The 128,605-nt window shown below is 32.9% G+C and overlaps 1 protein-coding gene across 1 annotated transcript; it reads left to right on the top strand.

Annotated features, from left to right (window-relative positions):
- The first annotated feature begins 9,928 nt into the window (after positions 1 to 9,928).
- On the top strand, positions 9,929 to 78,452 carry LOC114324750 (proton-coupled folate transporter). The gene is made up of 7 exons (XM_028272581.2): positions 9,929 to 10,085; positions 23,126 to 23,383; positions 39,749 to 39,923; positions 53,565 to 53,751; positions 65,311 to 65,689; positions 71,506 to 71,746; positions 77,573 to 78,452. Exons 1-7 carry the CDS (start codon positions 10,016 to 10,018, stop codon positions 77,727 to 77,729), a joined length of 1,467 nt encoding a protein of 488 aa, XP_028128382.2. The 5' UTR covers positions 9,929 to 10,015; the 3' UTR covers positions 77,730 to 78,452.
- The last annotated feature ends 50,153 nt before the right edge of the window (positions 78,453 to 128,605 follow it).

Genomic DNA, 128,605 nt, shown 5'->3' with positions numbered 1-128,605 from the left:
ACTGGATTTATTGGGTAAACACAACAAACAGTGTCACACTGGAATGGGTCGTAGGTCATTAGAGAATAGACGGAAATGAAGGAGCTTATGACTAGAAAACAGCCTTCCAACACAACATAGCTCTATTGTAATAAAAAACTGTAATACATAATGATTGTGTATGGGCCATGTATAAGTATCATTTTCGACAATAAAAGCAACATTTTATACCAGTTTATTAATGGATGCAACAATATATTCTTAGATTTCTGATATAGATAATACCTTAAACATACCTTAGATAAACTTGGTTACAACAAAAATTTAAAAACTAATAATTTGAGTACATAGAATAAATTAATGATTTACATAGTATACTTCTAAAGATAGCAACTTTACAGAAAAAATAATTGAAGTGGTCCTTAATTTGAATATTTCCTCTAAAGTTTAACTCATTTTGTTTATTTTAGCTCTAGTTTGTAAATAAATAAAAAATTAGAAAGTCGTCGTATTTGTTGCTCATTGTATGTAATATTATTCTTACCACTGGTTTAAATACTGACTTCAATCCAAATCGAAATGAGTTGAATTTGAAATTTTTGATGAAGTGCTACGAAGTTAGGGATGGCGGTTTTTGACAAAACACCGGTTTTCGGTTAAAGCGGTTTTTTTCACTTACGGCTTAACCTGGCGGTTTTAACCGGTCATAAAAACTGGTTGTTTCAAAAACCTGTTTTCGGTTTTTTGAACCAATATGTATTCAATACCCAATAGGTTACAACGTTACATTTACATTGCATTTTAGTTTGTCATACTCCACATGTCCATTTTCCATAGATAATCCCAGTTTTCGATATATTGGAAAAAATATATTTTCATTTGGTAAATTCGAAGGGCAGTCATTTTTTAGGTGCACATTTGTACTAAGGTAAGTTAGGTTCAATCAATCTATGTGGGTCCAAGGATATGTGATTTAATTTATGACCTACCTATCGCAATGAAAATTTCAGGTCTAAATATTTAATACCAAATAATTGCAATATGCAAAAGTAGTAAAATTAGATACCTATTTTTAGAATATAATATAACGTAATATGAAGTAAATTACGTAAAATAGGTAAGTTGTTGTATTTCTGAAAAAAAAAAAACTTCTTTTTACACGACATACACAAAACTATTCTTTTTCATTTTTTTATTGATTCCACAAGAATTATTTTTTTCTCCTGGATTTATTAATGATAAAATATAAGTTTACTTTCGTTTGTATAGTACAGCATCTATACAAATATTATAATAACACAACTATGAGTGCATAGATTAGATGATTGACATATTGTACAGTGTGTCTACGGATGGGGTGCCCAGGAGGAAAACTCTTTTTTATTTTCAATTTTCGCGAAAAATGTCATTCTTCATAAAAAGTTATAAAACCCCATAAAACGAAATAAAATTCAAGTTTTTCAAAACCTGCTTAATTTTGTAGCCAATTTTACGTTAATCCCTATAAATTTTTGCACTAAGTTCGAAATCGTAACAATAATCTAGTGTTGCCAAGCTACAATGTAGCTTAGTAACTGTCAACTACGATAAATGATTGGCCAATTGTCATTTTTTCGACATAAATTTTAAATTTTTATTTAAAAAATGACAATAAATTCTCTGTTGAACGCTTAACATTGTTGAAAAAAATGACAATTGGCAAATTATTTATCGGAGTTGACAGTTACTAAGCTACATTGTAGCTTAGCAACACTAGATTATTGCTACGATTTTGAATTTAGTGCAAAAATTTATAGGGATTTACATAAAATTGGCTATAAAATTAAGCAAGTTTTGAAAAACTTGAATTTTATTTCGTTTTATGGGGTTTTAGAACAAGCAACTTTTTATCAAGAATAACGTTTTTCGCTAAAATTGAAAATAAAAAAGTTTTTCCTCTTCCGTGGACATACTGTATTAATATGTATTTATTTTTACTAAGATTCCCCAATTCAACAAACAAGACGTGCTTAGCGAAAGGCCACACGGGCGCTAATTTACGGCGCCGTAAGAGCAGTAAACCTGACGAGGCATTTGACTAATAAATTGTAGATGAAATAGGAACTTATCCATTTGACTAACCAACTGTAGATGAAATAGGAAGTTAGTCAACCAATGCCTCGTGTTTACTGCTCTTACGGCGCCGTAAATTATCGCTCATCTGGCCGTAAATTATTCTCGAGTTCATCAAAATAGCCAATTCAGGTTAAACATATATTTCAGTGAGTGTGAGAGTCATTAACGAATATAAACATTAAACAAAGCGAGAGTTATTAATGAATTTATAATAATATTTTTTCTCCGAAAAAGAAACGAATATTTTTTCAGAGTTAACTGTACCGGTTATTCACCGGCTGTTCCTTTAAAAAGAAAAACCGGTAATAACCGCGACAGAAAAACAACCGACAAAACCAGTTATTGCGAAGTAAAAAAACCGGTTTTAGCTTATAACCGGTAGCTTTTTCCCATCCCTATAAGAAGTGTACAGAAGAAGCTTTTAAAACTGGATTGATAGTTTTGTAAATATGTCGCAGCCCAAGTTCGTTAGTTTCACAACCCTTAAAAAATTAATAATCGTTTTTTTTTGGCCTAACACGTTCCTCTAGGCATTGTCTTCATTGCTTCATTGTGAAATAAGGTCATATTAGTTAATTTTAAAATCTAGATACTTCGCCTGTCATTGTTACCGTTTCCCATTTTAGCTCTCTCAGCATTAGCAAGGGGGTCAAAAGACAGTTTGCGTCACGCTGTGGTCGAGAGTGGATGTGTGGTAAGTACCGTTTATTTTTGAATATTGCCCTAACATATGATAATTAATTTGTTTGCCAAGAAAAATTATATATATTATATCGGTTTTATGGCGTTCTACGCCTTTCCGTTCCTAATCGCCACCCCTTTCTATTGTGGCAGTCTTCCTCTCTTAGATTTCTTTCAGACATCGCCTTGGAGATGCCCTTTATCCATGTAGTTGCTGGTCTTCCTCGTTTTCGTTTTTCTGTGGGGGTCCATTCTAACACTTTTTTGGGGATTCTCCTTTCGTCCATTCGTCTTACGTGTCCGTACCAAACTAGCTGTTGTCTTTCGATGTCATCTATGATTGTCCTTTCTATTTCCATTTGTTGTCTATGTTGTGTCTTTCCATATGTCGCCGTTTCTTATGTGTTCGGGTCTAGATCTTCTTGCTGACCTTCTCCAAAAATCCATCCCAGTGGCTAGTAATTTATCTTTGTACTTGTTGGTTAATTACCAGACTTCAACATCATAGGTTGACACTGGTTTTAATATTGTGTTTTAAATTCGTTTTTTATTTTCTGTTCTTATATTTTTTTGCTACAGTACCGAGTTCAGTGCTCCCATCACCTGTTTTCCCTTTACTATCCTTTCCTTAATATTTTCTTCGTTTCGTCCTGTACTAGTTAGTTTTCTTCCCAGATATATGTATTCATTGCAGCTTGTAATTATCGTCTCCTGGTCCAGGTTCCAAGAAAAATTACTCAAATAAAACCTATGTTAGTGCCATAACCTGTGATAAGACGGGTTGATACGCCCTAATCCTCTTATCTTGAATATGGCTGCCTTAGTAATACCACCTTATCATATTTTAAGGGTGAATTTCAGGGTAAAGCAATGTCAATAACTAAAAATAAATACATACTTGCATTAGATAGCTGCACACATAATAAATATGGGTGCAGAATTTGGTTAACTCAGATAGTAAAGTTGCAAAGAAAAAAAAATGAAGAATTCACATAAAATCTGGTTTTTGTTCCGCAGAAAAGTTTATGATTTCGAGGTTATGGCACTAATGAAGTCAGGGTGTGATGTGTAAAATTAAACACCAATGTTAAAATCTTTTGCAATTTTTTTATACCTTTGGTACTAACTTTTTTAGGATGGCTGGCTGCGACTAAAACATAAATTTATGTTCATAAAAAAATATATTAATGCATAAGTTATCATATAACTCAAATACAGTGACAACATACAACAAGCAAGTGGACTTCGTAAGTCCTAGATTTTTTCCCAACGTGACCGGAAGTTAAGCCGGAAGTCGATATTTGAACTCTTCGAGTAACGTTGCGTCGATAGGTATACAATTTCCTTAATTTTTGTTTAACTTCAGATCATAACTTTTTAACCAGAAATGACATCAAAATCAGAACTAAATGTTCGAGCTCGGCTTTTAAAAAACGAAGAATGTATGTAATTTATTTAATACAAAATACTTTTTACTGGTATCAGAAAACAAGAAAAAAAAAGCTTATTTGAATAATAAACATTGCTTTTCGTTTAAATTCAATGTTTAAGCCAGCTTCCGCTAGGCACCTGCTTTTTGGAAGTTTGAACAATTAATTTAAGCCAAAAGCAATGTTCATTTTTCGAATAAACGTTTTTTTTCCTGTTTTCTGACAGTAGTAAATGTATTTTGAATTAAATAAATTACATACATTCTTCTTTTTGTCAATTAATTTAATATAAAAAAATTGTATTTGGACACCCTGTATAAAACGACACCTTTCAAACGAGCTAGCACACGACCCTTATTTTCATTTATAAAAATCATCGATTACGTCATCATGCCAAGATGGATGACATCACTAGTATGACATATATTGCAAAATATCATAATTTAAAAATAAAATCGACCTTTTGGGATTTTTCCGTAAACTCGCCGGTTTACGAAATATTCCTTTCATTTGCATCATACTTTATGTACTATTTCTGCGACTATAATGTGTCACTTCCGTTGTGGATACAGCTTTTTACCGGAAGTGATTTTAAAACCAGAAGTATATATTGTTCTCGTCTTGATAAGGTGCGTCGAATAATCTATCGCTTGTAAATTTCGGTGCCTTTAAAACAAGACTTCCAGTTGCAATTCTGGAACCGGAAATCCGAGGTCACCTTTAATATCATCTTTGGGTTATAACCTTTCATTCGACACCTCATTTATCATTCTGTCTGTTCCTATAACGGAAAAGTTGTGTTTACGCATGGACATACAGACATGGATAATTCTAGTGCGGCAGATTCGTGCAAATATTATAAGAATTGTGCATTTAATGATAGAAGCATATCATTTGGACCACATATACAGGGTTAGTCATGAGGAACTGTACATACTCCTACCTCGTATAGAGGCCCCTATGGAGAATAACAAATGACCATTAAAAAGTGTCTGCTCCCATTGTTTAATAATATACAGGGCGAGTTTCGCATTTTGACAGAAATTTGTATTCGTCATAATTTTTGAACGGTCAGATCGATGTGTCTCTTATTTTGGTCAATCGTTACACTATTGCCACCTAATCAACTGATTTATTCAAACTAGAAAAAAATCAGGTCCGGCTTTAAAAAAATTAGTTCGTTTGGGCCTTAGAAAAAATTTCACCCTGTATAAGCTTTTTGAAAACTCTAATATGAATTTTACAAATTAGACAAATAGGCAATTAAAATATCATATTTATTTTTTTCCGCACACGATTGCTTAATTTTTATAAAAAAATCAAATTTGATTATGAATTAAAAGTTTGGTAAAGTGAACCATAGATTTAACAAAATTAACTTTTATTACCAAAATTAACTTTTTTTTAACAAATATTTAAAGTATGTTACCACCAATCAACTGATTTATTCAAACAAGAAAAAAATCAGGCCCGGATTAAAAAAATAAGTTCGTTTTGGTCTTAGAAAAAATTGCACCCTGTATACGCTTTTTGAAAACTCTAATATGATTTTTGCAAATTAGACAAATAGGCAATTAAAATGGCATACTTATTTTTTTCCCCACACGATTACTTAATTTTGTATAAAAAAAATCAAATTTGACTATGAATAATTAAAAATTTGGTAAAGTGAACCATAGATTTTAAAAAAATAACTTTTATTAAAAAATGAATTTTTTTTGAACAAATATTTAATTTATGTTATCACCCAATCAACTGATTTATTCAAACTAGAAAAAAAACATGCCCGGATTTAAAAAAATTGTTTGTTTGGGTCTTAGAAAAAATTTCACCTTGTATACGTTTTTTGAAAACTCTAATATGAATTTTACAATTAAGACAAGTAGGCAATTAAAACGGCATATTTATTTTTTCCCCACACGATCACTTATTTTTTTATTAAAAAATCAAATTTGACTATGCATAAAAAGTTTGGCAAAGATTTTGCATAGATTTAAAAAAATTAACTTTTTTTACAACAATTAATTTACAAAAACAACGTTTTTCTTAAAATTAAAAGTTTTACCATTTTTTTTTTCTATAACACGTCTAGATCTAAAACTTCCCATAACACTTCTTTTGGACTCTATAGTTTATCATAGACGTGATCAAATTGATAAATTTTAAATTTTTTCACCTAATTTTTGCGATTTACAAGTTTGCAACTTTTACAAGAAGAAGACTGAAAGTCTACAACAACTTTAATAGTCTTCACAATGGTAAGAGGTATGTGCTGTAAATATTTCAGAAAAAAAATATTAAAAGGGAACAGAGTTGTAGCGAGTTAAACCGTGAGTTCATTTTTTTTTCATTTTTAGGTTAAAATTCCGATTTTGACAAATTTGATTTTTTAATAAAAAATTAAGTAATCGTGTGGGGAAAAAAATAAATATGCCATTTTAATTGCCTATTTGTCTTATTTGTAAAATTCATATTAGAGTTTTCAAAAAGCGTATACATGGTGAAATTTTTTCTAAGACCAAAACGAACTAATTTTTTAAATCCGGACCTGATTTTTCTATAGTTTTAATAAATCAGTTGTTTGGATGGTAACATAAATTACTTATTTGTGCAAAAAAAAATAATTTTTGTAATAAAAGTTATTTTTTTTAAATCTATGGTTCACTTTACCAAACTTTTAATTCATAGTGAAATTTTATTTTTTTATAAAAAATTAAGTAATCCTGTGCGGAAAAAAATAAATATGCCATTTTAATTGCCTATTTGTCTAATTTGTAAAATTCATATTAGAGTTTTCAAAAAGCGTATACAGGGTGAAATTTTTTGTAAGACCAAAACGAACTAATTTTTTTAAAACCGGATCTGATTTTTTCTAGTTTGAATAAATTAGGTGATTAGGTGGTAATAGTGTAACGATTGGCCAAAATAAGAGACACATCGATCTGACCGTTCAAAAATTATGACGAATACAAATTTCTGTCAAAATGCGAAACTCACCCTGTATATTATTAAACAATGGGAGCAGACACTTTTTAATGGTCATTTGTTATTCCCCATAGGAGCCTTTATACGAGGTAGGAGTATGTACAGTTCCTCATGACTCACTCTGTACTACACATATAAAGGTTTAAATTTAGATAGGAGGCTGGGATTCAAAATGGCGACTATACATCCAAATTTCGACTATGTATCAGATTTTAACCAAATCTGTTATATAGGTTCTTTTTTTGATGTATAAGATCGAGGTCTTGAACCTGAAGAATCGGTTTACCAGAAGTTGTGTTTTTCCTGGTTTTTATGTAAAAATATGTTGTTTTTTTTTCAATTATTTCACCCTGTATGTATTAGTTTTTCAAATAGTTAATAAGGTCATTAAAAAGAGCGTAAAAATATTTTTTAGGAAATATTTTTAAATTTTTAGTTATGTTAATTACCATTTATTAAGTGCAAAACTTATCTTCAAATGTACCTATATGCGGCAGATTCGTGTAAATATTATAAGAATTATTGTGTATTTAATGGTAGAAGCATATAATTTGGACCACATATACTACACATATAGAGGTTCAAATTTAGATACGAGGTCATCTCAGTTTTTGTTCCTTTTACAAAAATGGCGGGCACATGAAAATGGCGACTATACATATATGACTAATAGCACGCTAACTTTTGAACGAGATGTCAAATTTCAAACAAATTTGGTATATAGGTTCTTTTCTTCATAAATAATCGGTTTACCAGAATGTGTGTTTTTACTGTTTTTTTATGTAAAAATATGTTGTTTCTTTTTCAATTCTTTCACCCTGTATATATTAATTTTTCAAAAAAGTGATACCGGCGTTAAAAAGAGCGTAAAGATATTTTTTAGGAAATATTTTGAACTCTTTAGTTATATTAATTACCATTTAATACATTCATAACGTATCGTCACATGTAGGTACCTATGTGCGGACGATTCGTGGAAATATTAATATAAGAATTATTGTGCATTTAATGGTAGAAGCATATAATTTGGACCACACATACCACACATACAAAGATTCAAATTTACATAGATATAAGGCCATCTCAGATTTAATCTTTTACAAAAATGGCGGTCATTCAAAATGAATCTGCCGCCCATATGTACATGTGAACATATGCATGAACGTTATGCATTTATTAAATAGTAATTAACACAACTGAAAAGTTCAAAATATTTCCCAAAAAATATATTTACACTTTTTTCAATGGAGTTATTACCTTTTTGAAAAATTTATATGTACAGGGTAAAAGAATTGAAAAAGGAACAATGTATTATTACATAAAAAAACAGTAAAAACACAAATTCTAGTAAACCGATTTTTCCGGTTCAAGTTATCGTGCTATTTGTCACATATCGACACATTTTTGGCAAAGTAACGTAAGTGACATTTTATGTTTTTCCATTAAACTAAAGCTATTATTGTTTAGAAGGTACTGCCAAAGTGTAGTAAGTCTAGAATTACTTCAAACATAATATATCTAGGCTTACAACCCTTTGGCAGTACCTTCTAAACAATAATAGAGTTTGTTTAATGGAAAAGGATAATTCGCCAAAAATGTCACTTACGTTACTTTGCTAAAAATGTATCGATATGTATAGTCGCCATTTTGAATGTCCGCCATTTTTGTAAAAGGAACAAAAATTGAGATGGCCTCGTATCTAAATTTGAACCTTTATAATATAATTTGTACCACATATACTACACATATTATGTGTAGTATATGTGGTCCAAATTATATATGCTTCTACCATTAAAAGCACAATAATTCTTATAATATTTGCACGAATCTGCCGCATATAGCTACTAATACATGTGAACATACGTTTTGCATTTATTAAATGGTAATTAACATAACATGGTTAAAAATATTTCCCAAAAATATTTTTACGCTCTTTTAAATGGCTTTATTAACTATTTGAAAACTTAATACATACAGGGTGAAAGAATTGAAATAAAAGAGCATATTTCTTACAAAAACCAGGAAAAACACAACTTCTGGTAAACCGATTCTTCCGGTTCAAGACCTCGATTTTATACATCAAAAGAATATATACCAAGTTTGGTTGAAATCTAAAGTCTCGTTCAAAAGTTATCGTGCTATTAGTCACAATGTATAGTCGCCCTTTTGAATCCCCGCCATTTTTGCAAAAGGCAAAATCTGAGATGGCCTCATATCTAAATATGAACCTTTATATGTGAAGTATATGTGGTCCAAATTATATACTTCTATCATTAAATGCACAACTGTTTCACATATCGGCTGCACTATACAGGGTTTTCACATTTTAGTGTTGGAAAATGGGTGAAAACAGTAAAGTCGCTATTATATGTTAAGCTATTAACTACAGGACTCAATCGGTCCATTTTTTTATAGTCAATCCGGTTGTAAATTTCGTGAACACCGACGCCGACTGTTTCAATACGAACCCGTTGGGAACCTCTATCATGGCAAAATCTATCACAGCCGTATTATTTATTTAAGGAAAATTTTTTGACTAACCAAAGGTAAACTGATAAAAATTTTAAAAATGTAATTGTCAATTTATAGATAAAGAAATTAAAAATCCACAAAAATGCGGAGGACCAAGAAAGTACCCAAGCTCTTCAAAATTAAAATTAATTTAATCTATGCAGGTATGTAGATTTTTTACTACTAATTTGACGCATATTTATTATTTACGTATATTAATCTGTGTCGGCACATATATAAGTAATAATCCCTTTCTTTCGTTTTAATATGTATTTCATAGTTAAACGGACAGTGATTTTCAAATAAGGACAACAATGGCGTGGTACAAATATTTTAGTGTGGAGGTACCTATGTGCCTTTTAATTTTTGCCATGGAGTTGAGCGGTAAGTATTTTATATATTTTATTTAAAAAATAACTTAAAAATAAAATCAGTGTTTAAGTCTTCTTCTTCCTGTTTAGAGGCAATTGAGGAGCTTGCGTTCAAAAGGGGCTATATCCATTTGGAAAAAATGTCCAGGAAACGAAAAAACTTCTTATCGGTTGGCCTTTGTACTTGGGGATAACAAGATAAGGTTTATTTGTAGTGTTTTAGGAAAGTAGTTTGATGCAATTTGATTTTTGTTTTTTGAGTTAACGTTTTTTGAAAAAAAACTGATTATTAATCTGGATATGGATAGTTTTGATTGCGAAATTTTAAAAATTCTCAAAAAGAACTAATTAAAACGCCAGAAAACACATTTTTATTATAAAATTGGAATACAAAAGTCAAAAGGAACCAAGAGAAACAAAAAATATTTATATGTGAAGAACAGCTTCTTCATCCAAACAGTCACATTCCTCACTCTCATCTACTTCTTTGTCAGTAGATTCCGTGTCTGTATTAGCGGAAACAAGTAAATCCTTATACCATTTTAGATCTGCTCGCAACATCCAATTTTCACCAAACAGCTCTTTCAGAAGCTTCGTAAGACTTGGTTTCTTCTTATCTGGTAATGAGTTTCTGGGCTCTATAATGTTTAGAACCAGGTTCCCATTGTCTTTTCCTTTTTTTAGCATCATCTGACGCGATTTATTTCCAGATGCAAACCGACAATATAGGTGTGTATTTACTTCAATCTTTTGTTGGTTTTGAATGTCTTTTGTGACAAAAATTCTTTTTGTTTCAGCAATGCCCTTTACCTTATTGTACACTTTATCTAGTTCCTTTATATTAAAAAGTTTCCAGTCGTTTCCTAAGAGTTTTACTTGACCACATTCTGAATAAAATTTGACGTACTCCTCTTTAGAAATTATATCGGTATTTTGCCTAAGCAACTCCTCCACTCTCCCAAAACAACGATCAGCAGCCATAAAACTATGTCCGCGGACTGGAAAAGTGATTGAAATTTCGGACTCATCTCTTGGAGACTTATTTTTAAGCCAAAACATAAGTGCATGTAGGGCCGCCGAGAGAGATGAGCGGGCCCCGGTAAAAAGTTAAGGGCGGGTCCCCGGCAAAAAGTGAGGGCGGGCTTACGGCTAAAAGTGAAGAGCGAGAAAAATTGTTTAGTTTTTATAGAAATAAAATTATTAATGATAGGGAAAATATTTATAATACAGGTGCTTTTTGAATATTCGGATTGGCAAAAATGTCTCTAATTTTCGAAAAATCGCATGATTTTACTAAATCATTCTCAATTCACAAACTTGATAGGCAGCTAACCGATCTTGTTTCATTGTAGCTATCATTACCTAATAGCATTTTTATGCGAAAAAGAAAATTAAAGGATCTTTCGGCTTCTGTGACTGTCACCGGTAATGTGCAAAATATTCTTAACGCAATAACGATTCAAATTTGAGATGTTTAATATTATTAAGCAAATCTATTGGAGAAAGTTAAGATTCACCAATATTATCCTTGTATATGGCTCTCAAATGAAAAATTTAATCTATCAATTCTTCACTGATGTCTTCTTTATAAAACTCACGCAATACATACAGAGAGAGTCTGTAAAGTGGAATAAATTCAATATCTCAAATACTAATTGTTTTTTTGGAAAATGCTCAGACCCGTCGATTAGTATTTCAAATTGTCCTTTTTGACATTCAATAATAATGTATACGGAGTGTCCCAATTTAGAGATATGACGTCATCGTCGATTTTCTTAAATGGCAACACTGTCATTTTGATAGCTAATTTGATAGGGTTTGTAAAGTTATATATAACTGCAAAATATCAAATTTTTATTCTCTACCATTTACAAGATAATAGAAAATAACAAAGTTATATCTGTAATTTGGAATATATTCAATAATTAAAATACTAACTGTTTTTTTTGAAAAATGCTCAGACCCGTCGATTAGTATATCAAATTGTCATTTTTGACATATAATAATAATGTATACAGGGTGTCCCAATTTAGAGATATGACGTCATCGTTGATTTTCTTAAATGGCAACACTATCATTTTGATAGCTATTTTGATAGCGTGTGTAAAGTTATACACATCTGAAAAATTTCAAAATTTTATTCCCTACCATTTACAAGATAATAAAAAATAACAAAGTTGTGAAGAACAAGAAGTAATCAAATAATAATTGAATTTATTTATTTCAATTAAGCAAATGCTCATAACGTTGCCCATTGACAATTTGACAATAATTGAGGGCAACATTATGAGTTTTTGCTTAATTTATTGAAATAATTAAATTCAATTATTAGTTGATTACTTCTTTTTCATAACTTTGTTATTTTTTATTATCATCTAAATGGTAGAGAATACAAATTTGAAATTTTGCAGTTGTGTATAACTTTACACACCCTATCAAAATAGCTATCAAAATGACAGTGTTGCCATTTAAGAAAATCAACGATGACGTCATATCTCTAAATTGGGACACCATGTATACATTATTATTATATGTCAAAAAGGACAATTTGATATGCTAATCGACGGGTCTGAGCATTTTTCAAAAAAACAGTTAGTATTTTAATTATTGAATATATTCCAAATTACAGATATAACTTTGTTATTTTCTATTATCTTGTAAATGGTAGAGAATAAAAATTTGATATTTTGCAGTTATGTATAACTTTACAAACCATATCAAATTAGCTATCAAAATGACAGTGTTGCCATTTAAGAAAATCGACGATGACGTCATATCTCTAAATTGGGACACCCTGTATACATTATTATTGAATGTCAAAAAGGACAATTTGAAATACTAATCGACTGGTCTGAGCATTTTCCAAAAAAACAATTAGTATTTGAGATATTGAATTTATTCCACTTTACAGACTCTCTCTGTATATCAATTTTTTTCTTAATATTGTCGTCATCTTTATCTCGGAATATCCATAATATATTAAATAGCGAATGAAGTTTATTTTCCGCATTAAATCTTCTGGTTAAATTGCTTATTATATGAAAATAATAAAAAATATTTCCCAGCGAAATATTGCGTCGGGCTCAAAATTTTCAGTATCATCATTACTAGGCCCAAGCGAATCATTAAAAAATCTCACAGGCTTTTTGCGCCGTTTTTCTTTATTTGATCTAAATTCTGGATTTATTCCATAATCTCCGGTAACTAATTTAGATTCTTCAACATAGATTTTTCGGATTTTTTGTAAATATTCTAGAAGCCTTGATGTATTTTTAATCTCCATATCCATACCATAGTTTTATCTGACTGCACTGTAGTATTTGACTCCTGTGATTTAGTGCTGTTAAAATGTTAAACAAAATCGATTAAAGGTCATAATATTAAATATAGCCGAGTTTTATCTGATTAAACGCATTATGGAGATAAATTGAAGAGCAAAAGAACGTGAAAAATTACGTCTTTGGTACGGTCCACGCCGGGCCCCTTACATCGCCGGGCCCCGGTAAAATGTACCGGCTGTACCGCCCTCTCGGCGGCCCTGAGTGCATGAACGATGTAGGAATCTTTTTTTTTGACCTGTACACCCATCACAGAATAGTGGAATTTTCTTAATTCCATCGTAGTCAATAGAATCTAGATGGTGAAGAAGCGCTGAAGCAACTTCTGTTGAGCCACGTCCAGCATAATCTTCAGTCCACATGTAGAAAGTTGGATTACGCGAAGACAGCGCGACACAACAAAAAGCGTAGAGACTTATCTGATGCGAGTAAATGGCATCGCCAATAGCCGTCCGAGGTAAAGGCTGTACCTGTTGAAGGTCAAAGCAGAAACTTAAACTATTTTCTGGAGTTTCTTTGGCTAACTCATAAAAGGCAGCAGCACGTTTTTTATGTACGCGGTATTCCACTAGCAGCTGATTTCTAATTTCAGCTTTTGGCTCAAATTTTGTACTGTTGTTTTAGTCGCGTACATTTACTACACACATCCGAAGCGGGCGATGAAAATCCAATGTTCAAATCGTGTATAAAAACCTTTCGGAACATAAAATATGACACCCGATTTTGTGGGTATTCCTTATTAAAAATTCTCCATAACTTGGCAACTGACAGACTTGCAGATAAGTATATTCCCTTTGACTTTTTCCTATTATAATGACTTTCGCGCCCTTTTAGTCTCTTGAGAAAATGTCGAACGCATTCTTTTTTATCTTCACTTTTTTTTAGATTTATGATCACTGCCCCTATTTTCCTTCGGAACACCACCTGCAAGGAGAACTTTCGCAACAGTATTAACTCTTTTTTTGGAGATACTCAGTGCAGCAAGAAAAAACTTTTGACACACCCGCGTTGCTTTGTTGTCGCGCTTAATAAAATACGAGACACTAAGATTTTTCAAGGGGATGGCATTCACGTCAGCCGATCTATGACGAGCAATAGGAGCGACGGATAACATATGGCACAGTTTAACGTCTTGGTTAGTTTTGATCGAATCTGCATAAAATTTCTGCCTTAGGGTTTGGATGTGCCGTTTTCTAACTGTAGCACACTGAAATGATTTCCCATTATGTTGGCAACGCCTTTCGAATCGAAGCAGTGTTGGATCGGGATCACCATACCTGTAAAATTCAAAGAAACTAGCGTAAAAAAGATTATATTTATATCAAACGACACTAACATAGCCAGTGGGACCACCCCCCAAACCCCGTAACCCTTAGTCTCCCCACGGTACTTTTAAGTACCACCAAATTCTGGTACCCTAAAATCCCAAGCATTGAAAGAGATCGACTTTTAGAATTTTCTGTTAAATATATGTTTTAATACACGTACATTATACTCTATACAAAAATAATTATTGCAAAATAAATAACACAAATACTTTATTTTTAACTGGTACTTATAAGTACCGTCGGTTTATTCAACGACTCAATTACAAATTACAAACAAAATTAAATTACAAGCTATCGTTATGGTATTCCACAAAACAATTATTTTTCTCATTACTACATAAAAAAACTGGTACATTTATTTTTTGAAGTCCATTTATTCTTTGCCATGACTGCGACAACTGTAAATAAAATACGATCGTTGTTAGTTTTCCCGACGGATCGGTCCAAAATACAGTTATATAAATAAAAACAATCCAATTTCATTTTAAATACACAATAAGTTTTGCAGGTACTCGAAAGGATCATCCGCAATAAATAACGTTTTTAGCTTATTGTAAAAATTTATGACCAATAAAATAAGGCGGACTTAAAAGTACCGTCTGGAAGTAACTGTCAAAAAATATCTGAATATCGTGGGAGACTAAGGGTTAAAAGCAAGCAAGCAATGGAAAAACGAATGTGTAAAAATAAAATTATTATTTACATAAAAGCAATGTAACCAGTAACTAAATCGTATAATCTAATTTAAATTATTACATACCTTGATGACTGTTTAGCCTGGCGTTTTGTCACATTTTTATGCGGCGTCTAGAACCTTTATTTCCCTGCTCTACAGTGATCATTTCTTCATCCATATTGCACGTGGATCGTCGTCAATCGTCAATATTTCCGGAAGCAAACCAGCACTACTCCCACAAGAGTTGGCGAATAACTGATCGTCACTGACGTCACTCAACGAACGCCTTCAACCCCTACCACTCTTTAGTTAACGGTCAACGCGAGGCGGTCGCGAGTTCGCCAAGTGTATCGTTACAGTATTGTCAGATGCACCACTATTTTGCCGTATTTCTGAATATAACGAATTATTGGAGATAGCCACTTTTGATGCAAAATGCCGACTTTTTATGCGATTTTAAAATATAAATAGCTCGTTTTGAATGCTAATGAACGTGTCAGTTGATAGATCTTGTAAAACTTAGCCGAAAATCACAAAAAAGCATAATTTGGAAAAAATGGATATAGCCTCTTTTGAACGCAAGCTCCTCAATTCTGCTTGCTCGTTGGCGGATTGAAAGGTTGTCACTACACATTTTGCGCGGTCGGCCGATACTTCTACCAATTGGTGATTTATCTCTTGCTACAGTCGAACCCGCTTATTAGAGTACCGGTTATAGGAATATTCCAGTTTAAGGAATAGAAATTTGAGGTACCGAAACGTTTCTATTTACTCCTTAATAAATTAATTCGCTTATAGGAATACGTTTTAATTAATTAATATCGCTTAATCGAATATCATTCAAGTGGAGGAACAGCTTTTTATTCATATTTTCCAAAAAAATTTAAATTATGTCTGGGTTATTATATTTTTCAGATAATAAATACTTTACTACGCACCAGTTTGACCCTTTTACGAAATACAACAGGCCATAAAATACCTACTTTTACTTGTCTCACAAAACTTATAAAAATTTCTATTGCGACCTACCTCGTTGCAGTTATAAATTTTATTGGTTAATGGTTTATTGACTTCGACAATACAATGACAGACAAGAATAGAAATGTTTTCTTTTTTATTAATAACCGCCCTGTCCGTAAACCCGGCATGAGTTTGAATATTTTAACAATCCCTTTTTTGCCTGCCAATGTGCCAATTCATCAAAACACAGAATTCGACAAAATAAAGGACTTTTGACGATAATTTATCGTCGAATACTGAAGATTTAGAACAAAACAATGAAACTACCCAACTCAATATTAAAGCGAAAGTTGAGGCAAACGATGAAGATGTTTTCGATTTTGTGGATATTTCATCCAATTTGGCAAGTCCTGACCGTTTGTAATATTATAAGAAGATTTCTGGAGGGTCAATTCCATGTAATTTTTTCTAATTTGTATAACTTAAAGATTTAAAAAAAAAATGAGAAGTAATTTTGGCGTATGCATTTTAAATAAGATAATATATACATTTTTATATTTATATTGCACACATTTCATGCTTATTAATGGATTTATGCACAGAAAATGTAATTTGGTTTTTTAATAAAATAAGTTACACTGCTGTATCATTGACATAAAAGGACCTAAAACCTTATAAATATAATGTAAATGTAGGTACATACATAGTATGTACTATTATTATGTAGGTCTATTCAGTAGGTACACTTATTTCTACCAGCTATAAATGATCGGGTATTAGAATATCCCGGTTATAAGAATATTTTTGCTTGGCACGAAGGCTATTCCAATAAGCGGGTTCGACTGTATTTTAACCACACGTATCTAATCCATTCTGCTTATGTGGTTATTCCATTCTTTTTTCTATTTAGTGTCCATTATACACTATACGTTACATTTTCTTCTAATGTCTTCACCCCTCTTTCGATCTCTCAGAGTAATTCCTGTAATTATTCTCAGTACTCTTATCTCTGTCGTTTCCAGTATGTAGTGTTGTGGCTGTTACGGGTCTTGTTTTTAATGCATATATCATTATTGGCCTTAAACTGGTTTTATAAATTCCTGACTTCGTCTCATTGTTTATATGTCGGTTTCGCCATATAGTGTTATTAAGACATGCTACCAGTCTATTTGCTTTTTGTACTTGATTTCTCAGTCCAGGTCTCCGTAGCAGACAATATAATTCCAAGGTGTTTTAATTCCATTAATTGTTCTATACTGATACCATCAATTTATATTTTTTACCTGATTGGTTTTTTAGTGATTACTATTGTTTTAGTTTTCTGAGATAAAATTGTCATGTTGAGGTCAGTATTTAAATCTGATGAAGATATTAGTCAATGTAAGTGAAACATGAAGTTTTTTGCCAGAAATGTTGGCGTGTAAATATTGTGTGTTTGCGTGAGTATTATAAATTCTTTCTTTTAATAGCCTAATTATCTTTTAACCTAACTGTGATATAGTTTTAAATCAGTATTTACCATCTTTTTATCCTTATAACCGATTTTCAGCATTTAATATCATTAACAAATATCTCCCAAATTAATACAATTGACCTTGGTCTGAATGCTAAATAATTTATATTATACTCTTGATTTTTTGTTCTCAATATTTTGTCACAATTGGGCATCTGGGAAACTATTTTTTCTTCATTATTAATTTATACATCTGCATTATCCATTCATAAATTATATGAGGACACATCAGAGAACCTTAAATTTGTTATGTATTGTTTTGATATAAGAATCAGTGTCTTTCTCGGTACGGCTTTGTACAAGTATTCTAGATAGCTACCACAACCAATTTTTGATCGATTATCATCATACAGTCTTATTAACATCCACTGTGGAACATATGTCTCCTTTTACGATTTTCCCATTATATTGTGCTGTTGCAACCCAATTCGTCAAGATTTTCTTGCTGTCATATGGCAAGCGGGTGGATGATTTGCTTTGATTTGTCACTCTCTTTGCGGCCTGAGGTCAAATGGACGGGGATAAGTGACAATTAAAAACAACGATATATATTGAAACAAGCATAGATTACCCATCAAAATCTTGAAACTGAATGTTGAAACTTTAATTTAGGTACAGGAGAGGTATAAGTAACAAAATAATAGGGGTAATTAAGAATACTTACAACAACAATGCGAATTATATCAGCCAAAACAGACCATCAAAACCATTTACTACGAACGAGGGACTAAGAAAAGAAGGAGGATTAAGTCCAACACTGTTCATAATTTACATGGATGAGATAATAACAAATTTAAAGTAAAAGTGAAAAAAATGCATGTGGGTTATAGAAATTTAAGAATAGTAGACATTTCAGAAGGAGCAATCGCCGATGACGTCATCACATTGGCCGAAAATGAGAAACAACTACAAAGAAATATAGAAATATGGAATGAAACACTAAAAAAAATATGGAATGACAATAAAAATAAAACAAAATTTATGGTCATGTCATAGGGGAAAGGAAGAAGAAAAGATAAACCTAAAAGTAGAACAAGTAAATATACAACAAGCACGAACATTCCAATACTTAGGAGTAGAATTAGAAGACAATGGGAGACAGGAAACAGAAATTAATAATAGAATTCAAAAAACCATAAAACTATACCATGCAATGAGCAATAAATTCATAAATAAAAAAGAAATAACATGAAAAACAAAAATTAATGTGTTCAAGTCAATATATAGACCCGTATTATTAACCTTTGGTTGCGAGTCATGAGTACTAAGAGAATGACAAAAGAGGCAGTAGAAATAAAATACCTTAGACGAGTTCGAGGAGTTAACAAAAGAGATAGACTACGGAACATTCAAATAAGAGAAGATTTGGAAATAGAGTCAAGTCAACGTTAGAATTTATAGCGAGAAGACAACTCAGTTGGTGGGGTCATCTTCAGAGAATGGATTAGACAAAACCGGTGAAAGAAATTTGGCAGGCAAAAACGCAAAGAAGAAAGAAGAAAGGTAGACCACGACAAATATGGGATAGAACACTAGGAAAAATATTCGAGAAAAGGGGAACAACGTTGATAGAAGCAAGGACGCTGGCGAGAAATAAAAAGGAATGGGTCAAATTTATACATGATATAAATGTAGAGCAATTATTAGTTAAATAATTTAAGATTAAGTTGTTTTTGTATTGTATTATAATGTAACATAATGTAATGTATTGTCGTTGTACACCATTATGTGGTAAAAATGTGTTTTTAAAAATATATATACAGTGCTCTGGAATAAGTGGTACCCCCCCCCCTTATTAACTTATTTATTTTTAGCACATAAGCAAAACGCTCGGACGCGGACGGGTCGATTTCTAAATAATAATAGTATATTATAGCATCAATGTTTCGAACTTTACGCGATCCCTCTTCCGGTGACAGGCATAACTTTGATTTTTTTATATAGGAAGTAGATCATGTAACACCTCATTTAAAAGATTTTTAACACTGATTACAAAAATGTATAACACTTTAATTATGTTTGAGAGCGTAGGGGCAAACTTTTGGTCGAATTCTTTCTAAATGCAATCGGCATGAGCGGCCGTAGCGTAACGGCATAATCGCTGGCCTCATACGCCAGTGCACGTGGGTTCGAGCCCTGCCAAAGACAAACAATTTTTCATTTCCAAAAATGATACGAGCCGTCTCACCGTGCCTCGGAGAGCACGTTAAGCCGTCGGTCCCTCTGGGCTAGTGTACATCGACACTAGTTACTTGAAACAGGGTTAAAGATGTAAATGGCGCCGGAACAATCCGAAAGCATCTCCCCGGCAAAAATGCCATAAGATATTATTATTATTATAAATGCAATCATTTTTTTCGAATCCTGAAAAAACTAAAAATATTTTTGAAAAATGTAAAAGTATAATGAAATATTACAGTATTCTCGATGGTCGAAAGTCCCTGAGAACTCCTATAATGTTTATTATAATAAGTCACAGTGGTGAAAAAAAAAAGAAAATTTAGTCTAATTTTTAATTTTAAATATATCATTTAAAAGAAACTTTCCGCTTATTCTAATAGCCACTTTACACGATGCAAGTAATTGCGCAATTAATTGCACAATTTCTTGCTCAACAACTTGTGCAATAAGTTGCAACTAACTTTCTGCAATAAAGTGATTGAAATGTTTGCGATGACATGAAATATAGTCCTGTCGCCAGGGGGGGTACAACGGCCTCGTTAATTCAGATGGACTTACCCAAGTTTTTTTTATGTATTTTGACCCGTAGAACACGAATTTTTTGGGTAACAGTTGATCCGGATGTCGATAAGATTGTTATAGACCAAGAACTTGAGGAATCAAATAACAGCGATTTTTGGCAAAACAAAACAATATTTTGTATTTTTTGGGTCATTTTAAGCAAAAAATATTTCTACAAGTTTTTTAGTAGGATGCACAGTTTTCGAGATAAACGCGGTTGAACTTTCAAAAAATCGAAAAGCTGCAATTTTTAAACCCGAATAACTTTTGATTAAAAAATAAAATAGCAATTCTGCTTAGCGCCTTTGAAAGTTCAAGTCAAATTATGTCGGTTTTGATTATTTGCATTGCTAAAAATTTATTGTGTTATTGTTAAACAAAGCTACAAACAACTAGTGCGTGAGTGATGTTTCTATGATTTCTCATTTAAAATCGAACGAGTAGGTAGAATAGGTACTAGTGCAATCAAGTCTATTTCTACGTTACATGCGTTAAAACGCATGTAAAAGCACGGGAAACCCTACGTGTTTATAGCTTTGTTAAACAATAAAAAAACAAATTTTTACCAATGCAAATAATCAAAACCGATATAATTTGACTTAAACTTTCAAATGCGGTAAGCAGACTTGCTATTTTATTTTTTAATCAAAAGTTATTCGGGTTCAAAAATTGCAATTTTTCGATTTTTTTAAAGTTCAACCGCGTTTATCTCAAAAACTGTGCATCCTACGAAAAAACTTGTAGAAATATTTTTTACTTAAAATGGCCCAAAAAATACAAAATATTGTTTTGTTTTGCCAAAAATCGCTGTTATTTGATTCCTCAAGTTCTTGGTCTATAACAATCTTATCGACATCCGGATCAACTGTTACCCAAAAAATTCGTGTTCTACGGGGCAAAATACATAAAAAAAACTTGAGTAAGTCCATCTGAATTAACGAGGCCGTTGTACCCCCCCTGGCGACAGGACTAATAGAAACTTTGACAAAATAGCATAAATTTTAGGTTATGTTGTTTTTATAAATTGTAAATTTTTGAGTAGAGTTATCAGATATTAGATTAAAAATCAATTAATACCTAATGCAAGTATACATATAATACATTATTCGTTTACAAAAGAAAACAAGTTGTAAGAAATACAAATAGAAAATAATTTTTTAATCCCTATGTTACATAATTACTATGTTTATGTTGCATAATTAAAGTTATCCACCAGAATAATGTTATCCGTGAAATTGGTAAAAAGTTCCTCTAGATTTGTTAAAAAATTGTTTAGTTTGAAATTTAGGTTAACAGACTGTGGAATGTAGTATAAACAAACTGTGTAGCCTTAAAAGTTACTAAAAATATAACCAAATTGCAGAAAAAATTGCATGAAAAATAGGACATGTTGTATTTAGCTGCAACTTCTTGCAACAAAAAGTTGCTGCAAGAAGGTGCAGCTTTTCTGTGCAAGTTTTGTATGACACGATGCAATTTATATTTCTGCAAGAAATTGTGCAATTAATTGCGCAATTAGATGCATCGTGTAAAGTGGCTATAAGGGACTGTCAGCCCTCTATAATAATCTAATCTTTCATTCTACGTATAAATTTTTAAAAAATACTAATTAGTGTTCTCAAGATTTGAAAATCATGAATGCGTTTAAAAAGAGTTCGACCGAAATTTTGCGCCTACACTTTTAAAAGGGATTAAAGTGTTATACATTTTTGTAATGAGTATTTCAGAAGCTTTTAAATGATGTGTCAAATGATGTACTTTCTTATTTAAAAAAATCAAAGTTATGCCTGTCAACATTGATGCTATAATATACTATGATTTTTTTAAAAATCGACCTGGCCGAGCGTTTTGCTCATGTGCTAAAAATAAATAAGTTAATAAGGGGGTAACACTCATTCCAGCGCACTGTATATATATATATGTATAATATACAGTGGAACCCCGATAAGTAAGCCTCCGATAACTCGGAATTCTGGCTAACCCACACCGATTTTCATCAGACAAAACAAACATTTTTTCACTTTGACTGAGTTTTTTTACCAAGAAATAAACAATATTGTATTCAACTGTACATAATTTAGATGTACTGTGCATATGTATTTCATGTTTTGCAATTATAATGGATTTTATCTGTAAGTATATCGTATTTTATTAGTTTTTTCCCATATTCCATGGCTAACCTGGATTTTCGATAACCCGAATCGGCCACGGTCCCCATTAATCCGACTTATCGAGGTTTCACTGTACTTGGCAACTTCAAAATGAATAGTTAACATATGAATTTTCAACTTTTCGAAAACTGTCAACTTTTGATAACATAAAAAATATTTTCTGGGCCAAATAAAGGTACATTTTTGAACAGGGATCCCAAAAACAAACCATATCAGAAATGTTCTTATACAAGAGCTGCCTTACAGGGCTCACATAAACTATAATATTTATAATTTTAAATTTTAAACTTTTCGTTACCAAATTGTAAAAAAAAGTTTTTTTTAGGCTCTGTTTCTACGAATTTGATGATGTATAGGACATGCTACACTATACTAGATTATCCAGAGGCAGATTGTGCCCAATTAGGAAATTATGTTAATAACGTTACTATAGATCTCGAGCCAAAAGTGCAGCCAACTATTAATTATATTAATATGGTCCAAAATATAATTCATAACACATTTCCCATATTAGTTTGCATGTTTATTGGGACGTGGTCAGATAAGTTTGGAAGGAAACCTTTCATGCTAGTAAGCATGATAAGTAAGTATATATTTTTAATACAATGTAGACCTCTTGATCTACACATAACGAGCAACAGTATTACCTTTTACAGAAGTTAGACCAATATGGCTCTCAGTGATGAGCGCGCTAATAACTCGCTAAATAACGCATAATATGAAAAACATATTAAGTTTTTTTAAAATTTTTTTATTTACTAAACACCAATAATATTCTTAAGAACATTACAATCTGATCAAATAATGTGATCAATGTGCAAATTTTTTCTAACCTAAATTACTACTAAAAATTTGAGACTAAGGGCAAACTCAATAGTACCCCTTAGGTTCTGTTAATTTATTGCACAAATGTTAACTTGTACCATCACTTAAACCGTGCACTATTTTTCACTTAACTAACTCGAAGGGTTTCTTCCTCTTGAGTCTTCTAGCTAGATCCGTGTTGTCGAGGAGCTGGATTGCGTCAACATTGACGTGTTAAAGAAGTCGTTGTTCGTGACTCTTGGCAAATTTTTCTATGGTCTTGTTAACAGTATCCATGTCTAGGTCCCTATGGAGGTCACTGTTCCTATAGTACCATGGAGCGTTTAAAATTATCCTTAGCACTTTGTTTTGGAATCGTTGAATGACGTTTAAATTAGTATTACTAGCGCAGCCCCATAGCTGGATGCCATATGTCCATATAGGTTTTAGGTATCATCTGTTTATACAAAAGTATTTTTTTGTAGATCGAGTGAGTGGATTGTCTTACCAATAGCCAATACATTTTTTTATACTTAATGTTAAGCTGTTCTCGTTTCTTTTTAACATGGATACTCCAGCGTAGCCTAGCGTCTAATGTTATACCCAAATATTTTGAAGTATCGGCATATATGGTATCTGAGTATTATTTACGTTAACAGGAATGTATTGTTTTTTTTGTTTGTAAAATTTATATGCACTGACTTCATTTCATTTAATTTAATTAGTCAGCGGTTAGTCCATTTGTTAAGTCTGTTAACAGAGATTTGTAGTTTTCTTGCTGCTTCTTCATGGTCTTCACCTACGGCTAAGACGGCAGTGTCATCAGCAAAGGTAGCTATTGTATTATGATCTACTTCAGGGATGTCACTAGTGTATAATTGGTATATCAACGGTCCTATCATACTACCTTGTGGTACACATGCATTGACTTCTTTTAGTGCCGAGTAGGCTTCTTCTTGCTTAACCCTAAAAACTGTCTCTGATATATAAGATTCCAAGAATTCTGTGTATTGTCTTGGTACAATCCTGCTTAATTTGTATTTAAGTCCGTCGTGCCATACCTTATCAAAAGCTTGCGCCACGTCGAGGAAGACAGCGGAGCAAACTTTCTTTCCTTCCAGGTAGCTCTCTATTATATTCGTTATTCTATGGACTTGGTCGATAGTTAAATAACTTTTTCGCAACCCAAACTTGTGTGAAGGAATTAGAGCCTTAGCGTCTATGAGAGGTTTGAACCTTTTCAGCAAAAGCTTCTCGTACAGCTTCGAAATTACGGGTAGTAATGAAATCGGCCTGTACGATGATACTGTATTTAGTTGTTTTCCAGGTTTAAGGATCATTATGACCTCAGCCACTTTCCATTTCTTGGAAATATATCTTAATCTAAACGAGGCATTTATAAGATATGTCAGTTTTACTATGGCTTTTCTAGGAAGTCGTTTTAAGATTTCCCCAGTAACTAAGTCAAACCCAGGTGCTTTTTTGGGATAATAAGTTGTGGGATAAAAAGGGATAAAACTGGTATTAGTGGGATATTAAGTGATAGAAACGTACAAATTTACTTTATATTAATTGTTTTCCATCTTTAGCTGTCACTGTTACAGTGTTAGTTACCAAACTCCTCTGATATATCCAAAGGTGGAAAATAATCAACATAATGTAATTTTATTCGTTTCTATCTCTAAATTTCCCACTTCTACTAGGTTCATTCCTTTTTATCTCACAACTTAATATAGATTCCGTCTTTTACATTATATAGTCGGTTATTGGCGCACTCATCATTGTGTTGATGTAGACATATACATTTATTATAGCTGTAGGTATGAAAGACTTGCAAGCACTAATAAAAGATGAAAAAATTGAAGTTTATAAATAGGGAAATAAATAAATGTAAATAAAAAAAGTAATTACAGTCACGTACTATGTAATTCTACTTTGTCTCTTTAAGTAACAGTTTTTACCTTTTTTTTGTAACTTGGCTGTAGGTTATTGATTATGTACTTTAGAAAGGAAGTACAACGTCAACGGGGTTTTATTGTTTCATATGGTCAGTGGACCTCTAAACATAAAAAACTACTACCATTTAAAGGTGTGCGTTTTTGAGAAAGGGTGAGTTAGTCCCTAGGGACAGAGTTCTATCCACTTTTGGTACAAACCCGTCTACAGAAAAATTGTTTCAGATTAAATTTACTATTAGTATTAAATTTACTTTTTTTTCTGCTATTAGTAAGTAGTGATCACTTCCTACATCTGCTGATATTTTATTTCGTACATCTAGAAGGCTACTTCTCCATTCTTTATGAAACAAAATGTGATATATTTGATTTTGCGTTTTATTATCTGGTGATATCCAGGTTATTTTGTGGCAGTCTTTGTGTGGAAAAATCATTCCTCCAATGACAAGATTGTTTTCTAGGCTACGTTCTACGAGTTTCTCTCCATTGTTGTTTCTATTTCCTAGTTCATATGTTCCCATGCATGTTTCTACTCCCTTGTTGTCTTTGCCAACTTTCGCATTCACATCTCCCATGGCTACTAGTATATCTCCTTTGTTCACCCTTCCAAAAGTATCTGTTAATTGTTGGTAGACATTTTCTTTCTCATCTTCTGTGCTTACCTCTTTAGGTGCGTAACATTGAATAATGGTTATTTTCCTTATTTGAGAATTGAGTTGTGCTACTATTAGCCTGTCTGATATACGATGCCATTTTATTAGAGCTCTTTTTGCCTCTTTGCTTAGGAGGATTCCAACTCCATTTCTCCTGTCTTCTTTTATATCCTTTCCTGAGTGTAACAGCACTCCTCTGTTTGATATTGTTGTCTCTCCTTGTCCAGGCCATCTTATTTCAGATAGCCCTATAATATGACAATGTATCCTTAATTCTTCCATTTCTTTTACTACTTGCGCTAGTCTTGACGCTTCATACATGGTTCTGACGTTCCAAGCTCCAATTATGTAACGTTTTTTTAGATAAAAGGTATTATTGGGTTTGTTTTTCTTCGCTTTAGTTTCATTGATTTTAGAGTTTAAGGCGAGTGCGTAATCAGCTCTCTGCACCAGAGAGTCCGTTTCTTTTTCTGTTTTCTGATCATCCTATTCATTTTGCCAATAATCTGTTTTATTTTTGTATGATGTTTGCATTCTATCTAGTTATTTATTTTCTTCCTCATCTTTCCAATTTCTTTGCCTAATCGTCATCTTAGTTCTGGGTTTCGTTTCGGCCTTTAGTTTTTTAACTTGTTTGCCTCTGTGTGTTTCTGGAACCTAGCATCCCGCTTCATTTTCTTCCCGTTCACTTCTAATTTCAGATAACCCACTTTTACGATAGCACCTTTTTCTTTTCTTATCTGTCTATATCTCTTATATCTTTCTGGATTTTTTGTTAATTGCTTGTAAGTTCCAAGTCTATGTTATACTGTTGCCAATTCTCCTTCGTTTTCAACATGAATTTGTCTTATATCACTGTATTTTTTACATCAACTACGGAATAATTCTTCACACAGTTGTAGAATAAAATACTGCTCCAAATAAAATAATGTTTATTTTTTCAGGAGCATTATGATCTCATGCACAATTATAAAAAATGGTGGAGGTTCTTACAGAATCCTTTATAAACTGAATTACAAAATACTGCTTTCAACTTGAAGGTAGAACAACTGGATGAACTTGCTGCCATACTAATAGCAAAGAATACACTGGACTGCTTTTAACTCTCTCTCTCTCTCTCTCTCTCTCTCTCTCTCTCTCTCTCTCTCTCTCTCTCTCTCTCTTCAATCCTGACCCCCCGAGGGGTGTGTAGTGGTCGACGTGATGTCGTGTATTGCCCGTCTCCAAAGATCTCTGTCTCTGGTCATTTCTTTTAACTCATGCATGAGTCTTTTGCATATTCCTGTAATTTGATCGATCCATCTTGTTGGGGATCTTCCTCGTGATCTTCGGCCTTCCACGTTTCCTTGTATAATGAGTCTTTCCGTGTTTCTGTGTTTGCTCTTATAACATGTCCAAAGTATTTTAATTGTTGGAGATGGACTTTACTGGAGAGTCGTTGGCTAACTTTAAGCTCTCTTAAAATTGAATTATTTGTTCTATGGGTGGTCCAAGGAATTCGTAGCATTCGTCTCTAACATAACATTTCAGTGGCGTCTATCTTTCTTCTTTCCGAATTTCTCAGGGTCCAAGATTCACATCCGTAGGTCAGTATTGGGAATATTAAGCAGTTGATCAACCTCAACTTTAACGCTCTTGAAATTTGACAGTCCTTCCATATTGTGGTCATTTTTGCTGTGGCGACTTTTGCTAGATCACATCTACGTTTTATTTCTTCTTGTAGTGACCCTGTCTGTGTGATTAATGATCCCAGATATAAGTATGAGCTCACAACCTCAAACCGATTAATTGTGGTTATGTGTGGATGATTGTTATGTAGTCTATACACTATCATGATCTTTCTCATTGATATGTTTAATTGCAGACCAAATATTTGACTTTCGTGTTCAACCAGTCGTATAAGATCAATCAGCTCTGCTTGACTATTTGCAAGAAGGGCTGTGTCATCTGCGAAACGTAGGTTGTTTATTTTATGACCATTTATTGTGATGCCTTTTTCCCATCATTCAAGTGCTCTTTTCATAATGTGCTCTCCATATAACATTCATTAAATTTCGGAACATTGACTTTACCTGTATTTCGGCTCAATTCTGCTCTAGGCGGTTGGCCAACAAAAGAATTTAAATAATTATATATAAAAAAATCCAATACTTCATTGGGCTGCTGGATTCTGAACTCATTCGGGAACAAGTCGAAATTAAACTCCACCCAAATAGTTGCCCTGGCCCCGCCTATTACATACAAAAATTTGTGACCACGCTGCTTCTGTTTAAATTTCAGCGGTGTTGCCAATCGGAGGGAAATTTCCCTTTTTCACGTTTGATAAGAAGATTCGCATGTCATGAAATTCGATAGGCGAATTCAATATCGGTGTATTTCGGAGAATCCCTATTCTCTTTTCTTATGAATGAATCACAGTATTATAGATTATAGTCGAAAACCAAACGAAATTGTCTTATTTGGTTTGGTACTTTCTTTATACTTAGTTAAGTGTTAATTATTGAAGTTTAGAGCAGGATAGTTACAATTAAAAAACATGCATTAATCTTCTTCTTTTAGTGCCTATTCGTTTCGAATACTGGCGATCATTCTGTCTACAATTATTTTATTAACTGATGCTTTAAATGCATTGTTAACTGATGCAATAATGGATTCAGACTAATTATAGTTCCTTTTTTTATTTCAGCTTGGCCATTAAGCGTAAAACATTAAACATTTTTGGTTTTTTTAAAATTGCTATTTTAAGGGAAATTACGCATTGGTATACTGAATTTCACGATATAAATTAGGCTAGTAAACAAATAACCTGCAAATATTACTGAATAAACAAATCTTATGCTTCAAACAAAAAATAAAAACATCTCATGCTTTGTGGTACTATTTCTCGTGCAATAATTTTTTACGACCTGGCAACACGGCCGTCGCTCCAGAGGGCCAGGAGTCATAACCTGATTAACAACTAAACAGGTAACTAGTCAAAATCGTCAGAAAACCACTACCTTTAGAGTTGCACGTCCGCACAGCCTCAAGGATTATAACCGAACCGAAATATTAATAATTATTATAGCCACCAATTATTTATAAAAATAAACAATGAATATTTTTTCGTGCGTTTGAAATTACAAAATTTGACAACGATTTGACATTAAAAACGCCCCTAAGAAAAAGAAGAAAAACACCCTAAATATTAGTTGAGCCGAAATCCACGAGAGGTCGTCATTGTGATTTAACATAGCGAATAAAAACAACTTTACATGAAATCCTGATTAAGAGGAAACAGTAGCGATCAACAGGTAGCGAAAACGCGTTTTAAGATTGCGGCTGTAATTTTGAATATTTTTCGAGATATTTGGCACACGTATTCGTAATATAATAAAGAATGGCGGTAAAGAGCCCAATTTGAAAAATATATTAATATGTGGAAATTACTCTGTAATTAAATACAATATTAAAAAAACGAGCCTGTACCGCCATTAAGAAGAACAAAAAAATACACTTTCTTCAAATAAACTTTTTTATCCGATGCCTAGATTTTGTGTCATTTTGGAACTACTAATGAAATAAAAACTTTTAATAGTTCGAAAATGACACAAAATCTAGGCATCGGATAAAAAAGTTTATTTTAAGAAAGTGTATTTTTTTGTTCTTCTTGATGGCGGTATAGGCTCGTTTTTTTAATATTGTATTTAATTACAGAGTAATTTCCACATATTAATATATTTTTCAAATTGTGCTCTGTACCGCCATTCTTTATTATATTACGAATACGTGTGCCAAATATCTCGAAAAATATTCAAAATTACAGCCGCAATCTTGGAACGCGTTTTTGCTACCTATTGATCGCTACTGTTTCCTCTTAATACTGACAGTTAACATTTATAAAAAACTTTCATTTTAGAGAAAAACTGTATAGAAAGTTGTAGTAAATTAAAAAAGCCAGAATTTGAGCTACGGCAAGTTTAATTTCGTTAATTTGTTGTTGCAAAATAGCCCGCGAAATGTCCAAAATGGCTGTTTTTTGCCATTGCATTATTTATTGTAAAAATAACTTTTTTATTGTTTAAGGCCTTAAAAGGCCTATATTTAAAGGTTTTTCTCTAAAATGAATGAATATTTTTATAAATATTAGTTGTCAGTATTTTAGTCAATATATTTCATGTAAATAATAAGTTGATTTTATAAATAAATAGAAAAAGACTGTATGACTGTATGGTTTTATAAATGGTAAAGATTTCAATCTATTAACATGACTTTTTACGAAGTTTCATATAATTATGTAAAGATCTGCGACGATTATGACTGAAGGAGTTAATGTATACTTAGGTACCTACCTATTATATAGAATTATTAAAATTTTTATGTATTTTAGGTGAAATTATGTTTTAAGTACATATCCATAAACTTAAATAATCTATTCTATTCTATTCGTACTGCGTATGCGTAGAAAGTTAGCTATGCAATCGGCTTGTACTTATCGGTTTGGTTATAATCCTTGGGGCTGTTCGAATATGCAAGTTTCCTTAGACAGCCCACAAGAATCGTTCCTTTTCTAATAAGCAGTCAGACGTTTGGGCAGTGTTGTCAATCGCATTTCTCTAAATATTTCTTTCAAAGAAGGTATAATAACGCTTCACCATAAAATATTTACAGGAAAGAAAGGAAATAACTACAAACCATTAAGTCTATTTTTGTTATTAATCTGTTGTAGTAGATTGGTAGTTACACTGAAAAATATAGGCAAATATCCGATTGCTACGAATATGTGAAGGAGACACAACTCTCAGAAAAATCCGCAAATCGGATTATTATATATATTACTTGGCAACATTAACTTTGGGCGGCGATATGGGCTGTGGCACCTCCTCAAAGGGGACAGATAGTCCTCAAAGGAGACAGATAGTTGAACGATATTTTTATACAATGTCTATCAACGTGGTATGGATTTCTGTGTGTCAAAGTTTTATATTGGTCCACTATGTTAAATGCAGTTCAACTGTACATGTCGTCAGTGCGTATGTTCCTAAATTTGGTCGCTGAAACTGTATATTGAATAACTGTGGAGACAGTATACATCCCTGTCTGACACCCAGTTCTCGATGAAATTTTTTTGAAAGTGTGTCAAGAACTTTAACTGATCCAGTAGTGTGTTCGTATAGTTCAGTTATAAGCGAAATAAGGTGTTGAGGTACGCCTACTTCTTTTACTATTTGCCATAAATGTCTCCACTTGACCCTGTGGAACACCTTACGATAATCTGTAAAACATATGTATAAAAACATATAAAAGATATGTCTTCAGGCCATTGTTTAGAATGCCATATTTGGTTACAGAGTAGATGAAGTAATTTTACGCCAGTTTCTTCTGTGGCTTTGAGCATTTCTGCTGTTATCAGATCTGGACGCGGTGCTTTATTGTATTTGAGCTTAATGATCGCGAGTCTTACTTCATTTTTAAGTATATCAGGTTCTTCTTCTACCTCGTCAGAGATTTGGTTAGCAGGTTCTTGGCGTTGATCATCTTTATATAGGTACCTGCAATATGATCTCCATGTCTCTGCTATATTTTTTCTGTTTGTTCTCAGAGTTCCAGTGTTGTCTTCAATGGCCTTTATCTATTGAAACATAAACACTGACATACGGCACGTGCTACCTCAATAAAACTTTACGACGTAGCTCAAAGACTAAACCATACTAAAACTGCAGCAATTGGGGGCAGGTACAATTACACACCACTTGAAGGTACACAGATGGTGTTCTAGAAATCTTTTATAAAACACGTTTTACAACAAAATATATTTTCGGCGAGGTATGACATACCGCATGTCGGTGGTTATGGGTTAACTATTAATCCAGGGAAGTAAGGCAATAATGTACTCTGTTGGTGAGTTTGATCCGGTCAGTTATCTGAAAAGTTTTTTGAGGTGTATAATTATTATAACCAATATATTCCAGTTCAATATAACCAATAAATATATTTTCTACATTAAGTTCAGTGCATTTTTAACCAATTTTGAGGTAACTATTTAATAACACAAGTTTAAAGATTTTTTTTAATGGACTTATTAATTTATTTTTTTTTTTTTTTTTTTTATTAGAAAAAGATGTCGCATCCACCAAAAGGTTATTAGCGACGGAACAAAATATAAATAACAAAATTAAACAATTACAGATTGTACAAAATGTTTCTGGATCTGAGATAATTAACTATATTATTGTCACAGGAACAGTTTTGACCTAGAGCCTGTGGTAGAGCGTCTGGGATCTTGTAGCGGCTGTCTTTCTTGGTCATATTTACTACATATTGTTAAAAAGTGTTCGACTGTTAATCGGACGTTACACTGATCACATATACGTGGATTTTTCTTTGTGAATAGGTACGAGTGCGTTAATCTGGTATGACCTAGACGTAAACGCGTAACCACAATTTGTTCTCGTCTATTGCGCGACGATGGGAGCCACTGAGACACATTATTTTTAATTTAATTTAGCTTGGAATTAGTTTGAGACCACTCATTTCGCCACAAAAACAACACTTTATTTTTAAAATAAGCTTTTAAGTCACTGGAAACACCCTTGTCTATCGGCTCTGAAAAATCACTTAAAATTGCCTTTCGTGCGGTCCTGTCACCTTCTTCATTTCCTATTATTCCGACGTGTGAGGGAACCCATAAAAATTGGACGCTTCTTCCATGTTCATGAGCTTGGGAAAGCTGGTATTTTAGCAACTTTTCAAAAGTATGTTTCGGAAAAATATGTATTAAGTAATGAGTTTAGAGAGCTAAGGGAATCTGTTATGATCAGGGCTTTTGTGAGTGTAAGCTCGTTAAGAAGTTTCACAGCGCGGTATATGGCGTAGAGTTCAGCTGAATATGTGCTACATGCTGGGGGTAAACAAGTGAAATGTTTTGAATTGTACAACTGATTGGTCTTTAAGTTTGTCTCCTGTAGACAAATAATATCTGGAGAATATTCAGATAAAAGAAGCTGTAGCATAGGGAGACGATGGAAAAATCCATTAATGTTCCATTGAAGTATCGCGTTGAATGTTGTTAACAGATTCGGAGTTAGATGATACTGAACAATTGTCTACAGAAGAGTCACTGTCTAAGTCAGAAATCTCATTCCCTAAATAGTTGTGTAGTTTCTTTTGAAGTTTTGTAAACTTGGTTTTTGTAGATCTATCATTTGCATATTGATAGCTGCTTTGTAAAAGATAGAGTAAACCAGCCATATCAGTTGTAAATTCTTTAACGACGCTAATAGTGTCGGGGGAGCCTTGGACATTATCAATAAGTAAAGACAATTGGTGGTAATTTAAAACGAATGGTGGGGTATGATTATCAATAAAATTTTCAAGAGTTACCCGTGTAGATGGGACTTTAGATGAGCGCGGTTTTTTTGGTTTAGATGATTTGGGTTTTGCAAACAGATTTTGTGATGAAATTGCCGAGTCTGAAGGAGGCGTATCGATCTCACCAATACTGCGTTTTATGGAAGAACTTGCGTTTTCGCAAGTGCTATTAGAGTTTTCACTTAGATGCTGTGGCTTTATTACATTTGGGGGTACTGGAGCAAACTCATTGGTAGTGGCAGAAGTCGAGCTTGAGGTTTTATTTGTAATATTGGTTGAAATGGTTGTTTCAGAAAATTGTAGTGATGTATCAGTTTTATTAGAGTTTTCTGCAGTTGTATCTAATGGAAAAGGTGCTGATAGATTGGAGGATATTGCCTCCGAAGTTTGTGAAAACGGTATTGCCGCTGAATGAGGTTGATTTAAAGTGTTGCTATGAGTAGAAGTATTAGTAATTTCTTGGTCATGGAGATTTGTAGGTGTAGGTGATATGCTCGGATTTGATAATGGATAACTTGATGACTGCTGAGTGTTTGGTACCTTGTGTAATATACTTGTTGGATCTGTTGGATTTGGTACTTCATTGTTTGACTCAATATGAGTTGATGCCGTTACTGAACTGTTATTGCATTGGGATGATATGTGTCCTGTATTTTTGCAAATAAAGCAGGTGAGTGTACCTTGTGACAAAAATATGCGGTGAGGTGTTTGGTCGAAATTTATTAGAATAGAATCTGGAATTGCTGATGTTATAGGGCTTACATAAACTTGCCTCCGAAAGCTCAGTATGTGACTATATTCGGGAAGAGTGGAGCTAATTTTCAGAAATGTTATTGGGGAAATAAGCTTTAAACCGATATTCTGTAATTCTTCAACTAATACTTGATGAGGAATTGACGGGCATACACCAGACAAGACTAGTCTTTCTGCTGGAGAGACAAGTCTCCGTGCTGTTACAACTTCGCCGAGTACTTTTATAGAGCCATGTTGTGTCATGAAATTATCTACTACGGTTTTGTTTGCTAGATACATGCAGATTCTATTATGAGATAATCTAGATGAAAAAATAATATTTTTTGGGTTGATGATTGTGCCCAAAGGAATTAAATAATCCTGCAGTTTAGCATTATCGATACAACTAAATACAATTGCTTGGGTCTTACTCGGAAAGGACTGTGAAGCGGCTGAAGCATAACTGTTTGTGATATTTGAACGTTGATTTACTGGGCTGGTTAGATCGGAAGGTGTGTTTACATTGTGTGAAGTCATTTTAAGCTGCGGTGGCGAAAGCTTCAGTCCGACTCTGGTAAGTGACAAACCAACCGCATGCTAGCTAACCTCACAAAATGATTGTACGGTGGTGTATTTTTCTTATTTGACGTTTTCTTTTCACAATAATAAACTAATAATTACGTATAGATGACTTACGTAGTAGTATCTAGTAGATAAACACTTTAGTTTTAAAAAACTATTTAATAATACCACTTGTTTTTAGTAAAAACTAGGAGAACAATATCAGTACAACTTGACCATACCTTGCCAGGGCCGGTCTCCCCTTATTAATTTATTGTTTAAAAACTGTATAAACCTAAGAACTTCTGATTTTCAATAAATGTTAATAACTCTTATAAAAATCAACGCACAACCTTGATATTGCGTGAAAAATTGGGTATTATAATTTTAAAGAGTAGGTAAAATTTCAGAGTCATCCGTTAATTAGGTAGGTACCTATTCAATCTATTTCAAACAACTTTTTTTGCAGTAACATAAATCAGAAAAAAAAGGCCTTGCAATGATTCTACGGATACTATAAGCCAAATAGAGAAAGAGAGGGTTATTCTATCAAAAGAACTTAAAAAAAAAGTAAGAAAAAAACATTTACAACACTGAAAATATTGCAAAAACTTTGCAATTTTTATAAATATTCTTATAAACATTTAGAAAAACTTTTTGATGATTGGTAAACATAATATGTAAGATAAGATTTCCAATTCTTTTAGATAGTTTTTTGCATTTTAATATTACTCTTAATTAGTAAAACTGATGTAAAACGATAGGTAGTTAACTATAACATTGAATGGGATCATGATATACAGCAAAGCCAAATGGAACAAATTCATTATTTCGTGAAGGAGCAATTTTGGACATATCCCGAAACATGTCGATATTTATTTTTAAATTATGATTTTCTGGCATCTTCTTTTGCCATTTAATTCGTCCAATTTTGAACATAGGCTTCCCCCAGTTTCCTCCATTCGCTTCTGTTTAGTGCTTTCTGTTTCCAGTGCGTTCCTCCTATCTTTTTAATGTCGTCTCCCCATCTCATCTGGGGTCGTCCTCTTGCTCTCTTTCCTGTCCATGGTCTCCATTGTTGTATCGTGGTATTCCACCTATTGTCCGTTTGTCTAGCGTTATGACCTGCGAAGCTCCGTTTTAGCCTGGCTATATGTTGTCCTGCGTCTTTGACTTTTGTTTTATTTCTTACCCAGTTGTTTTGATTTGTGTCTATCAATTTTACTCCTAACATTGCTCTCTACATGGCTCTTTGTGTCTTCATTATTTTATCCATGTTTGCCTTGGTCAAGGTCCATGTTTGTCATGCGTATGTGAGAATTGGGAGTATGCACTGGTCAAACACTCTTGTTTTGAAGTATTGTTGTATTTTTTTATTCTTTAGGACCCATTTTAATTTTGCATATCCTGCCCAGGCTAATCTGACCCTTCTTTTTACCTTCGCTGTTTGGTTTTCCTTATTTATCTTTATCATCTGACCCAAGTATATATAATCATTAACCGCTTCTATTGTGGTGTCGTTTAGTATTACGTTTCTATTATCTTGTGTGTTTGTCATTGTTTTTGTTTGGCAAAACTCATTTTTAGACCTATTTGTTCGGATTCATTTGCTAGTTCGGTTCGCATGGTCTGCAGTTCTTCAAAACTTGATACTATGACTACTAAATCGTCTGCATATCTTAGGTGGTTTAGTTTCTTTCCATTTATGTTTATTCCCATGTTTGTCCATTCCATTGTTTTGAAAACATCTTCCAGTGATAATGTAAATAGTTTAGGAGAAATAACATCTTCCTGTCGCACTCCTCTGTTAATTGGTATGGGTTTTGTGGTTTCTTCCAGTTTCGTTGTTGCTTTCCTATATATATTATGTATTAGCATTCTGGATCTGGAATCTATTCTACAGTTGTTGATATCTTTTTCTATTGCCAACATTTCCACGCTGTCAAATGCTTTTTCGTAGTCAACGAATGCTAAGTGAAGATCTATATGGTATTCGTTAGCTTTTTCTATTAGTGTCCTAATTGTTAGAAAATGGTCAGTGGTGCTATATCCCTTTCGGAATCCTGCCTGCTCTACTGGTTGATACGAGTCCAATTTGTGTATTAGCCTGTTGTTGATAATCCTCATGAATATTTTATACGTTTGCGACAGCAGTGAGATGGGTCTGTAATTTTTTATGTCCTTTCTGTCGCCTTTCTTAAATAGCAGGATTGTAAGACTTTCGTTCCATTCGTCGGGTATTTCTCCTTTATGTAGACACTGATTAAATAGATTTCTTAATGTTTGTAAGATTTCTTCTTTTCCTTCTTTCAACATTTCAGCAAGGATTCCATCTGCTCCTGGTGCTTTGTTGTTCTTTAATTGTGATAGTGCTGCTTCCATTTCATAATTTTTTATTTTTGGTAATGTTTCTGAGTTTACATTCGTGATTGTTTTCTTGATATATTCCTGAGTGTTGAAGTTTGCGTCTTTCTTTGAGGTGTATACATAGTTCTTCATAAAACCTTTCTACTTCTTCTAATATCTTATCTTTTCTCCTCTCTTCCCGTCCTGTTTCATCCTTTATTTAAATGAGTAGTGGTTTCCCTAAATTTGGTCCTAAGCATTTTAGGCCCTTATTTCTCTCAATTACTTTCTCGATTTCATTTTCAGTGTGTTTTCTTAGATCCTCACTGGTTTTTCTCCTAATAAGTTTGTTTAGTTCTACGTATTCTACTGTGTTTCTTTTGTTTTCGCTTATTAGTTTTCGTCTACTTTCCATTAACTTAACTGTCCCGCTACTTAATCTATTTTCTTTTGTTCTTAGTTTTTTGGCAGTTTTCATTCCCGCTTCCAAGAGATTTTCATTCATTTCTTCATTAATCTTATTAACTTCTGACTCTTCCTTTGCTACTTTTTGTTTATAGTTTTCCCTTAGAGTCTGTCTATATTCTTCTGCGTTTTGTCTTATTCTGCTATGGTCAATAGCCGTTGATTTTCTTCCAGATTTGTGCGTTTCTAGACTGCGCTGCGTCTCTAGTTTGCTATTTCTATTTTGGCTCGTAGTATGCGGTGGTCGCTGCCAGTTGAGAATTTATTAAGTGCAGTTACGTCTTTGAAGATTTGTTTATTCTGGCAGAGGAAGTAGTCTATTTCATTTTTTGTCACCCCATTTGGTGAGACCCATGCCCATTTTCGTTTTGGCTTCCTATTAAAGTATCTATTTATTGCATGAAGGTTATGTTGTTCCAAATATTCTAGTAGCCTTTTACCCCTAATATTCCTTGATCCAAGTCCGTAATTTCTTATTTTGTTTTCTGAATCTTCCATTTTCTTTCCGATTTTTGCGTTAAAAATCTCCCATAATGATTGTTGTTTTTATATTTTTGTCTTCATTGCAGTGGTGATGTCATCATAAAAGTTATAAATTTCTTCCTCCTCATGTGTGTTGTTGGAGCATATACTTTTATTAGTTTCATTCTTGTCTTCCTGTTAATTTCTAGTATGGTATATCCTACTCTATCTGATATGCTCTTATACTCGATTACGTTTTGTTTAATTTTTTCTTTGATCAGAAATCCTATTCCTCCATATGTTTCGTCCTATCCTTTGTAATAGAGGCGATTTCCTGATTCTAGTTCTATGCACATTATTTCTCCTCTTCTTTTGACCTCTGACAATCCTACACTGTCTTATTTGAGTTTAGTTAATTTCTCTTCGAGTTTGTACAGCTTCTCATCTTGAGTCATGGATCTGATAGTATATGTCGCTATGTGTATTCTGTTGCATTCCTTCTTTTTCCGTTTTCTCTTATTCGTTCTTGTCGAGCTTTTGCCTTCCCCAGAATCCATGAGGCTGATCGGTTTCCCGATGTGGGACTCCGGATTTCTCCTACCCACCTGGGGTCCATTTCCGCTTTGTTGTAATTTCGACATTGTTAGTTTGGGGAAAATAGCCTTAAAACACCACGCTGACCAGGCGGGTTGGTGAGTTGTAGGGATTCACATTTCCTTGATTCCCTGTAACTGTTGTATGGTTATCCCGCTCATACTCGGTCGCCAGAGCCTCGTCTGTTATGTAGCAGGAGGCACCGGGTAATTTTAGACTACCACTCGTGCAGGTGAGGTTGACTTTTGGATCGATTGATGTATTGTTGTTAAGTCCGATCTCTTACCTCCCTGGCATACTAGTGGCTAATCGATGATTTTTTTTTAATGAGATTAGGGGTCTTGTGCTAGCTGATTTAAAAGGTAATCGAATTCCTATTCAGTAATATAAACACTAACATAGTTATTTATACAGGGTGTCCAAAAAATATTTTATAATAAAATTAATTGTCACAAAAAGAAGAATGTGTGTAATTTATTTAATTCAAAATAAATGTTAGTGCTGTGGGAAAACAGAAAAAAATGTTTATTTGACAAATAAATATTGCTTTTCGCATTAAATGTTGAAGCTGCCACCCACTTGCCTCTTGGCAGTTTGCCAATTTAATTTAATACAAAGAGCAATGTTTATTTCTGAAATAAACATTGTATAATATGTTTTCTGACAGAAGTAAAATGTGTTTCGAATTAAATAATACAAGCACATTCTTCTTTTTATGCCCATTATTTTAATTAAAAAAATTTGGACACCCTTTATTAATAATTATGTTAACGTTTATATTACTGAAATTGAATTACCTTTTAAATGAGCTAGCACACGACACCTAGTCTCATTTAAAAAAATAATCGATTATGTCATCATGCCTAGAGGGATTACGTTACCAGTATGATTTATATGCCAAAAAAATCCTAATTTAAAAATAAAAATCGACCTCTTAGAATTTTTCCAAAATCGCTCATTCACGAAATAATGAATTTATTCCATTTGGCTTTACCACACTATATATGATTTTTAATTTGTTTTTAGGTGGAACTCTTTCCGCTATAAACACTTTTTTGATTGTACATTTTAAATACGCAAGTGCTTGGTGGTTTGTTGCTGCTGGAATTCCATCAGTGGTAACAGGAGGAATGGCAACCGGTGCTATTGTCAATTCTGCTTATTTGATAGATGTTTCGACAAAAAAAGACCGAGTAATAAGGTAAGACTGCACCATTAACATAACGATTAATATACAACTTATAGTCCAGTCGGGTTAGACGAATAACAGGCCTAACCTAGCATTAGGAGCTGCCCCAAATTTTATTTTTTTAATCTTTAGGGGAGGTCAATAGTAGTGTAAATTTAAAATCTCGACTGAATTCCGCCATTGCATTAGCCGCCATCTTGATTTTAAACGAGAACCGTTTTTGCTCAATATCTCCGCCATTTTCAACTTGTCAACAAAAAGTATAACAACCAAAATTGTTTAAAATATAATTTTCTATCATTTCTATTTTTACAAATTTTTCGTGCCATCGATATTTTCCGAGTTATAGCGGAAAATAATGACAGTTATATATACATTTAGGCAAATATACAAATTGCATATTTTGCATATTTTGCATAAAATATGCAAAAATGTCAAATTTTGCATATTTCTATAAAAGTATGGATAAAGTGCATATAACTTGAAATTTTAAGTATATAAATATTCATGAAATAAATCAATGAAGAGCTTGAAGATCAGAATATATTTTGTTTCAATATCTCTAGATATTTATTGTGGTTTTGTCCTTGAATAAGGGTTCCAAAATCTGTTAGTTTATATCTCTAGGTAAAAATTATATTTTCCCCCATTTTAACTGCCCATAACATCTAAACGACTCAAGATAGAAATATGCGGTTTTCGATGAAATGTTTTATTTTAGTAAAAGTTTTGTTTGAATGGATTTAATTTTTTATATCGCTTTTTAAAAAATGGCGGATTTTTGAAAACAAAGTTTTTAGTAAAACACCCAGTATATTTTTTTATAAATTGAAAGAACGGTCATTCACCTATCCAGCGATATAAAGTATTTTAAAATCGGTTGTCAAATGACTGAGTAATTAATTTTTAAAATGAGAGATGCAATGTGGAAATCCTGTAACAGAATATCAGTAATTTGCTTAGTCATTTTATGTTATTTAGTTATGTAATATCCACGTTGCATCTCTCATTTTACAAATTAATTACTCAGTCATTTGACAACCGATTTAAAAAAAAACTTTAGATCGATAGATAGGCGAATGATCATTCTTTTAATCTACAAAAAAATATACTGGGGGTGTTCTATTTAAAAGAAAAACATCAATGTTTTTTTCAAAAATCCGCCATTTTTTTTCGTAATAATTGAAAGCGATATAAAAAATTTAAACCATTCAAACAAAACTTTCACTAAAATAAAACATTTCAGCGAAAACCGCATATTTCTATCTTGAGCCGTTTAGAATTTATACACAGTTAAAATGGGGGAAAATATAAGTAGACACCCGGTATTATTGTGAATTGAAATTTGAAACTGCCGAAAATAAACACTCTGTTTTCTCTTACAATAGCCTTTAGTTGCGTGCTTCTAATTTAGGCACATATCATTTTTTCTTAGATAAAGAGAAAAAAACCAAGAATCTCCTGTAAATATTTGGGGATCTTCCTGCTTTCACAATCATATTATCTTCATATTTTCAAGATTCCTGATTTTAATTGTTATGCAACTATATACCAGGCCCTTTTTAAAGTACTTAGTTCAAGTACTAGGTGGGACATTTTTAGGAACCATTTAATTTGAAAGCAAAGATTACTGTATATTTGAAAAATGTCTCAGTTACATCAGTTGATGTAGAAAGAAGAGTTTTCATGTAAAGATTATTATAATTTAACAGCTATAGTATAAAAAATTTAAACAGCTTTTTATCATTTAGGGCTAGTACAATTCGAAGTAATATCATTTATTTGTTAAAATACTTAAATAGTTAAATACCTAAGCTTAGTTTTTAAAATAAATAAATGTTAATTACTATAAATTATGAAGATATAATAAATATTTTTGTAAATCAAACGATACTACTTTCTGAGTTATACATATTTTTTTTTATTTTTATATGCATATTTTTTAGATAAACATGCATATTTTTGTGTAAAATACTGCATATTTATGCGCATTTTTCATATGTTTTTATTTGCATATTTGCCTAAATCTAGATATAAATAGAGCATATTTATTGAATTATCTCGCTTATTGTTAGTTTTACGACAAAAATGTTCCTATACAAAAATAGAGAGAATTGAATTCTACAGAATTTTAGTTTCTTTCATTTTTTTGCTCCAAAGTTAATATTTAAGGTATGGGCTATTCCACGAATATACGCCTGTCTTGGATTATCGCGACAACGAATATTTTAGTGTGCAACATAAGAAGTGCGAAAATAAATGGCTCTAATAATTGTTCCAATAAACAACAATGTATTTTGAATTTACTTTCGTTCTTCATAATTTGCACAGTAAAATATTCGTTGTCGCGATAATCCAAGACAGGCGTATGTTCGTGGAACAGGATATAGTATGTATGCGATAATGGCGCGAGCTAAGACCTGACTGTTTTTGTAGCAATTGTTTTTGTTCAATATCTACGCCATTTTCAACTGAAATTTGTTCCAAATATGATTTCCTACATTTTCTTTTTACCAATTTATTTCATGCGGTTGATATTTTCTGAGTTAAGTGGGAAAATATTAAAAACTGGTGGGGGGAGCATAATTACTGAATTGAATCTTCTTTCCGAGCTGCCCCAAATTTTATAATTCTATCCTTTAGGGGAGATCAATAGTAGTGTAAATTTAAAATCTCGACTGAATTTCGCGGTTGCATTAGCTGCCATATTGATTTTAAAGGAGAACCGTTGTTGCTTAATATCTTCGCCATTTTCAACTTTTCGACAAAAACAGTAGAAACTAAAATTGTTGGAAACGCTATTTCCTACAATTTCTTTTCCACATTTTTTTTGTGCGATCAATATTCTCCGACTAAAGGAGGAAAATAGTGAAAGCGGAGGGGAAGCGTAATTATTGAATTGTCTCATTTATTATTAACTTTACGACATAATTGTACATAGGCAAAAATAAAGAGAATTATATTTTATACAATTTTTGAAACTTCCAATGAAACACCAACCAAACTAAGTACATAAAAGACATAAATAATAACGTATATGCATTAAGTTCACTTAATTTTATTAACTAGCGGGTTTTATCTGTTGAATTTGTCCGTCGATAATTAAGTTTCATGTCAGCTAACATATTTTAATATTTCAACAATTTTTTTTTTTTAATTCTGGACCCCGTTGGGGGGAATTTTCCCATTCCGCCCCTCTTAGACCCGCCACTGGTTCTCTCGAAAAATTGTAGTAAATCGTAATTGCAACAATTTCAGTCCTTACAGTTTTTGTCGAAAAGTTGAAAATGGGGAAGATATTGAACAAAAACAATTGCTTTAAAATAAATCGGGTCTTACGCTCGCGCCTTTACCGCATAAGTACTACCTTAAATATTGATTTTATCAAAAAAATTAAAGAAATCAAAATTGTACAAAATTTAAATCTCTTCATTTTTGTATGGGTTAAAATTTGTTGTAAAAGTAATAATAAACGAGATAATTCAATAAATCAATAATTATGCTTTAACTGTCACTGTTTTTTCCCATAACTCGGAAAATATGGATCGCACGAAAAAAATTATAATGAACAAAATTATAGAAAATCGCAGTTTCAACAATTTCAGTTTATATATTTTTTGTCGAACATTTGAAAATGGCGCAGATATTGAGCAAAAACGGTTCTCGTTTAAAATCAAGATGGCGGCTAACGCAACGGTCAAATTCAGTCTAGATTTTAAATTTGTACTTCTATTGACCGCCCCTAAGATTAGAAAAATAAAATTTGGGGCAACTCTTAATGCAAGGTCAAATGGTAACCCTACTGGGCTATTAAGGGCGTAGTGTGTACGGATGTCATTTTTATACACTTTAATTAAAGGTGTAAGCATAAAATTTCGCACCAATGTGTTTTAAACCCATTTTAAAGATTAGCAATAGCAAGCTTAAAATTTGTTCATAGTTTAACGGTGTCGAGTCGGACAAACTTTGATGTACGGGAACACTGGAACAGGGAAAGTGTCATCCGGACAAATTTATGATTGTGAAAAATAGCAGGCTGTTTTTAAGTTTATTCAATAGCGAAAGTTATATAATAGGTATATGAAAAATGTTTGTCCGACAAAAATGTTTGGCATTTTAACCAGTCCGACACGTAGAACATGTCAAATGACACGAATTATGTTGGTAATAAACAGCAGTCTGATTGTTGCATGAGAGTTTAATGAAAGGGTAAAAAATCAGTTGGAAGTTGTATACGACAAAATTTGTGGGAAGTTTTCGTAGTCCGATGTTCATCAAAACCCGTAAGATATAGACAGTTTTGAACGTCGGACTACGAAAACTTCCCACGACTTTTGCCGGACAGAACTTCCAATTCATGTCATTTGACACATTCTACCTGTCGGACTGGTTAAAATGACGAACAGTTCTGTCAGACAAACATATACACAATAAATAAAAACGACATATATTCTGTCGTTTTTTCATAATATATTATACAGGGTGTTGCATTAATAATTGTCCATATAGTAACTGGAGAAATCTTAGCACAAAATACGAAGATTTAACCTAAAACACTTATATAAAATGTGGTTCCTTACTGAGTTACAGGGTGTTTTATCTAAAAATTTAAAAAATATTTTTGCTCAGCATTTTAAAACTATTCTACTTATCCTTTTCATACTTGGTAGGAAGTATAGGTACTGTACAAACTACTAAATTATGTTAAACAAACGTTTATGGCTATTACCAGAGGCGTACGACGGGGGAAAGTGAATGGTTGACCCTTTCCAAATTCTACGCCACTGGCGAAATTCCTATTTTAGTTCAATTTTTGGATTCTCCAATACTTTCTATGAAAATAATATACTCTTCAGTCGTAACGATAAAGTCATTAGTTTTCGAGATCTTTGAGGTTAAAAATGAAACGACACGGTTATTTTGATTAATGTATTGTGTCGCTTCATTTTTAATTTCAAATATCTCGAAAAATAATCATTTTATCGTTACGAATGAAGGGTATATTATTTACATAAAAAGTATTGCAGAATCAAAAAATTACACTAAAATAGCAATTTTGTCAGTAGCGTAGAATTTGAGAAAGGTCAACCAGCCACTATCCCCTGTCGTACGCCTCTGGTAGTAGCTAGAAACGTTTATTTATCTTAATTTAGTAGGGTGTACAGTACCTACACTTTTTGCCAAGTATGATAAGGATACGCCAAATAGTTTTAAAGTACTGGGTACAAATAATTTTTAAATTTTAATCATTATGAATCATATCATAAATTAATCAAAATAACTGTGCCGTTTCATATTTAACTTCAAATATCTCGAAAACTAATAACTTTATCGTTACCAATGAAGAGTATATTAGTTACGTAGAAAGTATTAGAGAATCTAAAAATGGCACTAAAATAGTAATTCTTCCAGTGGCGTAGAATTTTAGAAGGGTCAACCATTCACCATCCCCTGTCGCACGCCTCTGGTAGTAGCTAGAAACGTTTGTTTATCATTATTTAGTAGGGTGTCTAGTAGTTGCACTTTCTGCCAAGTATGAAAAGGATACGTCGAATAGTTTTAAAATGCTGAGCAAAAATAGTTTTTAAATTTTTAGATAAAACACCCTGTAACTCGGTAAGGAACCACATTTTATTTAAGTGTTTTAGGTTAAATCTTCGTATTTTGTGCTAAGGTTTCTCCAGTTACTATATGGACAATTATTAATGAAACACCCTGTATATACTTGGCCATTGAATAAACTTAGAAACAACCTTCTTTTGTTCAAAATCATAAACTTCTATAGATGACACGTTTATCATGTTCCACAGTTAAAGACACCGTTAAACTATGAACAAATTTTCAGCTTGCTATTAATAATCTTTTATTTGGTACGAAAAATCCAGGCCTATAAGTATTTTTAAAAAATTTAAACGCAGAATGAGAGATTGTATTATTACCAAGGGCCAACAGTCCTTGAAAACTTGTATGTTTTTTTAAGTAAATTACAGTGGTGAAAAAAAAGAGAAAATTTAGTGAGATTTTTAATTTCAAATATATTCTTAAAAAGAAACTTTTTGGTTTTTCTAAGGAACATTCAGCCATTGATAATAATGCAGTGTTTCATTCTGTGTTTAAATTTTTCAAAAATACTTATTAGTTTTCTTAGGGTTAGAAAAAAATGAATGCCTACTAATGAATTAATGCCTAATGAAATTTTGTCTCAATGCCTACGCCCTTAAAGATTTCAATCACCTACAAACTTCTATAGTCGAGGAAATGAAGCTGAAAAAATGGCAAAACCTCGCAATTTTTTCGTCCAGCATCGATTTGTACAAAAATTTGGGATTAGGCTCATTACACGGCTATATTGAGCCGTTGTACGCTTTTGGTTTTTTAAGGGTGAAAACTACCCCTAATTGTAAAAAATTAATTATAAAATAACATTTTAAACTTTAATATTGTCAACATTCGGTTCTTATTAGTTACATAATGATTATTTTATGCTTTAAGATATACTATCATAATATTTCAACCCTTAAAACCAACCTTGTTGGACCTCTATATAAAAAATTTACTACTAAATTCGAAATACTAAAAGAATAATTTCGCTTGCATCGATTTACATAAAAATTTGGGATTAGGATCGTCTTATTAGCCTGTACTTCATATTCTATATCATGCTCAAGGGCGTTGATTATTTTTAGGGGTGTAAACTACCCCTTATTTTCAAAAATTATATAAAAAAACATTGTAAACTTTAATATGGGTAAAATTTGGTTTTGATTGGTTGAATAATGATTGTTTTATACTTTAGGATATAATATCATAATATTTCAACCCTTAAAAACCAGCCTTAATAACATTTCAGTTTTTATAAGTAGATATTTTAATGGATCTATACAGAAAAAAAAGTAGAATTAAAGAATTACAAAAACATTTATTTACACAAAAATAAGAATTAACAAATATGTACAAATACAAATATAAATAGTTTTTTAGTCATATTTCAGTATACGAACCGGTTCCTGGTATTATACATACATTGAAAATTATCCATAAGCGGACTATCCGAATTTTTAGAAAAAAAAAAATTCGTTTTATAAACATAGCTCCTTCATTTTTGGCGATAAAAAGTTTTTCAAAAATGAGTTTGTAGGATTTTTGAAGAGTTACAAGACTGTGTAAACTAAATTCCGTAAGATCCCTTAGTTTTTAATTAGGGTGGGTTTAAAGGGCTCGAATAAGGGGGTGTTTGCTCGTAAATAGAGGTTTTAAACAGCTATATCTCGTTAACTGTTCACTATAATGAAAATCCGTGCACAAGGAAATTTTAGTTATTAAAAAAGCTACAATTTACTATTCCACCATTTTTTTAGTATCTTCAATATTTTCGGACATATTTTGAAGTAAAAGGTGAACAATGGGAAATTCCAAGAAAATCATTTTCCTTTAAACTCCAATTTTTCTACAATTAGGCCTCTTAAATAGGTCAAACTTCTTTGTTGTATTGATAATACAAATATAAAAGGAATTACAGAAAGATGAAGACCAATATTTATTTAAGAGGGTAGTTACGGGGTTGTTTTCACAGATTTTTTCATAGAGAAAAGCAGGTACCGAATTTTTGTGATCATAAGTCGCTTAATTTTTAGGCTAGAGACTTTTTATTATTATTTTTTGAAAGGCCTAACTGTATACTTGAAAAAATATTATTTAAGTTTTCCTCGAAAAATGCAAAGTTTTTCCGTTATTTTACTTTGAATATTTTAAATTATGCATTTGACGAAAAAAGCTAACTTTTAACATGCCGTATCTCGGTTTGTATTGGTCTTAAAGATATTACGGAAAAAGAATTTGGTTTGCGTTACTAAAAGGTACAATTTTGATATCTACAGTTTTTTTTATTAAATGTATATTTTCGAGTTATTCTCAAAAAACCCTCTAAAAAAGTCGATTTTTTCATCGAAAAACTGTTACATACTTTCAAGCGCGAATAACTCGAAAAATATTAGTTTTACCAAGAAAATTTAAAAAACATTTTTTTCTTAGAATTACTTTTTACATCGATTTACATGGTTAAAATGTAATAAAAAATTCCCGCCCCCGAGATGGGGTGGCAACCACCCTCAAAGTTTTAGCGTACAGCGGCATGATATAGAAAATGATCCTTTGACTATTCCCTAACTTCTATGAAAATTTTAAGTAAATCCATGCTGGACGAAAAAATTGCGAGCCAAAATGCTTCATTTCCTCGACTACTACTTCTAATACAACAAGGCTCACTAATGCCATTTGTTGGACCGGAACCCTTCTGCGGCATCGCAAAGGCAATAACACGAACGGCTACAAGAAGTGGGTAGCTCACAAATCTTTGGAATGGTGGAGGAATCGAAACAGTTCATTACAGAATATTCGCCAAAATTTACGGCAGACCGGTAGACCGGCAGACCTAATAAGCAAAGATAGGTAAACAGTCAAAGCCATTGTAAACCTGCTAACAGAGCACTGTAAGTTAAATAGACACTTGAAGCTGATGGAATTGTCAGATGATGATCTGTGTAAATTCTGTCATAGTATAGTATAGTTGATCCAAAACATGGCATAACTCAGACATCCAAAGTGAAAGTTATCCTTCAACACCAAATTGTTCTATATGGTCCACACAATGTCCAGAAAAAAGTCACATCATTTTGAGCGTCGGGTTTGGGGGTAGAGGGGGGATAAATCGGTAAATTCGTAGTGTTTTAAGTTTTTCGCCAATATTTCTGAAACTATGCGGTTTAGCATGAACAACCCTCTATACAAAATTGTTCTAAATTAAATTTGAAATAAAAAAGGCCCTATGCATAATCTTTCTAAAATGAATGGTTCCAAAGTTACGGAGGTAGTACAGTATAACTGGTCCAAAAAAAGGCCTAACCCAAACATCCAAACTAAAAGTTTTCCTCCAACACCAAAATGTTCTATATAGTCCACATATTGTTCAGTAAAAAGTTACACCATTTTGAGCGTCCGTTTTGGGAGGGAGATGGGAGAGAAGCCGGTAAATTAGTAGTTTTTTAAGTTTTTCGTCAATATTTCTAAAACTATGATTTAGCGTAAACAATGTTATATACAAAGATGTTCAACATGAAATTTAAAACAAAAAATGTTCTATACATAATTGTTATAAAATCAACGGTTCCAGAGTTACGGAGGGTGAAAAGTCGAGGTTTTCGATACTTTTTATATTTTTTGGGCAATATTTATGATATAACTATACCAAAAACCCAGACATCCAAAGTGAAAGTTATCCTCCAACACCAAATTGTTCTATATGGTCCACATAATGTTCAGAAAAATGTCACACCATTTTGAGCGTCGGGTTTGAGGGGCAGAGGGGGGAGAAATCGGTGAATATAAAAAGTATCAAAAACCTCCACTTTTCACCCTCTGTAACTCTGGAACCGTTGATTTTATAACAATTATGTATAGAACCTTTTTTGTTTTAAGTTTTACATAGAACATTTTTCTATAGAACATTCCTTACGCTAAAGCATAGTTTTAGAAATATTGACGAAAAACTTAAAAAAACTACTAATTTCCCGACTTCTCCCCCATATCCCCCCAAACCGGACGCTCAAAATGGTGTAACTTTTTACTGAGCAATATGTAGACCATATAGAACAATTTGGTGTTGAAGGAAAACTTTTACTTTGGATGTCTGGGTTAGGTCGTTTTTGGACCAATTATACTATACTACCTCCGTAACTTTGGAACCGTTCATTTTAGAAGGGTTATGCATAGGGCCTTTTTTATTTAAAATTTAATGTAGAACAATTTTGTGTAGAAGGTTGTTCATGCTAAACCGCTTAGTTTTAGAAATATTGACGAAAAACGTAAAAAACTACGAATTTGCTGTTTTCTCCCCCTCTCCCCCCAAACCCGACGCTCAAAATGGTGTGACTTTTTTCTGAACATTATGTGGACCATATAGAACAATTTGGTGTTGAAGGATAACTTTCACTTTGGATGTCTGGGTTTGGGTCTAACTATACCATACTATCACCTGGAAGAAGAAACAACAAAGCACATTCTATGTGACAGTGTGACAGTCTGGCAAATGTGTGGTTCTTTCCATTAAGAGAAGAAAATCCACCGGAAAATAGCTACATGGAAGTTTGAGCCTCGAAGCTAGCAAGCTATAAATGACATAGATGGGTAATCCACCTCACCCGAGAATAGGATTTTAAACGCCATGGCTAACTATAATCCCTAGGGATTGTGATGCTTAATAGTCTAGGCGCCCGAGGGGTCACCGTGTCCTTTTCAATTCTGATGGACAAACTCAACGGTTTCTTATGGATTTTTAGCTGCTGATTACGAATTTCGAGGGTGGATTTCGATCCAAGTAGTAAAAAAATTGTAATAAACAATTTAATTGTTTATAAATTGTTTATAAGGCTCTGGCTCATAAACTAAAAGAGATAAAAAAATATTTCAAATAAAATTTGTTCCCTAATAAAAAACGAAGAAAAAAACCTTTACTAAACTTAAATCCAACAATTAAAACTCAAGATATTGTAAAATTAGTGCACCATGCAAATTGCAAACTGCAAAATAAGTATTTTTCGAAGCTTTATTGATCGTAAATCGGCTTTTACACATTACTTTATATTCATTTGTTTTAAAGTTATACCCGTTTGAAGTTATAATTTTCTTAAAAAAATTGTACACCAATTTGTTTATAAGGGTTTCAAGCAAATTTGAGCTATAGACATTTATACTTTAATTAACAATAACGATAGAAGAACTAAAAAGGAACAATTTTAGCTTACGAAAATGTTCGTATGTTTATTTTTGGCCAAGATGTCGATATTTTAATGGCGAGCTATAAGGCGCAAGATCGGCTCACAGTCAAGTAAGTATTTTTCGACGCTTTATCGATGGTAACTCAGCTTTTGTGCATTGAAATGAGCTTTTCACGGTCTCATTTTAAAGCCTAACTAATAGACTTCTAAACAAAGTTTGCAAGATATGCTACCAACATCAAACTCAATCCAATTGCATATAAAACGAGCATTTTATGTGGTGTACACACAATTAACGTGCCTGTAAGACACTGCAAAAGAACTTAATCCACTTGTATATGGATATTATATAGATAACGAAACTTTGAAGCCACAAAAGTTTTAATTTTAATGCCTTCAAGATCAGAGTTAGTGCCACCATGTGTCTGTAAAAATTGCTCTAAAATCTTATGCAGATGTAAAAAAGCTGAGATTCCCTGTATGTATATCTCGATGCAGATGTATGAAAGAAAGTGTCTGTAAAAATAGTAATATAATAATAGTAATTCTGAAATATTAGTTTTAATGGTTTCTTTTCTCATTTAGTATGTACAAAAAATAGAAGACAAATTAAACAGAATTAAAGGTGATACGAGATACGAGTATGATTATTTAACTATAAAAATTATATGATAAAACTTTATTAGGATCTTCAAAAATAAAAAATGAATGAACGTATATATACAATATATGTATAAATAGAAATTATCATTTGCATTGAGAAGTTAGCGCGTGAACCTTTACGCTGTGAGCCAATCTTGCGCCTCGTAGCGCGCCATTTAAATATCGACATCTTGGCCAAAAATAAATTTACGAACATTTTTATAAGCTCAAATTGTTCCTTTTGAATTCTTCTATCATTATTGTTAATTAAAGTATAAATGTTTGTAGCTCAAATTTGCTTGAAACCCTTATAAACAAATTAATGTACAATTTTTTTAAGAAAATTATAACTTCAAATGGGTATAACTTAAAAAAAAATTAAGATCAAGTAATTTAACAAACTCTGTTTGGAAGTCTATTAAAATGAAACCTTCTAAAGCTCATTTGCTTACGTAGAAGCCGAGTTACGGTCGATAAAGCTTTGAAAAATAGTTATTTTGAAATCTGCAATTTGCATTGTGCACTAATTTTACAATATCTTAAGTTATAATTGTTGGATTTAAGTTTAGTAAACGTTTTTCCTTCGTTTTTTATTAAGGAACAAATTTTATTTGAAAAATTTTTTTGAACTCTTTTAGTTTATGAGTCAGAGCCTTATAAACAATTTATAAACAATTAATTTTTTGTTTATAACAATTTTTTGACCACACGGATCGAAATCAACCCCCGAAATTCGTAATCAGCAGCCAAAAATCTATAAGAAACCGTTGAGTTTATCCATCAGAATTGAAAAGGACACGGTGACCTCTATTTGGCGCCTAGACTATAATGAATGAATGAAATGTAAATAAAAAGAAAACGCGGATAATGAAAATAATAAGAACAAAAGAAACGGATAACCTAATTGAAGTGGAGATCGATCAACAAAAAATAATGCAATCAAACATATAAAAATACCTAGAAACACTTATAAATAACAGAGGAAGTGTCGATGATGATCTCAATAACTAACTAGAAAGTACAAAGATACTAAATATGAAGCAATGTATACGCCAACACTGATATATGAAGCAAAAAACTGATCTTAAACAGAATACACCACAGAACAATAGGGGCCAAAAGGACATATTACAGACTCAGAAAATGAAGAAATAGGAAACATAATTAAAATCAAACCGTTACTTGATACAATTTAGGAGAATACATTAGCATGTTTCGGCCATTTAAAACAAATGAGCAGAAACAGACAAGTGTAAAGAATATGGAAAGCTAAACCAATACAAAAAAACAGAAGAGGCAGACCAATAAGAGAGTGGAACAGCGACGTAACAGAGATATTAGAAATCAAGTGCAAATCTTAGCAAGAATCAACACAAGTGGCAAAGAACAGGAAAGGATGGAAAACATTTATTATCAAAGGCTAGAAGCACCTCCCTTGAGCTTGAGACCTAACGATGGAAAATTAAATGATTATGTACGTTTATATGTTTACGTTTCTGTTTACGATCTATTATCCTTTCCATTAACTCTTGGTGCTTCTGTATGAAGCTGTTATTAATACAATTTGTAAAAAGCTTGATTCATCTATGTACAATTTCGTTCTCTTTTTTGCGTTTTTTTTATTTTCAACCTTTCTTTACTTTAGTATTCCTCAAGATATAATGTCTCATAAGATTATAGCATACAGTGTCTTCATTTTTTAGCTCTTAAAATAACAAATGTTAATGTAGTGGTATAATATGAAATTTGTTCCTTATTCTAGAAAAGGCAGACGGCTTGAAATTGAATTGTGTTATTCCGTTCTTGTGAATCTTCAATCACCTTGTCTTCTCTGGGGTTGTTGATGTAATTTCTGGAGTTTTTGAATGGACTGTATTATTCGGAGTTTCTTTTTAGTACGTAAAATATAAGAGTAACACGATAAAAACTTTTATTTCTTTACGCACTAGGTAACAGGAACAGGTATACTAGGTTGATATGTCGAATATATTGTTACACTTATTTTAAGCTTTCGCAATCGCTGTGGCAATTTCTGGTTCTTCAAGTTAATATTTGCGATTCAAAGAGCGAGGAGATTTTTCGGCGAGACTTTCTCTAATGACAGACTTTTCTTTCATTTTTTAGGTTTTTGTTAATAAATAAACGCGAAGAAAGATTTTATTGCACGAACACTTTGAAATTTACATCGTTGGAAACAAATAAGTTTTCAACTACTTATTAAAAAACTTTATATTTTCAGATTAGCCACTTTTGAATTTGTAATGATGTCATCAGGTTTTGTTGCCAAAATGATAGCATCGCGTGTTTTATACGCTACAAGTTATGAAACAATGTATCTGATTACGATCGGATTACATATACCTAGTATTCTTTACACAATTTTCTTTATTCCGGAATCAAGAAAGGATGTCAAGAAGATCAGTGAGGTAAGATATAAAGTCCATTTTTGTACATTCTATATAATATATTATTAGAAAACTACCGCATTTCTCCTTTCATTCTTTATCTGTTCGTTCTACTTGATCATTATTTATATTCATTGATCTTTTGATATTAGGATATTTCAGAGTATCTTTATCGCAAATACTGTCTCTAATGATACTAACATATTACACTTCATTGTGTCATCAATTGATACTTTTCTTTCTTTATAACTGATTTTACGGCGGTTTTATCAAATGTGCTTTCGATTTTCAAAAAAATGTTACTAACAAAACAATTTACTAATCATCATCATCAGACAGCCTGTAACTTCATTATTCATTTAACCCGCGTAGCATCCATCATTATCGCTACGTCTCGTCCCTTTTACCTTTAATATCTACATGACTACGATTTGTTGAGTCACTTTGATTTTTTCACATACAGTGGAACCTCGATAAGTCGGCCCCCGATAACCCGGAAGTCCGGCTAACCCGGACCGATTTTCATCAGACAAACAATTCAATATTAAAAATGTATTTATTATGTTAAAACATTTTTTCTGTAGCTTCTTTTGGAATGTCTTAAAAATATCGAGTTCCATTGATAAAACTTCGCTTAGACCATAATATATTTGAGAGATAATGGGTATTTGTGTAATTATACGATAGTAAAAATGACTCATAGCACACGGCTGCGGCGGTAGAGCGACATTCATTATTCTCGGGCTATCGCAAACAACAGGCACCTATTATTCTTTTATTTATTTCCAACTGTCTTTTAAAAAATTCTTACAATGGTCTTTTAAACAATGAAAGAGCCACTGTTCTTAAATAATATAACATCGTTCCGATGAAACTGACTGAGTTTTTTTACCTAGAAATGAACAATACTCTATACTTCTATACTATCTATACTATATTCTATACAACTATAGGTAAGTTAGATGTGTATTGTGCATATATATTTCTTGTTATTTTAATTAAAATGGACTTTATCTACAAGTATACCGTATTTTATTAATTTTTACAATGCTCTCCGGCTAACCCGGATTTTCGATAACCCGGATCGGCCGCGGTCCCGATTAATCCGAGTTATCGAGGTTCCACTGTACTTCTTAGCAAATGTTAAAGTTTCTGCGTCATAAGTCAGTATATATCATACAACAGCGTTACAGGCCTTGTAGGTAGCTTCCAAAAATTTGCTCATTTCCCTTCACTTTCTCCAGTTCCCTACATTTTCTGTGCAATCTCTCATGCCTCTTTTGGCCAAGTCTTGCTAAACCATATCTTCTTTGGACGTCCATATTCTCTGCCGTTTATATTTCTCAGAAAATTTTTCTCTTTCCCTTCTAGGAAAAAGTGCCGAAAGATAGTTTCGAGTACTCAAAAATCTGAGTGAAATAGAAAAGAGGGAAAGGCAGTTTTATTTTAATTAGATTCAGAGTTGGACCACCATCTACAGATAACTATTTCTGCATCTTATGCTTGATCAGTGTAGCTATGCAGGCCAAACTCTGAAACAAAAATCAACAAGCCTGCTTTTTAAAGGAAATCACCGCGATGCACTAATTCCACCTTTGGGACGCAAAACAGCGACATCTCTAGTAAAATTAGGAAGACGACGAAAAGACCCAGATGCAAAGTTTACTGTAATTAATCAATTAAAATAATTGGAATAAAACAATAAACAATATTTTAAAACCAAGACTTTTCGTCGAAAGAAACTGCTTTCTGGTTACATCCTTAATCTCCGGCTTTATAAGCACGGAGACGACGAATATAGAAGAAAGTAGAAAGGACAACGGTCACGGTACTTCCTTTTTGTCTAGGAAAAAGTGCCGAAAGGCAGTTTCGTGTAGTCAAAAATCTGAGTAAAGAAGAACAATGGGGAAAGTCAGTTTTGTTTTAATTTAATTCAGAGTTAAACCACCATCTACAGATAGATATTTCTGCATCTCATGCTTCATCAGTGTAGCTATGCAGTCGCAACTCTGAAACAAAAATCAACAAGCCGCCTTTTAAGAGAAATCACCGCGATGCAGTAATTCCACCTTTGAGACGCAAAACAGCGACATCTCTAGTAAAACTAGGAAGACGACGAAAAGAATACTTGACCGTTGTCCTTTCTACTTTCTTCTATATTCGTCGTCTCCCTGCTTATAAAGCCGGAGATTCAGGATGTAACCAGTAAGCAGTTTCTTTCGACGGAAAGTTTTGGATTTAAAACATTGTATATTGTTTTATTTCAATTATGTTAATTGTTTCATTACAGTTAACTTTGCATCTGCATCTTTTCGTCATCTTCCTAGTTTTACTAGAGATGTCGCTGTTTTGCGTCTCAAAGATGGAATTAGTGCATCGCGGTGATTTCCCTTAAAAGGACAGGCTTGTTGATTTTTGTTTCAGAGTTTGGCCTGCATAGCTACACTGATGAAGCATAAGATGCAGAAATAGCTATCTGTAGATGGTGGTCCAACTCTGAATCAAATTAAAACAAAACTGCCTTTCCCCTTGTTCTTCCTTACTCAGATTTTTGAGTACTCGAAACTGTTTTTCCGCACTTTTTCTTAGACGAAAAGAGAGTAGATACGTGACCGTTGTCCTTTCTACTTTCTTCTATATTAGTCGTCACCGTACTTATAAAGCCGGAGATTGCGAATGTAACCAGAATGCAGTTTCTTTCGACGAAAAGTCTTGGATTTTTTGAGAAACTTTCTTTTTCATTTATTGATAAACTTGCTTTTCTTCCTGCTCGTTCATAATCCACGTTTCGCTTGCATAAATCACGGTGAGACTGATTACTGTCTCGTAGAATCACAGTATGGATGTTATTGACATTTTTTTGCTTTTAGTTTTAAATCTAGTGACCCTATCGCACTCTGCTCCCATCATTAATCTTTTAACTATCTCTTTTCCGTACTTTTCCTTGTTAGTTATTGACATTCCCAAGTATTTAGGTTCTGTTACTTTTTCAAAATTTTAGACAGCCTTTGCTCCTCTGATTTTGATACATTTGCTATCACTGGTTATGTCTTCTTTCATTTTCATATATTGCGTTTTAGTTTGGTTTACCTTTAGTACATATTTTTTAACTTCTTCAAATTGTTGAAAAACTTTTTCTTAGTCCATGTGGTGAGACCGCTCCCGTCAGAAAAACATTTCTAACTCGGTTTCTCTGCGGATTCATATTCAAAAATATCTCCTTTAAACAAATCTGAAGGGTGCCGGACGGAATTTTTGGGCAGAAATTGTTTAAATAATTGTTTTAAATAAATAAATAAGATCACCTCTTATTACTCCAAAAAATATATTTTTAGGTTTCTTTGGTCATTCTAAACAAGAAAGGTATCCTGTGATTTTTTTAAAAAATTGGCAGTTTTCGAGTTACAGGCGATTTAAAATCTAAAAAAATGCAAAAATATGAATTTTCGAGGCTTAAAAACTCATATTTAAATTAGTATTTTTAAGGGTACCAATACCTTGGATTAAAGTTTAAATATTTCTTTTCCAGATTCCAAAGAGTGATCGGGTCTAATTTCAATTTAGACCGCAGGTTCTTAATTGTTAATCATGCGTGTCCATCCGGTTTTTGACGGTGCGGCGCGCAGTATTTTCAAAAATCTCCTATTTTCCTCCGAAAAATATTTTTTCTAGATTCTTTGGGATATTATAAATAAAATAAGTGTCTTGACATTTTTCTCAAAAGTTAATAGTTTTAAAGTTATAAGCGATTTAAAATCCGAAAAATGACAAAAAAACACATTTTCGCATTTCAAATCGCTTATAGCTTTAAAACTAGTAACTTTTGAGAAAAACGTCAAGAAACTTATTTTATTTAGAATGTCCCAAAAAATCTAATAAAAGTATTTTTCGCAGGATAGGAGATTTTTTAAATAGAGCTCGCCGCACCGGCCAAAAAAATCGGATGGACCTGCATAATTAGCAATTAAAAAACTACGGTCTAGCGATCTACCCGATCACTCTTCGGAATATTGAAAAGGAATGTTTAAACTTTAATCCAAGTTACTGGTACCCTTAAAAATACTAATTTAAATATGAGTTTTTAAGCATTGAAAATGCGTATTTTCGCATTTTTTAGATTTTAAATCACCTATAACTCGAAAACTGTCAATTTTTGAGAAAAATCACAACAACACAACAACAATATTTGTTTAAAAAAGTTGTTTAAACCATTTCTGCCCAAGAGTTCCGTTCGGAACCCTTCAGATTTGTTTAAAGGGGATATTTTTGGATATGAATCCGCAGAGAAAACGAATTAGAAATGTTTTTCAGACGGGAGCGGTCTCACCACATTATGGACTATCTAGATGTTTTTTCGTTTCCGTCAGTTTCACCACATTATCCCTGTATGCTGTACACTATTCCTTGCTAGTTTCAATCTGTTTGTATTCATAATAATTGATCTTTCCCTTGTTTTAAACCTTTATTCATTGTGAACTGCCGAGAAGGGTTCTTCCACTGTTCCTTTATTTTATGTGTTCCAATGCGTCATTCTCACTAGTATTATAAGCTTTTCTGGTATTTCTAATAAGTATTCTCCGGGACTCTTGTAGCACTCCTCAGTTTATTGACTGTCGTATGCATGTTTAAAATCTATAAAAAACATAATAAATATAAAAATGTATAGGGACCGTGCAAGTTCGGCAAAGCGACCCCTATTTCTTCGCTCTGTACTTTTATTCGCACTTTTAATTATATTGGCCAATTATATTAGTCCTGGTTACTGGATAATTGTCAAGGCCATAGTCCAAAAAAATAGCAACAAGAAAAAATAAGATTCAGGTTATGTTATGAAAACGTGAACAATTGCATGTAGTAAATAAAATTAGTTATTAAAATGCAGTACTGCACTCAAAATACAATTAATTAAATTTACCTTTATATAATAATTGCATATCATATCAATATTGTGGAGCAATATATAATTTTTCTGCTTCAGTGACAGAAGGTATGAAATATACGTCAATTTGACAATTTCAATTGACAATATGAATTATTTAAGATAGTTGTAATATTTCTCCGCGACTCGCGCACGGTCGTTTCTCGTTTCCCTTCCAAGTACTTGCACACCATTTTTATACTTAGACTTACATAATAAATACTTTAACTTGGAATTCGCTTAGCTGTCGTCACTTCCTTGCATTTTTATTTCTCCTCTGTATAGAACCACAGAATCTTTCATTTTGGAAGAGACTTGGAGAGACTTTGGGAGAGACCACAGATTGAAATTTGGTGGGTGGTACATCGGATGCAGTCAGGATGATGCGCAGTTCTAAGCGTTCCATTTTTTGGTCGGATGAAGCAACCTTCAAGCTGAACGGTACGTTCAATCGCGCACAACTGCGTGTACTGGAACAAGCAGAATCCTCACGTCTTCATTGAAGAAGATTTAAACCTGTCTGAGATGTGTGTGAGGCCAGGCATCCATGCGGGAAGTCTCATTGGTCCGTATTTTTTTAGAGTAACGTGACTAGCCAAAGTTATCTGAAAATGCTTAGAGATTTACGTGGGCAAATGGACAAAGATCCAACACTCGGGAACATTCGTCATTTCATGCAGGATGGAGCTTCGCCGCACTACGCAGCATGTGTGCGGGAGTACATACCTTAATTTTCATTTTGGAGAATGTATGGGATACGAGGAAACGTCAAGTTAAGTCAAGTTAAGTCAAATTTATTGATCACATGCGACATTATACAAAGTACATGTATGAGACAAGTCAAAGTTACAGACATACGTCTTAAAAGTATATAAATTAATGAATATGATAAAACATACTTAAAAGTTATTTTTAGTTAATATGGCTCTAGCTCACAAATGTATTGATGTACACACCTCCGAAAGTTTGGCTGATGTAAATTCATTCGTATATCTATTGGCAATTTGTTAAAGAAACTTATGGCTGCATAATGTGTGCTACCTTCCAACAAAACAGAACGATGTTGTGGAAACATAAAGTGATTGTCTCTGAATCTTGTTGAATACACATGGTTAAATTGAAATTTATTGAATTCATAAATTTTGCAATGTAAATACATTATACACGAAAATATATACAGACCAGGAATTGTAAGAATATTGTTATGTCTAAAGATGCCTCTACAAGAATCTCTAAATTTCATTTTATACATTATCCTAATAGCTCTTTTCTGAAGTACGAATATCTGCTCTAATTCAGAGGTACAACCCCAGACTTCAATGCCATATTTGCCTATTGAGTAAAGATGGGCAAAGCATACTGTTTTTAACATTGATGTATTAAAGAGACGTGAAAGAATTCTCAATGCATAGCATGTGCTACTTAATCTGGATTTCAAATTTAGAAATGTGGTTTGACCATTTACAATTACTGTCTAACAGAACCCCCAGCAACTTCGTGCAGTCTGTTTTATCTATTGCTGCTTGTATAGTGGCTTGATGGTTTAGTAAATTATTTGACGTGAAAATTATATACTTTGATTTCTTTTCATTCAAAACTAGTTTGTTGGATAAGAAATAACTGTTGATGGTGGATAGTGTCTGTGTAGTTTTATTTTGCAAATTTTGATCGGATGTTGCTGTGACTAGAATGTTGGTATCATCCGCATAACTGATAAAGTTAACTCCACTCAGTAAATTAGTTACCAAAGCTATATCATTAATATACACTATAAAAAGTAGAGGACCCAATACACTACCCTGAGGGACACCATAATGGATATCCAATTTGTTTGATTCGTTTACAAGTCCATTAGATGTTATCTTTATTTTTGTCTTCTATTTTCTAGGTAGGAAGTAAACCATTTTAGAACTACATCACGAATACCAATCCCCTCAAGTTATTAGCAACAAGTTATGATCCAAAGTATCAAAAGCCTTGGACAAATCGAGAAATAAACCACATGCCTTCTCCCGTCTGTCCAAAGCATCCAACACTGACGAAATTTGCAAGAGCTGTAGTTGTAGACTTAGGAGATGTAAAACCATGTTGAAAATTATTCAAGACACTATGATTTTTTAGGAATGCGTTCATTCTAGCATAAACCAGAGTTTCAAAACCAGAGTTTTGAAAACACAGATAAGAGACTGATGGGACGGTAGCTGTTAAGGTCATCTTTATCATCACTTTTGAATAAAGGGATTACAATAGATAGTTTAAACATACTAGGAAATATTCCTTGTTGAAAAGAGGCATTACAAATATCCGTCAGTGGATCTGCGACAGCGTGAACGCATTGTTTTAATAACTTAAGGGAAATCTGATCAAAACCACAACTGTGTTTGGATTTAAAACTTCCGACTGTACTAGTTATTTCCTGTGGGTTAGTTGGATATAAAAACATAGAACAACTATTACGGTTTTTTAATGCTGGTGCTGATGTAAACCCACCTATTTTAGTAGGATCCAAAGCGGCAAGTAACTTTGGAGCCATTTCAACAAAATGGTGGTTAAATTTGTCTGCTAAATTATTATTATCATCACTAGGTACTTTTGAGTTGTTTTGTTTCCCGACTGTTAAGTTTACTAAATGCCAAATACACTTCATTTTATTTGATGATTCGTTTAACTGTCTCATGAAGTGATTACTTTTAGCTTCTTTTAATTTAATTGAATATTCTGTTTTTGCCAAATGAAGGACTGGCCTAAGATTATTATTTTGCTGACAGATCGTTTCTAAAAGTTTTATCTGATCCCTTAAATTGTACAGTTCCTGCGTAAACCAATTCGAACGTGTACATTTTTTAGGTTTACATTTAAGTAGTGGAAAATGGGACCGAAAATAATTTTGGATAGTATTTAAAAGAGCACTCACTTTAAAATAATATTTCTCAGATTGAGAACATATATTAGAACGTTCCTTCCAAACCACACCCTCTTTCACATATATTGAAGACCCTCCATGTTCTCCTTGGTCACGGCAGAAAGATGAAGCCAGAGAAAATCCATTTATATGGTGTAGTTCTAGTTGTTGTTTAGATTTTCAGTGCTCAGCTAAACAGACACATACATTATGTAGACCTTCGCACTGCAGGAAGAACTCTAGTTTTTCAATGCTTGTTGATACACATTGTATATTTTGATGAAGTAAGCCAAAACTTTTTTGATTGATATTTGAAGCATTTTTACCAACTGTGTCAAAATTAGGAGAATTAAATGCTTCTAACTTATCCAATTTAAAACCAGTCTGCTGACTAACACTTGGGATATTTAATAATGTAATATCTGGATCAAAAACTAAGCTTCTTCTGTCTGTTTTTTCTTGTGGTAAAAAAACGGCTTATAACAGCTCCGCGAGGCCAAACTTCGGGATTCATGGCCTTGTTGAAGTTCCCTGAACATATATTTACTTTGACCGATGAGTAAATTGTTAGATGTTTCGATTGAATCATTTCACATGTTGCTTTAGGAAAATTTACTTTAATTAACTCGGTTAGAGAGTCAGTTGTAGTTTCTTTATTAATTCTTGTAACATGTAGAGTTGAAATTTTTGGAACACCCTTAACCTCATCGCTATTTCTATTGCTACCTACTATAATTTTTCTTCGTCCGTTAAACTGATGTCGCCTAGGCCTAATAGTTTTCCATTCTTGATCATTTTCTGCTTTATTTATAGGTATTTCATCGTTAGTAGGTTTTTCGTCCTCTACTAAATTAATGAACTGATCCAATTTTAATCTGATTTGTTCAAAAGGCAGTCCTTTCGAAACATCTGTTTTTGTTATTGTTTGGGAATTCCCTTGTTTATTTACGTCAGTTTTTTTCTGAGTAATTACCAGTTCACTTTTTGCTGCTCTGCCCATAAAGTTTTGTTTGTGTTCTTCTTTCTTTTTTTCGGCAATATTTAAATTGGTCTTATAATGTGTTTTGGAGTTTGCAATAGCACTAGTAGATGGCGTTGTATGTATCTTTGGTGAATCTGAATTCTCTTTTAATTGTTTTAGGAGAAAAATTAGATATTCTTGTTCTTGACACCTTTTTTCTAGATGATATGTAAGTTTACTTACAGCGTCAAGTTCCTTTTTAATGGTAATGGTCCTGTCTGATAATGTGTCACAGTGAGAACAGGTTATGTTATCTACCAAATCATAAGATTTATTGTCGCTCTTGCTGCTTATAGTTCAAGTAATGAAGCTTAAAATAGGACAAAACCTCGCAATTTTTACAGAATGGATTGATTTGCTTGAAAATTTGAGAATAAGTAGTGGATAGTCCAAGGATCAAAATCTATATGATACCAACAGGCGCTTTTACCATGGGGGTGGTTGCCACCCCATGTGGTGGGTGAAAATTTTTTATTATGTTTTGACAACAAAAGTTGGTAAAAACATTCATTCTAAGCAAAAAACGATCTATATATTTTTGTGATAAAATTAATAGTTTTCGATTTATTCGCTATCGAAAGTTTTAGTTTTATATCGAAAAAGTCAATGATTTTAATAAGTTTTCTACTAATAACTCCAAAAGTTTTCGTTTTATCAAAACAACTTTACTTAACAAAAATGTACCGTTTAAATAAATAAACAAAACCGTTTTTTATATTTTTTTTAGGACCAAGAGTAATCGAGCTATACTTATTATATGTTACCTCTTCTTCGTCAAATGCTAAATATTGTAGTTCTAAAGTCAAAAGACGGAGAAACTATGCATTCTTCACGGATAGCTTGTTCAAAATAATTTAAAGTATTTAAAAATAGCTCCAGAAATAGGAAAAAAGTCTATAGCTCAAAAATTAAGTGACTTATACTGAAAAGAATATCAGTCCCTATTTTTTTCAGCGAATAAGTGATCGGAATCAACCGCCCTAATCACCACCCTAATTAAAATTAGTCATTGATCTTATTTGGCCTTCTTTACTTATGTATTATTAATAGGTTCTAGAAGTTTGACTGGCCTAGAATGATGGGTTTAAAAAAAAATGGATTTAAAAGCGAATAACGAATTTTTGTAGTTTGGAAAAAAATGGGTTTTCTTCAGAATAGAAAGATTAGCATCAGAGATACGAAAAAATGTTTAAGAATGATATTGTAGCTTATTTAATCCCGAAGAGTCTGATTTGCAAAAATTTTTTCTACGGCAAAAATTCAGTGAACTATTGACAAATAAAACTTATAATAACATGCAAAAACCATCTTTACCAACCCTTTCAAAGTCACCTCTTTTTGCGACTGAGGATTTTTAAAAGATTTAGTAATAATATGCTTATAGATCTTATACAAACCTACAAAATTTTTTTTAACAAACGTTATAAAATAAAAATGAAAAAAGTTACGGTTAAAAAATCAATGTATTTTTTTGAAAAAAAAAAAAGGAGAAATCCATTTGGAAGCATAATAATGTAAGTTGGCGGTGTTTTTAGTCTATGGCCTTATTCATTCTTCTTCATTTATGTATTATTTATATATTTTAGAAGCTTGAGTGGCTTAAAATGATTAGTTTTTAAAAAAACTAGAGTTAAAATCGAATAACGAATTTTTGTAGTTTGGTAAAAAAATGCCATTTTCTTCAGAATAGAAAGATTAGCAACAGAGATAAGAAAAAATGTTTTAATATGAAATTGTAGGTTATTTAATTCCCAAGAACTTGGTTTGAAAAAATTTTTTCTATGGCAAAAATTGAGTAAATCGTAAATGAGTAAAATTGGTAAAACATTGATTTTTTCGATATAAAACTAACACTTTCGATAGCGAATAAATCGAAAACTATTAATATTATCAAAAAAATGTATAGAACATTTTTTGCTTAGAATAAACGTTTTTATCAACTTTTGAGGCCAAAATATAATAAAAAATTTCCACCCAGGACATGGGGTGGCAACCACCCCCATGGTAAAAGCGCCTTTTGACATCATATAGATTTTGATCCTTGAACTATCCACTACTTATTCTCAAATTTTCAAGCAAATCGATTCATTCTGTAAAAATTGCGAGGTGAAAAGCTTCGGTTCCTGGACTATTATAAATTCACCAATTTTATGTATATAGGTAATCACTTGTGGATTTGCAACATTCACTGGTACTTTTAACGTCACAATTATGTCGATTAGTTCATTTTTCTTTAATTTATTTAACTCAGTCTTTAACGTGGTTCTACATATCACGCGCCGCCATCTTTTTCCACTTTCCACGTTGGGTGGTTCACTTTGTCAAGTGACCTAATACCCTTGATTTCCTCTGAACTGCAACTGAAGAAGAATTTGAAAATATTCGCGGACAGCTTGACGTACTTTACTGGACCTTCCTCTCTGTTGCGAAACATTGCAGTAAATGCATTGATCAAGGTGGGCATCAATTTGAACACTTACAGCAACCCTTTTTTATTCTTTTTTGTAATTTTTTTGAATAAATTCATTTTGATCGAGCATTTTTTCCAGCATCCAAATGCAATTGTCAAGAAAATTATAGAGCAATACTTCCTCTGTAGTTCTTATTTTTTCGTTGTATCTTACATCTACCTCTGCGGAAATAGACTGAAATATAGCTAAAACTTTATAACCATCTTGAGAGTAGTTGTAAATTGTTATTAATTAGACGATATTCTAAACAGTAAAATATTGTTTTTAGATATTTAGTTTAAAGGACATATGCGCCCACTTAAACATCAAAACAGTTTTACAAGAGGCATTTAGAAAAAGAGAAAATAACATAAATAGATACTTGTACAGCGTTATAGCCATCCAGTTAATATGGTCTTTTGGCATGGGAGACATGCAAGTTTTTTCGTTATATTTGAGGAACAGACTTCATTGGACCATAAGCAAATTAAATTTAGTAAGCAGCATCACCACTATTGGACATATGATTATAGCATCCTTGGGTACTTATATTTTGTATAAGGTTTTGAAAATCAAGGAGATGCGGCTGGCCTTGTTGGGTGTTACATGCATAACAATAGCTACTTTTCTTCGAGCCATAGCAAAAAGCGATATCTATATTTACATTAGTAAGTATATATTTTATGTATTTTGATTTATTTCCACTTTAAATGCAAATGCTTTAATTCCACTTTAAATATAAATTTAAATTTCCACTTTAAATGCTTCCAAAATTAAGGTCCAATTAAAAGATAAGGACGATCAAAATCCTAACACATATGATACTATTGAATGTTATGTTTATATGGGATCAGCTACAGTTAGGTTGTAATGACAATTACACGATTTACCTAAAATAACTAAAGTTTCGATTTCCACTACGGAAATCGTGGTAAAAATAAATTAAGAACAATAATTTGTTGACAAGTTTTATACAACCACAACCGCTAAACTCTTCTTGTTAATGTTTGTCACACTTTTGACATGTCAACAAAATAATAATTGGACCTACTTTGCCTATAATGGTTGGTACGTTGGCAACAGCCAGCTATGGCCGGAAAGGATGTTTTGATGCTCTGTGATACATCAAATTCTAATCATTTTGTAGACCAGTAGGATCTGTTTTGAGGTGAATGTGAGAGGTGGCATTCGGATTTTTGCAGATAAAGTTAGGTGACAACTTCAATAATTATAATTAACTTATTATGCTCCTTCTCAAATATGCCCGAAACATTAATAAAAAATTTTAAATATTTAAAAATTTCGAAAAATATCGATTTTTTTCTATTTTCATTGCATATAACTTTAAAATGATTCATTTTGGAACAAAGTCGTAGGGAAAGAAAATAAAGATAATTGAATTTTCTATAATATACGAGTGGTTTAAAATGTCTTAAATTATTACCCTTTCTGCAAAATATCAATAAATATAAAATAAGGGGGCAAAAAAGACTATTTTTATTAAATGTTTTTCAACCACTTTGGTTGCACTTAGAACCTTCATAATTGACTTAGAAAATTTTTACAGCATACTTAAACTGTCCACCAAATTTCATTATAATGGACCTAAAAGATTTTGCATAATAATTTTGCAATCTAAATTTTTTTTAAAAAGTTCAAATTTTTTAAAAACCTTCTAAACAAAAAGTAGACCATTTAGAAATTTGCTAATTTTTTTACATATAAAGAGGTTCTCTACCTATCTAATACACTTTACAGAATTAAAATCGGATTATTTAAGCGGCCTCAGCACTGTTTTAAAATTATAAACAATATTTTGGCTTATGAACAAATACAGAGAGGACGTTTGATATGGAATAAATTCATTTTCTTCAGAATGGGAGACTCTGGAGATAAATCCCGAAATATATCGATTTTTATTTTTAAATTATAATTTTTTGGCATAAATATCATACTAGTGACTGGGTGTGATGACGTAATCTAAATATTGGAACTAATTCAATTTAAATTTTTTTTTTAATTCAAATCCTGTATAAATAGTTATGTTTGTTAGTGTTTATATTAGTGAATACAAAATTGAATAGCCTTTCGATTGAGCTATCACACGGCACCTATTCTAATTTAAAAAAATCATCGATTACGTCATCACGCCAAGATGGATGACGTCACTAATATGATATATATACCAAAAAATTAGAAATTAAAAATAAATATCGACCTATTTCGGAATTTATCTCCAGAGACGCCTATTCTCGAGAAAATGAATTTATGCCAACTCAAACGTCCTCACTGTATTTGTTTATAAGCCAAAAAATTGTTTAAAACTTTAAAACAGTGCTGAGACCCCTTAAATAATCCGATTTTAATTCTGTAAAGTGTACTAGATAGATAGAGAACTTCTTTATATTTAAAAAAAATTAGCAAACTTCTAAATGGTCTACTTTTTCTTCAGAAAGTTTTTAAAAATTTGAAGTTTTAAAAAAAAAATTAGATTGCAAAATTATTCTGCAAAATCTATCAAGTCGATTTTAATGAAATTTGGTGAACGATTTAAATATGTTGTAAGAATTTTCTAAGCGAATTACGAAGGTTCTAAGTGCAACCAAAGTGGTTGAAAAACGTTGAATAAAAACAGACTTATTTTGGCCCCTTATTTTCTATTTAGTGCTATTTTGCAGAAAGGGTAATAATTTAAGACATTTTTAATCAGTCGTTTATCATACAAAATTCAATTATCTTTATTTTATTTTTCTACGACTTTGTTCCAAAATAAATCGTTTTAAAGTTATAAGTAAAGAAAATAGAAAAAAATCTATGATTTTCGAAATTTTTAAAAACTTTAATTTTTTTATTAATGTTCCGGGCATTATTGTAGAAGGGGCATAAGCCAATTATTATTGTTGAAGTTGTTACCTAACTTTATCTGCAAAAATCCGAATGCCACCTCGCACATCCAAAAATAGACCTTTTTTCACAGATCCGCCCTGGTCTATTGTGTATTTGTGCAATAATTATGTGTGTTATATGATTCTGTATTTGTAATTGTTTTTAATAAAGAGTTTTTGATGTACTTAAGTTCGTTTTATGTATTGTGTGTTGCATATGTGTAGTCTAGAATGGTGATATATGGTTCACATTTCCCTGTCCTTTATTATTGGTATATTTTTGTTGTTCACTTCTTCTTTAAGTATTGGGAACCAAAGTGTGCTGCATTCGGTAGGGTGAGGGCTGCTTCTCTGATTTTTTCCTTTTTCGTATCCGTTTCAGTCATGACCACAGATGCATATTTTCACCGTGGACTTTGTTTATGGTCCCAGGCAGGTTTTCATACCTGTAATCTACATAAATCCCTCTTTTTGATGCACGTTTAATGTTCGTTGATCCTGGCACCTAAGGGTCTTACAGTTTCTCCCAATTGTTACATTCACAAGATATTTCGTAGATGCAGATGCAGAGAGGTGCACCTCCGCTGCGTATTGTTCGGTTTGGTTTTGGACAGGATTTTTCTGAGAGTGTTGGCCATTTTAAATGTTGTTATGATGCACTCATTTCCTATCCATTTTGATTTTTCTGATAAGCCCTTTACATAATATGGTATTGTTGTTAACCTTGGGTCCCTTTTTTTGAGTGTAGCTGGCTGGCTTGTGTTATTTTGTTGTTTCCTTTTGTTGTACTCAAGGTTAACATCAATAACATATTATAAAGGACAGACATAACCAATGAACATGACGACATCTATGAATATTTAGATAGTCCTAATCAAATGAATCTAACACTCAAATGGGCAACTCCTAATGAAGTAAAAGGTCTAATAAAAAACCTCAATAAAAAGAAGTCGCCTGGACATGATCTGATAAACATAATTAAATAACCTACCTAGAAAAGGAATAGTAAGTTTAACACAGATCAGTAACTCGATACTAAGAACAGGCTACTTTCCTGCACAATGGAAGTTAGCAGAACTCATAACGATTAGAAAACCAGGAAAACCTCCACATGAGATTACATCCTACCGACCCATTAGCTTATTACCAATTATGTCCAAAGTTGCAGAGAAAAACATTGCAAGTAGACTAATTATTGACATACAGACAAACAATATTATACCAAATCATCAGTTCGGTTTTCGCCAAAACTACGGCACAACTGAACAAGTGCATAGAGTGGTAGAAAAGATACAATCAGCCTTTCATGAAAAGAGCTATTGCAATGCCATTTTCCTGGATGTAAGTCAAGCATTTGACAAGGTCTGAAATCCAGGATTGTTATTCAAACTGAAGAAAGAAACCTCTCAGCCGCTATATACAATACTAAAATCGTATCTCGAAGAAATGCTATTTTACACAAGATACGAAGAAAGTGTGTCTGCAATTCACAACATAAATGCTGGGGTCCCGCAAGGCAGCGTTTTGGGATCAATTCTCTACACAATCTTTACTGGAGAAGAATCTACAATCGCAACATTCGCAGATGACACTGCAATTCTGGTAAAAAACCTAGATTCCATACAGGCAGTTGAAATATTGCAACAAATCATACATCTAATTGAAATATGGGCTAAGAAATGGAAGATAAAGATCAACGAAGCAAAATCAGTTAACGTAGTATTCATTAAATGTCACAAAGAAACACCGAATATTATAATGCATAACAAGAATATTCCTAAAAATGATACTGTAAAATATCTCGGATTACACCTTGACAAGGGGCTAACATGGAGAACACACATCTGGACGAAGAGGAAGCAATTAGGAATAAAATACAAAAAACACTGCTGGTTATTCTGCCGAAAATCCACTTTATCTCTATCTAACAAATTATTAGTGTATAAAGCAATCATCCGGCCCATCTGGACATACGGGATTGAACTGTGGGGAACTGTAGCAGACAGCAACCTAGCAATACTGGAGCAATTTCAATCAAAGGTTCTTCGTGCTATCACAAATGCACCGTGGTTCATTCCAAATGCAGACATTTACAGGGACTTGAAGATCGAGACCGTGAAGCAGATGATCATTAGATGCGGTGATAAATATTTCAAACGACTGGAAAAGCACCCCAACGAATAAGCAGTGGATTTATTGGACAACCCTACTCAACTAAATAGACTGAAAATTAGAACTCCTCTTGACTTGCCATTTAGAACATAAGTGTTTTAAAGTTTTAAGTGAAAATATGTGACAGTGTAGTTATTAGTAACAATCTACTATTAGTTGATAGTCATTGGACTAAAACTCCTCCACATTTGTTCGTTCAACAAAATTGCTCAGTGTTACTTTTTTTTGTGATGTAACAGATTGTATTTGAAAACAAATAAAAAAAAATTATAAAGGACCTATCAGAAAAGTTAAAAAGGTTAGGGAATAAGTAGAATATAACAACATTTAAATTGATTAAAACCCTCAGATCAATTCTGTCCAAAACCAAACCGAACAGGAGAGGACAAAGAACTGCATCTACAAAATACATTTTACGTGGGAGAAACTGCAAAACTGTTAAGCATTAGGATCAACGAACATGGAACATAGATCAAAAATAGGGATTTCGACAAAATGGACAATAAACACAGAACACGGTGAAAAGGTGCATCAATAGTTATGAAGGAAACGGGAGAGGACAAAACCAAACCGAACAGGAGAGGACAAAGAACTGCATCTACAAAATACGTTTTATGTGGAAGAAACTGCAAAACTCTTAAGCATTAGGATCAACGAACATGAAACATAGATCAAAAATAGGGATTTCGACAAAATGGACATTGAACACAGAACACGGTGAAAAGGTGTATCAAGAGTTATGAAGGAAACGAATATGAAAAGAGAAAAATCAAAGAAGCAGCGATAATCCTAGTGAATGAAGAAATCCTTTTTTCTCAAAAATTCATAAATTCTAGCGTGGTTGTTGCATAATTTGAACACAATTATTTTCTACTACTCTTTGAGATAAGTACAATAATTCTAATGTTCCATTCTTTAGGTTTGTATTCATATTCTTTCTGCTAATTGGTACACCTATTTGTTGTCTATTCTTTGTCTCTTCTTCTATTTTGCTGATTTATTCCCTATTTCTTTGTTGTTTTCTTCTTCTCATTTAGGATTATTTATATTATCGCCTTCTTGCTCTTAAATTTTTTCGCTATACCCATTGACGTATGTTATATCAAGATATTATTTTTTATGCCTATTCATTCGTCCTTGACCATTCCATTAGCATAGGTCATTTTTACCTTCACGTCGTATTTTGAAGTGATTTTAAATAGTTCATTATATCTTTAAAAAAATGAGGAAGTACTTCACTTCGTCATGCTACCTTCATAGTAAATAAAACATCTTCCTAGAAAGAAATGTTTATTGAAGACTTGTATTGAATGTTGTATATGTGCATCGTTTTTAGTAAAAAATTATAAATCGTCATTTTATAATTATATAATAAATTAAATATATGAAATATTATTTCAGTTGATTTAATTTCAATAATATTTTAGCTAACGTTCTTGGCTGTTTTGGAGGATTAACTATGCTTATGTGGAAGACAGTAATGTCTTATATGCTCAGACCGGAAGAAATGGGAAATATTATGGCTCTCATGAGTATAATACAGAGCTTAATTTCGCTGCTATCCGGTCTGGTATATCCAGCAATATACAATGCTACGATAAATACAAACAGCGGCTTATATAATTATCTGTCACTGGTAATTAATGTCATTGTTGGTATATCAATATTGTAAGTATACTCATTATTTTTTTTATTTATACTAGTATGGTATAAAGTATACTCATTAATTATATGAAAAGTTTATTAATATTAAAAATTTAAAAGTATAAAAATTCAAGTATTTAGATGAGTTACAGTTAGATGGAAATCATAGAGAATTAATAGAGAAATAAGCTTATGAATGAAAGTAAAGCAAAATCTGTAATTTTTAATTTTATAGAATTATTTTGAAATTTAGGAGAAGCACTAAAACCATTTCAGGACAATATAATTTTAAGTAAAGAAACTTGCTAATTTTCAAATTTTTCACTCTAGTTGCTTCACTGGATGTTACGTTGTAAAAACAATGGAGTGAAATGCCAAATTGTTGTAAAAAAGCAATAGTCATTGATTCAGTAGAAAAGAATTTGAAAAGGACAACGCACACATCTTATGGAAAATATAATGTCACTCAAATTCAATAAAATTTATACGAATAGATTCGTTTTAAATTAACGGTCAATTCTGATCATTGCGCCAACTCTTAATTATGATTAATTACGGCGCAAATTGCAATTAAAGTTTATCGAAATCACATTTTTGGAGTCTATAAACGCGTCAGTTATAATCACTATTGCTCTGGGTGCTATTCAAAACAGCTTAAAACCCGCTATGCCTAAGCGGATTAGTGAAACTATTATAATAAGATGCTTAATAGCCCGAGAAGATTTATGAAGTACCCATAATTTGGGTATTTTAAAATATTTTTTCTCTCTCTAACTTATGTAGCTACCCATTTGATTTCAGATTGATTTATATCAATTTCTGCTCTTATTATTGAAAATTAAGAGTTGGCGCAATGATAAGAATTGACCGTTAAATTGAAACGAATATATTCATATAAATTTTATTGAATTTGAGTGACATTATATTTTCCATAAGATGTGTGCGTTGTCCTTTATAAACATTTTCATTTTCTTGGCAACCCGAATATGCTGCAGCAGTACATTCTAGTTCAATCGCAGAGTGCAGAAGGACTCTATACCGGTTTCGGGGCTTGTTTGCCCCATCATCAGTAGTCCCATATCCTCTTCTCTCCGATCAAGCCAGATAACTCAACGCTTGCCGTCTCTGATTGCAACGAACGAAATGTCACGAATATTGTAGCGACATCTGCTCAGAAACAAACTAAGTTCTTAATCTAGTAGTACAGGAACCGACAAATAAATATCGTTCTCCGAAAAGAATTTGATTTGAAATTCACTTAAACATAATGACTGCGAATATTACCTAAGGACCAACTTTTTCGAGAATCAAATAGATGCTGCATTCATTAAAGTTGGTCAAGAATTTTTAAATTAGCTGAAATAAGATTAGTTTAGAGAACTATGAGGGATATACAGTTTTTAAAGTGACCTTTGACTGTAGATTTTACTAAGATAATTTAGAAGCATTTTACAAAGTTCTTACTGATGCTCTAGATCCTGTCAACGCAGCAGAAAATAGCACAGTACTCGGAGATGTTACCGATAAAGTCGACTAAGTACGCTGTTTGAATATTATAGGATTATGGCTTTGGAAACAGAAATGAAGGTGGAGATCGATTTGCGATCTGTCAATTCCTTATATCGAATACTCACATGAAAATTATAACTTTTATAATTATAATTTTTATTGGTGAATTTACACATCCGACGTTACATAAATTACCATCCAGCTAAAAAAATTGGCAAGATTGTTCAAAATACCATCATAATTGAAATCTAAAAAGTCCTCATAAATCCGACCAGAGCAAAAATTTACGCGGGGTCAAAGGTCACCAAATATGGTTTTTAGCGATTTTCAGCGAAACGGTAATGGTAGGGGAGCCCAAGCGGGGATTTTTGCAGTTACTCGAGCGCGTCAGATTATTATATGGGGAGAAACCTGGTACCCTGCAGATGTACCTCTACCATGTATTGGCTCTTAACACAGGAGAGCTCGTTAAGGGAGGCCCGAAAAAAAAATCTATCCTTAAAAAAGCTCGAAATTGTCAGATTAAGATAAGGTAAGTTAAGTACATGCAAAAGAGTGTATATTTCAAAATTCTGACGATTTGAGCTGGGCGTAAGGAAATGGGCGAGTCCCAAAATTTCACAAGAAAACAGCGAATATTTCGCGAAATGAATGACAGATCGAAAAACTAAAAAATATGTGCTCAATATTTTTTAAAAATCTATCGAATGATGCCAAACACGACTTTCCACGGAGAGGGGTGGGGGGTAAATTTAATATTTTAAATACGAATCCCGAGATATTTCACGAAGTGAACATCAGATCGAAAAACTGTAAAATACACTTATTTAATATTTTTAAAAATATATCGAATGGCCCCAAACTCGACCCCCCACGGAGGTGGTGTGGGGGTTACTTTAAAATCTTAAATAGGAGCCCCCATTTTTTATAGCACATTTGGATTCCTTACAAAAAAATAAGTAACTTTTATTTGAAACATTTTTTCGAATTATGCATAGATGGCGTTATAATCGGAAAAAACAATTGTTGGAAATGGAAAATTAAATTAAAAAATGGCAAGCGCCCACTAAAATGGAAAATGTTACTTAACTTTTTTTGGTTTTAGGACCTTCTCTTCACAAACCAATAGGTCTCCAAAGCGCTCGAGTGACTGCACATTTAGCATACTTTGCTCCCCTATCATAAGTTTTATTATAAAATTAGTTCCAACAAAAAAAGTAGATTAGATAATTATCTATAAAAAATGTCTTAATGCTTTTTTTTTGCTAAGAGCCATCGTTTTTGAGATACAACGATTTAAAGGGTTGAAAGAGTTTAGTACACCACGTATATACATCACTGAAGCTGAAATAAAAGTAAACATATTTATTATTTTATAATCAATTGCCTGCGTGGCTAGCGTCGTAAGTTCTATAATAGTATTCATAGGCGTAACCAGGATGATCCTAAGGGGGGGGGGGGTTACAACTAATGAAGGGGGGTTACAACTACTGGAAGGTCTCTGATGGGTATGGTGTTAAGCGTATAGAGGTCAAAGTACATCCCATGGGGGGTTATAACCCCCAAAACCGCCCCTGGTTACCCTGCGGTCTACCCAGTACCTGTATTATAGTACACCACGTATATTCTCCATGCATGACTCTTTTCCAGAGGTTAACAAAATTGTATCTATTGCAAGTGGTGTCGTTTGTGATAGTAGTACAATAATTAATTGTTATTAAGCTCGTGAAATTAGGCTTGACCCTTAATCAAAAATAACAGGACTAACATTTAACAATATTGAATTAAAACGCGCTCACAAATTAGTCCCTCTTTTAGCTATGCATATTACCATAAAAGTTCACGATAAAAAAGTACCTGTTGACGCTGTATTATTGTTTCAACGAATTAGTATTACTGAGGTATTTCAAGATGAAATTGGAGAATATTTTGGCTATGAATTGGCTCCTTATCCTTTATCATTGTTTGACGATATTGGAATGCGTAAAACACAAAATTCTGCCATTTACGATTGTTTGCAGAAGATAAATATTGATAACAACATAAATGCGACAAACATCATTGATGGAGGATTTCTATTACATCGCATTGTGTGGCATAGCAAAGAAACATTCAACGTTATCTCAGATAAATACGTTCACTATGTATGGCGTCAGTTTGGTCCCAGAGTTACTGTCGTATTTGATGGCTATAATGATTTTACGGGAAGCTGCAGAACAACGTTGTAGAACTGCAGCAACATCTTTATGGAACAATAATACAGGGTCAACAGATACTTTTTTATCGTGAACTTTTATGGTTCTATTCATAGCTAAGAGAAGGACTACTTTGTCTGCGCGTTTTAATTTAATATTGTTAAATGTTAATCCTGTTATTTTTGACACAGAGTCAAGTCCAATTTCACGGGCTTTATAACAATTAATTGTACTATCACCAACGACACCACTAGCAATAGATACAATTTTGTCAACCTCTGGAAAACGATCATGCGTGGAGAATATACGCGGTGTACTATAATACAGATAATGGCAGACCGCAAGCTGTATAGTAGAAACGCGCCGATAGATCGCATCCTATAGTAGCACCTACGACCCTAGTCACACAGACAATTGAATATAGAATAATAAATATGTTTACTTGTATTCCAGCTTCAGCTTCAATGATGTATATACGTGGTGTACTAATACATAATATTATGACGATTACAACTCTTTACACCCTTTGAATCTTTGTATCTCAAAAACGGTGGCTCTTTGGAAAAAAAGTATTAAGACATTTTTTATAGATAATTATCGAATCTACATTTTTTGTTAAAACTAATTTTATGATATTGACGTTATGAAACTTACCGTTTCGCAGAAAATCGCTAAAAACCATATTTGGTGAACTTTAACCCCGCGTAAATTTTTTTGCTCGGGTCGGATTTATGAGGACTTTTCAGATTTAATTTATGATGTTATTTTGAACAATCCTGTCAATTTTCAGCTGGATGGTAATTATTGTAACCTCACTCCTATTTTTGAGTCAGACCGGCCAATCAACGCTAAGACTATACACTTGGAAGTCAAATGTAGAATCAGAGAATAAAACCATAAGGAACCAAATCGACTTATCGACTTTTGACTGTGTTAAGCACTCTCTAATAATTATAAGACACATTGGCCTGAATGTCAGAGACGTTCGCACAATTGCAAATTTGGGTTAAATTGTGCTGAGTTTTATTATTAATCACATTGGATGCAAGAAACTGAAAAAAAAATTCTGGGAATGAAGACAGTTTGCATATTTTAACGGTAGTACCATATATTTAAAGCAGCAAAGCTGATAGAAATCGATCAAAATACATAGAAAATCTTCCACAGAATGCAGGTGAGTGACATATCCTTTACACACCGGCATTTACAATATAAACGACAGATCGAAGAAAATATTTCTGTTCTAGACACAATAAAGGTAGAGCCAATTTATTACCTGGAAAATTATGAATGGAATAGGAGCAGTGGTCGCTCTCTTAAAAAATAATATCACAGAAAGAAAAAATAATATTTTGGAACAAAAAGAAGATGAATTTGAATTTAAATTTCGCACTAAATTAATTTGAATTGTGCCGTTTTCCATATCTGTGACAAAGGAAGTTTGGTAGGAAGGAAAATTGAAGAACCAAAAACCAAAAATTTTAGAAGAACTGTGTAATGCCGGGAAAAAGGGAATTGAAAGAAAGCATAAATTATAAGTGAAGCTGATATTGTCATACTACTAGTATGATTAACAGTTGATCTATTGCCCTTTGTTTAAACCGGGAGGAGTCGGGCCGTCAGAAAAAATCTTGAGACTTGATGAACAATTTTGCAACATTGCTTTTCACTCGTAAGTGCCTCAAGGAGAATCAAAGTAATGCGTGGAACATTTTTTTTATTTTTTTATTTTTTTATTTTTTTAATTTTTCTTCGTGAAATTTATGGCTTTGGTGAGAACCAAATAGCTTTAAAATTGTTAGAAATAAGTATTTTTAATATAACAAGTAAATAAAAATATTATAAAATAGAAATTTTTTTAAATTCGTATTTAAATTTGTATTGTGAGATTTTTTCTCTACGCGCGACTAGACATGACAGAAGTGAGTGCTCCCGGGTTAAAAGTTATGTGCTAAGGCTCTCTTAAAAAATAACGTTAACTTCTCCTCGCACACAATCACATTAACTTATTAATAAACTAACCGCTAATTGATAGGTTTTCTTCAGAAGCCTTAATGTATATATTATGCTTTTCTTTAAAAATATTAACTATTTTATGTTTTTTCCTTCAAGTATCCTTTCTTAATGTGATTTTTTGATTTTGCAGAGTTCTATCAAGATTAAATATACCACACTATCAACCAGATCCAATTCCACTATCTAAAGAACAAGAAAGTGAGAAAAATTCAACAACTAGTAAAATAGCTGATACGACGGTAGAAATTGCACATGAAAATGAAAATAAAGATGACCAACGCTACTAAACTTCAGGACTAATATTAATTAGTTTTCCGAAATTACTTTGCTGTTAGATCTTTATGCGTATGCGGGGTCGGCTTTCTTAGTGTGTCTATCTTTGGTCATATCAACACCAATCCTTTTCACCGACATGCCCTGCCTAAGCGTCTACCCCCAGGTCTTCTTTGGTCTTCTTTTCCTACTCCTTTCAGGAACTTGCAGTTCAGCAGTTCTTTGCATTTGGTGATTAACATCTCGACGTTGAACATGACCAAACCATCTTAACATATGCTTCTTCATTTTGGCATCAATTGGTGCCACCCCTAGACATCCCCTACTATACCAATTTATTTAATTTTATCCTTTTTATTGCTGGATACACCCATATATCTAAGGATTCTCATTTCCGCCACGAGCATTCGTTGTTCTTATAATATGAATAGCAGTGTTTCGTAATTCTCTTTTGTTTTATATTTATTGCTCCAGTTATTGATTTCTACTAGTTATAGGTTGTTTTTATCTCTATCTAATTTTTGGTGTACACTCTGTGTCCTCTTCCCTTATATGTATATTGAAGTTATATTTACCATGTTTAAAAATATTTCGGAGCCACTGGGCGTGAGAAATTTGAGGAACCTGTGTGTGCAGTAATGTAAAATTTACTGAATGTACATATTTATATATTGTGATATATTTTATATTAAAATTAGTTTTTATATGTAAAGAAGGTAATATATTTTTTAACTAAATATGCAATTACTATTATAGTAACATTTAATGCTTTATCTAAATCAAATGCCGATGTCAGCCGCAACAAATATAACTGAAACAGAGGATAGCCTATAAATGCAAAATACTTATATTGATTATTTTAGGGCCGGTTGTTCGAACTCTAATCAACAATGACCACTATCAAATATTAAATTACTGTCACAACTGCCAATGTTAACTTTGGTTGGGTTGCTGAAAACATAATTGATTATAATTATGAGATTTGTTAATCAATTAACATAACAATTATTAACATAATTGATTAACTAATTTCATAATTGTAATCAATAATTATGTTTTCAGCAACCCAATCAAAGTTGACATTGACAGTTATGACAGTAATTAAATATTTGATAATGATCATTTTTGATTAGCGTTCGAACAACCGGCCCTAAGAGTACGGATCAGACGAATAAATATAATTTACATATATACAATAAAGGTAATATAAACTTTATGACATAAAGACGATAACGATTTTACATTAAACATAACGAACTGCATTACCAAGCAGTTTTATTTTTTACATGAAGGTGAATTCTCAAAAAGCAACTCTCCTTTGGAAAACCTTTTGTTTATAGTTATTTCCTGGCTTTCTCTTTCGTCTTTACCACACCTTTCCAATCATTGTTAGTTTAATTATGTGCCCACTTAAAGCTTTCTCCCAAGACCTTAGGTGTAATCAAGATCAACAGGACTATGATCAATAATATCAAGTACACGGACATCACCGATCAATAGAAAACAACCTAAAAAACTGTAAAACATAATAAACTCTAAGTATAGTCCGAAATACAGCAATTTTATACTTATATCCAAACGTTTTCTAAACCCAAATATGTCTTTTCAAACATGGCAATAAACATCTACTTGTTGAGGAACCAAAAATAAAACAAATTCCTGCATAAAATATCTAGGAGCTACTAAATAGTAAACTTAGGGCCGGTTGTTCGAACGCTAATCAAAAATAATCATTAACAAATATTTAATTACTGTCACCAACTGTCAATGTCAACTTTGATTGGGTTGCTGAAAACATAATTATTGATTACAGTTATGAAATTCGTTAATCAATTATGTTAATAATTGTTATGTTAATTGATTAACTAATCTCATAATTATAATCAATTATGTTTTCAGCAACCCAATCAAAGTTGACATTGACATGACAGTTGGTGACAGTAATTAAATATATTTGATAGTGATCATTGTTGATTGGCGTTCGAACAACCGGCCCTTAGTCTCAAAAAAGTCAATAATTAAACAAGCAAGGACAACACTCATGGCCAGGAAGATATTTATTGAAAAATCAAAAGTTAGTGTAATGCTCAAAATTCGGATGGCCAAATGCTAAGCTTCTTCGTCAAAGAATGATTTGCAGTTACTCGAGCGTATATAAAATGAGGACCGATTGGGCTGTAAAGAGTAGGCTCTAAAACCAACAAAAGTTAAGTAAGGTTTTCCATAAAGTGGGGGACTTTCCATTTTTTAATTTAATTTTTGATTTTCAACAATCGGTTTTTTTTTCAATTATAGCGCGATTTATCCATAATTCGAAAAAATGTCTCGCATAAAAGTTGCTTATTTCTATGTAAAGAATCGAAATCTGCAATAAAAATTGGGAATCCTATTTAAGATTTTAAAGTAACCCCCAACCCCAGCACCGTTGGGGGTCGTGTTTGGTGCCATTCGGTAGATTTTTCAAAAATATTTAATACGTGCATTTTGCAGTTTTTCGATCTGATGTTCATTTTGCAAAATATTGCGGGATTCGTATTTAAAATTTTAAATTTGCCTCCCACCTTTCTTAGTAGGGGCAGTGTTTCGTATCATCCAATAGATTTTTAAAAAATGTTGAACACGTATTTTTTAGTTTTCCGGTCTGACGTTCATTTCGCGAAATATTCGCTATTTTTGTGAAATTTTGTGAATCGCCCATTTCCTTATGGTAGGGGAGCCCAAGCGGGGATTTTTGCAGTTACTCGAGCGCGTCAGATTATCATATGGGGAGAAACCTGGTACCCTGCAGATGTACCTCTACCATATATTGGCTCTTAACATAGGGGAGTTCGTTAAGGGGGACCCGAAAAAAAATCTATCCTTAAAAATACTCGAAATTGTCAGATTAAGATAAGGTAAGTTAAGTACATGCAAAAGAGTGCATATTTCAAAATTCTGACGATTTGAGCTGGGCGTAAGGAAATGGGCGAGTCCCAAAATTTCACAAGAAAACAGCGAATATTTCGCGAAATGAATGACAGATCGAAAAACTAAAAAATATGTGCTCAATATTTTTTAAAAATCTATCGAATGATACCAAACACGACTTCCCACAGTGAGGGGTGGGGGGTAAATTTAATATTTTAAATACGAATCCGGCGATATTTTGCGAAATGAATATCAGATCGAAAAACTGTAAAAAACACTTATTTAATATTTTTAAAAAATCTATCGAATGGCACCAAACACGATCCCCAACGGAGGTGTGGTGGGGGTTACTAAATCTTAAAATAGGAGCCCCCATTTTTTATTGCAGATTTGGAATCCTTACGAAAAATAAGTAAATTTTATTCGAAACCATTTTTCGAATTATGCATAGATGGCTTTATAATCGGAAAAAACGATTGTTGGAAATGGAAAATTAAATTAAAAATGGCAAGCGCCCACTAAAATGGAAAATGTTACTTAACTTTTTTTGGTTTTAGGACCTACTCTTCACAACCCAATAGGTCTCCAAAGCGCTCGAGTGACTGCACATTTAGCATACTTTGCTCGCCTACCATTACGCCCGCCCGTTCAAATCGTCAGATTTTTGAAATATACACTGTTTTGTATGTACTTAACTTACCTTACCTTACTCTGACGAATCACCCCTGTATGAAGAGTCAATAATATGGTAGAGGTACATTTACAGGGTATAAGGTTCCTCCCCACGTAACAATCCGACGCGCTCGAGTAACTGCAAAAATCCCCGCTTGGTCCTCCTACCATAAAGATAATAGGCATATTAATAAAGTTACCAAGATCAAAGATACTGATACAAATACAAGATCTACTAAAATCCGGGTGTATAAAGTCATTATAGGACCAAAATAAACTTTGGCTACCGAAACCTGGACTTTCAAATAAAAGCGGAAAAGGATGGAAACAGAAAATAAAAGGAAAACAAACGAAGAACCGCTTATAAGTACTGAGAACTAAAAGAACTAGATTTCTACGAGCACAAACAGTAAGACTCTACATAATTTGAGAAAGCACAGAAAATAGAATGATAAAACTGTGTATTACAAAAATGTAAATTTTAAACTTAAAAGAGCGTAGGAACAAAATTTCTGGCAAGTGCTTTTTAAATGCAAAAATTTTTTCGAATCCTGAGGAAAAATAGGAAATAAAGTATTTTTGAAAAATATGAACGTAGAATGAAAGATTACATTAGTACCGAGGATCGAAGGTCCCTGAAAACCTTTATAATGTTTATTTTAATAAGTTACAGGGGTGAAAAAGAAGAGAAAATTGAGTGTGATTTTTAATTTTAAATATCTTATTCAAAAATACTTTTTGATTATGCTAAGGGAATTTCGGCCCTCGGTAATAATGTAATCTTCCATTTAGTGTTGTCGCTAGGGGGTACAACGGCCTGCTTTATTTAGATGGGACTTACATAAGTTTCTTCTATATATTTTGACCCGTAGAACATGAATTTTTTGGGTTACAGTTGATCCGGATATCGATACAATTATTATAAACAAAGAACTTGCAGAATTACATAACAGCGATTTTTCGCAAAACAAAATATTTTTTTGTATTTCTTGGGCCATTCTAAGCAAAAAATGTTCTTTTTTCGTAGTACAAGTTTTTTCGTAGGACTAATAGTTTTCGAGATAAACGCGGTTGAACTTTCAAGAAATCGAAAAATTGCAAATTTTGAACACGAATAACTTTTGATTTAAAAAAAAAAATAGCAATTCTGCTTATCGCATTTAAAAGTTCAAGTCAAATTATACCGGTTTTTATTATTTGCATTGCTAAAAACTAATTTTTTTTATAGTTAAACAAAGCTATAAACAAATAGTGTTTGAGCGTTTTGACGCGTGCACAATGCATGCGTTTAAAGCATGCTACGTAGAAATAGCCTGTTTGCAGGCACTTGCACTAGTTCGATTTTAAATGAGAGATGTATTGGAGACATCAGTCAAGCACTATGTGTTTATAGCTTTGTCTAACAATAAAAAAGAATTAATTTTTAGCAATGCAAATAATCAAAATCGGTACAATTTGACTTGAAATTACAAATGCTGCAAACATAACTGTTATTTTATTTTGTAGTCAAAAGTTATTTGGGTTCAAAAATTAGTTTTTTGATTTTTTGAAAGTTCAACCGTCTTTATCTCAAAAACTATGAAAGCTACGAAAAAACTTGTACGAACATTTTTTGCTTAGAAAGACCCAAAAAATATAAAAAATGTTTTGTTTTGCGAAAAATCGCTGTTATGTAATTCTGCAAGTTCTTTTGTTTACAACAACCTTATCGACATCCGGATCAACTGTTACCCACACAATTCGTGTTCTATGGGTCAACGTACATAAAAAGTCTCGGGTAAGTCAATCTGAATAAAGGAGGCCGTTGTACCCCCCCCCTGGCGACAGCACTAATTGAAACAAGATCTGATCGGGTTTTTTCCTATAATTCTGTGTTTAAATTTTTCAAAAATATTTATTAGTTCTTTCAAGATTCGAAGAAAATAACTGCATTTAAAAAGCATTGGCCCGAAATTTTGCGTCTACGCTCTTTTAAACGTTCAGAGATCCTGCAAGAGGCGAGCAAAAAATATAATTTTTAGTAATGTCACACTGCCATCGCGGGTCTTGGTCAGAGGACCGCGATACTCGTCATGTGCATCGCCCCGCCCTTTTTCTCTCGGATTGGTCGGAATCTTGGGATTCCCAGCCGTCCGCCTTTCCCATTGGCCGAGATTTTGGAATTCCCGGTTACAACGCGCAGAAAGGGTCTATACAAACCGGTGGTTCCAAGTTTTGGTTTATCAGGCCATCAGGCGGCACTCTGCACGGGTTCCTCCGAGAATCACCTGCACTCTCGGAGTTCCACCTCACAACCTACCCTGCACTGTGTGGTTGGTAGTTTTACAACCAAATTTTTGAGTTTTATTTTGCTGCTGCCGGTCTAAAGTTCGTGTTTTATTTTTAGGTTTTACTTTTAAATGAAAGTCTTCTAGACTTACAGCCCAACTTATTTCCCCTATTGTGGACAATACATGGCGAAATAACAAGGGAATAAGCATGGGCTAACCTTAGCTTAATAAATATTATACCTAGTAGCAAAAGAGATGCCAAACATGTAATAGAAAGAGTACCTACTTACGTATATTTAAAAATATTTATATTTATTAAAGTGGTATATATCTACCTACAGTGGGTGATCATATTATTAGAGCCACCTCAGAAAATTTTACTTTTGTTGAATAATGGTATGTAAGTTTTTTCTTTATACGGTCCACGTTGCCTTTGAAACTTTAGAAATGAATGCTATGTTTCTGTTGGAGTGGATTAGTATTGAATATTAAAGTTTTTAATTCTGCTATTTTTCTTGGTGAGATGCCTTTGGATTTCCCATGATGTCCTGGTACCACTAGTATAACAAACGCGAAATTTTTAATAAATTCACAAAATATAGTATAGGACTGTCAGCATCACTGGAGAGCAATGGAAACTTACAAAGTTTATTATAACTCTAAACACCAAGAATACAAAATTATATGCACACGAGTTGCAAGCTAGGCTGGGCAGTACTGACAAACAATGGAATATGAGTCACGTATTGCCACACATGCGTGTTGTCACTATTGTCAGACTATTTATTGCACTTTCAAAAGTGTAACAAGACAGCCAAATGGAAACAAATGCATTAATATATGAGAGGTAGAGACAATACATGGTAGAGACCCCGAAACACGGTGTCAGAGGATGGCAAGAGACTCAAATTGAATCAAAACGAAAACGATTATTTTCTTTCCTTTTTCATACCTTACTCGGTTTAGAGTACAAAATGACCACGTTTCGTTAAAGTATTCTGAGACGCATTGTTGGAGTGCTCCTCCTAGCGGCGCCGCTTGGTACTATCGTATCTCGGTTAACAGAATCCTGACTCGTGGTCGAAATTTATTTTTATTTATTTTTTTTATTAATATATGATACAGCTCAATTATGTACCCTTCATCTAAAACATTGAATTTTACTAGGTGGCTCTACTAATATGATCACCCACTGTATGTTACGCTCAAACTCCGAATTCGGACAATATCCGAAATTTTTACTCACTTCGCGATGTGGACAACGTGAATTGCTCACGTCGCGGAATGAGCATTTTATTCGGACATTGGCAGAAGCGAAATACCCGGAAAGCGTTGTGGGTAAACGAAAGTACTCAACTGCCAAAATAAATACGTTCAACGGTGATCGAGCAAAACCATAATACACATAACCGGACGTGGGTAATCTATTTTACCCACGTCGGATTGTGGGTATTTCTAGTTTGCGCAAACACCGAAATCCGTTTCTCACGGCAAAAGGTTAAAGCATTCTGAAAGAAAACTAATCCCAGTTTCAGTCGGGGGTAACGTTTTGGTAAACATTCCTGATGTCGACTGGGGCTGATTAGCTCCAAGAGATGTAATGACTTGTGTAATAAATAAGAACGATGGTTCCTATACCCTTGGTACAAAGCATAGAGTTCTTGACAAACAGTTTTCTAGAAACCATTTCCAAATTTTCAGGTAGCTCCTTCTTCTTTTTCACGCGCCATATCAGAATTATCCGACGTTGGCGATCACCATTGCGAAGGCTTCTCGATCTTCTGCAATATGGAATAGTTGTCCTGCATGTGATATCTGAGTCCATTCACGAATGTTTTTTAACCAAGAAACTTGTTTTCTTCCTACACCTCTACGTCCCTCTATTTTGCCTTTAAGGATCAGTTGTAATATTTTATATCGACTTCCCCTCACTATATGTCCCAGATAAGACATTCTTCGAATTTTAACAGTCTTTAGCAGTTCTCTATCTTTGTTGACCTTCCTTCGTACTTCTTCATTAGTTTTTCTTGCTGTCCAGGGTATCTTCAGCATCCGTCTATGAATCCACATTTCCAATGCTTCAATTCTGTTCATAATCGATACTTTTAGCGTCCACACTTCTGCACTATACAAAAGTACGGACCAAACATAGAACTTGACCATACTTTGTCTAAGTTCTAAACTGAGATGATTATTGCAAAGAAATGACTTAATTTTCGTAAAAGTAGTTTTAGTCATTGCTATTCTACGTTTTATTTCTATGTCTGGATCTAGTTGGTCCGTTATCACAGTTCCTAGATATGTCATTTTGTGAACTTTCTCAACTTGGACTCCGTTTAATTGAAGCTTTGCATCGGGATATGGGTGACGACTAAACACTAAAAATTTGGTTTTGTTTGAGTTTATTTTAATGCCCATTTCCTCTCCTACCTCGTGAATACGATCAAGCAGAATTTGGAGACCTTCAATATTATCTGACAGAATTATTGTATCGTCTGCATATCTTATCACATTAAGTAGTTCTCCGTTGATTTTTATTCCATATGGCTGTCTCTCAAGTGCCTTTTTAAATAACTGGTCCGAGTAAACATTAAACAATGTTGGTGACAAAATGCAACCTTGTCTGACGCCTCGTTGTATGGAAATTTCATCGGTGTAGTTATCTCCAATTTTGACCGTAGCAGTTTGATTCCAATACAAATTTTTAATGACACGAGTATCTTTGTCATCTATTCCGATATTTTTCAGTATTTGCATTAATTTTACATGCTGTACTTTATCGAATGCCTTTTTCGAAGTCCACGAAACATGCAAATATACCTTTTCTTTGATCACGGCATTTTTGTAATAGGATGTTAAGCGCAAAAAGTGCCTCCCTGGTACCCATAGCATTTCTAAAACCAAATTGAGTATCTTCGAGATCTTCTTCGCATTTGCGTCTAATTCTGTTGTGAACTATTCTTAGGAAAATCTTAAGAGGTAGCTCCTAATAAATTTATTAATAACATCGATGTACCTGATGAATAGCTCAATGTCCATATAGAAGCAATGATGTCATCCGGGTCCAAACAAGGTTTCATCAGATGTGGATGCAAGAACAACTTTTCGGGAAGTCTTGAAAATGTGTAAAATCAAACATAAAATGCAATTCTAAATGTCACGGCAACGGCAGCATTTCTTTTGCTAACAATAATTAAAGTTAATATTTTATGAACAGAACTGTAATAATAAACATTGAAAGCAGTACATGTATGAAAAAGACTCATATTATATGTATTAGAATTATTAAACGTTTTCATAAAATATTAAATATATGAAACCGTTTAATAATTATTTTCTATTTGTAATAATCCGATACTTGTATTTTACTGTTAGTCTAGTAAAATAAAATTACACTACATGTAAATCAAAATGTAAATTCGTACAGGTTGAAACAAATTTTATATCAAAGTTTAGGTGGGTAAAAAAGATATTTTCAAAAAAATATCCAAATCATAAAAGGGGATCATTGTTTAAATAATTAAAAAGTGGTCATTTTTGCAAAAAAAATTACTTTTTTAACTGCTGAAGTCATTCAATTACTAATGAAGGTCTACAGAATTATTTTCTGCAAAGTTGAAGGGTAAATATTTCACATAAGACTTACTAAATTAAATTTGACCCCCTATTTATTTAAATAATTATACATAAAACTTTAAAAACAAATTTGCAAAAAAATATTTTTAGCGTTTGAAATAAGCACTATAAAATATATTATTTTACTGAAGAAGTTGCACTATGTTATCAGTATTAATTGAAAAAAAAATGGTCCAAAAATATTTAATATTATTTGAGATATTGAATTTGTTTATTAAATGTTACTCTATTTTCAATTGCAAAAACGCGGTTGTTGCCAAAGAAATATTCACCTGTATTAAACCTTATTATTTTTATTTTTATGTATATTTTCGACAAATGTATAGATACATTCAAATTTCAATTAAACTTCCCCCTAAAATGACATTTAAAAGTTATTCAAATTTGTTTATAACTTTTTCTTTTAATAACGTCGCGTGGATTAAATATTTTGAAATGCCGTTTCCATAATTGGGTTCCTGGGAATTTTTCACTAATTAACAAATTTTTTTGTCTTTTTTTCCTCTTCTTTTTTTTTCTTGAAGTTATACTACTACGGGCCCTTTTAGGGTTAAGTTTCATTAAGAATGTTGAACCTCAAGTTGTAGAGTCTAGACCTAAAAATATTAAGATTGGTCTAAAATCACTTTAATAAAATGTGGCTACTTACTGAGTTACAGGGTGTTTTATTTAAAATTTAAAAATTATTTTTACCAAGTACTTTCAAACTATTTGACGTATCCTTATCATACTTGGCAGAAAGTGTGAGTACCCTACAGTCTACTAAATTGTGATAAATAAAAGTTTCAATCTACTACCAGAGGCGTACGACAGGGAATAGTTAATGGTTAACCCTTCCCAAATTCTACGCCACTGAAGGAAATACTATTTTAGCGAAATTTTCTGATTCTCCAATACTTTTTGTGTAAATAATATACTCTTTACTGGTAACGATTAAGTCATTAGTTTTCGAGATATTGGACGTTTAAAATGAAACATAGTTATTTTGATTCATTAATAATTCATTCATTTTAAACTTCCAATATCTCGCAAACAGATGACTTTATCGATACCAATAAAGTTATTTACATACAAAGTATTGGAGAATCTAAAAATTTCGCTAAAATAGTAATTCACTCAGTGGCGTAGAATTTGGGAAAGGTTAATCATTCACTATCCCCTGTCGTACGCCTCTGGCACTAGCTAGAAACGATTATTAATCACAATTTAGTAGGGTGTATAATAGCCACACTTTCTGCCAAGTATGATAAGGATACGTCAAATAGTTTTAAAGTACTTGGTAACAATAAGTTTTAAATTTTTAAATAAAACACCCTGTAACTCAGTAAGTAGCCACATTTTATTTAAGAGATTTTAGTTAAATCTTAATATTTTTAGGTCTAGAATCTACAACTCACAGATTCAATATTCTTAATGAAATTTAACCCTAAAAGGACCCGTAGTAATATAACTCCAAGAAAAAAAAAAGAAGAAGAAAAAACGACAAAAAAATTTTGTTAATTAGTAAAAAATTCCCAGGAACCCAATTATCGAAACGGTATTTCAAAATACTTAATCCCCGCGACGTTATTAAAAAAACAAAATATAAACAAATTTGAATAATTTTCAAATGCCATTTTAGGGGGGAGTTTCGTTGAAATTTGAATTTATAAATGCATTTATCGAAATTATCGATAAAAATCAAAATAACGAGATCTTATTCAGGTGAATATTTCTTTGACAACAACCGCGTTTTTGCAATTGAAAATATAGTAACATTTAATAAACAAATTCAATATCTCAAAAAATATTAAATATTTTTTGACCAATTTTTTTTTCTTAATACTAATAACATAGCACAACTTTTTCTGTAAAAAAAGATATTTTATAGTGTTTATTTAAAACGCTAAAAATAATTTTTAGCAAATGTGTTTTTAAAGATTTATAAACAATTATTTAAATAAAGAGGGGGTCAAATTTAATTAAGTAAGTCTTGTGTGAATGATTTACCCTTAAACTTTACAGAAAATAATCCTATTGACTTTGATTAATAATTGAATGACCTCAGCAGTTAAAAAAGTAAGTTTTTTGCAAAAATGACCCCTTTTTAATTATTTAAACAATGATCCCCTTGTATGATTTGGATACTTTTTTGAAAATATCTTTTGTATACACCCAAACTTTGATATAAAATTTGTTTCAATCTGTACGAAGTTACATTTTGCCTTTTTTTTTTATTTTATTAGGCTATGTTTAGTTTTTTTTTAATTAAAATAAATAAAACTTCAAGGGAATTTGGGATATTTTACTTGTTATTATGGGATTAGTGTAGGATATGGTTGAGTTTGAAGTCTTTTTGTCGTTTGCGGGTTTGCGCAAATTACAAATACTTACCCACAACCCGATGTGGGCAAAATAGATTACCCACGTCGGTAGGGTTATGGGTACCTATTATGGTTTTGCTCAAACGTGTTTATTTCGGCAATTGAGTACTTTTGTTTACCCACAACGCGTTATGGGTATTTCGCTTCAACCAATGTCCGAATAAAATGCTCACTCCTCGACGTCAGTAATTCACGTTGTTCACATCGCAAAGTGAGGAAAAATTTCTGATATTGTCCGAATTCGGAGTTTGAGTGTAACCAGGACCGCCGAGAGGGATGAGCAGACCCCGCCAAGAAGTGACGAACGGGCCCCCGTCAAAAAGTGAAGAGCGAAAAAAATTGTTCAACTTTTATAGAAATAAAATTATCAATAATAAAGATATGTAATAAGAAACATTTCAAATATAAATTTTATTAAATTTTGATTATATTTATAATAGTGAAAATATTTATAATGCAGGTGCTTTTCGAGTCTTCTGATTGGAACAGATGTCTATAACTTTCGAAAAATCACATGATTTTCATTCCAAATCATTCTCAATGCACAAAGTTGATAGGCGAGTTAACCAATCCTGTTTCATTGTAGATATAACAGCATTCTTTATGCGGGAAAGAAAACTAAGGATATTTTCGCTTCTGCGACTGTCACCGACAATGTGCAAAATATTCTTAACGCAATAACGACGTTAGGAAATAATGAATCTAATTTAAGATGTTTAATTTTATTAAGTAAATCTATTGGAGAAATTGCAGGGAAAGATTCAAGGAAGGCGCAGCATAGGTAGAAGAAAAATGTCCTGACAGAGAAATTTTATAGAATGGTTTGGATCCGGCTCAACTTAACTCTTTCGGGCTGTAGTGTTAAAAGTTAGAATACCAATGATGATTGCCAATCTTCGTCGCGGAAATGGCACGTAAAGAAGAAGATTTGAGAAAGTTGAGATTTACCAATATTATCCTTGTATATCACTCTCAAATGAAAAATTTCATCTATCAATTCTTCACTGATGTCTCCTTTATAAAACTCGCGCAATATATCAATTTTTTTCTTAATATTCTCGTCATCGTCATCTCGGAATGTACACAAAATGTTAAATAGCGAATGAATTTCATTTGCAGCATCAAATATTCTGGTTAAATTGCTTAATATTTGACAATATAAAATAGTTCACAGCGAAATATAGCGCCGGACTCAAAATTATCAATCGCATCACTACTAGGCCCAGGCAAATCATCAAAAAATCTCACAGGCTTCTTGCGCCGCATTTCTTTATTTAATGTAAATTCTGGATTTATTCCATAATTGCTGGTAACTAATTTAGATTCTTCAACAATGGAAGACTTGATCCCTTTAGATTCTGACCCTTTATATTCTTCAATAAATTTTGGATTTTTTGTAAATCTTCTAGAAGCCTTGATATATTTTTAATCTATCCATATCCATAGTTATCTGACTGCACTGCAGCATTTGACTTCTGTGATTTATTGCTGTTAAAATTTTACACCAAATGAACTAAAGGTTATTTTAAATATAGCCGAGGATTAATTAAACGTATTATGGACATAAAGTGAAGAGCAAAAAAAAACGGAAAAATATACGCCTTTGGCCTGGTCGACGTCGGTAAAATGTACCGGCTGTACCTCCCTCTCGGCGGCCCTGAGTGTAACATTATATATGTATACGGTGACCATATCTTTTTAAAGAAAAAAAAGTACAAAAAACAAAAATGTATTAAAAACGCAAAATGTATCTTGTTATTGGACAAATATAACTTTTTGGCATTAAAAATAAATAAACTATGTAGCTAAACATAAAAAATTATATCAATTAAACTAAACATAACAAATTGCATTAACTTTGAAAAAGTTCCAAGCCTGTAATTAAGAGTTTTTAGATAACGGAACTGGAATAGCCTCATCTTCTTCCGGTTTTTTGCATCATTCATATTTTTCTGAACTTAAAATTAATTTAAGTAGGTCCGGCTTCGACTGAAGTAAATAAAACATTTCATACAAGTCTCACCAAAATTTGCGTACACCAGCATCGCTGCCTTGATATGGACATTTGTGACTTTTCCGACGTCCAATAATAATTATTTATTACAGAAAAAAAACGCTCGATAGCCGCACTAGTACCCGGAAGACAAAAAATAAATTCTCATAATATTTGTAAGTTTTTCAGTTTGAATTGATCTACACACTTAAAAACTTTAAGCCATCGATCCTGAGTATTTTTTTTCTTCTCTGTTCCACTCAACAATTTTTTGACTTGTAGCCACGTCTTTCAAAATTCCCAGTTCGTCAAAGAGTTGATTTTTGTTTAACATGGTTGCCTTGATATACAATTTAAAAGCTTCGAGAGAATAACAAACATCGTTCCATGTTATTTCACTTCTTATGGGAGCTCCACACTTTCGCCGAAGTCGATTGAGGTTCAACAAGTACGAGAGTGTAGACGGCCACCTTGTGTAACTTTGCCTCACTTCGTTCTACTTCCATTCTCTGTCGGTCTGGTCAAAGGGATCTTTGTCGGTATCGCACCGCTCTTTGTCGGTATCGCACTTCCTCGCGAAGTAGAACGAGTGTGTAGAGAGGGTACTTCGGACTTCGGTCAACTTTGGCGAAGTAACTTCGCCGAGCGTGTGGAGCCCGCTTTAGATCTATGCTTTTGAATAGTTTAAATTCATGAAAATTTGTACTCCAGTTTTCTAGGTAGGTTACACATTCATCCCTATTCTGTAACTTTTAACAAATCGAATAGAAATGACCAAGTCGAATCGTAATTACCCAAAATCGGAATGTTTGATATCTATCGCGTCATTTTTGTGTTTGGATTGGTATTCTGTAACTCATATCGTAATCGAAATCTCTGACTTCTATTTCACGCGGTTCTGAGGAGGCGGCAACCGCGCAATAACCAGTGTTCTGTGACCTGTTTGTTACTCGAAATATGACACCGGTGCCATATCCTCAATGTTTTCATACTTTCTTCATACTATCCTCAAGTTTTGAAAAGTAAATAAAATATTAGTGTTAATACTGGATGCAAAAATCTCAAAAGATGATAAATGATTTTAAATTAGAGTTAATTAAAATTGATATAAAAAAGAAGATAAACTGATAAATAAAAAGATTAGTGAAAGTGAATTGGCTCCGTGCGTCTCCCCTCTACTTACAGTCACGTGACACGCTGTAAGATTTTGTCAGGACGTTTTAACATTGAGTCTTATGGGATTATTTTGTTAAACTTGAATATTTTATTTTGTAGTGATAATAACCGAATACAATTGTTAGAATTTATTAGTTATTAATTTATACTGTAATTTATAGTGCAACAAAAATATTTTCTTGTTCGGTAATAAAGATTTATTGACATAAACTGCGATAGTGAGGTTATGTATACAAAATCAAACTGATAATCAATATTGGAAATAGAAGAATTTATATCAGATTAAGTGCGTTTTTATTTTCTGTTTATATTAATACATAATTTTCACTAGCGGGACACGGCATTTTTTTAAATGTCTCATTTAAACATACACAAAGCGTCCTGATAAAATTTCAAAAAACCGCCACCATGAGCAGGTCGGTCGATTTTGCTTTGACACTTTGTTAACGCTCAGAGCGAATATAAGAAGTATAAATGCTTTTAACGCTCGGTTTCATAATCAGTTAAAGTGGACTTTAAATTTTAAGTTGGCACCTTTATCAATGTAATTCATGATAAATGTCAACTTTAAAGTGAACTTGAGTTAATGTTCACTTTAAGTTGATTATGAAACCGGGCGTTATAAATTAAAGATATTTAAGTTGATGTTATTAATTCATAATTATTAATAAATTATTTAAAATTGATATTACTAATAATATGCAATCTTTAAGATTCGACTCCAGCTGAAATAACTGCTAAACAACTTTTCCCAAAAATGGCATCTTTTCTATAATTTGTTCAGACTATGAGCGTTGACTGATAAATATACAAGTGGGTATACTGGTATAATATACAAATATATTTATATTTATCAATCAACGCATAAGAAGTCTATTGTATGCTATTCTCGTACATTATACCATTCACCATTTATTGAAATTGTACAAGAAATAAAAGCAAAAAAGTATGGCAACACTGCGAGCGGCAAACATTTAGATGTCACATAGCAAATAAGTAAGGTTAGGTCCAATTCATACTCCTACAACATGTCTAAATTAAATATATAATTATCTAAACAAATAAAACCACAGACTAAAAATGAAGCAGCTAAAAAAAGGTAGAAATACTATAAATAATTATAAATAAGTAGTAAACAATTATTTTTATATATAAAATATAAACGTCAAAACAAAACAAAATGCGCTTGCGTCAACCACAATTCCGATAATCGAAATCTCATCTCGACAGGGTAAATGCTGTCGAAGTGATTTCTATTCACTCTTACGATTCTAGAGATTCCGAAGTAGTTATGGAATACGGATTTGGACTATTTCGATTCGACTTAGCCACTTCTATTCGATTTTACTGACTTCTATCGTCGAAATGAGTTACAGAATAGGCTTGATTGTGTGTAAAAATGTTTCACTTGTGCAATGAAGTTTTGTGTACGACCACCGCACCATAAGCCTGATGTCTCACACACTTAAAATGTTTTTAAAGATCATTCGTAAACGCATTTCACTTCGGATTCACTTCACTTCGGATTTACACTACTAATCCAGAGATGCTTGGATGTGAACCAGGATATGTACGTCTGTTTCATAGATTACAACAAGGCTTTCGATAAAGTCCGCCACAAAGAGCTAATGGACATCCTCAAAGCAAAACAATTACAATACAATGACCTTTGAATTATAACAAATCTATATTATAAACAGCAGGCACATATACGCATTAACGAACACACATCAGAAGAGTTCGAAAATAAAAGAGGAGGGCGACAGGGGTGTGTATTGTCACTACTACTATTAAATGCATACTCTGAAGAAATTATGAAAAAAGTTCTTGAGGGAGAAACAGCAGGAATAAAGGTACCTAAATGGAACGCCAATTAACAACATTAGATATATGCGGACGACACTATCATAATAGCGGACAACCTCCAAGACCTCCAAAAGCTAATGAACAAGATAGTTTATTATGGAGAACAATATGGATTATCAGTATACATCAAGAAAACTAAATTTATGAGGATATCAAAAACCCAAAATAATGATAAAAGCCTGACAATTAAAAATAAAACTTTAGAACAAGTTGAAAACTACAACTATCTTGGCACAATAAATAATCACACAAACTATTACTCCAAAGAAATCAAAGTTCGAATAGAGAAGGCAAGAACCAACTTCAATAAAATGAGAAAGGTAGTTTGTGCAAGAGAACTGAAATAATTAAGACTTGAGAGTTAGGCTGCAAGGTGTTACATTTTCTCGACTCTGCTTTACGGGATAGAAGCATGGTCAATTAATGTGTCGACTACTAAAAAGTTGGAAGCATTTGAACTGTGGGTGAAGGTACCTGAAGATAGCATGGACCGAGTCTGTAACAAACAACGAAGTCATGAGAAGAGTCAACAAAAGAATGGAAATATTGGAAACCATCAAGACACAAAAGCTGCAATACCTGGAACAGTATACAAAGAAATTTGTTTAAAAGTAGTAAGAGATAAAAATATTCATTTTTTAGAAAAAATAAGTACATTCGCGTGTCCTTAGAAAGGTTTTAAAGTACATTAGGACAATATTTAAAAATAAGTACTGTCCTACTTAAATAAGTACATATGGTCACCGTATATATGTACATATATAACGATAACACATTCACGGACACGACTGCATATTATACAGTCAATTACTCAATAAGAAGACGTGTCTAAACTGATTTTGTGCTATTTTAATTTTACTTGCCAAATTTTAAATGATATTTTGGAAATAAAAAACTATAGGCACAAAAAAACTGACTGACTTTTCAAGTATTTTTGTCTATATAGACTGTTGCTGCCATCTTTTGGAAAACATTCATACTAGAAAACTCTAGATCGCGACACCAGTTCATCGTGTTGTGTTCACATTCAAAGTGTAGGTGGAAGGTATTGTGTCAATATGAATATAAAAATAATAATTTTTATTTTACTATAAAAAATATTTATGATCTCTTAATAGATAATAAAAAAAATGACTTCATACAGTTAATTCATTCAGTGTCTCGAACGTCTTAGTTTCTGTTTTATCGAATATCAGAAATTGTTAGTAGGTCCTAGGTCCTACTATTATAGGTCCTGTATAATACAGGGTGTCCAGAAACTCTACCGACAAACGAAGACAGGAGATTCCTCAGATAATTTTAAGACAATTTAACCCAATTCACCTAGTCCGAAAATGCTTCTTAAGGGAGCTAGAGGTCTTTGAAGATGGCGCCGTGAAATTAGTTTTTCTTAAATAGGTACCTCCAGAACGCTTCTATTTAGAAAAACGAAAATCGGTATGAATATTTTCTTTTCAGAGATGAATCAATTCCATCCATTGCAAATTTCTAGTACCGGTCATAGGCGTCCGTTTTGGGTAGAGCAATGGGTATTTTATCGCATAACTTTTTTATCCTTAACTTTTATGCATTTTTGACACCGGATTATTAAATTGTGAGGTATTCTAGTACTAAAAGGTACTCCTGTTTTAAATCGGTAGGACATACCGTTTTATAGAAAAATCGATTTGAAAATTTTTCACTTTCTGAATTACAAAAAAAAAATTCAAAAAAAAAAACTGTTTAGAAAGACGAAAGCTGGTACATTTATTTATATTCCAGAGATAAATCGATTTCATTAATTGCGAATTTCTAGTACGGGCCATAGGCGTCCGTTTGGGTAGGTCAACAGTTATTTTATAGCATAATGTTTTTGTCTTGAATTTTCGAGCATTTTTGACACTAGATTATTAAATTATGAGGTATTCGAGTACTAAAAGTTACTCTTACTTTATGTTGGTAAAATACTTCGTTTTTTGTTGAAAAGTTCTTTCAATTTTTTTTCAAATTCCTAAAACGAAAAACTTTCAAATCGATTTTTCTAGAAAACGGTGCATCCTACCGACTTAAAGCAAGAGTAACTTTTAGTACTAGAATACCTCACAATTTAGAGCAATGGGTATTTTATCGCATAACTTTTTATCCTTAACTTTTATGCATTTTTGACACCGGATTATTAAATTGTGGGGTATTCTAGTACTAAAAGGTACTCTTGCTTTAAGTCGGTAGGACACACCGTTTTCTAGAAAAATCGATTTGAAAGTTTTACGTTTTTGGAATTTGAAAAAAAAAAATTGAAAGAACTTTTCAACACAAAACGAAGTATTTTACCAACATAAAATAAGAGTAACTTTTAGTACTCGAATACCTCATAATTTAATAATCTAGTGTCAAAAATGCTCAAAAATTCAAGACAAAAATTTATGCTATAAAATAACTGTTGACCTATCCAAAACGGACGCCTATGACCAGTACTAGAAATTCGCAAGTAATGAAAACGATTTATCTCTAGAATATAAATAAATGTACCAGTTTTCGTCTTTATAAACAGTTTTTTTGAATTTTTTTTTTATTTAAAAAGCGAAAAAATTTCAAATAGATTTTTCTAGAAAACGGTGTGTTCTACCGATTTAAAACAAGAGTACCTTTTAGTACTACTAATACTTCACAAATTCATAATCCAGTGTCAGAAATGCATAAAAGTTAAAGATAAAAAGTTATGCGATAAAATAACCGTTGCCTTACCCAAAACGGACGCCTATGATCGGTACTAGAAATTTGCAATGGATGGATTAGATTTATATCTTGTAGATAAATATGCGTACCAATTTTTGTTTTTCTAAATTGAAGCGTTCTGGAGGTATTTAAGAAAAACTAATTACAAGACGCCATCTTCAAAGAGCTCTAGCTCCCTTCGGAAGCATTTTCGGACTAAGTGAATTGGGTTAAATTATCTTAAAATTATCTGAAGAATCTCCTGTCTTCGTTTTTCGGTAGAGTTTCTGGACACCTTGTATAGTTGAGTCCTGGAATTTTTACCCGTGCATCATCATTTAAAGCATACGAAATAAGTCGATGATAAGTCGGAAATTGAAATTTACTAAACGCAACAACAAGTCACTGTCACTTGCTATTGCGTTTTGTAAATTTTAATTTCCGACTTATCATCGACTTATTTAGTAGATATGCTTTAAATGATGACGCACGGGTAAAGTTCTTGATTTGCAAAGATACTAAACAAATCACCAAAAATAATATCCAACAGCTTACAGGCAAAGGGATACAAGTGAAGTTATACCTGTTTGCCACAAACTGTTTTTAAATATTTCGTAAGTAGTCAAACTAGAACCTGCGATACCAGTAGTTTAATTCACCTGTATTTCTTTCCCACTAAATTTTTAATACTACGTATCTAGTATTATTTTGTGCACTTAACACAGTTTACAATATTTTGTCACTTGTACCCCTTAGCATCTAATCCCCTCAATTATAATTTATCCAATACAGTTAACTACCTTAAGGAATTAAATTTATTTTATAAAATGTAATAATTATACAGAGAGGATCTAAATTATGGAATAAATTTTATTTCTCTAAAATGGACGACTCTGGAGAAAAATCCTAACATAGGTCGATTTTTATTTTAAAATTACAATTGTTTGGCATATATTTCATACTAGTGACGTCATCCATCTGAGCGTGATGACGTAATCAATGATTTTTTTAAATAGGAATAGGGGTCGTGTGACACGTCATTTGAAAGGGTGTTCAATTCTCTCTTTAATACTATAAACGATAATATCATTATTTATACAGGGTGACCAAAAAAATAATTCTTGAATTAAATTAATTGACGCAAAAAGAAAAATGTATGTAATTTATTTAACTCAAAATACATTTTACGGCTGTCAGTAAATAGAAAAAAAAAATGTTTATTTCACAAATAAACATTTCTTTTCGCTTTAATTAAATCACAAACAGCCTCGCACCTACCTCTTGGCAGTTTGAACATTTAATTTAAGCGAAAAGCAATGTCTTGAATTAAATAATTGTATACATATATTCTTTTTTTTTCGTCAATTAATTTAATTCAAAAATGATTATTTTAGTCACCCTGTATAAAAAATGATATTATTGTTTATATTACTGTATAGAGAATTGAACAGCCTTTCAAATGAGGTGCCACACGACCCCTATTCCTATTTAAAAAAGTCATCGATTACGTCACCACGCTCATTACGTCACTATGAAAAAAAATTGTAATTTGAAAATAAAAATCGACCTGTTTCGGTATTTCTCTCTAAAGTCGTCCATGTTAAAAAAAAAATGAATTTATTCCATAATTTAGATCCCCTCTGTATAATGTAATCGTTTCTTCATCCGCGCGCTAATAATACCCCTCCACGATTGATGCGGCTTTAGTAAATAAAAAAAATATATTTGTGGTTTTATTTCACAAAAACTTAATAAAATTATTATGCTTTAAGGGGATGGGTACGTATTTTCCGCTGCAATGCTATTCAAATGGAGATTCATTTTTTTCGAATCCTGAGAAAACTAATAAGTATTTTTTAAACATTTAAACACAGAATGAAAGTTTACGTTCTTACCGAAGGCAAAAAGTCCCTGGAAAACCTCTATAATGTTTATTTTAATAAGTTACAGGGGTGCAAAACTAAGAGAAAATGTAGTGTGAATTTTAATTTCAAATATATCATTCAAAAAAAACTTTTTATTTATTCTAAGGGACTTTCGACCCTCGACAATAATTTAATCTTTCATTCTGCGTTTAAATTTTTTAAAAATATTTATTAGTTTTTTAAGGATTCGAAAAAAAAATAGACACCATGTCCGTGGTGATATTTTCCAAGTCGAACATTCGCTCTTTGTCATACAACGCACTGAGTCAAATACAGTGCGTCCATAAAGTAACGCATAAATTAATTATTCCGTAAACCGGCGATTTTAAGGAAAAATTCCGAAACAGGTCGATTTTTATTTTTAAATTACAATTTTTTTGGCTTATATATCATACTAGTGACGTCATCTACCTGGGCTTGATAACGTAATCGATGATTTTTTTAAATGAGAATAGGGATCATTTGATAGCTAATTTGAAAGGGTATTTAATTCTCTATTTATTAATACAAACAATAACATAATTATTTATACAGGGTGTCCAAAATAATTTTTTAATTAAATTAATTGAGACAACAAGAAGAATGTATGTAACTTATTTAATTCAAAATTCGTTTTACTTTCGTCAGAAAACAGGAATACATGTTTATTTGACCAATAATAAATATTGCTTTTAACTTAAATGCAATGTTAGAGCTGCCACCCACCTGCCTCTTGGAAGTTTAACATTACGCTTAAGCGAAAATCAATGTTTATTTTTTTAAATAAAACATATTTATGCTTTCTGGCACCCATAAAATATGAATTAAACAAATTACATACATTCATCTTTTTGTACCAATTAATTTAATTTAAACAATTTTTGGACACTCTGTATATATAATTATATCAATGTTTATATTATTGAGTAGAGAATTACATACCCTTTCAAATGAGCTATTACATGACCCCTATTCCCATTAAAAAAAATCATCGATTACGTCATTACGCCCAGATGGATGACGTCATTAGTATAATATGTATGCCAGAAAATCGTAATTTAAAAATAAAAATCAACCTGCTTCGGGATTTATCATTAAAGTCTCCGGTTTACGAAATAATGAATTTATGCGTTACTTTATGGACGCGTTGTAGAATAATATGATGACAAGGCACTGACAGTTTTAAATATTGGATATGGCATCGGAAATATTTATAGTTGTTGATTGTGTGTGTTTTGTGTTTTATTGGCACTGGTTTTCACAACCAACTGGCCAGTCAATTGTATAGTTTTTGATTAAATAAATTAATAGTGTACTTATAAATAATTGATTTAAGACGTGAACTTATTCAAAAGTTATTTATTGTTTATTATTTGTGGAAGATCCAAGCAGAGAACACATCAGGATTATAGTCACGAGATAAACAGGAGGTACCCTGGGCACCAGATACATCGGAGATCACTACCGATGTCATATTCGGCGTCAGAGATCCCAAAAATCCCCGAGTAATAAATTTTGACTAATTTTTTAATGAACTTGCCAAAAACTCCAGAAAACAAGGTAAACAGTAGGTACCCTGGACACCAAGTATTCCGTAGAGCACTTCCGATGTCATATTCATCGTCAGCGACCCAAAAACCCCCGAGTAATGATTTTTGGTTAATTTTTTAATGAATTTGCCGTAAACTTTATAAGAAGTAGGTACCCTGGGCACCAGGTATTCCGGAGATAGCTTCCGATGTCATATTTGTCGTTAGGACCCCGAAAACCCCAAGTAATTATTTTTGACTAATTTTTTAATAATTTTTTTGCTGAAAACTTCACAAGACGAGGTAAACAATAGGTACATTGGGTATCAGGTACTCCGAAAAATACTTCCAATGTCATATTCGTCGTAAGCGGCCCCAAAAACCCCCGAGTAATGATTTTTGGCCGATTTTTAATGAATTTGCCTAAAACTCCACAAGACAAGGTACACAGTAGGCACCCTGGGCGAGATTCCCTGGGCCCAGGTACTCCGGAGATCACTTTTGACGTCATATTCGTTTTCAGCGACCCCAAAAACCCCCGAGTAATACAATTGAACTCATTTCCGCCGATAATTGACGAGTTCTGAATTTTTTTGTTGTCTGTTTGAGATTTACTTTAAGAATGCATTTTTTGAATGCAATTTTTCAATATTGTATCATGGCTCCAGGTGACAAAGTTTCCTGGTGCATTCACGAATCGAATGCAAAAAGAATTATTAAGATCCGTCTTGTCCTTTTTTTTCGGAGGTTCAGTGCTTTATTGCTTCGCCTAATATTATTGGTAGATCTATCAAAATAAACAGGCTGCGGTGGCTAGGCCACTTAGAGAGAATGAATGAGGTGCAGCGGTCGAAACAGATTAATAGCTAGATACCGGATGGAGTGAGTAGACGAAGCAGGCCCATGGCACAAGGACCAGGTGGAAGATGACTTGCGAGTGTTAGGAGTGCGAAATTGGAAAACCAAGGCGAGGGATCTGAAGAAATTGAAGCTGATTCTGGAACAGGCCAAGACCTACCATGGGTTGTAGAGCCAATAGTGACGATGAAGTAGATTTTGTAAATTAGTTGTATTTTTATAGTTTTTCTTAGTTTCGGCTTTTAGCCAAATCAAATAACAATCTGACTCCAAAAAAAAAAAATAAAAGAAGCATGAAAATTTGGAAATAGGTAGTTGAATTTGTCTATTATTATATAAGAAAAAGTTTAAAATTCTACATCCCTCCATTTCACAAAAATGGAGGGGAAAACCCCCCTCTCAAAGGTAAAAAATATACATTCAAAATAAGTCCGGAATTGGATATGACTGATTCTAAGCAACTTTTGTTCTATAGAGTTTTTTTCTTAAGTCAATATTTATCGAGTTATTTGCAAGTGAATATGTTATTTTTAACAGAAAAAAACATATTTTTGGAAGGTTTTTCGGAGATAACTCAAAAAGTAAATATTTCAGCGAAAAAAAATACTTTCAGCAAAAATATAGCTTATAAAAAACTAAAAAAAGTGGTGTATGCTTGAGGTATGTAGTCCCAGTAGAAGCAGAGTTGTAGCTAATGAAAGGTAGGTTCTTCTTCATCAAATTCCAAGTCCAATATTTCACTGCGAAATAACCCAAAAACGAAGCACTTTTCGGGGAAAATTCACTTCAACTTTTTAAAGTGTTTAAAAAAAGGTTTATTTTTGTTTTTTAAAAAAACTTGTTACATTAAAAGTAAGTGAGTTGCGCTCAAAATATTGTTGGTCCCTTTTATTTTTTGGTAAAAAAATCGCGAAAATCACTTCCTAATTAGCATCACAAAAAATAAATTTTATCATTACCACTTCACAAGTTACTTTACTTATGTATTATTTATGATCTGTAAGTATCATCGGTTCAAAGTGCTTATTTTTGAAAAAGCTGTAGTTAAAATGGCTTGAACGAGTAACTTATCACGAGTTTAGGCAAATTTTGAACAGCCATAGCATAACCAATTTTTGTCTGACAAGAAAACAAGACAGCAAAAATATTCAAAAAAGCAAAACGTAAATTTTATTACCCCTTAAGATTTTTGGTATTTCTAATAATTTTTAAGTTAATTCCATGAATAATTCCATTTTTTTTCAAATAAAAAAATGTTTTTTTTAAACCCAGTTTTTTTAAAGTTAGCACTTTAAACCAATGAAACTTATAGATAATATAAACAATAGATAAGTAAAATAACCTGTGAAGCGGTAACGATTAATTTTATTTGGGAAGCTAATTAGGGGGTGATTTTCGCGATTTTTGTACCAAGAAATAAAAGAGACCAACAATATTTTGAGCGTAACTCACTTATTTTTATTGTTAGAAGTTTTTTTAAAAAACAAAAATAAATCTTTTTTAAACACTTTAAAAAATTTGTAATGAATTTTCCCCGAAAAATTCTTTGTTTTTTGATTATTTCACATTGAAATATTCGATTTGCAATTTGACGAAGAACAACCTACTTTTCATTAGCTACAACTCTGCTTCTGCTGGGTCTGCAAACCTCACGCGTACACCATTTTTTTCAATTTTTTATAAGCTATATTTTTACTCTGAATATTTTTTCGCTAGAATACTTACTTTTTGAGGTATCTGCGAAAAACCGTCCAAAAACATGTTTTGTTTTTGTTAAAAATGAACATATTCACTCACAAATAACTCGACAAGTATTATTGACTTAGTGAAAAAACTCTATAGAACAAAATTTACTTAGAATTAGTCATTTTATCCAATTCCGGGCATATTTTGAACGTATATTTTTTCACTCCTGAGAAAATATTTTCCACCCCGCATTTCCCAATTTTTGTAAAATAGAGGGGATGTCGAATTCTAAACTTGTTCTTATATAATAATAGATAATTGTTCAACTCCCTATTTTCATCCTTCCTTTATTTTTTATATGTTTTCGTAAAATTTTTTGTTCCCTGATCGGGCTATTTTCGGAATACTTTCAGTCGACGAGGAAAAACTTATTTCGTTATCACTACTTAATGTAACTCTTTTATTTCACTTTATCTCTTTACTGTAGGCTCCAGCTAGGTCACCGTGGTCTTTTCAATTCTGATGGGCAAACTCAACGGTTTCTTACGGATTTTTGGCTACTGAATGCATCTGATATTGGAGGGTAAAACGCTAGATAAGGTCGATAAGTATAAATACCTCGGAGCAATTATAAACTCAGTCAAAACAAAGATGTGGAGATAAAACTCAGAATAGAAATATCTCGAAAAGGATTTATAAAATACAAGTCAATGTTTACAAATATGAAATTGAGTATGGCCATCAGATTGAGGTTCGTCGAACGTTATGTTTGGTCGCAATTACTATATGGGGTAGAAGCTTGGATTCTGAAAGTTGGAAACATTCGAAATGTGGCTATATAGGAGTATTCTGAAAATTTCTTGGACTGCAAAAGCCTTAAACAAATTGTTAAGACAAATTGGACGTGGTAAAAAGTTTATGAATACAATTAAAATAAAAAAAGCATCGTACGTGGGCCACATACTTCAAAACGGTAAATAATCTCTGGTACACGTGACCATGCAAGGAAGAGTAGACGCTAAAAAGGTTTGCCAAGAAAGAAGAAATCTTGGCTCAGGAATATCACAGATTGGAATAACCTCAAAGTTAAACACATATTTCACGTTACAAAAGATAGAGAAGCGTTTAAAAAAGTGATCGCCAAACTTGGTTAGAAGACGGCACAAGAAGAAGAAGAAACATTGGTTACATGTAATGCTTGGTTCTTCTTTTTCTTTAAGTACCGTGCCCAATTTTTTTTAGGCGTGGGTAGCTTCCATAACAATTTGCCGATATCGTTCTCGATCTTTTGCGGCATGTAACAATTGATCTGCTGATAAACCAGTCCATTGACGAAGGCTTCGGAGCCATGAATATTTCTTCCGACCAATTCCTCTTTTTCCGTCGATCTTTCCATTGAATATTAACTGCAGCATCCTGTATCTGCTACCTCTCATTATATGCCCCAGATATTCAAGTTTTCTCTTTTTTATCATCTTGGTTAAATCACCTTCACCTTGACCTTCTCTGCTTAAGACTTCTCTGTTTGAAATGCGTTAAACCTAAGATATTCTGGCCACTCTACGATACGACCACATCTCAAAGGCTTCTAATTTGTTCATCATGTTAACCTTCATGATCCAGGTTTCATATCCATATAGTAATACAGGATACACATAACATTTTAGGAACTTGATTCTTAGTTGTAAGTTCAGCTCAGAGTTGCTCAGAATAGATCTAAGTTTCATAAATGGTCCTCTTGCAATTTCTATACGAGTTTTAATTTCTTCAACCGGATTTAGTGTCTCGTTTATCCAACATCCTAGGTATTTAAAATGGTTAACTTTTGTTATTGGTTCATCACTGACAATTAGTTGCAAAGGGCCGACGCGACGTCTTGTTTACTAACCACAAGTAACTTTGTCTTTGTTGCATTTATGTCAAATCCGTTATTGGAGCATTCTCTAGTGACTTGATCTATAAGGAATTGAAGATTTTCGATAAGCCATGATCGCGGTGTCGTCTGCATATCTGATGTTGTTGTTAATAGTTTCTCCCCCGATTCGAACTCCACATTGTTCTTCCAAGGCTTCATTAAAAATTATTTATATATACGTTCTACGTTAAATAAAGTTGGGGATAACACACAACCCTGTCTGACACCTCTTTGAATGCAAATTTTGTCTGTTTCTTTGCCGTCTACCAGAATAGAAGCTTCTTGATTTCAATATGGATGTTGTAAAAGTCTCAGATATTTATCATCTATTCCAATCATTTCTAGATATTCAAACAACCTATCATGTTGAACTCTATCAAACGCCTTCTTAAAATCTAAAAAGCAGACGTAAATTGGTTTCTGTACTTCCCATGATCGTTGAAGTAATGTTAACATTAAGAACAAAGCTTCCCTTGTTCCCAATCCTTCTCTGAAACCGAATTGTTTTTTGCTTTGAATTGAATGCTTTGTTCATCTTGTCTATTTTCTTCGTCAGCTTTCCGGTGGGTAATATAATAAACTGAACATTTATGAGTATCTGAAATTTTTTGTTCACATAATCAATAAGAGAATATAATACCTACCTTAGTTTAGCTGAAATTGCCAAAGAAAAAACAAACATCGTAATCTCTTAAGCTTTGATTCGTCGGTCTACAGAAATACCGCAGCTCAGCAGTTTCGTGCACCCTCGTGTCCATGAGCTTCTTGATTTTACAACTTTTAAAATATCATGTCTTTTCAATCGCCTTCGTTTCGACGATATGTGCATGTCATCATTGAAATGTAAAGTAAACGAACCGCTTGACCGATGTACGTCGACTACGCGGACGCGCACTATGCGGTTTTCATTTACCGCGAGTAATGGTGTGATTGACAAGCTGAGAATTTTGTTTATGTGCTCGTCGCATTATGGCAACGCGTCGTGGTCTAAGTTAAACTGACGTTAAGTGATATCTCGGACAACCATTGGCCAAAAACGGCGGTTAATCGTAACATATAGTCGAGGAAATGAAGCTGAAAAAATGGCAAAACCTCGCAATTTTTTCGTTCAGCATCGATTTGTACAAAAATTTGGGATTAGGCTAATTACATCCTCTAGTTCATTTTCTATATTGAGCCGTTGTAAGCTTTTGGTTTTTTTAAGGGTGAAAACTACCCCTAATTGTAAAAAATTATAAAATAACATTTTAAACTTTAATATTGTCAACATTTGGTTCTTATAAGTTACATAATGATTGTTTTATACTTTAAGATATACTATCATATTTCAACCATTAAAACCACCCTTTTTGGAGCTATACAAAAAAAATTACTTATCCTCAAAAGAATAATTTCGGCTTGCATCGATTTACATAAAAATTTGGGATTAGGATCATCTCACCCTGTACTTCATATTCTATATCATGCTTAAGGGCGTTGATTATTTTTGGGATGTAAACTACCCCTTATTGTCAAAAATTATATAAAAACATTGTAAACTTTAATATGGGTAAAATTTGGTTTTGATTTGTTAAATAATGATTGTTTTATACTTTAAGATATAATTTCATAATATTTAAACCCTTAAAAACCACCCTTAATAATATTACAGTTTTTATAAGTAGATATTTGAATAGATCTATACAGAAAAAAGTAGAATTAAAGAATTACAAAAACATTAATTTACACAAAAATACGAATTTACAAATATATACAAATACAAATCCAAATAGTTTTTAGTCATCTTCCAGTATACGAATCGGTTCTATGGTATTATACATATTATGTGCATTGAAAATTATCCATAAACGGACTATTCAAATTTTTCGAAATAAAAAATTGGTTTTATAAACATAGCTCCTTCATTTTTGGAAATAAAAAGTTTTTTCAAAAATGACTTTGTAGGATTTTTGAAGAGTTATGAGACTGTGTAAACTAAATTCCGTGAGATTCCTTAGTTTTTAATTACAGTGGGTTTAAAGGGCTCGAATAAGGGGGTGTTTGCTCGTATATAGAGGATTTAAGCAGCTATATCTCGCTAACTGTTCACTGCAATGAAAATCTATGTACAAAAAAATTTTTAGTTATTAATAAAGCTACAATTTAGTAATCTATAATTTTTTTCGTATCTCCAGTATTTTCGGAGATATTTTGAAGTAAATGTTGAAAAATGGGAAACTGCAAAAATTTAATTTTTCTTTAAACTCCAGTTTTTCTAATATTAGGCCTTTTAAATAGATAAAACTTCTTGGGTGTATTGACAATACAAATATAAAAGGAATTACAGAAAGGTAAAGCCCAATTCTAAATTGGGAGGGTAGTTAGGTGGTTGTTTTCATTGATTTTTTCATAGAGCAAAGCAGGTACCGACATTTTTTTGATCATATGTCGCTTAATTTTTAGGCTAGTAACTTTTTATTATTATTTTTTGATAGGTTTTACTATATACTTGAAAAAAGATTATTTAAGTTTTCCTTGAAAAATGCAAACTTTTAACATGCCCTATCTCGGTTTGTATTAATCTTAAAGATAATACAGAAAAAGAATTTGGTTTGTGTTACTAAAAGATACAATTTTGATATCCACAGTTTTTTTATTAAATGCATATTTTTCGAGGTATTCTCAAAAAACTCTCTAAAAAAGTCGATTTTTTCGTGGAAAAACTGTTATTTTCAAGCGCGAATAACTCGAAAAATATTAGTTTTACGAAGAAAATGTAACAAAAATTTTTTCTTAGAATTACTTTTTACATCGATTTACATGGTTAAAATGTAATAAAAAATTCCCGCCCCCGATATGAGGTGGCAACCACCCCCAAGGTTTTAGCGTATAGCGGCATGATATAGAAAATAATCCTTGGACTATTCCCTGCCTTCTGTGAAAATTTCAAGTAAATCGATGCTGGACGAAAAAATTGCGAGCCAAAATGCTTCATTTCCTCGACTAATAGTATTATTTATTATTATACAGCTTCTAAGAAAAAGGCAGTCTATAAATAAATTCACATATTCTGGGGCCAAAAATAGTTCGATTAAACGTAACTTACTTTAGTACAAAATGTGCACATAAAAAAAGTTACAGCCCTTTACAAAATGAAAATCGATTTTTTTCAATATATCGAAAATTATTAGAGATTTTTTATGACAGTTATGACACCCCATAAAAATATTATGGGAGTTTTGTTCCCTCAAATCATCAAAAATTTTTACCCATACCATTTGAGGGGTATAGAATCAAAACTCGCTTTCTCAATCCATGGTCGAAATTGAGTTGTTTATATTTTTTTAATCTTGAAAACTTGAAAATTATGTTTATCCAATATAAATTAAATGTTAGAAGTAGCATTTTGAATCAAACCCGTCTTTCTCCTATGACAGTTCTGCATAAAACCCGCCTTTCTTCAAACGACCAATAGGAGGCTTGTAAAGTGGGTGGAGGGGACTCATTCAGATTTAATCACTCTATTTGTCTAATGCAATATCAGTGTTTTTTTACAGTAATCAGCTATCAACTTTAATATTAATTATTTGCATAGTTCTTTTCTTAAAACCAACAAGAAAAGGCTTCACTCATGACTTAGAGTATTCTTCCATTATCATTTCATTGTCAGAAAAATCAGCCTTCGCCATAGCTACCAGATCAGGCTACATATGCTACAATTCACTATAGTTTCAGGGCACTCGAAGTCTACCTTAACTACAAACAATCTTACTGATTACTGTTATTGTATTGAGATAAGCAAAAAGTAAAAGTTGTAAAATTTCATCTTCAAAACAGGAAATGGTTTCAAAACTTGCTCTCTCCAAATTAGTTTGTGTCAAAACTTGCTTTCTCCAAACCAGTTTGTTTCAAAACTTGCTTTCTCCAAAAGTTTGTTTCAAAACTCGCTTTCTCCAAGCATTAAAGCTAATTATTTAATTATCTATGAAAGTTATATTTCATTAAGTATATAACGACACCCCCATCGAACAAGGTTGTAACTCAAGTTACATCTTTTTTCAGATTTCAGCACAAGCGAATTCAGCAAAAAATTGCGCACACGTCAATATAAACGACGTAGTTTAATTCTCAATAGTTTGGCTAATAAGAAGTTGTATTTTAAGTTACGTATGCCATTTTACTCTATTTTAGCTTGAAGAAGGCAGTAACACTGGATACTCCCTATGTAAAATATTTACTCGCTTTATACTTGACGATTAACAAGGTTTTTAAATGAGTTACAACTTTGTTGCACGTATGTTTAATTTATAACATATTCAAACATATGGTGCATCTCTTAAGTCAAATTATCGAAATTAAAATAAAAACGGATTTACGGAGTTTTTTACCTTTTTGGTAGTTGCGGTGGACAAAATAAGTATCGAATAGTGTTTGCTACGTACTTCTATGTAGTGAAAAAGTTTAATATTAACATTACACATGTATTTTTAGAAATAGCACATTCACAAAACGAGGGTGATTCAATGCATGCCCTTATAGAAAAACAGAAAAAACATTGAGTCGTATATGCTCCACACCAATGGATAACCATGATACGATATATGCCAAAGCATCAGGCAAGCCTAAATCCGTAAATGAAATAAATCAGAAGCAAATTCTAAATTTTAACCCATTTAAGGGCACACATGTTAATTTTGAAGTAGATATTAATAGTAAAAGAGTAAAGTAATAAAGTAAAATGGTTTAAAATTAAATGTTTACAGATACGCAATAAAAATGCGAAAAATTTGAGATATTTTTTACCATGATTTTTCATAGTGATAAAAGTTGTAGCGAATTGAGTAGTTTAGCTGTTATGCGTGCCGGTCCCAAGCCCGGATAAAGGAGAAAGGGGGAGGAGTAACAACCTCGTTAAAAGACCAGGGTACATCTGGCCCGGATGATAGCACCCTGTAGGGGCCCCTGCCTAGGGTACAGGCGAAGCTGCTGCCTTGTAGTTAGATGCTGAACCATCAAAGGCTAGAGGAAGAAAACCTTGACAAAAAATCACCCGGTCCTCCAGGTTGGGGGTTGAGGCATTGGGCTAACTCCTCAATACTCAGAAAAATTAGGAAATGTTAAAAAGCCAAATCTACAGCCTCGGAACGGATGGAATAAAACACGACGACTTAAGCTACGAAAATGGATCAAGAATATAGGAACATGGAACGTACAGGGTCTCTCTACAAAAATCAATGAAGTAATGCATAAAACAAAGAAGCTCAATATGGACAGAGTGCCGTTAACAGAAACCAAGAAAAAAGGTACAGGGTCAGAAAACTTAGGACATTACGACCATTTCTATAGCGGCATATCAAAAGAAAAAAAGAGCACAACAAGGAGTCTCAATAAAAGCTTAAGAAGATATATCACCACTTGGGATGCCATAGATGAAAGACTAATTAAAATAAACCTGAATATACATTGTCATAAACTAACAATAATAGGTGTATATGCAGTTAACGACGATGCACTGGTTAATAAGAAAGAAGAATTCTACGAGAAACTAAACCGAGAAATAACATCGATAGGATATACGAGGGAATTAATCTTGCTTGGAGATTTTAATGGCAGGGTCGGAAACAAACAACACTGTAAAATAGTTGGTCCTTACGGAGAAAACATATCAAAAGACAATGGGACCAGACTCATCACAATATGCGAACAGAACCAGCTCCGTATTACAAATGGATTCTATCAACATCGAGAAGTACATAAATACACCTGGGGACAGAGAACAAGGAATCTAAAATCTATAATAGATTACTTGATTGTACGCCAAAGATCAAATCTTAAAATCTACGACGTAAGAGCTTATAGAGGTGCAGTTTGTGGAAGCGATCACCATTTCTTAAAAGCAAAAATAATGTTTTTAAGAAGATGCCAGAAGGAACAACCAGTAGTTCGCTCAGAGATGGCAGAAGATGTAAGATATAATCTTATAAGCCTCGAACAAAATAGTGTAAAAATATTGTATCAAAACAGACTGAACGAGAAGCTTGAAAACATAAATTTCAATAACATCGAAGACCACTACAATTACATTAAGTAAAGTATTCACTCTGCAGCAAAAGAAGCCCTTGGATATTACGAAAAGAAAAACAAAAATACTCCATACTGGTGGGATGAAGAAGTAGACACAGCGATAAAACAAAAGAAACAAAAGTATGAACACTATTTAAGTGCAAAAACAGATACCAATTGGTCTAATTACAAAAACCATCAAGCAAAGGTAAGACAAATGATAAGACAGAAAAAAAATGAATCCTGGGATCAAAACTGTCAAAAAATAAATACGTATATAGGAGGAACCAGAAGTACAGAAAGCTGGAAACTTATTAAATCTCTTAGGACCAACGACAAGAAAAAATATTTAATCTCACCAATTTCGTTAGAAACATGGGACATGTACTTCAGTAAACTGTTACAAGAAGATCGAAGGGAATTCAAAATAAAAGAAAATAACCAAAACATACGCGTCGAAGCATCTCCTATAAGAATCACGAAAAAGGAAGTAAAGGATATCTGTACTTCACTCAAAAACAAAAAAGCTCCCGGAGCTGGCAATATACCCTCAGAACTAATAAAATATGGAACTGAAAAACTATATGAACACCTGACAATACTCTTTCAAAACTGCATAAACAAAGTAGAGGTTCCAGCTGAATTTAAAACCTCTACCATTTCAACTTTACATAAAAAAGGAAACAAACAAAACTGCGACAATTATCGTGGAATAGCAGTTACTAGTACCATTAGTAAAATCTATGAGAAAATGATCAAAAATAGAATAGAAAGAGAATACACTGATATGGAGGCAGAAGAACAGGCTGGTTTTAGAGCTGGTAGATCGACCATAGACCACCTTTTTTGTATCACTTAACTTATAGAAAAAAAGGTTGCTGTAGATCAAGAAGTCCACTTTTTATTTGTTGATCTAAAAAAGGCCTACGATAGCATCCCCCAAAACAAGGTATGGAACACTCTAAGACAAACGAACATCAACTCAAATCTCATAACAGCAGTGGAAAAATTATATGATAACGCCAACGCCAAAGTTAAAATAGGAACGAATGTTTGCAAAGGTTTTGTATTAGACAAAGGACTGAAGCAGGGATGCTGCCTATTGCCGACACTTTTCAAAATATATCTGGAACAAGCATTAAAACTTTGGAAGCGGAAGTGCAGCGGCATGGGTATACAATTAAATAATAACAACCTGTACACTCTATGTTTTGCTGATGATCAAATTGTGATTGCAAACGAATATGACGATCTGGAATACATGACTCGGAAATTAATCGAAGACTACAAAAAATGGGGATTAGAAGTTAACATAGAAAAAACAATGTACATAAACATCGGTGGCAACGAACAGAATCTAGTTTTAAACGACGGACAACACATTAAGTACAACAATAAATATTCTTATTTAGGAGCAGAAATCACGGACGACGGCAAATCAGATCAGGCTATTAAAAAACGAAACACTCAAGGTCGAAGGGCCATACCTCAACTAAATAGTATTATTTGGGATCAACATATATCCAAAAAAAAAATAAACATCGAATATACAACACTATTATAAAGAGCATAGTAATGTATGGAAGTGACGTGTGGCAGTTAAAGACAACTACTGAAAGAACACTACAAGCCACGGAGATGGACTACTGGAGACGTGCCGCAGGAAAATCAAAACTCGAAAGAATTAATAACGAACGTATACGAGAGATTATGGGAGTCACACATACGATTGTCGAAGATATAAGAGTACAACAACTAAAGTGGTATGGACATGTGCAGAGAATGCCAGAACACCGTCTGCCAAAACAGATTCTAGATTGGTCACCACATGGAAAGAGAAAAAGAGGCCGACCCAGAAAGAGCTGGAGAGAAGGAATAGACAGAGAGATCCGAGAGAGAAGTTTAGACGAATACCTTTGGGAAGATAGAGATGCATGGAAATTGGGCATCGGAAGACGTCGGAGGACGTTTTAAACCGATTATATATATAAAAGTTGTGTTGAATATTATTGTTATTGTAAAATTTATAATTTCCAATTAAAATTGTGTAAACTGTGAGTTGATATTTTGTTTAAATATACCATAAAACTAATTTTCTCCTAGCTATATTGCAAATAACTCAAAACATACAACCTTTTAATAGTAAAACCGGAAAAATAATTAACACGAAGAGGGTAAAATGGTTGTTAGGCGAGTTACAACTTTTTCTACGAATACTCATGTTTAATCTCAAGGTTGTATCTCAATCAAACTCAAGATTCTCAATAGCCAATAAAGTTACAAAGCACACATCTCACAGTAATCCCTTATTATGTTATAAATATCATATCACACTAGTGTAAAAGGGTCTAATCATTTCGCTACAAATTTTTCAAAAGTCATGTTTTCGTTTTTTGCCTCTCCTGTAAAATCGCTAAAATTGAGTTACAACCTTGTTCGATGGGGGTGTCGATAATACCAATTTCTATGGTCGAATTCTATAATGCGAAACTTAAATTCGTGTCATAACTGCAAGGACTTGTTTTTAACAAGTTTTTAGCGTTTTGTGACAAAGGAAATTTTTGTTAAACACAATGTTTTTAAAAATTTTTGCCTCATAGTACTTTTTTGAAAAGGCAGTTTTTATCGAGATATTTCAAACATTTGTAAAATCCTCCACATACTTGTAAATGGTTGAGTAAATTTTTAAAAACCTGTAATAATATGAAAATTTATTTATAAGCTAGTTCAATTGAAACTTATCTTTGGCCAGGTTAGCCGTGGAAACCATTGTAACCACTCAACTGACGTTCTTACATGTTAATTATGTTTGTACACGTCACACTGATCAGTTTCTATCATTTGTATGTGTCTAATATTTTAAGTATTTTGACTTCAAAATGGCGTTTGTTGTTAACAATCCATCCAAATATAATCCCTCTGCATCCAGGTCATGTTAACATGTTTTTTCAACCATGAAGGACCCTTGCTCATGGAGTTTTCGGAATCTAGAGTGCATATTAACGAAAACCTTTTAATAGGGAAATTTTAACAAAGTTTATCAAGCAATATGACCAAAACGTTCAGAAAAGCTTGTCACTCTTCTGCACGACAATGCTTTGCTTTGTGTTGTCGAAGAAGTGAAAAAATCTACAACGAAAGAAATAGAGGATATTAGAGTATCCACGCTATAGTTCCGATTTATACCTCTACGATTTTTACATCTTTGGGCCACTCAGGCCCGGCCCCAGGGGTGGGAGAACTGGGCGGCTGCCCAGGGCGGCAAAATTTAGGGGCGGCAAATTTTAGAGGACAGCCAATTTTTTAAATTGAATAAATAATAAATTCGTTTTTAATATTATGAACAAGGTCGGCAAAAATGCAACTGTAACAACGAGAATTAAATAAGTGAAACAATAACAATTGCCAGACCCAATCGACGAGAAATCGACAACACCGCCTTTTTCTTCATCGCATAAGAATAGTGGGATCAGAATAGTAAGGAGCGATTCTGATAAAAATTTTCATCACAACAATGGTAATATTTTAAAACTTGTTGAGCTCTTTGGAAAAGTTTATTTTGTTTTACAAGAGCACATTTGGATAACAACGAATGGTAGTAACAAGTAGCATCACTACTTGGGAAAACGTATTCAAAACGAAATTATTTAGCTCCGCCTCGATCAAATCAAAAATAAAATTTTTAACTTTCTGAAATCAACAAAGGTTTATAGCATATTTTAGATTATACACGTGATATTTCTGGGGTGGAACAGATGACTATTACTGCATGTTTTATCGATTTAGGTGCACTGCACTGGTTTGAAACTTCTTCTTCTTTAAGTGCCATCTTCGTTCCGAAGGTTGGCGATCATCAGGGCTATACGTATTTTCGAAACTGCTGACCGAAACAATTCGTTGTTGCTACAGCTATACCATTCCCGTAGATTCTTAATCCAGGAGTTTCGTCTTCTTCCTATGGACCTTTTCCTTTCTCCCTGTCTTCCCCTGCATAATTATTCGAAGCAGTTCATATCTTTCGCATCTTGTAATGTGTCGCAAGTATTGCAGTTTTCGTTTTTTGATCGTAAATATGACTTCCTTTTCTTTATTCATTCTTCTCAAAACCTCAGGTTTGAAACTTACAAAAGTTATTTTGCAAAAACTAAATAAACTGGGAAAACCTTTGGAAGATATGAGAGGACAATGGTATGATAATGGGACAAACATGAAAGAAAAGAACTTGGGACTTCAAAACAGAATTTTGAAAATGAATCCTGGAGCATTTTTTGTCCCTTGTTCTAGCCATTCACTCAACTTAGTCGTGAACGATGCTGCTTAAGCCTCACAATTTGCAGTTTCTTTCTTTTCCTTAGTGACAAAAATTTACAACTTTTTCTCAGCATCTATTCATCGTTGGGCTATACTAAAAAATCGTATGTCTAGCCCAACATCTAACATTGAAATCTTTGTCCTAAACTAGATGGGAAAGTAGAATTGAATTGATGAAATTACTCCCATCAGATACCAAATTGAAGAAATCTACGATGCTCTTGTAGAAATCACTGTTAATAAACCAACGAAAAATGGTTGCTTATGAGGCAAGCTGTTTGGCAAATCAAATCCGTGATTTGCTCTGTGGTAATATGATATGACATTTTACTTCACAACAACGTTGTCAGCAAATCACTGAAGAGTATTGATATGGGAGTGTATCGAGGTGTCAGTATTAAGTCTCTCGGAAGTGATTTAAAATTCCAAGGCTGTTTGACAGACGCAAAAAGCTAGCATCAAAGTTAGAAATTGAGCATTCGAAAGTCGGAGGCACAGTAATAGCAAGAAAGAGAAAAGTAAAAAGACAGTTTGGGTATGAGGTATGGACCTAGATTCAGAGACACGATATAAAGTTGACTTCAATTTAAAAATTTAGACACAACCGTTAATGCACTAAGTGATAGGTTTCAGAAAATTAAGAGACATGGAGAAATTTTTGAGTTTTTGGGTCTACCAAGGGCAGGGGGCGGCGGTCGCCGATCTTGCCCAGGTCGGGAAAATCCCTAGGGCGGGGGGCCACTTAAAATGGCGTTAAAAGGTAATCGTTTTCAGATGGAAGAAGAAATACAAAATGCTGTTAAGGAATTCTTCGACCTACAGCCACAAAAATTCTTTAAACAGGGAATGCATCGGTTGGTGGAACAATGGAATATGTGCCTTAAATAGGTATAGTAATAGTTATTTGTAAATATGTTTACCGATCAATTATCTCTGGATCAACGACACGTTTTAAATGATCAAGCGTAATATAATTTATATTTTTAACTATAGTTTCAAACGTATTAAAGAAGAAACCAGATCTCGATAAAAACTGGCTTATCAAAAAAATACTAAGAGACAAAAAAGTTAAAAACATTGTGTTTAACTGATGGTACCACAATAATAATTTAATTGGAACGTACACAAAAGTTTTAAAGGAACAAAACCGCTATAAAATTTTTATGGGGTGGAAAAATTTCGCTGTTATTTTTTTTAAAGATACTACTGCCATAAGAATGCCACATGTCAATTTTTAATAAAAAATCTCTAACAGTTTTCGATATATTGGAAAACATCAATTTTCATTTTGTAATTTAAAAGAGCTCTAATTTTTTTATGTGCACATTTGTACTAAGGTAAGTTTGATTCAATCGAATTTTAATTTATGACCTGTCTTTTTGTTGCACCCTGTAAATGCATGTTATTTCTCAACCATGAATTTTTAAATGCAAAGTTTTTTTAATTCCCCAGTCTGTCGGTCTGCTATAAATAAAACTTAATTTTGCTTAAGAACTCCGGCTGTGTGCCGTTTTCAATTTCCACGTTAATAATTACTAAACATTACACTTTTACATCATTAGGTACACATACACGTTCTGGTTTAAAATTTACAAATGCACATGTTATTTATTTGGGGTGGTATACGAGAATTAGATTTGACCCTAAACGCCATGTGGTAAGAAACGCTTTAAAAACGGTTCTGAGACGTAAACAATTCCTCAGGTCTGACTTAAGATGCTACATCAGAGCCTCAACAAGACGGAAAACGCGTTCCAAGAATGCAGATTTAATTTTGAATGTTTTGTCGAGTTTTTTTTATTAACAAAATCGCATCAGCCAAATTGGCTATTAGCGAAACAATAGTAGCGAACAATAATTTGAATTACATTTATATGTTTAGATAGCGTTTATAATGTTAATTGAAGTTAGGAAACTTTTAAGGTTTGACATATGGCATTGTAGACCTAAAATATCACTTAGTTTTTTGGGTAATTTTTACAACATGCTCTTTTGGCGTTAATGTTGGACATTTCTCTAATATATGTTTGATTGTTAAGTTTTCTTCACAGTTGTCATATCTTGGTGTATTGGAAAATACATGGCTAATAGTTAATCGCATATGACCCAGTCGGATTCGCGTTATTGCGTTTCTGAGTCAGAAAACTATCGCCGAGCCGGTGTAGCTAAATCTTTCGTTTTTAAAGGGGCCTGTCCAAGTTTCCAAAGTGTACCAGCGTGCTGACAACTAAATAATACTGATAATTTGCACACCGATTCGGCTCTGGCTGTCCTTATTTCTTTCTTATCATACAAAAGTCAAAATCTCTTTTGAATTATTCCAATACCATTAATAATAATTATCCTATAATATATTGTTCTAAACATCATATTCTCTATTTAAATTCTGCATCAAGGTCACCCTCATACCTTTTCACATCTAATAAGCTGTGCTAATGAGTTTTTTATTGCTGTTCATTCTACAAACCTCTTCCTCATTATTTCTTCTTTTGCTTTTCCTCACACATGTTCGATTGCAAATTGAAACTAAGACTGGGTAAATATTTGTTTTAGCCTTCTGGGGAAGTAATATAAAACAAACATGAGAAGTAGGGTGGGTCGTTTTTATACTTTTTTTTTAATTTCAAGACACCTGTAGTTGAAAAAGTTGCTATTAGTAAAATTACCTTGTACAAATTTTTTAAAATTTTTTTCGTCACTCTTTAGCCCCCCACCAGCCCCCTGAAAAAACAAAAAAAATTAAATCAACAAATTAATTTCCCTATATTACGAAATAATGCAATATGGTTCTCTCATTACCTAAAAAAAATATTTTTAGTTTTTAGATATATCTAGGCCCCCCGCCAGCCCTTAAAGCTTGTTACGCATGGGAAGCTATACTATAATATAATAGTGTATTATATCATATCGCTCTTAGAGTAATGAGTAAGCCTGCATACATGGAACTAATGCTTCCTTGTGTGCAGGCTTACTCATTACTATAGTCAGCGATATGATACACTATAATATATGTACATTATACTATAGCTCCCCGTACGTGACAAGCTTTGGCAAAAAACAATCAAGTACTTTTCCACTTTGGAGCAGCTCTTCGCTTATTTTGTGGTTTAAAATATAAAACATAACCTAGAACTCACCACGGGGAGGTAGCTGCCATCGAGTTCCATCACTGTCCATCCATCCACTTAACCATAGCAATTTTTAATTTCCTACTTCATGGTCTGATTTGCTATTAAGGCATGTTGCTTCTAGATGCTATAGTTGTACGTATCCAACCATCCATATTAGTAAACCCACGGCCAAAGATGCCTCCGTTACTAATTGGACACCTCTTTGACCAACCTGTGTATGGCAGGGTAACTTCCATAAATGTCCTTCTGGATAGCTACCAGTTTTAATAAATTCTTGAATGTCTTTATCAGCCAGATTTTTCGTCATTAGCGGCTCCGATTATCTGAACTCTTGCCAACTTATTCAATCAATCTAGGATTCCGCTTGAAAATTATTGAACTTGGGAATTTCCAATTTTCTCGCAGTGTTATTCAAATTTATAAGATTTTATTTCGCTTTTGATCTGCATTTTAATATCCTTTTGTATTATAATTCTCTTATACGACTACGTGAGTCAAAGATCATCGTTAGTAAAATATTTTCAGGATGGCCATAAAAGCCATTTCGTTGGATCACAGGGTCAACTACAGCTTTTATTTCGTCACTTAAATATCTGGAATATTCAGTTAGCTTCCAAAGGCGAAGAGGTATAAATGTACACACTGGTACAGTTTTTATTAGAAACCAAATTTGAGCTAAACTCACAGAATATACTCTGTTAAAATTTTTAAACTATGCGGCGGATTCTTTACTGCAATTAGCCTTCAGGATACGATTCGCCGTAGTTAGCCATCTTCCATGAGATAATTTGCCAGGAGGGTTATTCGCTAAATTATTTGGGCAGTTTTCGGAAGATTTGGCAGTGCACATCTGGTATAAATATTTTTGATTGCTACTTAGTTCTTTTAAATTTACCTCAGGCAACTCAACTTTGAATTTTTCGCTTATAAGTTTCAATAGGTTTGCCGATAGAACACGAGAATGATAGAAGTCCTGTGTTATTTCCGTTCAGATATCTAACCAAATGTCGCAGTGGCAATTCGTTTGTATGTAGTTGACATATTTTCCATTGCAAAGGTCGTTTATGACGTACTCGAAATTCCATAAAATCTATTACACCACAGTGGGGCCCAGTGTTAACGACAGTACCATCGCAGCCAACAGCAGTCAACTCGCTAATTGACACCTGGTTTTCTGTTAAATAGTTAAAAATCGTTGATGCTATGGTCTTTGAAGTATTATTTTGATGTGTTACGTGCCCTATACAGTAGCTACCAGGTTTCTTCAATAACACTTTATGTTCTTCGACAGTGGTTTTTCTAGATGGCGATTCTCCATGTTCTTGAATGTGAAGGGTTTGATTTGTGCGACCATCAAAATAGAGATCTTGCAGAATAGCATCATACTTGATGTTTTTTTTTTGTAAATCATGTCGTTGCCTTTTTCTTTGTCGATCTAATTTAGACTTGTCTATTACATAGACTTATCATTTTTGGATATAAATCCAATATCTTCAAGAATTGCACTAGCGATCATTTCTCCTTTTCTACTCGATAATCCAATTCGGTCTATTGCAGTCAAAGGTAGGCGGTGTAGGAATAGAGTGCTTAGGGGTATTAGGGGTTCTTCTGGACCTGGACAAATTTACCTGGCGGTGGAGTTTAAGGTTGTTTAAACGAAATAAGTATTTTTTTAAGTGCATTTGAAGCATTTGAAGCTATTTTTAGTCGTTTGAAGCATCAGGTTTCATTGATGTAAGAATTAAATTTTTAATTTATTTAGGGGTCGGGCGGGGGGGGGGGGTAAATAAACAAAAATAAAAATATCACTATTCATTCGAGACCATTTGGCAACTTTCTTCACTACAGGCATAAAAAAAACTAGAGAACCGACCCACCCTAATGAGAAGTCATATACCCTCGCCCACATGAGAGAAACCTATCCCGGCTACAGTCAGTCATTTGGGACACAAACTATAGAGCTTTCCAGCTCCATTTTCTGTCGATGTCATCTGTGTTTACAGGAAGCATGGTTTGGCACCGCCGTAGTGCTCATTTTCTGGAAATCTTTTGGTTAGTCGCTCGAGGAATGCTTTTATTTGGGAACATCCAGTTTGGTGATTTTAGTAACTATTGCGTATCATATCACAGACATTTGGTTGATGCACTATGTTTATTAATTATTTTTTTTAAGATTTAGCTTACCTTTGGTTGTTATATAACATATTTATATATTAGTGTATTAAGTTCCCAAACTATTGTATCTATGGTAAGTTACTTGTGCACAAGGAATAAGCCCAGAAAATTAGGTTTTTAGTGGTTTAGGTTATTCGTGTAAATTTATTTTGGAATATTAATTGCTTGTTTCCCAGATATTTTGGTGTTCATTTGCTTATCTTCATTTATTCGGTCAATTCAAGTCGTTTGTGTATTACATTTCTTCGCTTAAATTTCATTCATTAACTTTGCTTAATTCATTGTATTGTATTTTACTTAAATAGTCAGGCTTGTGCCTGCTTATTTATATTATTCATATTTGTCGGGTTTTAATTTAGTTGTACATACTATCAACTAGCAAGCGTACTATAACCATTTGGTACAGATAGTCTCCTGTAAGTTGTACCCTATATGTAAGTAAGAGGTATTTAATTTTGTAACGGGTAACATTATTGTTGTTATCTTTTGTCATGTTAGAATCACTTATATTAATTTAGTTTAACTCAGAGATTGTTAAAAATCTAGTAGTTATTTTTAATAAATGTTTATTTATTTTGCATATTATTTCTTATTATTCCTTTATGGTAGGGGAGCAAAGTATGCTAAATGTGCAGTCACTCGAGCGCTTTGGGGACCTATTGGGATGTGATTATTAGGTCCTAAAACCAAAAAAAGTTAAGTAAAATTTTCCATTTTAGCGGGCGCTTGCCATTTTTTAATTTAATTTTCCATTTCCATTAATCGTTTTTTCCGAATATAGCGCCATCTATCCATAATTCGAAAAAATGTTTCGAATAAAAGTTGCTTATTTTTATGCAGAGAATTCAAATCTTCAATAAAAATGGGGGCTCCCATTTAAGATTTTAAAGTAACCCCACACCCCACCTCCGTGGGGGTCACCTTTGGTACCATTCGATATATTTTTCAAAAATATTAAATAAGTGTATTTTGCAGTTTTTCGATCTGATGTTTATTTTACTAAATATCGCGGGATTTGTATTTAAAATTTAAAATTTACCCCCCACCCCTCTCTGCGAGGGGTCTTTGTTTGGTATCTATCGATAGATTTTTGAAAAATATTGAACGTGTAGTTTTTAGTTTTTCGATCTGACTTTCATTTCGCGAAATATTCGCCTTTTTCTTGTGAAATTTTGTGATTCACCAATTCCCTTACGCCCCGCTCAAATCGTCAGATTTTTTAAATATACACTGTTTTGCATGTACTTAACTTACCTTATCTTAATCTGACAATTTCAAGTATTTTTAAGGATAGATTTTTTTTTTCGAACCCCCCTAAACGAACTCCCCTGTGTTAAGAGTCAATATATGGCAGAGGTACATCTGCAGGGTACCACGTTTCTCCCCATATGATAATCTGACGCGCTCGAGTAACTGCAAAAATCCCCGCTTGGGCTCCCCTACCATTATATTTACATTTACTTACTGATTTAATATAGTTTTGACAGCAGCGTAAGCTACCTGGGAGATTGGTCGATCCCATTTTCTGGCGCCCGTAACTTCGTCTATTTTATTTATCTCTTATATTCTTCTATTTTTACAATATTATCATATTTTATTCTATCCATTTTCTAAGCATCTATTCTTCTTATTATTTCCATTTTTAGTCATCATCACTATCTACTTTGAGCTACTGTTCTTTGAGAGGCATGCAAATTGGCCGTATCCACCCTTGAGTATCAAGTTATGTTTCTCTTGCATATCTATATCGCTAGCCTAACTCCATTCTGTTTGCCTTTGTCTATTCGTACTTCTATTATCAGTTCATCACTCCTTTCATCTTATCATTTCCCTACATAATACTACTGAAAAGTAGTATTTTGTTACATCCGCTTCTCAATGTAGAAGCCACACATTTTTGTTCCATTTGCTACACATTAGTTTCTGTTTTTACTTCTGTTGGAGTTTATCTGTCTAATTCTCAATCACTTTACACATACTCCAACAGAAGTTATCTTTTTTGTTACATTGGTCTACTTGGTCTTCCTTGGATCCTTACCTGGTCTCCCTGCTTGTTGGTAATGTTGGCTAGGGTTTTATTGATTCTTTACTTTCGCATAGCTTGGCCGATGACACTTTCCACTTTTTTCCCACATATATCGCACTTTACATTTGATCGCAGCTTTGACGTCAGCACACGTAAATGTTTCAGTACACTCCGCACTATCACTAGTTGCAGCGTCCTTTGCAGCGTTGTCTTCATTTCCTTGAATTCCAATATTGGATGGTATCCAGAAGAATATAATATTTTTTTCATTCAGTCCTGTAATAAGAGAGAATAAGATTTTTCATAAGTGTTATAGGATTAATAATTAATAGATATAAAATAATATCCTCTATTGAACTGGGTCAAGATTATGTAGTGTCGACTAATATTTACCTTCATTGTTTATTTAAATATTAGAAGTTCTAAATATTGAGCCATGGGTGCTGAATAAGCAACCCGTGGATGATTGCAAGAACATAGTTTGATTGTTGAAAATAATATAATTAAAAGACAGAATAAACTTGGTCAAAGACGAAGCAAGTTTTCAATCCTAATAGCAAATAATTAATATTGAAAAATATCAAAAATTACTAAAAGATTTTTAAATTGAAAACTTACTGGTACATCCCCATGTAAACGCCTCCAAGACTTCTACAATTTGCAAGTCATATGGATGCTGCAGTAAAGACGATAGGGAAGGAATTCTAAACTTTGCAATTCAAATCCCCCGTCTGCAGCTGGCTAGGAACTGAAAGATGCACCATAGTTACTCTACTGAGTAATAAGAAAATAAAATAAAAATGTGTGTGTACCATTTTTATTTATTCGGCTGCAATACGAAGGAAAAACAATCTTACTCTTTAATTAGAATAAGGAGTGCAGCCAGTCCCTTTAACTGCAGTTTTCTGCTCTTATTGGAGCGTCATCAGAAGGAACGTAGGCACTGTTCTCCTTAATCCAATTAAAATGCATCGAAATGTTTTCCCAAATATTGCAGCCAAAATAATGGTAATAGGTGGCTAGCGCCATCTGGCCGTACAAAGACGAAGCAAGTTTTCAATCCTAATAGCAAATAATTAATATTGAAAAATATCAAAAATTACTAAAAGATTTTTAAATTGAAAACTTACTGGTACATCCCCATGTAAACGCCTCCAAGACTTCTACAATTTGCAAGTCATATGGATGCTGCAGTAAAGACGATAGGGAAGGAATTCTAAACTTTGCAATTCAAATCCCCCGTCTGCAGCTGGCTAGGAACTGAAAGATGCACCATAGTTACTCTACTGAGTAATAAGAAAATAAAATAAAAATGTGTGTGTACCATTTTTATTTATTCGGCTGCAATACGAAGGAAAAACAATCTTACTCTTTAATTAGAATAAGGAGTGCAGCCAGTCCCTTTAACTGCAGTTTTCTGCTCTTATTGGAGCGTCATCAGAAGGAACGTAGGCACTGTTCTCCTTAATCCAATTAAAATGCATCGAAATGTTTTCCCAAAAATTGCAGCCAAAATAATGGTAATAGGTGGCTAGCGCCATCTGGCCGTACAAAGACGAAGCAAGTTTTCAATCCTAATAGCAAATAATTAATATTGAAAAATATCAAAAATTACTAAAAGATTTTTAAATTGAAAACTTACTGGTACATCCCCATGTAAACGCCTCCAAGACTTCTACAATTTGCAAGTCATATGGATGCTGCAGTAAAGACGATAGGGAAGGAATTCTAAACTTTGCAATTCAAATCCCCCGTCTGCAGCTGGCTAGGAACTGAAAGATGCACCATAGTTACTCTACTGAGTAATAAGAAAATAAAATAAAAATGTGTGTGTACCATTTTTATTTATTCGGCTGCAATACGAAGGAAAAACAATCTTACTCTTTAATTAGAATAAGGAGTGCAGCCAGTCCCTTTAACTGCAGTTTTCTGCTCTTATTGGAGCGTCATCAGAAGGAACGTAGGCACTGTTCTCCTTAATCCAATTAAAATGCATCGAAATGTTTTCCCAAATATTGCAGCCAAAATAATGGTAATAGGTGGCTAGCGCCATCTGGCCGTACAAAGACGAAGCAAGTTTTCAATCCTAATAGCAAATAATTAATATTGAAAAATATCAAAAATTACTAAAAGATTTTTAAATTGAAAACTTACTGGTACATCCCCATGTAAACGCCTCCAAGACTTCTACAATTTGCAAGTCAGGATTGCTAAGTCAATTGCTATTAGGATTGAAAACTTGCTTCGTCTTTGTACGGCCAGATGGCGCTAGCCACCTATTACCATTATTTTGGCTGCAATATTTGGGAAAACATTTCGATGCATTTTAATTGGATTAAGGAGAACAGTGCCTACGTTCCTTCTGATGACGCTCCAATAAGAGCAGAAAACTGCAGTTAAAGGGACTGGCTGCACTCCTTATTCTAATTAAAGAGTAAGATTGTTTTTCCTTCGTATTGCAGCCGAATAAATAAAAATGGTACACACACATTTTTATTTTATTTTCTTATTACTCAGTAGAGTAACTATGGTGCATCTTTCAGTTCCTAGCCAGCTGCAGACGGGGGATTTGAATTGCAAAGTTTAGAATTCCTTCCCTATCGTCTTTACTGCAGCATCCATATGACTTGCAAATTGTAGAAGTCTTGGAGGCGTTTACATGGGGATGTACCAGTAAGTTTTCAATTTAAAAATCTTTTAGTAATTTTTGATATTTTTCAATATTAATTATTTGCTATTAGGATTGAAAACCTGCTTCGTCTTTGTACGGCCAGATGGCGCTAGCCACCTATTACCATTATTTTGGCTGCAATATTTGGGAAAACATTTCGATGCATTTTAATTGGATTAAGGAGAACAGTGCCTACGTTCCTTCTGATGACGCTCCAATAAGAGCAGAAAACTGCAGTTAAAGGGACTGGCTGCACTCCTTATTCTAATTAAAGAGTAAGATTGTTTTTCCTTCGTATTGCAGCCGAATAAATAAAAATGGTACACACACATTTTTATTTTATTTTCTTATTACTCAGTAGAGTAACTATGGTGCATCTTTCAGTTCCTAGCCAGCTGCAGACGGGGGATTTGAATTGCAAAGTTTAGAATTCCTTCCCTATCGTCTTTACTGCAGCATCCATATGACTTGCAAATTGTAGAAGTCTTGGAGGCGTTTACATGGGGATGTACCAGTAAGTTTTCAATTTAAAAATCTTTTAGTAATTTTTGATATTTTTCAATATTAATTATTTGCTATTAGGATTGAAAACTTGCTTCGTCTTTGTACGGCCAGATGGCGCTAGCCACCTATTACCATTATTTTGGCTGCAATATTTGGGAAAACATTTCGATGCATTTTAATTGGATTAAGGAGAACAGTGCCTACGTTCCTTCTGATGACGCTCCAATAAGAGCAGAAAACTGCAGTTAAAGGGACTGGCTGCACTCCTTATTCTAATTAAAGAGTAAGATTGTTTTTCCTTCGTATTGCAGCCGAATAAATAAAAATGGTACACACACATTTTTATTTTATTTTCTTATTACTCAGTAGAGTAACTATGGTGCATCTTTCAGTTCCTAGCCAGCTGCAGACGGGGGATTTGAATTGCAAAGTTTAGAATTCCTTCCCTATCGTCTTTACTGCAGCATCCATATGACTTGCAAATTGTAGAAGTCTTGGAGGCGTTTACATGGGGATGTACCAGTAAGTTTTCAATTTAAAAATCTTTTAGTAATTTTTGATATTTTTCAATATTAATTATTTGCTATTAGGATTGAAAACTTGCTTCGTCTTTGTACGGCCAGATGGCGCTAGCCACCTATTACCATTATTTTGGCTGCAATATTTGGGAAAACATTTCGATGCATTTTAATTGGATTAAGGAGAACAGTGCCTACGTTCCTTCTGATGACGCTCCAATAAGAGCAGAAAACTGCAGTTAAAGGGACTGGCTGCACTCCTTATTCTAATTAAAGAGTAAGATTGTTTTTCCTTCGTATTGCAGCCGAATAAATAAAAATGGTACACACACATTTTTATTTTAATAAACTTGGTGTTCGTCGAGGTAAGATGTTTCATTCTCCCTTAGCTACTTAACATTGAAAAGAACCTGAAGACTACCACCCTTAGCTCCTAGGATGACAACATATATACCAGTTATATCAGAAGCGGTATGAACTTCTTGCTTTATCTTGCTGACCAAAGGATTAGTTGGGTAGATATATTGGATTTACTGTAAGGAACGTAGTGAGTCTGTGAGTACAGTATAATTGGTGTTATTGGATGCGTTGACAGTAAGGGTGTCTTGGTATAGAATATAGAGCATATCTTTCAGCAGAGTAAATGGAGTACTCTGAAAGGAGCGTGTATTTATTTGTCGATGTTGGGGTTAGAACTGCAGCACCAGTGCCTTCATTTATTTGATTTATATGCTTCTCTGTATATGTGCATAATCCTTGTAGTTGTGAAGCAAATTATTGAAGGCGGATTTCACTAACTGTGGGTTTGTTGAATGTTTGTCGAAAGAAATGAGGAGTGTTGGGCACTGAGGGTTCTTGTTTTGTCATGTAGGAATTGAGGACGATTGGAAGAGAAATCATCCTGAGAAGGTGTAGTATAATTCGTTGATTGGGAAGAATAGTATAATATTTCAAAAACATTAAGTTTACAGAAAAGACAATTAAAGATTGAGATGGGTTACGAGATCGGATTACTTAAGCAATACAATATTAAATATCCTTTTCATCAGAATAATTAAAACTTACAGTATTAACTGACAATATGGGTTTTACATCCAATCCATATACCACCCCCAACTCATATTTTTCATCCCCATTTTGAGTTATAATACTTTTCTTTATAAAAATTTTGTACTATTTCACAATTATAAAGTTATTAGGGACAATAAAACGGAACAGTTTAGATGTTTTATTAGAGTTTAAACAACAATTAATGAAAAAATCGCAGTTATAGTACAATACCAATATTAAAAAAAACAAAAAATTTGGACTCCCATTAAAAAAAATGAAAGTTTCTACAAGTTTCCGTTTCTACAAGCGTAAAAATCCCTATAGTATTGTGGCATAACCGCTACATTATTTTTTCTTTTCAAAAAGAGAGAGCAGGCCAACTTTCTTTTTTTCACTTATTCCCACTTTCTTCTTGTAAGCTTGTTTTAGAGTAACGTCACGTGCTGATGGAAGTCGTCATTTGCTTTGAAGAACATTTATGGTTTTAAATTCCTGTTCTTTGTACGACATTTTATATAGCGTGTGACTAGGATTTTCTTTGGTAACTTTTAAAACGCATATTCCTGAGAGAGGGACTGACCCATCTTCTTCCGTCTTAAAAGAATCCTTTATGCCCATATCACTTGATAGTTGTTTTAGATCAAAAAAAATTCTCATGACCCATTTCATGTACGTTGAATGGATTTCCATGCTTCTTTGCTTGTCTAACCAATGTTACATATTTATCTGGTACGTAAACGTTCTATAACACTATATGTTCTATAAATTGAACGTTCTAATAACAGAATGAACGTGGTCTCCCTCGATCTGAGTACGACCACTAATTAAAAATTTATGGGTGATGGACCTAATATTTTCCAGAATAGAAACTCCATAGATGTATAAAGCAAATACGAAGCGGTTCTTATTTTGTCCGAAGCAGTTGTCAGTATAAAATACAACATCTATCATTTTACTATTTTTGTCGTTCACAGACTTCAAATAATTCCAAAC

This window comes from Diabrotica virgifera, chromosome 1 (assembly GCF_917563875.1).
Source record: "Diabrotica virgifera virgifera chromosome 1, PGI_DIABVI_V3a".
NCBI classification, from domain to species: domain Eukaryota; kingdom Metazoa; phylum Arthropoda; class Insecta; order Coleoptera; family Chrysomelidae; genus Diabrotica; species Diabrotica virgifera.
Note: the sequence above shows the minus strand (reverse complement) of the source record. Positions and strands in the feature narration are given on the sequence as shown.

Bases quoted from the DNA above. Each gene is read 5' to 3' on its own strand.
- LOC114324750 (XM_028272581.2), top strand. From the start codon at position 10,016: ATGGCGTGGTACAAATATTTTAGTGTGGAGGTACCTATGTGCCTTTTA. The intron at 65,690-71,505 runs GTAAGTATATAT...ATAATATTTTAG, and splicing joins CGATATCTATATTTACATTA to CTAACGTTCTTGGCTGTTTT. The intron at 71,747-77,572 runs GTAAGTATACTC...TTGATTTTGCAG, and splicing joins ATTGTTGGTATATCAATATT to AGTTCTATCAAGATTAAATA.